At 55.1% G+C, this 140,372-nt stretch overlaps 1 protein-coding gene and 2 long non-coding RNA genes across 9 annotated transcripts; 1 reads left to right on the top strand and 2 right to left on the bottom strand.

Annotated features, from left to right (window-relative positions):
* Nucleotides 1-24,526: 24,526 nt before the first annotated feature.
* On the top strand, nucleotides 24,527-116,775 carry PDE9A (phosphodiesterase 9A). Of its 6 annotated transcripts, none has more exons than XM_074348116.1 (21): nucleotides 24,715-24,930; nucleotides 51,893-51,963; nucleotides 53,283-53,360; nucleotides 59,456-59,499; nucleotides 63,750-63,821; nucleotides 85,077-85,131; nucleotides 86,011-86,081; nucleotides 93,048-93,132; nucleotides 99,233-99,314; nucleotides 100,833-100,907; nucleotides 101,032-101,094; nucleotides 104,774-104,860; nucleotides 105,586-105,690; nucleotides 105,918-106,000; nucleotides 107,122-107,278; nucleotides 108,456-108,569; nucleotides 110,989-111,093; nucleotides 111,749-111,877; nucleotides 113,327-113,422; nucleotides 115,217-115,286; nucleotides 116,529-116,775. In XM_074348116.1, exons 1-21 carry the CDS (start codon nucleotides 24,862-24,864, stop codon nucleotides 116,540-116,542), a joined length of 1,725 nt encoding a protein of 574 aa, XP_074204217.1. In that variant the 5' UTR covers nucleotides 24,715-24,861; the 3' UTR covers nucleotides 116,543-116,775. The 6 variants fall into 6 exon arrangements, with proteins under 6 accessions (XP_074204286.1, XP_074204217.1, XP_074204251.1 ...); XM_074348024.1 differs by lacking the exon at nucleotides 63,750-63,821 and adding an exon at nucleotides 26,381-26,504 and having other exon boundaries at nucleotides 24,808-24,930; nucleotides 116,529-116,764; XM_074348069.1 differs by lacking the exons at nucleotides 63,750-63,821; nucleotides 101,032-101,094 and adding an exon at nucleotides 26,381-26,504 and having other exon boundaries at nucleotides 24,816-24,930; nucleotides 116,529-116,759.
* LOC123611736 (uncharacterized) lies at nucleotides 44,288-51,880 on the bottom strand. Of its 2 annotated transcripts, XR_006718816.2 has the most exons (3): nucleotides 45,419-51,880; nucleotides 45,112-45,216; nucleotides 44,288-44,493 (listed from the first exon to the last, which is right to left on the bottom strand). It is a non-coding gene; the product is annotated as an uncharacterized LOC123611736 (long non-coding RNA). The 2 variants fall into 2 exon arrangements; XR_012501023.1 differs by having other exon boundaries at nucleotides 44,288-45,216.
* Nucleotides 54,724-63,730, bottom strand: LOC141574214 (uncharacterized). Its single transcript, XR_012501010.1, has 2 exons — nucleotides 60,174-63,730; nucleotides 54,724-58,553 (listed from the first exon to the last, which is right to left on the bottom strand). It is a non-coding gene; the product is annotated as an uncharacterized LOC141574214 (long non-coding RNA).
* Nucleotides 116,776-140,372: the final 23,597 nt, after the last annotated feature.

Here is a 140,372-nt window from a genome sequence, read left to right as displayed (position 1 = left end):
CCACAGAAAACGGGAAGAAATGACAGATCTCAGGAGCAAACGTGAACGTCCGTCCCAAAGCGCCCCGTCCTCCATGCGGACGCGTCACAGCCATCTCTTTGGTGTCAGCGCTCCGATGAATGCAATTAAAAGCTAAAAATAAGAAAACGTCTGCCGTTAAACACAAAGACACTTGAAAAGGCAGCCACGGCCGCCCCTGTGTAGGGCTGGTGCGCGTGTGGGCTTTACGCTCATCTGTTTTCCTCCAGCAATTTATCGGGAACGTGATGTGAACAGGGCACAGATTAGGCAGCAAAGATGACTCAGCTGACCATGAAAGACCCGCTCAGCATCCTCAGACTGTCAGGGACCATGGAAAGCCCGCTCGTGCTCACCGCCCAGGACGAGCAGCTTAGCGCCACTCTGGGTCGTCTTGTCTGAGGTGGACGTTTTACCCTGCTTCCCCACAAGCCGGGGTCCAGGGCTCTCTTGCGACAGCTCTGTGGTTCCGAGTTCTGCACAGATGCTCGAAAGGTGCACACACACACAGCCACACGCACGCAGACACACACACACAGACACAGACACAGACACACACAGACACACACACAGCCACACGCACGCAGACACACACACACAGACACAGACACAGACACACACAGACACACACACACAAACACACGCAGACACACCCACAGCCACACACATGCAGACACACACAGACACAAACACAGACACGCACACAGACACACACACACAGAAACACACACATAGAAACACACACACACACACACAGACACAAACACAGACACCCACAAACACAGACACACACACACACAGCGAGACACACAAACACACACAGATACAAACACACACAGACACAAACACAGACACACACACAGCCACGCACACACCACCGCAGGCCTTCTTCCCTGTCCTAAATTCAGCACCATTTAAGCAGAATGTTAAGCGGTCAGAAAGCCGGAGGCCAGAGACACCGCTCCCATCTCTGGCCCGGTAGCCCTGGGTCTGCACAGCCCACGGGAAGTGGGCGGCTCCCGTCCAGGCAGGGTCTGTGCCTCTGCTCAGAGTCCTGGTGCCCCCATGGCCGTGGCAACCCCTTGAATGGAGCTGGTATTGTGCACGCGGGTCTGTCTCCGCATTAGATGGCTATTCTCTGAGTGGTCACTCAACCCTGGTCACGGGTTGAGCTCAGCGCCCAGCACGTCCTGATGTTCAAGAAAACACTGCCGGCTGAGTGGGTGCTCAGACCGCGCCCTGGCCCGTCTGCTGTCGCCCTGCGCAAGGGTGATACACAGAGTCCAAGATGTGGGATTCAGCCGTGTGACCCGCCCGCTCCTGGTGGACTTGCAGATGTGACTTCCGTCTGCCCCCTGTTCCTCCCCCACCCGCTGGACTCCGAAGAGGAGGGAACGCCACCGCACTGGAAACACCAGCTGGCGTGTGCCTGTCTCCCTGGTCGTCATGGGGCCCGGGAGTCCCAGAGAGATGTGCCTCCTGTCACTTCGTGGTGGCTGGTTTCATCCCTTGCCTCCCAGACGTCACTGACTTTATTCACTCTTTCCTCAAAAAAAAGTGTGCCTATTTTGTGTCTGACATCACACTGGCTGCTGTGAAGATGACTGAGATGAGTAAGACATCGTCCCAGCCCCTGAGCAGCGTATAGTCCACGGCGGTGGAGTGTGATCGGATCAGGGACACCCGCAGGGAGAAGCCCTGGGGCTCGGAGCCCCCGCCTCCGCACAACTGAGTCACGTCTCCGAGGTCAGGTCACTGACTCAAGGCCACGTTGAGTGCAGGCCCAGCGCAGCTGAGCCTCAAAGTGTGGGGTCTTGAAAACTGCCTATTCTATTTTGATGGAGTTCTGTCACCTGCATTTCCATTTTGGGACCAGCAGTCGGTCGCCGCATCCCTGCCATGCACGCGGATGTGCGCAGACGAGTGAATTCAGGGGCAGCTGGCAAGTGACTCATTGAAGAGGAACTGATGAGAGCTTGTCCCCTTCGAGAAGCTGCGGGATCAGCCTGGCCAGCGTCCGTCAGCGGTGTGACCTCCTGGTGCACCAGTCACGCACCCGCTCACGTGGTCGTCAGCAGCCTGGGGACACCTGATGGTGGGGCGGAGAGGATGGTATTTCCCGTGGAGCCTGGCTCTAGGCCAGAACCCACCTTTCAAGGGGCCCCCGCTTCTCCCCAGCAACGCCCACCCTGCCCCCCGCACCAGCTCAGACCCAGTCACAGAGCCCTTGGCACCAGACCAGGCGGTTCTGACTTGCAGCAGTCAGGAGGCTCTCAGCACCCTGGTGCCGTTTTAAAAACAGAGACGCCCAGGCCCACCCCCGGAGATTCGGATTCCTCCGGTCTAGGGAAGGGCCAGGCATCGGCGCCTTAATCCCCCGGGCAGATGCCCGTGGGCCTCCAGCGCTGAGAACCCTGCTTGGCCCGGAGGACTTTTCTGTACTGAGGACTCGGAGCCCTCACAAAGGGTCTCCTGGCCTCAGCTTCACCCAGCTCTGAAACGCATCCCTCCAAATATCTTTGCTTGAATTAAAATATCGACTTCTGAAGTTCTTGAACTAGTTTAGCCTACTTCACGTGAGAAGCTATCGTTTCTTTTCCAGGCCAGGATAGTAAAATGGCTGTTTTTCGTATCTATCAATTATAAGGTGAAATTTCGTGTGGCACAGACGCCCGTGCTGGTCACAAAACTAAGCTGACACTACACCCTCCAGCGGACAAGCTGCCCGCCACAGCCCCGCTGCGCCAGAGGAGCCCGGTTTGTGGGCTGGGTGCCCGCGGACCCCGCAGAAGCCTGGCCCAGGGACCGGGCCTCCCAGCCCTGTGGGGGTGCAGGACCCGGTCCCGCACACACGGCCCGCCGCGCCTCTGGTGGTGGAAGCGCCGGGGACGCGGACCCTCGGGCCTGGGCGTGCGGAGGGGCAGCCGGGGCGCCGTCGGCAAGGCGGTTGGCGTCCCCAGCACGGCCGTTCCCGGCGCTGAGGCGGCAACACTCCTTTCTATCCCAGGAGAGGGCTCCTCGCATCCTCTGCAGTGGGCCCCCCGCCGGGCAGGATCTGCAGAGAAGCAGCAGAAATGTACCATCTGGAAGCAGCTGCCACTCATGAGTCTAAGCGGGTTGTCACCAGTGGGGGGGTCAGGGGGTCCCCCCACAGGGCCACTCCCTCCTCCAGCCCCGCCCTTGGGGAACGGCCCCCAAACAAACCCCACCAAGGACAGGACGACTGACTGGGAGCTGCGGTCTCTGGGGCCATCAGGACAGGAACCCTGGGGCAGTCAAGAGCCCAGGTGACACGGGGTGGGACACAGGACGGAGTCCAGGGCAGGGATCCCAAATCAGCCCCGTCCTACAGGGAAAAAGAGCCTGAAGGTGAGAAGTGAAGAGCCTCCCTGCTCTGGATTCTGGGGCTGCAGGTCCAGGCGCAGCCGTCCCACTGTCTTCACGAGGTGGGGGTCCCTGCTGCGGTGGGAGGGTCTCTGCTGTGGTGGGAGGGTCCCTGCTGCGGTGGGAGGGTTTCTGCTGCAGGGGTCTTTGGTGGAGAAGTCGGGGAGGATTACGGCTGACAGTAAAATGGGGTGACTGTGTCCCCTTGCATAGCCTAAGGGGCGCCTGCGGAACCCAGAATTTACCCCGTGTCCCGGTCCCACACTTACCCTTGTGCATCAAGGAGCCTGAGGAAGGCAGGTCACTGTGGCCTGAGAGAGTGACTGGATGGGAGACACCTCCTGGGTGGCGACAGGGCCTCCCCACCCCCAGTCCAGGAGGAACAGGCTTTGACCTGCTGGGCTGGAAGCCGTTTGTTGGTTGGTTTGCTAGTTTGTTTCAAACCGCACGTTTCTGTTGAGAAGGGCGGGGAACTCCTCCCGCCTCAGAGCGCTGCGTGTCTACTGCCTGCACCCCCCGGGGGGCACTTCTCTTTTTTAACTGCAGCTTAGTTGAGCCACAGCGACGGGCGACAGCTGGTGCGCAGCACAGTGTTTCAGTTACGCGTTTATGTATGTGGGTTCTTTCTCATGTTCTTTCTCATTATAGGTCATTACAGGACACTGAATGTAGTTCCCTGTGCTGTATGGTAGGTCCTTGTTGTTTATCTGTTTTGTACACAGTAGTGTGTATCTGCTAATCCCAAACTCCTAGTTTATCCCACCCCCCTTCCCCTTTGGAAACCATGAGTAACCCAAGCCGTCCAAGGTGCACCCCGGCCGCGTCACTCTCCCTGCCAGGGTCTCCTCACTACCTCGTGAAGGCGAGGTCATCAGGCAGGTGACTTAGACTTCCCCACGTCTGGCTCTGCCACCTTTCTGATACTGTCACCCCACCACCTGCAAAACCCAGCAGCCCGGCCACTCTGGGCCCAAATGACAGCTGACTCACAGATGGACACAGACTGGGGCGTTGAAAGGGTCCTGAGAGAGGAGTAAATCCAGCACCTTTATGGTGATGCAGGTGTGGCCCAGGGGGGGGTCACTGCCCGCCACCATCAGGTCCTGGAGGTGGGACACTCAGCACACGGGCCCCTCCTTCCTGGAGCCGGCCCTCCTCCCCCTTCAGGTGAGGGATGCTGACAGGGCCACGCGTGCCGCAGAGCCCCCGTGAGAGGGACAGTGGGGGTGGCTTGGTTTCCATCAGAGCCGCACTGTGCTTTCTAGGGTCCCTGAGTGATTCATCTTTTGCTCCATGTGTTCAGTTCCTCAGCCACCATTTACTGGGCTGGACTGCTTAGGAGGCAGGGTCCAGCAGGGGTGGCCACTGACCGAGTCCCTGTCCGCTCAGCACTCGGTGTCTGACGGTCGAGGTGGATGAAACGCCGGGCGAGCAGTGAAGGACGATCTGCCCACGGCGGCCTTTTCAGTCTCCACGAGGTGTGTCCAAGGTGAGCAACCTTCCCTGCACACGGGACAAGGCTGCTCCCAAGAGGCTGACGGGGCAACTTCCCATCTCATTTCCGAGGTCCCTGCGATGAAATGTGAGCTTTCAAAGCCGTGGCGGAGAGGCAGCGGCTGCTGAGAGTCTATGAAACAGAATCATCCCAGAAAGGAGATGCGGAAAAAGCGTCCGGGTCCGAGCTCCGTGAGCACGAGCGGGTCGGAGGAGGAGGTCCGCTGAGGGCCTCGGGTGGGGGGCAGCGAGGAGTCCTCTCTCGGGGCGGAGCGGGGTCGCACTTCCCCTGCTACCTGCTCCCGGCCGTGAGCGGCTCCATCCAGCTCTGGCGCGCGCCGCCCTGGCTCGCCTTTGCTTCTTCGGTGCCGGTGCCTGGACGGGAGCAGGGGGAGGAGCAGCCCCGTGGGTGCTCCTCCCACAATGATGCGCTCCCGCCCTCCTCCTAACCCTCCAATCAGAGGGCTCCACGCGCTCGTCGCCTCCCCCCCCCCCCCCCCGCACTTGCCTCACCCCCACCCGCAGCTGCACGTGTTTGCTCACTTCCAGCATCTCCCAGCTGAGGTCCAGACCAGGCTCGGGCCTCAGAGGGTCGGGACCTCCCCGCCTCACCCGCTCCAGACAAAGAAATGGTGGTGGTTTTCAAGGGGAAGGACCTACCCAAAGCCGAGGGGCAGGTTTCCGCACAGCAGAAAGTGGAAACTGTCTTTAGGTTTCATCACGCTCGTGTGATGGATGTTTTTTTCCTCTGTTACCGTTTTAGACATTGTTCATCTAATTCAATAAACTCTAGGAGATTTGGGCTGCAACAGCCCTCTCACTATTTGCTTTCCATTTGTCCACCATTTTATACCCTTTTCTCTCCTCTCTTGTCTTAAGATGTTTCAGATATTTTCCACGATCAAGTCCTCCCTGCATTTTAGAAACTGTAACCAAATAGGGAAAAATAAAAGCAGGAGGGAAGCCCAGAACTGGCTCCTACGCCACCTCAATGTCTGTAAGGGTGGAAGAAGAAAGGTTGTGGAGGAAACACAGGGCTCTGTGATGTGAAAAGCTCAGTGGAAGTAGGTAAGATCTAAATACCTCACGTGAATGGAAATTACAGGTGGAGGCAGCGGGGTCACTGCGCACTCTACTTTGCGCATATTTGGAAGTCTTCCTGACGACACCTTGAGCGCCCAGGAGAGGCAGGTCCACCGAAGACTGGAGGGGAGCCCAGCCGTCTCGGCGGGAAGCGATGGCTCTGTGCGTGGACAGAAAAATTGTGTCATAAGCAGTTTCAATCTTTGGGATGTGAAAACAAGGATTTAAAATAAAGGATTTTTGTCATGAAACCACCCCTTTTATAGAATAAGAGGGGTTCTACACGTGCAAACGTGCTGTCACAAATAACTCACGTGGCATCCTGGGCAGTATAGACAGCCACACGCAGCTGCAGGAGGGCGAGACTCCACCGCCCCAGGGAGTCTGGGGCTACACCGTCGTGTCCACAGTGGCCTTTTAGGGTTCACTTCCTAGGACCCTTCAACATCAGACGTATTTGGAATTAGGTACAGAAATTTTAAGGAAATCAAACTCAGAGCCTAAATACGTTCAAGTTAAGGGATGTATGAATAGTCGAAGTTTTGCCTATTCATAATTTGGTCCATCACCATAGAAGCCCCGCCTTGTTTTTTCTTTCAGTTAATACAGGAGTAATTGATTTGGACTTGGGATATTAAATAGAAATTTTACTAAATGTATTTTTGATACTGAAACATTTAAGAGAACTTGAGAATCACCATGCTTACAAAGCTGATTTCTTAGGTAATTAGATCAATGGTAAACGTTGGTTTGTTACTCATTCACTGAAGCACTTGCTAAGAAAATTAAGTTTGCTACACTACGCAGTTTAAAATATTTGAAAGTGTTCAACATATGCTTCTATTACTCAAGGCCTATTAAAACGGCCTCTGGTTACCAAACTTATAAATACGAGCTGGAAGTTAACTATAAGGAAGAACTTATTATCAAAGTCTCAAGTTTGATAAAAAATGAAGATTACTGTTTAAAACCAAAGCCAGTTTCTGAGTTGTGTTCTGTACAGAAGCCAACCATGAGTGTGCCGAAACTCTCGCATGTAACACGACAAGGCAGGTGCAGACAGGAGCCCACCATCCACGACACTCGTAAGTCACAGGGTGCTCTGCGCAAGGCCTCTACGGAGTTCCCGGGCCGGGCGTGGGGGCGCTTAACCTGGGAGAGGCAGGCTCAGGGTGTGGATCTTCTGTGCGACCATCTCCTGCCTCCTCTTCAGCTCCCTCTTCAGCAGCCCCTTCCCGGCCTCAGCTCTGCCAGGATCTCCCACCTTGCACGCAGCCCTCCCTGCAGCCCTCTGTCCTTCTGTCCGTCTGCCCTAGATTCCAAAGGACACCGCCCCCCGCGCCCTCTCCACACCAGTTTCTTGGGAGGTGTCCCCACCCCAGCCAAGCACAGTGTGTGTGGCACAAACACACTAGCTCCAGTCGTCACGATGGTCAAAGTGCAAGGCCGCCCTCATCCTCTGACCGTCACTTCTGACCATGGCCGGTGGTGGGGGCACCGAGCTGAGGCCTTCCCCGCCGTGGCATCTCGCCGCCTCAGGGGCCTGCTGCAGGTGCCGGGGAAGCACCTGAGGGCCCCGGGACAGCAGGCACCTTGCGGGGCTGCCCAGGCTGAGACCCGAGGGAGGCGGGAGTCACCCAGGGGAAAGGCAGGAACGGGGCGGTCCAGCCAGGACAGTGACCAGGGGAGCTCAGGGCCTGAGTGTGAGTGACTGGGCACGGCCCCGGGGAGGACAGGCCGGAGGGGTGGCCGGAGCATGGGACGGTGCCTCTCTGATCAAGAGGCCGGTGGCCCACGGAGACAGCCACTTCAGTCACACCATCCCTCGGCCTCAGTGGGTCTTGATGTGGGCCCCAAATATGGTCACCCTTGTCCATCCACGAGACCCACCAGTGTCTCCCATCTCATCACCAGTTTTCCACCTGAGTTCCTTCCACGTATCTAGCAGAAGGGCTGACACTTTTGTGCCTCCCGCTCCATGAATCTCCCTTGGGCATCACATTCGAGTGGCATGGACGACAGCCAGGTGCGTCTGTGGAGTCCCGCCCACCAAGACCCTGTCATCAATGTCTTCTAGGGTCACCCCTTGAGTGCAGCGCACTGGCCATGACTCCCTGCTGGCAAAGCAGACTCGCAGGCCCCTCCCTGAAGGAGGCCTAGGCCGAGGATTCTCCATTAAGTGGCCACAGGTGTGGGCAGAGGGAGACGTGGAGACAGAGAGACTGGCCCAGAGTCTGAGCCACTGCTCACTTGGTTTCCTGGTGCCATTCAGGCTGCTCGGGGCTGGTCTTCCTACAGAAACCTCCCTGCAGTGGAATCGCTTGTGCATCGCCACGGTCACGGTGGGGCACGTGGTCTCCAGCGATCTCTTCTGGGGGTGCAGCCCTTCCCAGCTGCACGACCTCTTGGCCGTCGGAGGTGATGCAGTGTGCATCCTGCCGTGACGGGGGAGGCCCCGTGAGTCCAGGAGGGGTGGTGCTGGCGGGAGGACTGAGGGAAGGCAGGCCAACCTTCTCATCCCCGTGAGGACATAGTGCTGCCCCTCCGTGAGGGATGGGGCGGATGTCCCCGCTGGGGGACACGGGTAACTCGGCAGTGGTCGAGAGCCACACTGAACAGTGGGAGAGCCAGACTGCCTTGGTGGATGGAACACCACGTGGAGGAGCCGTGTGGACCCGCCACCCTGCCACGTACGTCCAGACGGCTTGTGACTCTCCTTCCTGATCAGAACAGAGAAACGTTCTCCAGGCAGAGCCATGTAGCTGCTGCCGGAGGCTGGACTGACTTCCTCCAGTAAGGATGCAGCTCTGGACCACAGCCACATCACCACTGACTGAGTTCGAGAAAACCCAGTGTCACACTCTGGGGTCCATCTGACACAGGTGAGTCACACGGGCTTGTGTTCTGAGTCTCCACCCCACGCGTCTCCAGCATCTGCTGCCTTCCCCTGGGGTGCAGCGCGGGGCTTGGGTCACGCTTGGCAGGGGCATGGTGTAGAGGGTGTTCTGGGTCTGGGGAAAGAGTCAGGGGTGGGACTCTCTCTGCAGGCGGAGGAGGCTTGGGGAACTTGGAAGCTCAAAACGTTCCACTCACCTGTCCTCCTCCCACGTCTCGGGTCCCTCTCTTTACCCCACTGGGCCCTGATCTCAGCACGGGGGTTCCTGCCTCTGCACTGCTCACATCTGGGCCAGATCATTCTTTGCTGGGGGCTGTCTGGTGCTGCATTCCTGGCCTCTACCCACAGGATTCTGGGAGCACTCCTCCCAGCTGTGACCCCCAAAATAGCCCAGAGTTTGCCAACTCTCTACTGGGGGTGACATCCTGGGCTTCAGAGACCTGGCCACTTCACTCATCAGCCTCCCAGCCAGACCGCATTCCTGGTCTTGGCAATGTTGTCCTGAAGCTGCAGGGGCCAGGAGGCTCCCCCACGGCAGCCCCTCTGGGCCTTCACTGCATCCAGGGCATTTTAATTTTCCCTTTTTCCCTGCGTAGAAGGAAGCCTGGAGACTGAACTCTGTTCGGTCACCCCTGGGAAACCACGGTGACCTGGCTTCTCCCCCAGTGATTCACCTCCATCTGCGCTCCAGGTTCCGCCGCCTCGGGATGGCGGGAATCACTGAGATGCTATTATACCTGTGTCCCCACGTCCCGTGTCCCTGGCAGGGAGACTATCCTGAGTTTATGATCCCCCCCAACCCCAGCCCCAGCCCCACTCTGAGGACCTGTTTAACTCCAGGCCACTTCTAGTACTACCTTATCGGTCAGGATGCTTTATAATAGGGGACGGGGAGCAGGGCAAAGGGAAACCTCCGAGACAGAAGCCCCGGAGGCCACAGCAGTGGAGCTGTCCCCACCCTGGACCGGGGGGCGGGGGCGCGTGGACGAGGACACTGGAAGGAGACCGCGTGCAGCAGGCCGCGTTGAGCAGAGCAGTGACCTTCAGTCACGGAGACGACGGGGGGGGGGGCTGCCTCCCTTCCCCTAAGTCCCCAACCAGAAGCCAGAAGACGGGGCCTGGTGGCATGTCCACGTGCCCAGGACAGGCGAAAAGAGGAATGGAGAGAGGACCACACAGGCAGCCCCACAGCGCAACAGTGCAGCCCTGCCAGCCTGGGGGATGCCCGCACAGCCACCAGGCTGTTCCCACTACAGCTGTCCCTGTGCTGGAAGGCCCGGCCCCACCTGCTCAGGGACAGCCCGTCTTCATTAAGCCCCAAGTCAGTGCCGCCTCCTCAGAGGCCTTCCCGACTCTTACAACCACAGTGTCCCCACTCCCTAGAGGGAAGCCTCATGCAGGCAGGATCCCTGTGTTCTGAACACCCAGAACGGTGCCTATCACAAAACAAGTACCCAGTGACTGTGTGTCCACCTGCCCACTGGACTTGTGATGGAATGTGCTGACTTTTGCCCAACCAAAACCAAACATCTTTATGTATTAATTCATCCATCCATACGTCTAAGCACCCCCGCACCCGTCCCGTCATCCGCCCCCCGTACGTACGTACATCCACACAAGCACCCCCACACCCCTCCCATCACCCACCCCCCCATACAGACGTACATCCACGCGAGCACCCCCGCACCCCTCCCGTCACCCGTCCCCCGTACATACGTACATCCATGCGAGCTCCCCTGCCCCTATCCATCCAACATCCAAGCATCCATCCAGAGCTCCATTTGAGGTACATTCTCCTGCCCCTTTCAGGACCAGCATCTCTCCACCCTGTGCCCGAGGCTTAGGACAGTGACCTCATCTTCAACTCCTCCCTGGCTTCCTTTCTGGGGGATGGCATGTTGGAGCGCACACAGGGGCCCTGAGATGTAAGGACCATGGACGGAGAGGCCTTTGCCTCTTATGAGTCACCACGGCTCACCCCCTCACCGCTGCAGAGTAGCTCTGCTCTGACAGAGGGCCCAGAGGGTGTGGACGTTTTCATACCCACGCGAGGCAGGCAGGCAGGGACGTGGTCACGGATTGTCGCAGTTTTTCATATTTGCCCCCCACTTTCAGCAAAGCACGAGCACAGAGGCCTCCGGAGCAGCTGCTCTGGGTTCCACCTTGTTTACTCTAAGGCGGCGCTTCTCCTTGCTCTAGGAGGCGGCCAAACGATGTAACGGTGATTCATTAGCGTTGTGCTGCAGGACCGCTCATCAGCCACAGGAGACGTTCCCAGGCAGTCAGATAACTAGGTATTTATTCCACGGAGTGATGAATCCTCCGTCTGACTAAGTCTCCCACCGACGCCGATGGTGATCCCCACCCGCCCCAGCGCACCGCGTGTCGCCGGCAGCAGCGCCCTGCAGACACCACGGCTCCGCGGGGGAGTGTTTCCACAGAGGCTCCAGTTTTGTGCCATTTCCCACACCATTTTCTTTTCTTTTTTAGAGCTAGAAAGTGGGTGGCAGGCCAACGTGTAAAACCAACCTGATCACCAGGGGGTGCACGTGGGAGCGTCATAGGCTGGTACTTTTATCACACACAGCGACACGGAACCCATGCTCCTGAGAACAGCATCCCTTAAAAGAATCAGTCTGGGGTACAAAATCGTAAAAATGACTATTTCTAGACTGTTGGAGGCTGGGGTGTTCTCGTAGGCTGCTGTGACGAGGTTTGCATGGAGTTGGCGTTGGAGGCTGCCTGTGTCTTGTGCGTGGGATCCAGCTAATCAGCAGGTCCCTGAGAGGGATTGTGTGGGGTCCCTCGGTGCACAACGGCGCTGTGAATAGGATTGTACAGAGTGCGTGCACGCACACATGCCCACACACACAGACACACGCACACACACACGCACACACTTGAGGGAAGCCATCTCTGATGACTCACACCTGCTTCCCAGAACGATCAAGCCCTGAGCTCTGTGACCTCACTTGCAAGCTCTGCCAAGACACAACGTCTCCCCCACGGGGAAAGGACCAGGGGCCGCGGGGTGGCGCCGTCTCGGCTGCGTTCAGACAAGTGTTGGGGGCAGAGTCTTCTGCACTCTCCCAGCAATCTACGAACATGTCAACAGAACACTGACCCACAGGGCCAGGTATTCAGGAACACCCCACACCCCTGACAGGGTCAGGCTACTTTTGAGCAAAATACTTGGGCCAACTCTGCTGCCCCGCGAAGCACAGACAGAAGGGCTCCTGGCCGCAGCGTGGACAACCACAGCCGGCAGGTAGCCTGCCCCAGTCTGAGATGCCCTCTGGGGAGGACAAAGTGACAGAAAGGGCTTCAGTGCCACCCGGGGAGACCTGTTCCGGAAGCAGGCCCCGCGTTGAGCACTTATAAAGGCATCGGTCTCACTGGGGGGCCCTGGAAGCCCTGCCCAGCTACCTGGTCTGGCTTGCCAGGTCACTTTGGTTGAAGGACAAGACCAGGGCCACCTTTCAACATTTTGCTTTGAAGTCACTGTTTCAACCTCAGGCTTCTCATCGAGAGGGTCAGTGCTTAATTCAAAACTAACCCCTGCTCTTCCTCCTCCAGCACGAGGAAAGTCTGTTCCTCATATGCCCTCCCTGGGGTTAAGATCTTCCTGGGCCGGTCTGGTCCCTCTCCTGTGTCTATGTTCATTCCCGCGCAGCCTCCGGCGGTTTGTCCAGCCGTACGTGCTTCTTGCCTCCCGCGCACAACATGCTCATCAAAATATCCCTCTTGTCATCTGGGTCTTTCTGCAGCCACTGCGTTCTGCCCTCGGGGAGGAGGAAATGAGCAGCGGTCCAGGCCCCCTATGGAAGCAGCTCGATGGTCTGTGGATTCCGCAGCAGCAGATTAACTCCTCAAACGCCGTGGGGCCTCAGCCTCCAGGTCAGGGAGCCTGGATGGCTCTGCGGCCAGGGTCCTGGAGCTCAGAGCGGGCAGCTCCCAGAGTACACCGGTTACCCCAGCCAGACACCCTTCTGGCCCTTCCTCACCTCTGCGTCTGGATGGCCAGGCCCTGAGAGCCTGCCCACCCCGGCTGGGCCTCTCAGCCTTGTGCACATGGATCCTGGAATTGAACCAGTGACGGTGGCGGGGGATGGGCCAGCTGTCTCACTGTGGGAGTGGGAGGTAACAGACAAGCAAGAGGGGGGCAGTGGACCAGCATGGAAGATACCAATATGATCACATTTGACTCAACACAGATACAGAGATTGCATGTGAGAATATTTATGGGTGTGTACACGCAGGTCAGCATACACACAGGTGTTGCCTTGCTTGGTCAGCTGCCAGGGCCTAGAAGCAACGACCCCAGTAACAGTGCCAGTGCGCACACCCAGCACCAGGTGTTGGTTCCTAATACTGTTCTCCAGTCGAAGAAACCAGGACGCCCTGGGGGAGACGGCCGAGTCTAAGACCAGGGCCGGAAACGTACAAGATGAGCTGGAATGTCTTGTGGTCCCAGAAAGCAGGGAAGTGTGAAAGAAAGAGAGAGAGAGAGGAAGGACAGAAGGAAGGAAGAGGAACGTCACAGGGACACAGGAGCCAACGGCAAGAGCCCCCAATGGTCAAGGTGGGGACAGTTTGAGCAAAAACATAAAGTAGTACTGGATTACAACCCAAAGAATAAAATAAATATCCATGAGTCCATTCAGCTATAAATAAAAATAGTTGAATAAACAAATACATTGCAGGGAAGAGGCAGATTTCCCCTGCGGAGAATTCAGAAGGATTCAAGCAGCCCCTCTGCCCGGGCTGTGCACGACTGTGCTCCCGAGGAGGGCAGTGTGGGGAGGGGACACACAGCAACCTCCCGGGAGAAACCCACAGCCCCACCTCCGCCAGGGTCACGGTCAGCGCCAACGGGGACGCAGCGTGTTGATGCCCGGACGCCGGGCAGGAGGTGATGAGTAAGGCCCTGCACCACCGTGGTCTCCCTCCCAGAGCCCACACCCCTCCAGTCGTGAGAAGAACGTCAGGTAGACCCCAAGGGGGGGCATCCCACAGGGCCAGTCCTCCTCGAAACTCTCAAAAGCATCAAAACCAGGGAAGTCTGAGAAGCTGTCACCGCCCGGAGGAGCCCAGAGAGGCAGGGCGACTGGTGTAATGCGGTTTCCTGGCTGGGAACCTAGAAAAGAAGGGAAAAAGGAAAAAAGAAAAGAATGTCTGAGTAAAGTCTGGGCTTCAGGTATGAGTAAAGTACCTGTTCAGGAGCTGCGGCGAGCGTAGCGGGAAGGATGCTGGTAACGGGGACCTGGCGCAGGGACCATGAGAACCCTGCGTGCATCTGCCATCTTTCTGTGAAGCTAAAACGGCTCTAAAGTAAAATTTTTACTTAACAAGTATAACGAGCGGATTTAGCCTGTGACTCATGGATGTTACTGTGGAGTGACCCAGGCACCTCAACCAGGGCGCCCCGCTCTGCTGAAGTGACTCAGGCTGGACCACAATTGGCCCCTCGGGGTTCTCTCTCCCACCAAGAAAGCACATTTCCCACCAAGTTCCCGTTCTGCTTGGGTGACGGGCTGGTGGGATGTGAGTTCCAGGCAGCCAGCCAGCCGTGACCCCGGCTGCATGGGGAAGCACACTGGGAGGAGACGGAGACAGAGCTACCCCCGGACTCCTCAGTGCCGAGGCAGAGCACTGTCTTGGCTTACATTTATTTGGTTCGAGATTCTGTCATTTACAGACGAAGCATCTGATGAGCACTGGATGTAACTGATGTTTCATTGGTCCTAGATTTTAGAAAGAAAAGAAATTTGGGGAATCGTGTCATATCATCCAAAATTGACATTTTTATGGGACACCTCATAGATGAAGAATTCCGATCTACTTTCTTCCAAAGCACCAAACTTTCCTGTGCGTGGTGTTTCTTCACTCTGCTCGTTACGTTCAAGATGCCACTTTGAAGTTTTGCTGGTGGGCTGTTAGACCCACCCCTACCTTTGTGCTTAAAAGGTGGGGCAGCAAATGTATGTTGAAACAGCAAAGGCAGCAACCCCCAGGTGTGTTTCATCACCACACGCACAGAGTGGTTGCGCATAAATGTCACGGGAATGTGCACGCCTGGTCGCCAGGGAGATCGCCTTGAAGAGGGTGATGCTGTGCACACGGCGTCCCACATGTGCTTTGGCTGACCTCAGGACCAGCTCCCCTCCCGGAAGGCAGCGAGGGGAGGGAAGCCCGGGCTGTGCCCCAGGGATCCTCACAACAGGTGGACCCTGGCCGGCACCCCCGCCCCCAGCCAGACGCCGTGTCCCCAAGCGTCTGAGGGAGGAAAACGATTGCCCACTGCCCTGACGTGGGAGCGGGAATTTTCTTTAGTGTTCAGCGCTCTAAAGGAGCCTCTTCAGCAATTCTTAAACCTACTCTCCCGAGGGGAAGAAATTACATCTGCCATGGCAACAGTGACCCAGTACCTGTCACGCAGGGAGCCAGGCAGCAGTGATCCAGTGCTTGTCATGCAGGGAGCAGGAGAGAGAAGTGAGTGAGCAGGAGAGAAAGAAAGGTGTGGATGAAGTCGTGCTGCGTGGGGCCGAGAGTGCTACACATCTTCTACCATGTAATCCTTGCAGACTTCACAGAGAGGCCCATTTCACAGAGAAGAAAATTGAGGCTCAGGAAGGGTAAGCAACTGATCCAGCGTTGCCCAGCAAGCAAGAGCTAGACTCAAACCCTGGTTGCCCACACCCCAGGACCTGCTGGTCCAGAAGCTGCTCTGGTCCTCCCAGCCTCCTTACACATGTGTCACCTGCATCCAGGTCAGCTCAGTTCCCTCCACAGCTTTCAATGCTCCAGGGGCTTTGGTTACACGTAGAATAAAAGCCCAATCCCTGCTGTGATCCCCGATTGTCCTTCGGCCTCTGCTACAACATCTCCCCACCCAGCGCTGGTTGCCTCTGGCCCTCCCTGTTTCCACTCCTTCCTTCTGGACAGCTTTCCCTGTGAACAAGTCTTCTCCTTCACTGGATTTGTGTTTCTTCTTAAATGTCACCTCCTCTATGATGCCTTCTGACCACAATACCTAAAATAGCAGCTCAGGGAAACCTCTATCCTCCTTCTTGGCTTTATTTTTCCCTTCATAGGTTTTATCTTTGTCCTGGCATTACACATCTCTTGTTTGTTTATTGTCTATCTCCCCACCAGAATATAAGTCCCAGGTAGATATTGTCTGTCTCCTCACTAGAATATAAGTCCCAGGCTGGGATAAATCTGCCTGTCTTATTTACTGACAGAGCTTTTTGCAAACCTCTACTAATAGCACGTGCATTGTGTGTGTGCAGGGATGGGTGAGAGGACATGGGGTGCTAGCTCTTGCTCACATATCTTCCTCCTCTGTCTGCCTGTGACCTTGTCAGAGAGCAGGGGCCCAGCTACATATGTTTTTGGCTCCCGGCTCCCTGCTCCTGGCCTGGTATTTCACCCTAATCTGTATTCAAAGAGCATTTGTTTGCAATTGTCTGAATTTTGTCCAGGCCCAGAGGCTAGGAGGTCCTGCCCATTCACCTGCTTCAAGGTTGGCCTTCATGAAGTTCTGATCAGAAACAGGCCATCGCAAGTTCAAGTTTCCAAACTTTGGTAAATCCTTTTTAACTTACTAGAAGCTTCTTTGTAAAACTCTAGCCTCTTCTGGTCAAGGAAAGTGTCATGGTGGTGAGAATGGTCTCACCCCAAAGGCCAGGGGGCTGGGGGGCCGGGACTGATCCCACAGCCTTTTCCCCCAGGGCCAGAGGAAGGGGAGGGCACTACAGGGAAGTCCACGGGTCAGATGGAGTTTAATGAAGTAAATCAAAGAAAGAAAGAGGGGACAGAGTAGGAGGGAGGAGGTCCCAGTGGCTGTGGATCATGGGGACAGCTGGTCTCCCATCTCCGCAGACGATGGGTACACTTCTGAGGGGAGGTGGCTAACAGCTGGGTCTCCCGACCCCACTCCCTAAAGCCACCATGGGAGGGGTGCCTGGAACATCACCGTGTCACGTGGCTCAGACCCAAATTATTTAAATGAGCGAATATCAGTAATGGCTCAACTGCTAAGAAAGAAAAAAACAGAAAAAGGAACAGGATTTTACTCTGTAAAGATCTCCCTCTTCCACCATCCAGTCATTTGCAGCATCCAGCCCTCCCTCCGTGTCCGAGGGGGGGCACTGCAGTTTGTCTGCTTGCTTTCCTGGGAGGTGATGGGGCCGAGCAAGACCCCTCCCTCTCCCGTGCTGTGCAGGAAGGATGCAGAGGCCCCTCCCTTTGAGCCTCATAAACCCGTGGGGTTTGGACCGCATGGGAGGGAGAGGGACACTCTCGGGACACGGGACAGGGAACGTCTTCTCATTGGGGCCGGTGGGGGCTTAAGAAATGAGTCACAGATTTACAAGGGGCACGACCACTATCAAACTCTTGAGTTTCCAAAAGAGTTTCTTTCGCTAAAACATGTGCCAGCTCTGGCCCCTGTACTGGCGCTCAGAATATTTAAAAGCGTTCCTATGCTCTGTGGAAGTTACCCAGAATAAATAGGACCCAACCCTCCTCTTTAAAGAGCTTGCAGTGAAGTTGGAACGCCAAGATCTCCAGGTAGACGCTACTGCGGACGGTCAGGTGCGGGTCTGCATGCAGATCAGACGTTGTGGCCTGTTTCTGGAAATGAGTTCATCCGTCTGCAGCGGGTCCCACTCGCGATGGCCGACTTACGACTGAGTCAGGCCCGAGCCAGTGGGTCGTCTGGGTTCTTGCATGAACTCGACACTGGCTCCGACTCCTGCAGCGGCAGGCAGTCACCTTGGGACTGCTGGATGCGGGGGAGCCTGAGAGCAGACCCCGACGCCCACCCACAGGCCCAAACAGAAAGAAACCAGCTGCTGGGTTGGCGTCTGGTGGGCAGCCATCCCCTCCTCGCCAAAGAACTTAGGGTGATGGGAGAAAACGAGATTATCACAGAAATGAGGGCCAACGGTAAGTGGCCACATCTGGTGGCAAGTCCTAGACTCATTCTTCAGGTGACAAGGCCCACAGCACACAAACCCCACCTCACCCCACTTCGTCCCACCTGGAACCTCTTCACTTCCAACGACATGACTCTGGCTTCCTCTCCCAGTTAGGGCAGCTCTTGGGCAGGGATGAGCTCCCCGGCTCCACCCGCCACCTGAGAGCAGGGAACCCAACCAGAGAGAGCCAGGGGCCTCGGCAGCTAAAGGGCCTTGAGTCCCGCAGGGCATCTGTCAGTGTCTCCCAGACGCCACCTCCTGGGAGGTCCTAACAGGTGAGTGGCCGGAGGGGCCAGCCAGGTCCTTCACAGCCTTTCAAGTGGAAAACCAATTAGTTAGTGGTCCAGAAGTTTGACAGCAGCCACGGTCAGCACCCGGTCCCTGTGGCAGCCGAGGGAGATGGGTTAGAGGCAGTGAGTGGCTTGTCACCGTGAGAGGGGAAGGGGGCCCAGCCTAAGAGCCACGGGGTTCCCAGAGGCCCCCCCTGCTCTCGGGGCTGGGCCAGATCCCCGGTGCAGCAGAGCCGGCGGCTGGGGGCGGCCCTCCGCGCGACTGTGATTCTCTGGTTCTCCGTGTGAGCTGCGCGGGGCCCCGGCTCCGAGAGGCAGACGGGGAACAGCCCTCCCGGGGCTGGACGGAGGAGAGGCCACCCAGGGGCAGCATGAGGCAGCCCCTTCCTCCGCGGAAACTCAGGAAGACCACTTTAGCTGAAGGGCGGGGAGCGCAAAGCGGGCTCTGAGTACGGCTTTTAATGCCGATTAAGCCAAGGTCAAAAATTCAACACAGGCCACCAGCTTTGCACACAAGGAACGGTGGCCGCTGAGTCGCAGAACGGCACTCACCCCCAGAAGTCTCACGTCCACTCAGCCCCGGGGGGCGGGCCGCCCCCGTCGCAGGCCCCGAGATTCCCCCTTTCCTCACGGGCATCGCTTAGTGGGAGTCGGCGGCAGCTACACCGCACAGGGCGGCGCGTGTTCCAGCGACGTCGCTGCTCCTCAAGGACGGCAAGCCAGCCCCGCGCTCCCACTGCGCGCCAGGCTGACGGGAGTTCACGCGATGGCACGCGCTCCCCACTCATCTCCACGGCGCCCTGGGCCAGTCCTTGTCCCTCCCCCACCTTCGATCGGTGAGGGCTCGGGCCCAAGAGGACACGCAGCCCTCCAGGGCTGCACGGCCAGGGCCGTGGAGGGCGTCCGGTCTCGGGGACGCAGGGAGGGGCTCCCCGCCCCAGTCCAGGGACTTGGGGTTTCGGGGAAGATGGATCTTAAGGAAGAGGTGGTCAAGGGGAGGAGAGAGGGAGGACATTCTTCTCGGCGGAAATGAGGTGCAAAGTCACGGACGTCACAGCTGAGCATCTGGGGTCCCCAGGGGGGTGGGGACGGAGGACAGGACAGATGGTAGATGCCAGGGGTGCCACACTGGAGGGGATGGGAGGGGAAGTGACAGAGGCAGACCAGCCCCATGGGAAGACTGAGAAGACTTGGGGATGAAGGACGGAGGGAAATCAGGGGCCCCGGAAGGAGGCACTAAAATGGATCGCGAGGACGGCAGAGGGTCCTGACCCACAGCTGCCCACAGAGGCGGGTTCTGTCCACAGGAAGGGGGTGAGGGCAGTCAGCTGAGGGCCCTGCCGAGCAGCGTGGCTCACACCACAGCCGGAAGGGGACCTGAGGGTCGGTCCCAGCCCTGAAGGTGGCGACACCACATTTGTAAGGCAGACCCATTCTCTCCTCGCAGCCGCTTCTAAGAAAGCAGGCGGCTACCGCTTCATGCACACTAATTATTTATCACTCTAACTCCTCCCCTTAGCCTCATTTTATGGCAAAAATAGCATCACAGCATTTTTTAAAAATGCCTAGAACCCTACCACTCTCAACAAGCCATTTCATATTCTCTCCCTAAATTGGTCCAGCCCTCTGCCAGCTTTCACAGAGCTTCACGCAGCGGGGAAGCCTGCGGCGCCTGGCCCGGGACTCATGCTGGCAAACGGGCCGTGTGTGGGCCTGGACGGCCAGGCTGTCGACGCCGCTGTGGATTCTGCTGTGTCACCAGTGGTGTCGTCACTTCCCTCGGCCTCGACACACTTGGCACAGCCACTGCCCTGGACACCCCCTCAGCAAATGGGCCACGACTAAATTAGACGGCCCCAATCTTCGGAAATTTAGGTCACGTCTTTCTTTGTGTCTCTTCAGTTTTCTATTAGAAATGACACTTGCTCTCTACGCTGACGAGAAACCTAGAATGCCCGCAGGAGGCGCGGCAGGGTCTGGATCACTGCGGCCTGTACAGCCACGAAGCTACCGTGAATGGAGCTGAAAGACAGGGCACCGACTTATAGAAAACACTCGTAAAACACACGACGGTCCGAGCCGCCGCCCTCTGTATGTGAGGAGCTGGTGACAGCCAGCGGTGGGGGAGAGTCCCAGCGCCAGCACAGACGCGGCCTGGTCAGCGGGTAAGAGCGGGCGACGGCACTCGCGTTTCCGAGACCCCCTGGGACGACCGGTCAGAAGGGGTGCGTCCCTGTCTGGGACCTGGGTGGGACGGTGCCTTTCGACTGCACTGTTTGAAATATTTACAACTAGTAATAATTTTTTAATTGCCAATGTCACAAAAAGAGACAAGTCAATATGTGTGTAAATCAAATATTGTTCCAATAAAAGTGACACTGCCTTTGCACGAAAGCTACAGGCAGACCTGCCAAAGGGCGCATCCTCCTCTCCGTCCTGGTGCCTCCTGCCAGGTGGCTCTCCCAGAAGCTTAGAGCAGCTTATGGGGCGATCTGTTCATTATATATGCGCCGAGCAGGCTGATTCCTCCCAGAGGCCAGTGGTGGGAATTCCAGAACGTAAAGCATCTTACCTCTGACCCGCTCATCAATTTTAATCCTCTCTCACGGTGTTTCCAGGCCCCCTTTAACATGTCCCAGCCCCTTTAGCAAGGCCTGCTTGGTGCCTTGTATGCAGTTGGCGCTAATGCATTTTGCTTGTTTGACAAATGCATTTTGCGCTCCCCACGCACCCTCCCCCAGCCCCCGGTTCAGAAGAATTGGCAGAGGAAGTGACTGGATTATATTCAGAATAGCCATTAAAAGCCCCAGTTAGACCCGAGAGAGAACAGGCAGAGGATGTTCTCAGGGGTGAAGCAGCAGCCACCCGCTGACCCGCTTCCCTGGGCCGCCCAGGCCAAGGATGATGCCGGGAGGTGCTGGGTGCTGCCGGCCCGGCCTGGCCACTCTGGACAGACGCTTCCTTCCACCTCAGATCCACCATCTAGATTTCCCTGAGTACTCTGAACTCCTTCCCAGTCTCTGCATCCTTGCCGGTGGCCGCCCACTCCAGGGGGACAGGGCAGACCCTCCTCTTCCTCCTCGCCGTGGCTTCGTTCCTCCTTGCCGGAGACGAAGGGCTGGCGAGTGTGCCGCCCAGGAACCAGTGTCTGGCTCCTCAGGCCCCAGGCTGGGCTCGGGCCTTTTGCGCTGCAATTTGGTTGATGCCTTAATTTGAAATTCCTCTTTGATGAGGTCTTTATGGCAATTAGAGGGAGAGTTCTGCATACAGGAATGAGCCCACTACTGGAAAAACTTTCAGTCCACGTGGGGGCTGGAGACGGAGGCTGGATCCCCGGAGCTGGCTTTGCAGCTCCGTGAGCTCCTTCACCTGCTCCCCACCCCTGCAAGATCTGGGCAGGATCTCACACCCTGATGCCTGGGGCGGTTGGAAACATCCCTCCCGGTAACTCCCCTGGGACTCTGAACTCTGTGGCCAAGTTCCCACAAGACCTGCAGGCCTCTTGCCCCACCCAGGCTCCTCACCCCAGCCCCAGCCGACCTGGTGGAGGCAGGTAGTTTCTTTCGGTTTTATCTTGATTCTGGGAACTTACATTGGCTGCGATTCTGGCGGCCAAGCCAGGATCAGGAATGCAGGTCAAGGATGCCAAGGAGCTGCTGAGCTGATGTAGTGTGGGCAGAGGGGAGGGTGAGCTCCCGGAACCTTATCCCAGGGGCCATCCACGACGAAGGAGCATGAATTTAGGCAGAATCACATGATGTGAAAGGGAAGGGGAGCAAAAAAGCAGAAATAACTTCACTGTAAGCCATGAGCCATCATGAAAGACACAAACACTCTCCAAACGGAATGCAGAATCCAACTACTTCTCACCCCAGTGGCCCAATTCACCATCACTCTTTGCAAAGATTATGGGGGCAGCTCCTTGCTGGTCTGCCTGCAGCCCCTCCCAGCAGCGCATCTCCATCCAGCAGCAGCTGAACTGCAAGAGGACCACCTCCTGCCTCTGCTCAACCTCCTGCATGGTTCCAGCCAAGAGTGGAACCACATCCGTGGTCCAGCCCACAAGAGAACCTGCCACCCGCCCTCGTCTCTCTGACCCCACATCCCCTGCAGGCCCCTCCACCACCCCTGCCCTGCACTCCAGACCCACCAGCCTCCACCGCCCCCAGCCCTCCACTCCACCGCCCCCAGCCCACACTGCAGCCCCATCGGCCTCCTGCGGGAGGAGCCTTGGAGGGAGGCTGCTCCCTTTGTTGGAAGACTCTTTTTCCCCCGCAGACACACACAAGCTCCCTGCTCCACCGCTACTCTTGTGTGCTCATGCCCTGAAGTGTCAGCCCCACACGCTCCATGTCGCCCCCCCCCCCGTGTGACTTTCATTGCCCGATAGGCTGGCTATGTGTTGCATTTGTTTTCACCATCTCGTCTGTTTCCCACTAAAAGTCAGCTTCCACAGGCCGAGGATTTCGGGTTTTCCTGCACCGAATGCCCAGGGCCTAGAACAGCACCAGCTCACAGCGAGGAGGGCACTGATGGATGACGGAGCGGCGGCTCCTGGCGGGCCGGGGAAAGGCAGGGTCTGCTGACTCAGGGATGGAGTAACTGGACAGCAGCCTGGTCGATCAAATATTCATGGCGTGATTATTATTCTGAATGCAGAATCAGCCAGGCAGCATAAGGACCCCTCCCTCCCCAAACGCACACACACACGGTGGTGCCGGACACACAGTCACAGAACTTCACCCCCCAATGGTCTGGTAAGTGGCCCTGAAGAGCTGCATCTGTGTTTGGGCACTTGAAGGAGATGGTCTGAGAAGGGGAGGTCAGATGACCCTAAGACATGGAGAGTAGGTAAGTACCGAGCTAACGAGCCACCTGCCGGCCAGGGAGGTCTCCACGTCACACGGCACAGCAGCCCCGCGGAGCAGTCGCTGGATGAGCCCGAAGAGCATCAGAACAATCGACCATAAAATTGAGCAGCAACAGCGCTGCCCCCTCCAACGCTCTGGGCTTACATTTTCATCGATGTGAGTCCGGTGACTGACGGTAACCGCCCAGCGGGGTTGACCCTCCACCCCGAAGGCCTCCGGTGCCCCGCTCACGCCCCCAGTCACATATAAAGCAAACCTTATAGCGCCCAGGCTCTGACGTGGTCCCTTTACTGTGCTGAACGCAAAGGCAAAACCGTCATCACCCTTTGAGAGCCAGTCTGGGCCTCCTCCCACCCCCTACCCCAGAGCAGACAGGGGACATGAAGCAACACAGGCTGGATTGTCCAAAGGCTGAGGAAGACTGCTTCACTTAGAGATGGTAACCTCACACTCCCCACGGCTCCAGCCTGGCCAACGCCCCAGGCGGTCAGAAGGACTCTGGAAAGTCAGTGACTGTTCACCAGGTGGAGGCCAGATGGCCAGGGAGGGGAGAGCAAAGACCATTGGCCGTGGCCACGGACAGCCTAGCCCAGGCAGACCAGCAGGAAGGAGGGAGCCTGTATGTCCCAGACACTCTCTCTGCAAGCAAACCCCAGACATTCAACAGATGGAGAACAGTGGCTTGCAATTCCCTTAGGACAAAACAATAAGTGTATTCTCTGGTGGGTTTCGACACTCGCTTCCAAAAGCAACAGGGACTGAGAGCCATTCAGCATCACCAGCCCTCCCCGCAACTTGTTCTCTCTCCCAAGAGAACTGGGGAGCCACAAAGGCAGCCCCTGCTGTGATCTGCTGGTCAAGAGCTGCCTGAAACCCCTCCTTTTTCCCCTCCTGCTTTTCCCACACTCCCTGTAGCAATTAAAAAGGTGGGGGGCAGTGCTGGCAACCAGAACAGTGCTGAAACCAGCAAATAGCTGGTGGCTGGGTAATCCTCACTCTGGCTACATCAGGAACAGAACAAAAATTGCCACTTCAGCTCCGGGTGCAGCTGGAAGAGGCTATCACTCCCGAGGATACAGAGAAAACTTAGGGCAAGGATGTGCATGAATGAGGAGGAACTTTCCCCATTTCCTAATGGAATTAAATGAGGCTAGTGCTCACAGCAGAGAGAGGTGGAACCTGGGGGGCTTCTCCGGGTGTTAAGTACTGCTTGGTTTTAGGTAATGCCCGTAAGTTAGCTTAGGGGCCCCACACCAGCCAAGTGCTTGCTGGTGACGGAGTATCCACCTTCAAAGGAGCCCCAGGGGGCAACTGTCCCTGTGGGGAGGTGACCAGCCCTGCAGCCAGAGGGGGTCGCTGTGGGAATCTGGTCACAGGGGGAGGTGACTAGCACTGCAGCCAGAGGGGGTCGCTATGCGGATCTGGTCACGTGGGGAGGTGATGAGATTTGCAGCCGGAGAGGGTCGCTCGCTATAAGCACCTGTCCAGAGGGCACCTGGAGAGGGGCTGCTCACTTGGCCCTGTCCCCAAGTCAGCTGGAGTCAAAGAGAAGATGAGGAGGCTTGCCTTAATGTGGGAGGGGAGGAGAAGGGGGTGAAGATGAGAGAGAGGAGCAGAGAGGAGGGGAAGGAGAAGGAGGGAGGGAAGAGGAGGAGGAGGAGGAGGAGGGAGGCGCGGGAGGAGGAGCCGAGCCCAGCGGCTCGGGCGCGCGGCGGCGCTCTGGTTGGCTGGTCCCCGCCGTCCTCCCGCCGCCCGCCCCCTCCTCCCACTCCCCGCCCTCCCCGCGGCGGCTGGCGTCGAGAAAGTACAGTAAAAAGTCCAAGTGCAGCGCTCGGCGCAAGATGGGAACCGGCTCCTCCAGCTACCGGCCCAAGGCCATCTACTTGGACATCGATGGACGCATTCAGAAGGTAGCCCCCTCCCCAGCCTCCCCAGCCCGGCCGCGGGCGCCCTTCCGGCACGCCCCCCCCCCCGCCCCTCGCTGTGCCAGCCCGCCGGCGGCCCCTCCCTGGGTGGCAGCGCCGGGGTCGCGGAGGCAGAGCGGGGGGTGGAGGGAGGTGCCGGCCAGGGGGCGCGGGCGGGGATGGGGGACCGCGGTCCGCGCGTCCTTGGAGCCGGCTGCGGCCTCCGACAAGTCGGGCGGGGGTCGGGGAGGCTCTGCAGGGCAGGTGTCCCTACGCGCGGCCCCGTGGGAAGGGGCGACTGCACGGGGGCATTTTTTCCATTCGGTGGGCAGAGCTTTCCTTGTAACAAATCTGATTAGGCTGAGTTCCTATGTTCAGAGGCTGGTACAGGAAGCCTTTTATTTCCGGCGGAACGACCGCGGAGGACTCACCCCGGGAGCGGGAGCCGGTGGGCAGACCTGCGGGACACGGGGGGTGCGGAGCTCTTCGCAGCCCCTGCGGGGACCGGCACTGTTCCTCGCCAGCCAGGGGCAGGTGTGGGGGTCCGGCTAGCCCAGCAGGGGCTGCTCATATCCCACCCTCTTCAGGCCCCCATCCCAGCAGGTAGTCAGCGCTGACAGGACAGGGGTGACCCGGGGCTGCTCCATCTTCTGGGCCCTCAGAGAGACTGGCCGACCCCCTGGACCAGCTCTACGTTTATAGCATCCCCGGCTTCTGATTGGCAGAGAGGGACACTAAGACCGCTGGCATGGAGGGGCTTCTGTAAGCCCCCCTCAGACCCTCCTGTGGGGAGGGCACAGTGACAGAAGCACTCCCCAACCTCAGCTGGACGTCTCAGGGAAGCTCTCAGCTGCCGGGGCTCACCTTGCTTTTCTCACAGAGCACCAGAGCTGGGAAGCGAGGGAGACGTGCCCTGGCCAGGCACAGAGCAGGTGCAGGGGCTTGGGGCTCTCCAGTCCTCAGATGTGCCCCTGCCAGCTAATAGACTTGCCAACAAGCCACCCCCTCTCTCGCCCCATCCGTCCATCCCTCCTCTATCCCGTGAAATGAAAAGTACAAGCTTCCCCTCCCCCACTGTAGCCCGCTTCATGGGAACCAGATAACAGGGAACAGGAAGCGTCTGCAAGGGCAGGTGGGCACTCCCTCTTATTTCATCAGTCAGCTGATGCAGGGCTCCCCCCCAGGTCCCATGACATCCAGGGCTGGGCACTTGGGACTGCACAGAAATTTAAAGGCCTCCCCTAAGGAAGAAAGGGCCCTCTGCTGAATTCTTCCCTTCTCCAGCGTGCACACACACGTGTGCACGTGCATCCACACACAGCATGCAAGTAAAGATATGTGCACACACAAACACACTTGCATGCACGCACCACACGTAAACACGCGCATACACACACACATGCAAACAGGCATGCACATGGAGACACAAACACACACACTTTTTCTACCCCGACAGAGAATTGCCAAAGATTGGCCTTTTTGACCCTTTGAAAGAGGTGGGATGTGATGGCTGTCACCATCAGAAGGGACAGTTCCTTCCCCAGAACTTCCCGAAGGTCTCCCGAGAAGCTCAGTGCCAAGTGAGTGAAAAGTGGAGGAGAGGTTCTGGAGGGTGGAGGCGAGCGCTGAGGTGCGGGCCCGGCTGTCATTGTGGGCTGAGGGGTTTCGTGGCTGAGAAGCTTGAGGACTGGGTGACCCTCAGGAAAGCAGCCCTACAGGCGGCCCTGGGAGACCATGGGCACCTGCGCTGGGAGGGAGGCCTTGGCCTTGGGAGGGGCTGGATCTGAGGCTGAGCGCTGGCTCCGCCCCTTTCTGTGACCCTGCCCACCTAATCCATGGCCCCCCTGAACTGGCCTCCGGGTCGGTGCAGTGGGCAATAGCTTCTGCTTTATAGACTCGTGCACTGTGAGAGGCCATGTGGACAGAGTGCCCGGAACACTCTGGAAAACGGTGGGTGTGATGCCTTTTCTCTGTTCGGTCCACGTCCTTTAACTGATGCAAACGGGAGGAGGCAGGCCTTGGTCCTCAGACCTCTGTCATCTCTGTGCCGTCCCATCCTGCTTCCTGACCTCGCTCTGCGCCCTCTGCCTTTCCTGCCGACACCCTTGGAGACTCTTGGCTGGACCTTTAGCCCTGGGGGAGAGCCGCGTGGTTTGGGGTTCTGAGCATGGGCTGGAAAGTCATACCCTCTCCCACCTCGCCCGCGGCACCCAGCAGCCGCGTCGGGACTTTAAATCCTTGGCCGACAGCGCCCGCAGCAACACTTCCAGTGGCTGCGGTTTCTGTTCTTAAAGTTCCAGGAGCTGGAGGAATTCTCAAAGGTCCCCACACACAGTCGGGCTCTGTCTCCCTGTTAGCCATCCCAGCTCCTCCCTGGGAAAGGTCATGGGCACATAGCCCGCGATGCTCACGAGGGGAGAGTGCTGCGGGTGGGCGGGGGCTGGAGGCAGGAGGCAAGGCAGGTGTCGGTCGTTCTGCCTGACTCCGTAGTCTTGCGGCTCCTGTGTGGTGTCTGCTCTGTCCCTCCACTTCCCGGCTCCTGGTCCTTCCGCACTCCCCCTGGAGATGGCCCAAACAGCGAAAAAGAAGATAACATGCTGCGCAGTGGCTTCTGCAGGTGGTGTCTGCCCCGGCAAAGCCGTCAGAAGGGACGGATGGCACGTGTCCCCTGTCTGAGGAAGGACCTGTAGTGCTAATACCGTAGGCATCTCACATGCTTAAAGAAACTGCAGCGGCTGCTGGGCGGCTGGCTCACGGCTTTCTTGGTGTGAAGGACCCTCTAGCACACACGGTCACATCACCTGCCCAGGGCGTCCAGTGCGAGGCAGCCACGAGGATCCGGGGTCCTGGGGTCCCCTTGAAGGATCCGTGTTCTGTGCATGGGGTTTCCCGTCAGAGGCCGTGCAGAGGAGGCCCGGAGGACCGATGTGGCTTATCTTCCCAAGTCTGGGCCCTTCCTGGGTCTACACACGAGCAGGATCCGGGGTGGCTGAGAGGTCGTGCCTGGATCCAGACAGCGGTCTGTCCTCAGGCCCCCACTTCCACCTGCAGGGCCTTGGGGTAGCTACCGAACCTCTGTGCCACGATTTCTCCACTGTCTCGCGGGGGTAAAGCCGCGCTGCTTGTAAGAAGCAAACCGGATGAGGCGCATCGCTTAGTCAGTTGTCCAAACAAGTGTGCTGAGCCTCTGCTGTGCGCTGGGAGCTGGGGTCCAGCGTGGATGTGACATTCTTGATGCTGAGGGAGGCCCGCTGAGCGGTGGCCCCTCTGGCCTGAGCCAGGCACTGGGCCTGGGCCCCAGGAAGGCCAGAGACTAAACCGCCGCTGTTTACTATTGCAGGGTGCCCGGGGACGGACAGGAGCCGGCTGGTGGGAAGGGCTGTGGTGCCGGCCACGCAGGGCCTGGTGAATAGGTTTGCCCCCTCAGGGAAGACCGGTTTTGCGGGGAAGGAGCCCTTTGCACAGACTGGGGTGACCCAGACTGGGGACGGCCAGGCACGCGGCCCCATGCAGCCCACAGCACCTCCACACGCCTGTCCCCATCACCTGTTCCCCCATCGCCATGTGGGACCTGGCACCTCCTGGCACCAGGCGAAGGAGGAGGGAGTGGGGGCGGGGAAGCCTGCCCCGAGAACCCTGATCTGGAAGCTCCTGCATCTTTTCCTTACCCCGGGGGTTTGCTGTTTCTTTCCTCAGGTCCCCTGACCTCGGAACCTTCTCCTTTCTCCCACCCATGTGCAGAGAAAGCCTGGGCTCAGCTGGGCTGCCTGGGGTGTGCCTGGACGACGCGTTTGGCATCAGGGAACTTGAGGGGCCCCTGCCTGGCCGCACATCCGGGCGTGGGTTTGCTCACCATCCACACAAGGCTGAGTGAGGCCTTTGTGGGATCCCTGGCCTGGCCTCGGGCTTGGGTTTGGTGAGAAGCCTCATCTGGGCAGGAATGACCATCCTGGAATTTGTAAGTCCCTTTGAAAGGGACCAGCTCTGCTGGTGTAGTTCCCGGGCCCAGCAGCTCCCTGCGGGATGGCCCCTCATCATGTCACCCTGCTGGGACCCCCTCGGCCACTCCAATCGGCCGCGTCTTTGTCCCGGCTTCGCTCTGCAGCTGGAGCCCAGACTTTGATAGGTGAACAGCCACTGAAGTTCTGCTAAGTTGTTTCTGCTCCGAAACAATGAAGCCAATGAGAAAAACCTGTAAAGGAGGAGCAGGAAGCGTGCCGGACAGTTGTTATGCCACCATCAGAGGACACTTCTGCTGTTCTGACCGTCCCCAGTGGCTCCTCGTGGCCCCCCCACCTGTGACTGCTCCCCCTCGCCCCTGGGGCTCAGCCCCGTGTGCCGGGCGCTCAGCCTGGCCCTGTTGCCACCTGGGACCCCGGGTCGTGCAGACTCCTCGGAGGCCAGCATGCAGCCCCTGTGGGCCTGTGGGGCCCAGGCCCTCCATGCCCACCCCCTGGGACACCCCCGGCGGCTTAGGACCTCCTCCCTGCGCCGCTCACCCTGTGCCCCGCCCTGCGCCCTCTGAGGGCTGCCGGGCCCCTCTGCCGGCGCGCCTGCCTTTGGCGCAGACACAAGCTGGCTTTTCCAGCTGCCTGCTCTTCTCCAGCGCAGTCCTGTATTCTGTTTGCCTAAGGGTACAGCTGCCCCGGTTTTGTCCAGTGCGGTCAATGTGGGACCTCGAGTCCCCACCCCGGCTCCTGGAATGCTTTCCCCCTCCAGATATGTCTGTCTGGCCGCCTGGCAAAGCCCAGTAGAGGTTCCCTTCCCCTCCACCCCGGTGTGGGGCCCTGCTTTACCCCCAACTTGGAGCATCTTCTCCTGCCAACTGGAAGGGCCTTTGCTCATTAATACAGGGGCACCCTCCCTGGCCAGGCAGACCCTCTGAGTTTTCTGGGCTGCTCTCTGCTCCTTTTGTCACTGCCAGGAGGACAGAGGGCCCTCATGTGCCCTCCGGGGTCCCAGCAAAGTTGTTTCTCTTCCTTTAATGTTTGCAACATAAGATCTTTCAGCAGAGACTGAACTGGTAACATAAGCTAATTGCAACCAAGGGAAGGTGGAAAAGGGGTCATCCCACACCCTTTGGGGGTCTCCAGCGTAAGTGGAGGTGAGCAGGGAGTGACGGGGAGGGGGCCCGACCCCCCACTTGCGATGACCGTCCGGCTCCAGCTGGGTCAGCACTGGGCTCTGAAAATGAATGAATGTCTGAGTTTTCAGTCTTTTCCAACAAGCGTGCCGGCCACTGGAGCACACCAGCCCGGCTGCCTGAGCTCTGGGAAGCGTGGCCTCTCCCAGGCCCAGCCTGAGGCCACTGGGAAGGCAGGAGGCTGCTGGCCTCCCTCCTCCTTCCCGCTTGCTGTGGTCTGAAGGCCTGTCCAAGCGGACACTTTCTGACATCTGGAGGCCCCAGGAGGGGGAGGGCTGGAGGCCTGAACCCTGCTCACGTTGTCAGGGTTGACGGATACCGACAGGGAGGCCTTGCAGATGAAGTGCAGGAGGGGCTGGGGCTGCTCGCGGCGGGCACGTGGAGGGCTGGGGGCCGCGGTGCTGGGACAGACAGCCTCATGGTGCCCTGCTCTGCCACTTGGCAGCTGAGACACCCGAGGGGTGTCACCTTCTCCTCGTGAAGTGGGTGCAGTGGTGGTGCCCCCCATGGGGTGAGGCAGACGGCGCTGAGTAACATGCAGAAAGGCCCCTGGGCAGAGCTGGCCGCTGGGGAGGCTCAGTAAGCGTGTCCTGTCCCCCTGCCTCCCCTCACCCTGGACCTGTCCACTCGGAGGCTCTGGAAGAAACCATGGCAGTGCCTTAGGGTCCTTGGTTTCACATCTCACTGCGCCCAGTGTGACTCTGAACAAGCAACCACAAAGAGGGGGCGACACCAGGGCCCCGAGGCCCCAAGGCCCACTGCCCGAGGCACCTCTTTCTCCAGCCCAGCCGAGGTGACACCTTTCGGCAGCAGAGTCACTTCATACCCTGAGCGAGGGCCCCATGTCCTCACCAGAGCCCTGTGGGCCGAGAGGACGCCTGGCCTCAGGACCGTGCAGAATACAGCTCTGGTCGCCAGGGATGGAAAGCAAAGGGTCCTGGGAACCGACATGCTGCTCAAAGATGAAAGGGACGCCAGTGCCGGTGACGGGCCGGGCAGGGCCGGGCAGTGGGCGGCCAGGGCTGGGGGGCCGGAAGCCCTGGGTCACCGCCGGCCGGCTCCTGGGTTTGCCATCTGGGGTGGGAGGCACGTTCCCCGCCCTGGCCTCTCCCATCACAAGCGGCACAAGCTGAACCATCTTCATCCTGTCACTGGCCCCACCCCCCGTGGGGACCCAGCAGGTCGCTTTCCTGGGGTGACAAAAGTCTTTGGCAAGAAGGGCTAAGAGGGTCCCCTCGGGTGTCCACATCAACAAGACAGCAGCAGCCCAGCCCTGGCCCAGGGAAGGATGTCCCCCTGCTCCCCCTCCCCCCTCGGCCAGGCAGAGCCTCGGGCTGCAGCCTGGGGGCCGCTTGCAGCCAGTGCGGGTTCCCGGGGCGGCCCAGGGCGCGAGGGGCTGAGGTGGACCTGCAGCATCTTAGCTCAGCAGGCCATTTCTTTCTACTTTTGTGGTTAAGTGTTTGCGTTTCCAGGGTTATGAATCTTTGTGAGAAGAAAGGCTCTGCGATGACGCATGCTTAGAGGCCCCGCTGCGCCAGCATGAAAAGGGCCTGCGTCTCTCCCTGCCGCCTAGGGTCACAGTCGTGCTGGGGGTCCCTGTGCCAATGCCTTCGCTGCCTTGGGGGTGGCTCCAAATGTTTTCAACCTCAAAAACACAAATCTTTGCAATTGACGATGTGGTAATTCACCTTGGCCCCCCCCGCCCGCCTGTCACCCCTGTTACCCCCACCAGGGACCACATCTCCTCTGTTCCCAAACTCATCGCCCAGTGGGAGCGTTTGCCTGCACAGAAATGCACAGCCGCCTGAAAACTGGGTCTGAACACAGTTAAGAAGAGCCAAGGTGTCTTGTTCAGTTGGCGTTAGATTCCCTGCCTCACATTTTTTTTTTTAATTTTTAAAAATTGTAGTAAAATACACGGAAGATAACATTTTACCATCTTAACCATTTCTGAGTGCCCAGCTCAGCAGGATTAACACATTCGCATTGTTGTGTGGCCATCACCACCGTCCGTCTCCAAAGCTTTCTCATGGTCCCAGCTGAAACTGTCCCCTCAAACATCCAGTCCCCTTGCCCTCGCTGCCCTGCCCCCACCCACCGTGTCCTTCCTGCCTCTCTGAATTTGCCTGCTCTAGGCACCTCCTGTAGGTGGACTTACACAGTGTTTGTATTTTGCGACTGGCTTATTCCACGGAGCATGATGTCCTCTAGGTTTGTCCCTGTTGTGAATGCGTCAGAACGTCCTTCCTTTTCAAGGCCGGATAATATTGCATTGTGTGCATAGACCACAATCTGCTGTTGCATTTACCAGTCATTGGTGTTCATTTATCAGTGAATCTGCCCGCTGTCTTTAAAGCTCAATCGTATCCACTCTTATCTCGGTTTGCAAAGCGTGCGTAGTTCTGATGCAATGGTGGATTATTGTGTCTTCTGAAAAACTGTGCTCCATGGAACTCTCCCCCAGTTTCCCGGGCCTGGTTGTGTTCATCGAGGGCAGCTGTGTGTGGTGTGGTCGCTGAAGGGTGACGTACCACGGGTGGGGAGAGGAGTAACCTGTTCAGGGAAGACAGATGCTTTTCAGAGTCACTCGCACAGTCTGTTTACCGTCAGCACAGAGTCATGGTGGAGAGCGCCGTGCCTCGGTGTCTCCGTCTGTGAAGTGAGGGGAAGTGAGCGTGGCTGTGATTAAATTCCAGAATGTGTGTCCCATGCTTAAACGGGCTGACACATGGTGAGCATTCCGTAAGGTTGTGTTATTTTTGTTTGTTATGTATCCATGTCATGGACTCAGGGCCGCCATGAAGGAAAGTGGCCACCAGCCCTCTGATCACCGCCAAGCTGCAGGCTCCGGGTGAGCAGGCAGTGTCCAGGTGGGGCCGGGCATCCCCGGGGCCAGTTGATTCCTTCTGTAAGCAGGACGGTTAGCAGAGCCTAGTGATTCAGGCCGCCTTTACCCTCACGGCTTCTGCCTGGGGGATTTTTTTTGTTTTGCTTTTACAGCCTTACAAATAACAGGAAAAAAGAGGCAGTGTATTTGATGTGATCATCTAGAGATCCTCCATCGTCTCCCCACCTGCAGTTGACATTTGCAAGAACAGCTAACCCGGAGCATCCTTACTTGTTATGTAAAGGCTGGCTGTCGCCAGAAGCAGGCGGGTGTGGCTGGTGGCTCTTCTGGAGCCCGTCTGCTGCTCAAGTCATTACCGAAGTGCTTTGAGGAGCAGCCCCCAAAATGTTTTTGCCCAGTTGTATTATATAAGGTGGGGAAACCTTGATGTGGGCGGTGCTTAAAGGTTCGAAATTAATGGCTATACATACTCTGAAATCTCTCAATGAAGCTTCTTATGTAAGCCTCAGCTGTCACTATTAATAACAGAAACCCCAGAGCTTAGAACAAACACAAGAAGCACTGGAACGTGAGTGCAGAGATGGCCAGTGACCGCCTGGCTTCAGACGCCCCCCGGGGCTCTCAGGGCGCGCAGCTGTGGTCCAGCCTGTATCTGAGACCCGTTTTGCTTGTGGTGCTTTGAAGGCTGAGCTCCAAAGAGCAGAGATGGGAGACGGCATCTGTGTCCTCCTGGCAGAGCAGCCCGGGATGTTCCAGGGGGTGAGGGTCGGGACAGGTACTGCCGGAGGCTGTGAAGAGGGGAGTGGTGGGTTTCCTCCAATCATGCTGGGTGGCGCTGAAAAGGTGGATGAGGTGGGTCACAGCCTCGGGAGCTGAGAGGACACACATGTGCAGGTGACACGTGGGTGATGGTGGAGCAGAGCCCGTGGTGACCAGGTGGGCAGAGGGCAAAGGCAGCCCTTCTCAGAGTCAGAACCAGGCGCCTGAGGGATTAAGCCCTGATCATCGTGGCGCGATGCCAAGGACTCCCGTGAGCGCACGTGGCGGGTGGGGCTGCGTGCACCGGTGGACACAGCTGATGTTCTGATCTGCGGAAACGTTGATCCCCCTGCACCTGCTGCCCCCCAACTCCCTGCACCCCCACATTTCACTCAGAATGCAGCCAGGTGCCCAGCCTCACACCTTACTTTTTCCACCTAGTCTGTGCGCAGCCTCTCCCCTCCCAGGCCTTTCCCCAAAGCCCAGGGCCTCTCTAGGAATGGGGCCTGGGTCTCTCGGGTGCGGTGCTGGAGCAGTGAGGCTGCTGCCTGGGTGCCGGGCACCCTCTGGGTCTGGGGTTTCTGATTTGGTCTCCTTCCCCCTGTGAACCTTCCGCATGTGCTTCAGAGGGACTAGTCAGGCAGCCCCGAGAGGATGCCCTTGGCCCCTCGAAGCTTCCAGGTCCCTCTGAAGAGCTAGGCTTGGCTTCTGGAAGAAGGAACCATGGGTTTCGCAGCTTTCAGCCAACGGCTTTGAGCCTCAGGCAGCAAACTAAAAGTGGTGCACCCGGGAGGGATTGTTTGGCTCGGCGCAGAGGCTGCGCGGGCAACGCTGCCCCGCATGCTGGGTGACACGGGACAGTGCTGGGCTCAGCGCGGACCTGGAGACACTGCGCCTGGCTGCTGTTACACCTCGGGGCTCCAAGGGCATTGAGCGGTCATACCGATCTTTGGGGGACTTGTAGCAGCCGCAGACGAGGCCGAGGGGCTTTATCCTGGCGGTGGACGCCGGCCTCGGTGTGGGTAAGGGGAGGGATGGCGGACGGGGCGGCAGGCGGGCGGCAGGCGGGCGGCAGGCGTGGACCCACTCCAGGCCCCGTCGCCCACAGTCGGAGACATTTCTTTTCTGGCAGGAAAACTGCTCAGTTTTGCTAATGAAATTTCAAGCAATAAAAAGGAAAGGAAAAACAGGAGGCAGTGGGGAGGAAGGCAGGCCTCCTCCCCTTTCAGATGGAAGCTTCTCGGCTCCCCGGTCCTCACAGCCAGCTCTGCCCAGCAGCCTTTCTCCCACGTCCGACTTACACACTCTGGGCCACTGTTCACCAGGGCGCCTGTGTGAGGGCCTGGGTTCCTCTGAGTCCCTCATGGCACCTTGTCCTGCCCCAGCTCATCACTGTCTGGGGTTGAATTGTGTCCACCCCCAAAGGCATGTCCACGTCCCAACACTCGGTACCTGTGAGCGGGACCGGGTTTGGAAATACGGTCTTCGTAGCTGTGATCAAGGTGAGAGGCGGTCGTGCTGCTAGAGGATGGGCCGTTATCCCACGTGACTGTGTCCTGTAAGAAGAGGGACATTGGCGCCAGCAGAGAGCAGAAGCCGTGGAGACAGAGGAGGCCACCAAGGCAGAGGCAGGGCCTGGGCTGATGCAGCCACAGCCCGGGAACACAGGGGCCGCTGGCAACCACCAGAAGCTGGAGAGACGCAGGGAAGACCCACACCTGCCACCCCGGGAGTTCAGGCTTCCAGCCCCCGGAACTGTTAGGGGGTAAAGGTCTGCTGTTTCCAGCGCCCAGTTTGTGGTACTTTGTTACGGCCACCTCAGGGCACTCAGACAGTGGCCTCGTGTTGACTTAGTTACCTCCTTAAAGAGTCTGTCTCCAAATACCGCCCCCCCAGAGGCCTTGACTTGTCTCTGAAAAGGGCTGAGCCTGCCTGGAGCCCTCAGACTTCCTTTTCGGACGCTTGCTCACCAGGACGGCGGAGCTCTCTGGCCTGAGCCGGAGCGGACCCTTCCCGCCTCCCGGGCCACGCCTCCTCTCACGTGGTTTCTTCTCCGTCTGGTCCCCGTGCCCGCCCGACTGCCACCACCTCCCCTCCCACCTGGAACGGGGCGGCGGGACGCGTGTCGGGAGGAGGTTCCCAGATGCTCCCCGAGCGGCTGTGGCCCCGGGTCCTCCCCGCACCTCCCTCCCTCTGCGGGCGCCCAGGAGCCCTGACCCCAGGGTGGGTGGCGCGGGGCCACGCTTGGAGTCCTGATGCAGCAGAGCCAAGGCAGATCGGGAGAAGGGGGCGGGGGTTCAGCAGAAGAGCGGGGCAAGGACCCTGCGAGGGGAGAGGCGAGGGTCGCGGATCAAGAGCTGCCTCTTCCTGGGATTCCATCTCAAGAAGTAAAGCAGATTGGAATCCGAGAGACACCTTCGGAAATGTCCTCGCGTGAAGCAGTCCGCCGAGTCGATCTCCATCTTCGATTCTCCCGGCTCCTGGTTTTTTGCATCTCCAGTCCCCTGTGATCCACTATTTATAGCAGTGGAGCTGGGCCTCAGACACCAGAAGTGGAAAAAAAAAAAAAACCAAGTGACCCAGAAAGATGACAGGAGCGGTGAGGGGGTCAGCCACGACGAATGAGGAGGCCGCCACAGATGCCGGCGGGAGGTGGGCCCCGAGATCCCGCGGAGCCTTGAGGCAGCCCGGAGCCTGAGCTGGGCGGGCATTTGCACAGTCTGGGGTGCTGCCTCCTGCCCACCGAACATCCCACCTGGGGCAGGAGTCCCCACGGCTGCCAGAGCCCACTCCCCTCCAGCCTCCCTCCTCCCAGGACCCCAGGCCCACAGCAGCTCGTAGGGGAGGCTGGGTGAGCAGGCAGCCTTTCCCCGCTCCTGAGGCCTCAGTGTCTCCTCTCTTTAACCCATCCCTCCCAGGCCCCGTCCCTCCCTGGCCTCATCCTCCTCAGCCCCGCTGCACAGTTTGGTCCCAGTCACGTATACACTCCCTTCTCACGGCATCAAGGACTTCTGTTCCCTGCAAAACAGATCCAGCCTTCTCAGCATGGAGGTCAAGGGTCTGTTAGCGGCCGGGGCTGCTGTGACAAATCGCGACAAACAGCATGACCTCAAACAACAGAAATGTATTCTGTCGCAGCTCTGAAAACCAGAAGTCCCACATCCATCTCCCTGGGGTCAGAGCCAAGGTGCCGGCAGAGGCTCCCTTCCTCTAGAGTGTCTAGGGGAGGATCCGTTCCTGCTCCTTCCAGCTCTGGGGCACCAGCAGGCCTGGGCTTGTGGCTGCATCCCTCCAGCCTTTAAGGCCGGCACCTTCCAGTCTCACTCTGCCTTGTCTTCACATCACTCCTTCCTCCATGTCTCGTCAGCTCTCCCTCTGCCTCCCTTGTGATCCTGTGACTTCATTTAGGGCCCACCTGGGTAATCCGGGGTGATCTCAAGATTCTAATTGAAGTATAGTCGGTTTACTATGTTGTGTTAATTTCTGGTGTGCAGCATAGTGATTCAGTTATATATATATATATTCTTTTTCATATTTTTTGTCATTATAAGCTATCACAAGCTCTTCAATATAGTTCCCTGTGCTGTACAGTAATTCTTTGTTGTTTATTTTATATATGGAAGTTAGTAGCTGAAAATCCAAAACTCCCAATTTATCCCTGCACCCTCCTCCTTTCCCCCAGTAAGTTTATTTTCTATGTCCGTGAGTCTGTTTCTGTTTTATAAATGACTTCATTTGTGTTACTATTTTTAGATTCCATGTATAAGTGATATCATGTGATATTTGTCTTTCTCTGTCTGACTTACTTCTCTTAGAATGACAATCTCTAGGTCCATCCATGTTGCTGCAAATGGCATTATTTCATTCTTTTTTATGGCTGAGTAGTATTCCATTGTATAAATATACCACAGTTTCTTTATCCAGTCATCTGGTGTTGGACATTTAGGCTGCTTCCATGTCTTGGCTGTCATAAATAGCGCTGCTGTGAACATTGGGGTGCAGGTGTCTCTTTGGATTAGAGTTTCCTCTGGATGTGTGCCCAGGGGTGGGACTTCTGGGTCAGGAGCCTTAATGTAATCACACCTGCAGAGACGTTGCCCCCTGAGGAGGCCGTGCTCCCAAGCGCCCGGGTTAGGGTGAGGGGATTAGCGAGAGATGGGGCACTATTCAGGGACCATGGGGCTGTAGCCACTTGGTTGTAAACGTGCTCTGGCCGCAGCTTGCGCCACGTTCCCTCAGCTGCACAGGCTGCTCTCACGTGGTCGCTGTGCCCTAAACCCAGCAGGACAGTGGGTCTGGAGCGCGGGTGGGACAGAGTGAGGGGCTCGCCCTTCCCTTCACCTTCGGCCCGAGGCCCCTGCTCCCGCGGCCCCCCACCCCTCCAGGGCAGCACTCTTTCACAGAGGTGCCCCGTCTGCCTTTGTTCTCCCGTGTGCTGTGGACATCGCCAGCTCCTCGGCCGCCCGCTACACATCATGGGGTCGGGGGCCCTTAGGTACCCCTCGACTCCCTGGCCAGAGCTTGCTGTGCATTTTGGTTGAATTAACCCAGGCCCCGTTTGGCAAACGTGCCTCTCAGCCCCTTTCACCTGACAGACGTTCCTGGAGGGCGCCCTGTGCGCTGGACCCAAGAGAAAGTGCGTAATGGAGAGAGGTGAATCTCGGGGGCCCTGGTGGGCTTCAGGTCATCCCACCGCCCCTGCCCCCCTAGCCCCTCGGTTGCTTATCCAGCGGCCCTGGAGCCAGCATTCTGGGGTTTGCGCCCAGCAGGGCCGTGTATGCTGGCTGTGTGATCGCGGGCCTGTTTCCTCACCTGCAGATGGGATGGTACCTGCTGGCGGATGTTCGGATACCAGATACCAGACACCTTTGTCAGTATTTTATGGAGGCTGCCAGTCTCTTCCCTGTGCTGCAGATGAGGACAGTATGCAGTGAAGAGGGGAAGGGTTTGCCCACAGTCCCAGAGTCCGTGAGAGGCAGAGCCGGGCGTTGAACCAGGAGGCCCCGGGCTCCCCGGCGCCATGTGCACGTGCCCCTTGCCGAGGGTTGAGGTGGTCATTCCAGCATCTGGGGCTCAGGGCGGAAACGGCGCCTGGCAGCAGGTGAAGCTGGCATCATCCACACTCTGAGGATGGGCCATCTGAGACCTGGAGAGGCCAGGAGACCCGCCTGGGGCCCCTCGGTTCCTAGAGAAGGAGCAGAGCCAGGTCCCGGAGCCCCCGCTCAGAAGCCTTTCCACAGCCGGTCCATCATGACCTTCCAAGCTCTGCAGGGTCGGAGAATGGTCTTCAGGGGCCTCTCTTGGTATTTCCCCCAAACTGACCATCCCACAGTTCCAGGAGGCTCTGCGTGCGCTGCCCTGGGCCGTGTCGGTCATTGCCAGCGGTCCCCGCACCTGCCCGCATCGTCTCACGACAGCCTGGCCCGCCAAGCCCCCCACTACCCCGTCCCTTATGCTGACCGTCACCCTCCGCTGGGCTCACAGCCACCTTCCCTTTTCACTCCCCTCAGGTGCTGTGTGACCGTGGAAGAACTCCTCAACCCTCTGAGCCTTAATATCCACAAAATAGGACTAATGACCCCCACCTGTAGAGCTTGCTTTCAGCACCAAAGATCACGTGTTTTTCAACAAATAATGGCAAGAAAAGAGAAGGGGACCACCTCTCTCTCTCTCTCTCTCTCTCACACACACACACACACACACACACGCTTGTTTTCAAGTCAGGATCCCAACAAGACCCACACGTTGCGTTCGCTGCCGTCTCCCTCGGTCTCTTTCTGTCCGTATGTCCATCCCCTTTACGTTCCTTGCCGTTTATTTGTCGAAGAAGACAGATTACTTCTGATCGTCAGAACACGCCCTCAGGGTAGATGTGAGTCTGAGAAATGAGATTGTTGTCAGTTTCCTTCCTGCGTGACAATGGCACACTGGCTGTCTTAAACCATAAGAAGTAAGATGATGTCTAGAACGAACTTTAAAATAACCCCAGTGGAGGGAGGAGTCGGGCACAGACAGCAGGCTGGGTCTCGCGCTGACAGCCGGGAGGGAGGGAGGGAGGGGCTCCGTCACGCTGTGCCTGTGCTGTTGTCCGTGTTTCGGTGTCTCCATCACACAGACGCTCTTTTTCTTTCTCAGCAAATGTATGTAATGTGTCGGACTCATAGGAGTATGTGGCAATTTTGTTATTATTTTATATTCTTTTCAAACAAGGTGACCAGAAAAAAATACCTCTTAAATTGGAAAGAGAAATGAGGCCTAATACAGATTTTTATCTAAGCAAACAAAGAGGCAGTGATTGCCTGCCTGGTGGTTATCTGTGATCTGTCTGAGTGTGACATTGTTATGTGTTCCAAAAACAAGGGGCAAGACGGGATGAACCATATATTCACATTTATACATATCATTTATAATTAGAGGTGAGTTGCAGATGAATTACGTGGCTGGATGGCTGGATGGATGGATGGGTGGAGGGCGGGAGGGCTGGGTGGAGGGATGGATGGAGGGCTGGATGGATGGCTGGAGGGAGGGAGGGAGGGGGGGGTGGAGGGATGAGTTTGGCTGTTCTGACGGCTGGTGTGGTGGGTTCTAACCCACAGAGCTGGAGCACAGGAACCAGGTGCCAGACTGAAATACTCTGGTTTGCTTTGAGGGCAGACAAAGCCTTATAAAAGCTTACAGAGGCTAATGTAAAAGCAATAAAAAATGAATCATGGTCTGATAGACAAAGGGAAAGGAACTTGGATTGGTTTATTCTCTGCTGGGTGGGGGCAGTCTGAATCGATCCTCATTCCAAGTGTGCAGTCGGAAATACCAGTAGTCTGAGAACAAAGCAGAGACTGTTCACCGTTACGGGGAGCGACAGTGGTGGAGAGGCCAAGAGACCACCGCTGCTTCCCATCCAGATCACCACTGAAAGCCTGATTTCAACTTTCAGGCACTGCGCGCGTCTCTGGGCTTGGAGCGAAGTAGTTCGAGGTTGTATCCAGAGCCACGCTGACCTGGCCAGGCCAGGCTCGCTCTCTTGGCTCAGAGTCCTCATTTGTGATGGGGATGATGATAACACCAACCAGTGAGGTTCTTACAAGGACCCAGGGTCGCAGGGTATAAGGCGCTTGGCTCAGCTTCTGGCCCACGCGTGGGCTCAACCTCAGTTGGTGGAGGTGGTGGCGGCCGTGTTGACGGAGGTGATTGTGGCGGCGGTGGTGTTGGTGTTCATGGAGGTGGCTGCGGTGGAAGTGGATCACGGCGGTCATGGCGGAGGCGGCGGGTAGTGCAGCCTAAAACCAGAGATGCAGAGCTCAGCCTCAGCTTGTTCACCCAGGAGGCCGCTTGGGCACTGGTGTCCCCTGATCTGATGGACAGGTCCTGTGCTCGCGGCTGGAGCACAGAGAAGCTGCCCTAGGCCCTGCCCACGAGGACCTCGCCTTCCAAAGGCTTCCCTCCATGTCCGAGTGAGATCAAATGGATCATTTCACCTATCAAAGTGTTTGAAACCTTGCGTGGCGATCCTGTTAGCTGGTACGCATTTATACTGATGCGACCCCAGTTTTCACTGCACTTCGGATGTTACTGGACGTGGCTGGTAACCAATACAGGGAGGTCGGTTAGAGCGATCGGAGCTATGTGAGTTTGTGCTTTGCGACGGCCATCCCAAGTTATATGTCCCCGTGTCCGAACACGTGAACCACCCAGAGGTGATCACGTGTTGAAGTTCAGGCCGCGTGTCTTCAGTGCCTCTTGCTTGTGAACATGGCCTTTGAGGGGTCAAGGAGGAGCCTCCTTGTCTCCAGGGAGGACACCCGTGAGTTTCGAAGAGCCCCTCCTGTCATCTCAGCTGCCACTTAACCGAGCACCTCATGCACCCCAGGGCTCTGGATGTCAGGGTGAATCCTCCTAAAACCCTGAGCGGCCTCACTCTGCAGGTGAAGAGTCAGAGCCTCAGAAAGACTAAGAAACCTGCTCTGGGTCACGCTGGCAAGAGGGGAGGCTGAAAGTAAACCCAGCTCCCTGGCTCCTCCCCACCCACTCCTCTACCCTGCTCATGCTTTGAGCAGCGCACAACCCTGACACCAGCCAAGGGCGACCCTGGGGTTGTGAGACAGTGGGAACCCCTCAGGCTCCAGCCACCCCAGGGCCCACCCAGGCAGACAGAGCCGCTAAGAGCAGCCACTCCCGAGGTGAGCGTGCTGACCATCCTCATTCCAGGCCCCCCGTGCCCTGATGGCCAAAGAGTTAGTGTAGTAATTTGCACAATTTTAGCAACTGACCTGTTTTTTCCTCAAAAATTTTCACATACAACCCGAATATGTAACGCTTACACACAGTTAAGTGGCATGTCTTTGTACCCTGCTATTCTATACATTCAAATTTGTAGCGCCCACTAGAGAATTACTGGGAACAGACAGGGTCCTTGTGTGAGCACTGAGTTTGAAATTGGGGGTTCAGGGGGGCAGCCGCAGGCTCACGTCGGCCTCAGCATCAGTCAGCCTCGGTTTGTTGTACTGGTCTCCCGAACGCTGCCCGAGGAGGGCCCTGGCTTGCCCCGGCCCGTGGCCATGGGCGAGACACTCAGGGCTCAGGACAGCAGTCATGGGCAGCCGTCTGGGTGCCGACCAGGTGGACCTGTCCCCTGAGATGCCGTGTCCCTTCTCAAATGTGTTGATAGTTCGGTCATTACAGCTGAGTACTCGCTTTATCATTAGTGCCTAAAAGAGTGTACGCGTGAATCTACTTAAAGAGAGGGTATCTGAACCCAGGGCTGGCAGACCACCACCCCCACCTGACCAGGGCAGCGCTGGTCGACCAGAACTCCCTCCCCAAGTCTGGGGCGCAGCTCCCCTCCCCCTCCCCAGCTGGTCTCACCCCGCCTCCCGGTCTGGACCCCACAGGGCCCCTGCCAGGCTCTCTGCAGCCCCCTCGGGAGGACTCCACACCCTTCCTGGAGGGGTCAGGAAGATGCGTGGGTCCGAAGGGCATTCAGCTAAGGTCTGGAGCTGCAGACAGCCTTTAACAGCCGTCCCTCTAGCAGGAAGCCCCGGCACGTGGATGGCGGGCCCAAGACTCAGCAGGACTGCGGGTGGGAGCGGCCTCCCTGCCGCCCTCGGTCTGCACGGCCTCGGCCCCCTCGGGGCCACGGTGGAGCCCTCCAGCCCCGTCCTCGGTCAGCGGCTCGGCCTGTGTCCCTGCAGCGCACGGGCCCGTGGGGGCTGTGTCCGTGTCCATGCCTGGAGGCGCCGTCCCTCCACCCGCACATCTCTGCCCCCCCCCCCCGCTCTGATGATCCCCCCCCCCCGCCTCCTGCTCATGCTCCCCTCCCCCAGCTCCCAGGCAGATGCTGTTTAAATTCTGATTTTTGTCCTCTGGTTAACTGGTGCTTCATTTTCTCATCACTTGGCTGAATGCTAAAGAGTATTCTTTCCAAATAAAAACAGTAAAGGCCCTCTTTTCCCCTCTCGTAGGGATTCGATGGAAAGGCAGCTCTGCCTGCCGTTCAAGGGCATGTTCCTAAGGTAGTTCTTGTGTCAGTTACTAACCTCAGCTTCCAGATCGAGACAGCGCCTTTCTGGGTTGCAAAGCCCTGCATATTCGTCGCAGGATATTTGAAAAGTACAGAGCAGTGTAGAAAAGAAAGGAACCCACAACCCCACCAGACGGGGGCCCCACGCTTGTGTTTCCCGACTTCCCCTCCCGGTGTTGTCTTCGGGGAGAGAGAGGGAATAGCTTTCTTGTACGTAATCTTTTATTTTGATCATTTCCACTCATTGCATCAGCAGCGTTCACAAACATGATTCCAGTGCCTATATAACGTCCCAGCATGGAGACCTATTAAGATGCAATCATTTCATTATTTTGAGATATTTAGCTTAATTCCACTTCTCTGCAGTAACTAAGAGAAGAGGGAACCCCACCCCCACCGCCTGGCCCAGCTCTTTGCTCGCAAAGTGGCTGGCCGTGCGGGGCCATGGTCTGGGCCTGAAGCCGGGAGGTGCCTGGAACTCTGCCTGGCACTTACTAACTGCTCTTATTACATTGTGTTTGCTGGTATTATTTTCTTAAGAGCAGTTCCAGGAAACGGGATTCTGGGTCAAAGGGCACAACTTTGGCCACACGGCTTCCCAGCAGGGCCCCATGGGCACACTTTCTCTCTCAAGCGTCTCCCCCATCCCCCAGCCAGAGTTGGTGACTTCACTTTATTCAGATACGCTCTTGGGGTCCCTGGGGATTAGCATGCAGTTGTGAACAGTACCACAGAGAGGTCAAGTCACCTTTCACCCTGTCTCCCCCACGTAACGTCCTGCAAAACCTCCGTGCAGGACAGCTGCCAGGCTGTTACCATGAGCCCCGTCCTCCACCTCATTCAGACTGTCCAGTTCTATTGTGCTCATTGGAGTGTGTCCGTTGAGCTCTGTACAGCTTAATCGCACATGCAGCATCTCGTGTCCACCGCCGTGGTCATGGGCACGGTGGAGAACAGTTCCACCCGCTCTGTCCCCACGCCCACCTCCTCCTCCACCCACCCCGTGCTCGCGCACCCCGGCCCCTACGCTGTCTGTTCTCCATCTCTGAAATCGTGCCATTTCAGGAATGTCGTGTGAATGGAACCGCACAGGATGTAGCCTTTTGGGGACTGGCTTTTATTCACTCAGCATAAATCCCTCAGACCCATCTCGGCTGTTTCTTGGCTCAGTGACTCATCCATGGTGTGGACGGACCAGAGTTTGTTTAGCATTCACCTCCTGAAGGGCATCTGGGTTGCTTCCAGGTTTGGGCAATCCATCACTTTTTCATTCTTGCCAATTTGATTACTTGCTTTCAATTTCTAGGAGGCCAATAGGGTGATTTTGAGATGTCAGTGCCCTATTTTCGTTGGGTGGAGGTTCCTGTTGTCAGCTTGGCATTTATAATGAACCGTCATCGTCATCACGTCATAAGAGGAAGCAAAAGGATGAAGAAGTGTTAATGCTGAGGTTTTAAGATGCTCAGGGGGCTGAAATCAAGAACCACCATGAACAGAGCGAGGAGGGGGCCAGAATGGACATCACTGGAGTCCAGTTCTAGTCTCCAGAGGAAGGAAGACAGAGCCAGGTCCCCACATGGAGGAACAGAACCCGCCATGTCTCCGCGGGAAGGAAGCTGGATGGGGAAGAAAAGTGCTTCCCTACCCTTCCTCCTTTGGGACCTCAGCCTCCCGGTGTCTACAGCACCAGGCTGCCACCTTCAGCTGTCACCATTTAAAATCACTTTAGGGAAAGATCGCAGAAGAATTATAATGAGGACATTTTTACCCGAGTTTTGTCACCCCAAGTTGAGAGATGCTCTGTGAACGTCGTTGCTAAGGCAGTTGAATAAAAAATCTCACAGTCGGTGTGAGCAGAATCAGCAAGACAACGACCGTAGTTGCGTGTTTTACAACAGCCAAGCCAGCAGCACAGCTTACCTGACACGGATAGCTTTCAATGATGTGGAAAAGGAACACATGTTTTCTGTGATCTTGAAAGGGAAATCGTGCCATCCTGGTTGACCAGCTTCATGAGACATCTCCCTGGTGAAAAAGATCGTAGCCAGCCCCGCAGAGAAAAGTCCCCAGGACACACGGCTTTCTGAGCAGCCTCAGTCGTCCCCACCCTGCTGGTCTCTGGTCCCTCCCGACACCCACAGACTGAACTTGGCCTCTGTGATAGTGGTGGCTCTTGTCTTTCCCAGCCTGCAAATCCCAACCCAAACCTAAGTTGCCACTCTGTTACCTTACTTGTCCAGGACGGGGAGCACTTCCCAACATAGCGCCACAAAGATCTGCGTGAGAAAGCTGCCGTTTCCGTGGTCGCTGACTTCGTGCCAGGCCAAACTCGAATCCCACAAACCCAGCAAGAGTGCTCTCCACAGCTGCAAGGAAGTGCCTGGGACAGAAATAGGAAACCCAGCGCGGGTTCTTCTCTGCGTCCAGGCACCGAGCTGGGGAGGGGCGCTCATCCCGGCCCCGGCGCTTAGAGGCTGGGGCTCCGCTCTGACTACTACCGTCCCGCACAGGCTCCCAGTTACTCAGAGGAGGAAGTCATGTTTTCTGCAGCCACTACCAACCACATCTGGGCTGAATAGACGGGAAACGGCCAGAGTGAACGGGGCCGGGGTCATGAGGAGCTGTTTTCACAGGTGGAGCCCACATGAAAGGACACTATACCCAATCTTTCTCATGTCCAAGCATCCCCAGGGCGGCCCTCTCCCCGCAGCCAGGCTCGTTCTGTGCCTGGACCACGGAGGCCCGGCACTGGCGGCCACCCCCACGGCTCCTCGGTGCCCCGCCTAAAAGAGGGGGAGGCCAGAAGCCAAAGGACAGCAGGTGATGAGCATTAAGACCAGCATGTCTTGACACTTTCTTGTTAATAGTTTCCACCTGTGTGAATTCGCCCATGACTATCAAGGCGTGTGTGTCGGGGGCTTAATCCTCAAGTGTGTGCTACAGAACTCAGAACTGGTACCTGGCAGAGATGGAAACAGCGTCTCTGCACCGTCAGCCAGTGTTCCGACCCTGGCCAGCTGCCCCAGGCTCTGGGCATAGGGACAGAGCAAGACTTGACTCTGGGGCTGACACTGACCAGGGAGTTAGCCACAACCATCGTGGGTGGACATGGAAGCAGGCACTGGCTGGCCACGTACCATGGTCAGGGACGCACGGAGGACGGCTGGGAGTGGAGTCGGGACGCTGGGGACCAGGTGCACACCAGCCCTTCCCTCCTGAGGCCTGCGGTGGGGCCTGAGCTGCGGGAAGCCCCTGTGCACCCCAGTCCAGCAGCTTCCCTGCAACAGAGTTTGCTGCCAAATTGAAGAATTAGTCACCAGAGGTATATCACTGGATCAGTCCCTCCAAACTGAAAAATGGGACGCGTCGGGCTTAATTCTGCACTTTTCAGGTTCCCCAAAACACGGCACATGAGCTAGGTCGCAGCCTGAATTGGGAAACGGATTTAAGCGGCCCTGGCAGCGCCCCACGGGCCGATGGTGAGGATGCAGGGCACTCTCAGGAGGTGGGAGACCCTCCCAGAAAAGGTCAGAAGTGGGGGGCTGCCCCTGTCTGTGGGGAACACCTCGGGGCCTCCGCTGGTCCCGCTGAAGCCTGGAGCCCCGGCCCTGCCGCTGCTGGCGTGGCCTGTGCCCTACTTCCCTTCCAGGGCACGCCCCTCGGGGATCGGTTTCCACTCCAGAACATCTCAGCCGCCCCCTATTCACGCAGGTCTCCTCTCCCTGCACGATGTCCTCACGCTGAAACGCGCAGCTGTGTTTCCTGGCCTAAAGTCCCATTTGAAATCTCTCCCAAGGAGCATGGAAACCCTTTTATCCTGGCTGGGTTTGCGGGAAGACCTCAGATTGCCCTCCAGGAGACCTGGCTCGGCGGTGATCAGATCTCCATCCTCTAACCTCGTAACGGGAAACTCGATTACCTGGAGCTGCCTGGAGGCCATCCGTCCTCCTGCCTTTCCACACGCAGACAGCAGCGTGTGGCTGGACCACGGGACCTCAGGGGCCGATTTCTGCATCCTCCTCCCTCCATGAGCCTCTGAACTGGGCGTCCAGGGGAGAGAGGGAAGCAGTAGAATCTCATCCCTGACAGAGGCCTCTGGACTCAGGATGGACGAGAAGTCACTCCCGGGCCTCTAGAAGCTGCCGTCCTGTCTCTTTAGCCCCAAGGCCGCCTGGCCGTGGGGGGCGGCGCTCTGACCATCTGCTCCCCAGTCACCAGCCCTGCTTCACCGCGTGTGTTGGCGGAGCTGCGTTTGTTTTAGTTTGTTGGTGTTATTTTCCTTTTTCCTTTTTCTGTTTTCTTCTTGTTTTTTTCCTTTATTTTTAAGGTTTTTTTTGTTTGGAGGTGCTTTTGATACCAAGAAACAGAAACATGCTTGTGCCAACTCCAGACCAGAGGCTCTCCTGCCCGCTGCTCTCCTCCCTCCCACAGTCCCCCCCCCCACTGCTGTCCCTTGTGGGTGGCCCAGGGCAGTCAGCCCAGGGCAGCCTCCCCGTGACCCTGCAGCTCACTCCAGTTGCCACCAGTTCTGAGTCGCTCAGTAAATTTCTCAGGAGGCAAGGTGAATGTGTACTGGCCGGACAGTCGTAGGTCGGGCAGCGGGGAGGGCCAGGGCCCTAGAGAGCGTGCGGAGCAGCCAGCTGGTGGAGGCTTCCTGTGCTGTGAGGGGTGTGGCTTGGCCACTGCAGTCCCCGGGTCTCACTCCTGAATCCCCACCTGTAAGGACAGGCCTAGAGGACGTCTTTCAGAAAGGTCCCCACCCAGCAGTCTGGCTGGGAGGGCACAGCCCTGACCAGAGCCCTGGGTCCCGCGTCCTGGGCTGCCCCACGGGGATGGGTCAAGGCCGGTCCCAACCGTGTGCTAAGCCAGAAGGTCCAGGCACCAGGTGTGCTCTGGCGATGCTCACCTCCCTCCCCGGCCTGGCCTGCCTGCCGCCGGCCTCCTGCAAAGCCCCAGGCCCGTCCTGCTGTGGGCTGTGGCCGCACAGCCTGGGAGCCCCCGCCCTGGCCTCCGTCCCTGCCTTTCTGGAGTCAGGTGTTCCCCGCCCACCAAGAAACAGGGCAAGGGAAGGAGCTGGGTTAGACTGTCTTTCTTCAAGCTCTGTAAACCCTGCAGACTGTAAATTGGAAGTCCTACTAATATAAAACTGGACGCCACAGTGTGGCCAAAAGTCATTTTGGGTGTATTTGGCAACTTGAAAGCCCCCTGGAGACGTCCATCCCCAGTCAGGATTTTAGAGCCAGCAGGGACTGAGGTTCACAGGCGGCTGCGATGGTGTGAAACTGAACTTTGTGCTAAAGGGGTAGTGTCCTGAGTGCTCTGTTCAGACACGTTTCCCTCACATGTTGCTCATCTCGGCCCTGAGGGGCAGGTGGAGCTGACGTGATGGACCCCCTTTACAGAAAAGCAAACCGAGGCCTCGGGTGGTGATGGGCTTGCCCACGGCAGCGGGCAGCAGGGGGAGACCAGGGACAAGGTGAGGCACAGGACCCCCACACTTGCCCCGACACCATCGCTGTTAGAGGCTGGTTTGAATACAGACATTACACACCGTGCAAAGCCCGGGAGTCGGAGCTGTTTCGGTGATGGGTAGACGCTGGACAGAGGGAGGCCTGGGATGCAAGGCTGTCTTCCTGACCACTCACTCCTGGCCCCTGGGAGCCCCGGACACTCCGTGTGCCTGTTTCGTCATGGAGAGCCCTCAGAATGGGCTGGGTGGGTGGCTGGTGCCCCGTGAGCATCCTTCATCCAGCAATGCGGGCAGCAGGAAGGTTCCAGACGCTCAAGTTCCCTCCGACATTCAGAGACCCCGCTGACTGTGAGGAAACATTAACATCCAGCAGAGAGCAGGCCTTGGTTCCCATCTGTTTCCTTTGTCTTGTTTTAACGCCGCGGCGCTGCCAGTCGGCACACATGGAGGACGTCGGGGGGTCCGCTCTGCTTGCTGATGAGCCCCAGCCCGCTTCGCCTCCGGCTGGATGGCCATACAAAATCTGTGTTTCTCCTTTAATCTTGCTGTCTCCACGTCTCCCGTTTAAATATCATTTCACTGACGCTTCCCCCCACCCCCAGTCTTTGGTTCTGGATAAAGGATTTGCAAAATGATTCAGCCTGTAAACAAAAAGCCTTGTGCCTTCCGGACCAGGCTGCCGTGGGGTCCTCCCGGGCCCACCAGGCACTTGTGCTGCAGGGGCTGCTTTCCCACTGCTGACGCCGGCGGAGACCTGGGCGGTCCCGGCGCTCCCCACCGAGGGCCCCGGTGTCGCCCCTCCAGCTCCTCACCGGGCTGGCCCTAACAAAGGCTCACGAACTAACTAGATAAATAAGACAAAGGTGTGACTCTCACAGACAGAAAATGGCCACACGTCAAAGATCTTTTTACCTAGCTTGTCAGCTGAACAAGGGCGCCAGTAAGATTTACAACCAGTTCAAAAGAGAAATCAAAGAACCTACATTTCTGTGCAGTAGAGGAATGTCGGCTCGGATTTACAGACGGACACAGCGTGGTTCTCCGCTGTGATGAAAGACACCCGTGTCGTCTTTTCTGCTTGTTCCCAGTTTCCTTGCAGCCCCCAGCCTGTCGTCAAAGCTAATCTCAAAGAAAGGCTGTCCTGGGTCAGGAGGGAGGCTGGCCCCGCTGGGTTTGGCCGGCTCGGTTACACCAGGCGGCAAGCGTGCTGGCCAGCCCGTGGGCCCTCCTGGGCTTGCTCGGCTGCAAGACTCCATAATTGGACTTTTTAAAGCATCTATTATTTGGTGTCCCGAGGCTAAGAAGTCATTACAAAAGGCTCTCCTCCAGGTTTCATCTCCAGTGCTTACAAATGTGGGCAAACTCATCTCTTGTCAAGGCCCCAGAATATTCCAACCCTCTGGCCTTTCTTCCCACCCGGACGGCTGGACACCTGGGGGCCAGGTTCCAGGGCAGTCCCCCGGCCTTGTCGTCACGCTCAGCATCTTCCATGTCTGGTGGTGACCTGCAGCCACCTGACCCTTTTCTGGAAGTCTCGGGGCAGATCAAGAGTGTTCACAGAGCTCTCCTGCCCTCCCCCTTGGCCCACCCCTGCCTTTTACTGGGGTCTGTGATAAACCCGCAGAGCCAACCCGCACCAAGTCGAAATGAACTTCACTAACGTTCAAGTGGGAAAGTCAGAAACGGCCTCACAGCGGTGGGTGCGTGGCCAGGACCCCACACCAGCTCCTTCTCGGGCACAGCCCAGAAAGCCCAGGGGGGAGCTGAGGTCTGTGCTGATGTGCTGGGGGTGCGCTGCCCTGAAAACGCAGGCGTGAGAGGAGAGGTCGGGTGAAGGAAGGCGCCTCTGGCTGGTGGGGGGGGGGGTGCTCTGCAGAGAAGCTGCCAGAGGACAGAGGGAGGGGGACCTCTGAGCAGGGTGCAGAGCTGAGGGCCCGGGAGGGGCACCCCTGGACTGGAGTGAACCTGGGGGGGGCTGGGGGGTCACATGCTCCAGGGACAAACCCCAGAGCCTCAAGTGCCCACGAGGAGGTGGGCCTTCTCCTGTGGGCGAGCAACGCCCAACCAGGTCTGAGTTCTGGAAACCGAGGCTGGGTGCTGGGGCGAGGCTGGGAGCCGGGCGGGGCCAGTGCGGAGGCAGGCCGGGCTGCGGGGCGGCCGGTGCAGACCGTCACGGAGGGTGCAGGCTCCACGGGGAGAACGCGCGCAGGCCTGGGGGCGGGCTGGCGGCGTCCCGGCGTTGCCAGCCCAGCCGCACACAGGAGGCGGCGGTAGTCAGGGAGAGGCTGCATTTGCCGGGGAAATGTCTGCTGGCTCTGTTTCACCGTTTCCAGTTTAAAAAAAAAAAAAAAACGATGCAAACTGATCTTCACTGAGAACACGGTGCTCTGGGCACTGAGAAATAACCGCTCTCCTCGGGCTTGGCTCTTCCACACCCAGGGAGTCCTGCTGATGAGCAGAGAGGGACCGTACGGCAGTTAGCCCAGGAAAGGGAAATGTCTGTTGTGACGGAAAGTGGGGCCTTGGCGTGGACCGTCCCCAGTGCTGCCCGGCCTTGGAGGCCAGTGCCCCTCACCATGCTTGAAACCTCTCCCAGGAAGGGCTTCCCGAGCCGAGACTCACAGTCGGGGCCCCTTGGACAAAGGATGCTGAGACAAACGCGTGTGCCTCCTGTCCGGCCAGGACTGGACACCCCGGCCGTGCGCACAGCTACCTGTGAGGTCAGTTCACCGTGCAGCCCGGAGGCCACACTGGATGCTTCTCATTGTGACTCCCTCTGATTCAGTCGGACAACCTCAGCCCCAAATCCTAAAAGGCAATCTTTTTAAGCTAATGACCTTAAAATATTTTTAACGCAATGGCCCCCAGAGGTTGTTGAGCCCCCCAGCGGTATGATATCATTCAGCCGAGGTGGTCAGCGGTGCGTCAGACGTCACCACGGTGGACGGGGGGCCCCAGTGTCCACACCTGCGGGTGCACTTACGTGGGCAACAGCTCTGTTTTTCACGACTCTTTTCAGTGAACAAAAGCATGAAGGTTTCTCAACCTGTGTAAATCAGCGAAGTGGGAAGGTGTGTAACATTTCAGTGCCCACAGCTCTTCTGTTTTGTCTTGTAAAAATTAACCTGCAGGTCAGTCGGGCCCAGGGAGAAAGCTCTAGAATCTGAGATCACCGTGGAAATGGCTGCCCCGCTCTGCCACTCCTCACGGCCTGCTGCTTCTGTTTTGTAGGTGGTCTTTAGCAAGTACTGCAACTCCAGCGACATCATGGACCTGTTCTGCATCGCCACTGGCCTGCCTCGGTGAGTGCCCGGCGGCGTCCCCGCCAGGGGGACAGACACCTTCACATCCACCTTGAGGGGAAGGTACCTGGGAGACGAGCTGCTGACTCTAGGGGACGAGCAGTGGGGAGGAGCCCAGTGCATTCAGCTCCCACCTTGCACGTGGGACCTTTGCAACTGGTGAATGAGACCCCGGAGGTTTTGGCCACAGCTGCCCCCTGCCCGCCAACAGCCTGTGCCACGTGGAGGGAACGGAATTAGGCAGAAACTAGTCTTAAGAGTATCTTTTTTCTTTCTTTCAATTATTCCTTTGGTTTGAGACAAAGCATAAAGGAGGGTGGTGATGTTTGGGCTCTGGTCCCTCAGCCCCAAACCATCCAGCAGGGGTCTTTTCTATCTCAGCGAGGCGTAGAGTCATCACAGATCAACGTTTAAGAAAAGACCAATGTCAGAAATTAGGTTGAAAAGACCAGGAATCTACCTTACAGAACCATAAGAATTCCAGAGGAGTTATCTTCCCAAATCAGCAGTTTGTTCAAGCAAATAGATTTTCTCTCCTAACTTCCCAGCTCTAGAGGGTGACCCGGAGAAGCTTCGGCCTGCAGTTAACTTTAAAGTTATGCTCCAGGTCAGGAGAACGAGAGGGAAGGACAGCAGGAGGCTTTCAGAGTCGGCTGAGAAGAAGGAGACTCAGGGATGAAATGACCAGTCTGAAATCACAGCAGGTGTCAGTTCATAGCCACAAGACACAGCCTACAGCTTGGGGCATCTTTTATTAAGCATTTATTTTAAGAAATAAATACGTATGACTCTGTAGACCAGCCTGGGATTCAGGTGTCACCCCCAGTGCACAGATTTTAAACCCACAACTGAAGACGCGAGAGCTAAGTCACGTGGGGACGACGACACCTCGTAGGAGAGGCCGCCAGGGACGAGGGCGGAGGCAGGTTCAGCCTCTCCATGGAAACTGCCCTGCGGGAGAGGGTATGCCTGTTTTGGTGGGCTCCCACGGGGAATGGAGGAGGAAGGCAGACCCTGAATTCGTCATTGGCTGATAGAAATAGTCACTTCTACTTTACTACAGTTTTATTTAATCTCCCAAATCAACAAATTGGACTTTCTCCAGTTCCCATCTTAATGACCCACGTGCTGACAGAGTTAGGCACACAGCCACTTGCCTTTGCCTCCAAGTGGAGTGCTGGCGTCTTGGGGACACCTCCTCGCGGCCCTTTGGATGGGGCGGGCCTGGTGCCCAGCGCCTACCTGCGGGAGGCCCAGAGTCGAGTGTGCACCCAGGGGATGGCCACAGGGTGAAGACACCGGCTCTCCCTGTCTTCCAGGAACACAACCATCTCCCTCCTGACCACGGACGACGCCATGGTCTCCATTGACCCCACCATGCCCGCCAATTCAGAACGGTAAGCGGCCGGCGGGACAGCCCGCTCACGCTCGTGGTGTGTCTTTCGCCTCCCTGCCCACGTGGGAGGGTCTCTGTGGTGTTTCTTTAATTTGCGGCTGCAGGAAGATCTGAATTTAACCAAATATGGGAGGGTGGGGCTGGGGGGCTCTGTGAAGGTGGCTGTTGATTCCTTTGCAGAACTCATCCCTTTCCAAGAAAGTAGCAGCTACAAGACGGGCAGGGACCTCCCCAAGGGCTCCACGTTTGGTTCTTAGCAAGAGCCCTAGGAGGCATTTACAGATGGGGAAACTGAGGCACTGAGTGAGCTGTCCCACCACCCATCAGAAAGGGCTGCAGGAGATTCCCTGAGCAGACCCCCTGGGCGACCCACGGGGGCCAGTCCTGGAGCTGCCCTGCCCAGGACAGGGAGGGGGGGCTGGGGGCCCGAGGAGCAGAACCGGGGGAGGCCTGGCGGGCGAGAGGCTCGGGCAGTAAACGCTTCTGTGAATGTGTGTGAAACCAACCCAGCCATATGTAGCTGGAGGAAGGACAAGGACTCCAGTGGGTGCCTGGCCCCTCTGCTCGGCCGCCCGCGAGGTCCCCTGCGGTCCCCTTCATACTTACAGCTGGGCCGGCAGAACCCAGACGGGGTCCTCTGTAAGGCCGGGGGCAGGGCATGGCTGGGGGTGGGGTGCCCCTCCCGCTTCTCCCTGAACCCCGCTCTGGGGACACGAGTCAGTCCGGCCATCGGGCTGTGCTGCCCAGCTGCACCAGGCCAGCTGCCCCCGCAGAGCAGGCGTGCACCAGGCAGGCCCCTACACGTCCCAGCCACTGAGGGGCCCTGGCTGCCTAAGGGCAGCAGGGAAACATTTGGGCTCTCTGTGATGCGGTGGCCTGGGACCTCTGCTGTAGTCGCCCAGAAGGGTCCCCCACCCAGGTGTGTGTGCCCCTGAGCACCTGGGATGGGCACCTGCTCTCCTTCCGCTGCCCCTGGAAGCTGCTGTCAGCCATCCTCGCCAGGCTGGGTGTGGGATTCCCCGCCCGGGCAAGGGCACAAGACCGCAGGAGGACTGCCAGGCTTCAGCGGGTAAAGCCAGGCAAGCCACAAACCCTAGGACGTTGCAGCAGCCTCCGCTGTCCTTGGAGCTCGGCGGTGGGCGGGAGCAGTGTCCTTCCCCGTGCACCCGCGGGCCTCGGCCAGGCCTCCTCCCCTCCCACTGCGCCTGTCAGTCTCCTGAATTTTTAATTTCGTCATCAGGAGCTTCTGCCCTGAAGCTCTGGCTCTGATGATGCTCAGATTATGGGTTCTGGGCCCCGGAAGGAGCCATGCTGATTGAATCCACAGACACTCCAGTGAGAGTGTTATAAATTACGGCACAAGCTCCGACCTGACCCGGATCTTTATTCATAAGGAAGTCACAGGCGACCTGTCACCCTCGGCATACAAAAGATGAAATGCTGTCGACAGAGGGGAAGCCCCCCGTTGTACAAGCCGGCCTCTGATGGTGCAAAACCGCACTTTTCCTGAGTTAATTTCAACAGTTTGTAGTTTGTTCCCGTTTTGTCCCTTCTTCATGTCTGGCTTGGCACTTTAGTCCGTGCCAGCTTCTAGCAGGGGGCCGTCTTGTCCCCGGGGAGACACTTGGCGAAGTCTTCTGCAACAGGGGGCAGTGTCTGCGGGTATCCAGTGGGCAGAGGCCAGGGCTGCCACAGGTCCCACGGTGCCCGGGACGGCCCTGCCCAAGACTCACCTGCCCAAAAAGTGTGTGGTGCCGAGGCTGAGAACCGGTGTGTGTGGTCCGCCCCCTTTGTCTTCCCAGAGCCGTCAACCTCCTAACCCAGCAGGTCGTGTGCACCCCAGGGGCTGGCTGAAGCATGGCCCCCTCCCGCCCCCCCACCCCCGCACCCTTAGTCTGATAGGCTGCGCCTTGGGTGGGGGCCCGGAACTGGCATTTCTGCCGGGCGTCCCAGATCCCGTTCATCGGTGTTCCGACCCCTGGGCTTCCCCTCCTCTCCCTTTGTCTGCTCCCTGCATTTGCGACCATCGACCTTTTTCCATTTGGGGAGCTGCCCCCTCCACCGACTTCTCCCATCTGTGCCTGCTTTCCCCACCCTCGGCCCGTGAAAGGTGACGTTCTCCGAGCTTTCCCGCCAGCCCGCTCACCTCGCCCTCCCGTGTGCTACCTGAGCCCCAGCAAAGCCTCCCGTCTGCTCCGTCCACATTTCCAGCTGCCGTGGGTCCCCCACTTCTAAACACGCAGTATAAACCGGTCCAACCCAATCAGCGGCTGGCAGCCCTGCCCGCAGGCTGAAACCCCCGGGACCTTCCTTCAAACGGCGCCAGCGCCCAGACGCCCGCTGGGACCGAATGCCTGCGGATTTGGGGGGATGTTTCTAAAGCTCACCAGGTGATTCTGACGTGCGGCCCGGGCGAGAGTCACCGATGTAAAGTGGGGAAAACCCAAGCAGCTCCTCCTGAGCCCAGGCTGGTGCCTCGTCAGTCCTTCAGCGACCGGAAGGTCACGCCGCCAGGCACGGGGTTCCCCTTCTCGAAAAGTGCCGGATCAGCTTTGTTTCTTCCCAGAAGATAATCAGGTCGTGTCCCTTCAGCCTCCTCCCCCCGAGGACCGGCAGCCCCTCTGTCCGCAGCCTCGTCAGCACCTGCCCCCGAGCCTCAGACGCAGAAGCCGCCCCACGAGAGGGACTGTTCTGCGGGGGCCGGTCCTCCGCCACACCGGCTTTCTGCCCAGTTCCCACTCACAGGAGGGGCTCCTCGCGGCCTCCTCTGCAGGTTCCAGGGGCTCTTGACTGCGACTGCCTGGATACTGATCAGAAGTCGGGATCCCATCTCTTATACCCAATTTTTTTGGTTCATTTCAAACCAAATATCATGACCTCCTGACTCTTCCTTCAAAATACTTCTTGCCTTTACAATCAGGGAACGTTCAGACCGGTATTTTAAAATAATCTGGGACATACTTACATAAGTCGGTGGGGCTATAATCTAACAAGGGGTCGGGTACCTTCCACTCCCTTTTGGAGCTGGGAAGGAAGGTGACTGAGTGCCCGTCAACCCTGATTCCTGCAGATCAACAGATACTCGTAGACACATCCCAGCTTTGCTCCGGCCGTGCTCAGAGGGACTGAGCGTCTGGTCCAGGTGCTCCCTCTGGTCAGGGGACCATTCTGGGTCCCACGGTGTCCTACTGACAAATGTGTTACATCTTGACGACTCCTTCTGTTTCTGCCACGACGGCTTCAAGACCCTCGTGGAGGGAGGGAAACAGACGCTGAAATAGCATGAGAAAAGCACGTGGCAGGGCCCGTGGGTGGGGGGCCAGGATGATACAGCACATACGTGACAAACACCAGCGCCCCTTTATTTCTGATTTTAGCTCAGGTGTGGTACAGGAAGCTCTCGCCGGGTGAGATGGCCGTGCGCTTGCAAGGACAGCGTGCTCGGCCACCCGCTCAGCTCAGGAGCAGTGCCCCCGGGTTCTGGCGTGGCTCCCACTAAATGTGTCTGAAAAAGAGGCCTTTGAGCCAGGCACTTACATTTGGAGAGAAGACAAATGCAGTCGAAGTCCCAGGCAGGCGGAGAGTGGTTTATCTCCGCTTTGTGGTCGAGGAAGAAATGAGGAAGATGCAACTTAATTTAGGCTGAGCCAGGAGTTTAGTCAATCGTGGAAGCAGTAATACGGTTCTGAGAACATCCTGTTGCTCAGAATCAAGAGGATTAAGGAGCGAAGAGCCAGGAATAATCTTGAAGGGCCAACTGTCATCAGCGCCTCTAACGGGAGCTGCCGGACACAGCTCTGTGTCTCCCCATCCTGTGCAGGCGACACTGTCCTCCGCCTCCCGCACCCTCTGCCCCGCCACCGCCATCTCCCCACAGCATCCGGCCTGCGGGGAGGAGGGGAGGAAAGTCCTTGTGGCCGCAGAGGAGGGGGGTGAGAAACGGGGGGTGAGGACGAGGAGGGGGCCCCGTGCTCCCCTCTCTCCACCCGCCGCCCCAACATCAGTGCTGCTTATGGTGGGAGGAGCCTGAGGGAGGAGAGAGGTGGTGGTGGCCGCCTCACCTTGGCTCTCCACACCCCCTGCCTCGGCGCCCCAGCACCCTGCTCCTCTCCTGGGCGGCACCAACAAGTGCCCAGAGTCTGGCCTCTGGACGCCCGTCTGGTTCGAAGCCAGCTCACCCATCGCTGGTGGGTTTCAGCGAGGCCCCACCCGCCCTGAGCTCTGGCTCCTCTCCTCGTACCTGCAGCTTAGCAGGGCTGACAACTGCCTGGAGGGTTCGGGGAGGATGGACTTGCCCTGCCAGGCACATCACTGTGAGTACCGAGGCAGCCGGTACCACCATGGGCTGAGCGCCTGCCCCACCCTAGTTGGGCAACAGCCCCCATGGTTCACCCGCTCTGCAGGTGGGGCCACACTTCAAACCACATGGATTCAAAGTAAGGTGTTCCGCCAGGAACCAAAGTCCCAAATAACCAATTTCCAGAGACCTTTGGAAGAGGACCTTAACCTAACTAAGCAGGTGCTCATGCAGGGATGGGCGGGCGTGGACCCCCTCCTCCACGCGCTCTGCCCAGCAGGACCCCTCGTGGGAGAGGCCAGGACTCTAGATGGCCACAGGGTTGTCTGCCTGTCATTCATAGTGCTACACTGTTTTTATTTTTATACTTTATCAGTGTTTTAAATTGTCAAAAATTTTCCACGTGGCCTGTAACCATTAAACCACTGGTATCACCCTCAGTGAATCAGTTACCAGTTCGGTGTTTGGTGTGAATCCTTCCAGACTCCCTGACTTTCTCCCCAGCTCTAAGCTCGTTCTGCGTCTGTGGCTCTGTGACTCGCTGAGTCTCCTGATAACATGTCACGGGTACCCTCCGCCTCAGTCCTTGCACACTTACCCGCAGCGTGTAACAACCGAATGACACTCACGGAACAGCTGGTATGTCATCCAGCCCAGGGGGAGAGGGGCCTGAGTACACCTTAGCCACTCTGAGAGCACTTACCGCGTCCTTCCGACACGTACTTGACCGTGGGCTTGGGTTCCAGGAGGGCAGAACGTTCTTGACTGGTTCACTGTTGTGCCACCAGAACCTGATCACGCGAGCCCTCTGGGGAAGGTGTACTCCGGCAGTGCTGGTGAGGACGATTGTCTGTGCCTTGTAGCACTCCTGTTACCAGCTGCTAAAATTTTGCTAGACTGCTGAGTGTAAAAACAACAACAACAACAAAAAAAAAACACTTTTTTTTTGATTGAAGTGCCGTCAGTTACAATGTGTCAGTCTCTGGTGCACAGCACAGTGTCCCAGTCATGCATGCACATACATAATTCGTGTAAGTGCCTCTTTCTTGAGGTGCCTCTTTTTACTTTTTTTTTTTTTAACTGTTATCAACTCTTAGCAGGGAGGGTGTAGCTCAGTGGTAGAGGGCGTGCTTAGCATGCAGGAGGTCCCCGGTTCAATCCCCTGTGCCTCCATTAAAATCAACAAAAAAATAAATAAAACTAATTGCCCCCCCCCAAAAAAAACCTTATCAACTCTTGCCTATTCCTGTTCTTTGCTTATTTTCCACCGACTTCCTTGTCTCCCTCCAACCTTTGCTGGAGGTCCTTGGATGTCAGGGACAGTGGCCTTTTGTCTGTCCCCAGTATCTTCTCCCCACCCCTGTGGGTCTCACGACTGCAGGGGGTGACATGGCCAAGGTGCCCGTGCATTTTCGACTGAGTTACTGACACCTCGGCTCTTGTGCCCTTGGGTGATGCCGTTGCCAGGAGCTCAAACCAGGCACGAGGGGGGCACCTCCAGCATCCATCCATCAGATGTTGGGCCAGACAAGGGCAAGTCTGAGCCATCCCAGCCGCGCTCAACAAGTTTTTTTTATTAACCAAATATGAATATGATAGAGGAGGTCCACCGCTTAAATGATATATTTAAAGTATTTAGAGTTCTTCTGAATGAGGAATCTCAGAACAGCCAAAGAAACTAATTTTTAAAAGACCTAATTCGCTGAATTCTAATTCACCCCGAGCGCTTATGTCTCGTACCAGACGGGCACGAAGGTCTCTGACAGCATCTCACAGTGAAACTGCCTTCTCTCTTGCAGGACCCCCTACAAAGTGAGACCCGTGGCCATCAAGCAACTCTCTGGTAAGGCGATGCTAGCGTTTTTTAAATTAAAAGAGAAAAAGGGGGCTCCAGGCTGCCCCTGTGATTGACTATGCATGAGCTGAGCACTGGCTCGGAAGCCCATCCTGTTACAGAGCCTAAAGGCGCCGACTGCTGCAGGGGCAGCCGTCCTCAGCCCCCCGCAGTCCCAGGATGTCCAGCCCCACCCACGACCCGGTCCTGGCCACTTAGCAGACCTGGGAGATACCCTGCTCTTGTTTCCCGGGGCCCAGTGCCTTATCCTGTCCACTCAGACTGCGAGGTGGAACGGCCAGCCCTTATGCCCTGCACAGTTGGAGATGCTGTTTTGTTAAAATTCCATTTCCTTTTGCATCTTTAATCAGCCTTACTTAGGTATCATTTATGCATAATAAAATGTTCCCATTTCAGTGTATATTTTGGTGAGCTTTGAAAGTTTTACACATCCCTGTTAACTGTCACCAAAACAGAGACGGGACATTCTCATCACCTAAAAAAGTCCCCTGGTGTCTCTTCCCACATTACCGCTGCCCCCACCTTGACTCCTGGTCTCTGTCAACCACCAGCCTGCTCTCTGACACCGTAGGCTAGGTTTGTCTTATCAAGATTTCCATAGAAAAGAAATTGCATAACGTGTGCACTCTTTTCTGATTCGACCTAATGTTTCTGAGACCCACCTGTGTGCTGTGTATGTCAACGATCCATTCCTTTTTATTGGTGAGTAATGTCCCAAGACGCGGCCGGACCGCTGTTCGCTTGCCCATTCTCCTGCGGAAGGACGTCTGGCTTGCTTCCAGGCTGGGCTGTTTGTGAACAAGGCGGCAGTGAGCACCCAAGTACAAGCACTGATGGGGACACGATGTTTCTTCCTCTCGGTGTCGGCGGGGCTGGATGGTTTTGCTGGGCCACGTGGCTAAGGACCCGTTTACTTTATAGAACACACCGCCCCACCGTTTTTTGCACCGTCTTGCGTCCGCATCCACAGTGTGCACGCGTTGCAACAGCCTCACATTCTCAGCCGCGCTTGTGGGGTCAGTCTTCTTGACGTTAACCGTTCTGCTGGGTGTGTAGTGTTGCTGCATTTGGTTTTAACTTCCGTTTCCTTGGTGATTAGTGACACTGAGTATCTTTAAAGTATCTCCCGGCTGCTCATAAATCTCCTCTCACAAAGTGCTTGCTCACGTCTTTTCTGATTTGTCGGTGGCGTAGCAGCGGGTGCTGTTCCTTCTTATTCTTAAATTGCGAGTGTCCTTGGTGTCCCTGGGACGCGCACCTTTTGTTAGGGAGGTGTTATAAATATGTTCTCCTGGTCTGCGACTTACCTTTCATTTTCTTACCATGCCTTTTAGCCCGAATTAAATTGTGAGTAGGCCCAATTTATCCCTGTTTGTCCTTTTATGGTTTGTACTTTTCTGTGTCCTGAGAAATCTTCGTTTATCCCGTAGCTGTGAAGTTTTCTCCTCTGTTTTCTTCTGAGTTTTATAGTTTCGGCTTTTACATTTTGGTCAGCGATCCATTTCAAGTTAGTTTTTGTGTATGCCCTGGGGAAAAAGCTGAGGTTTATTTTTCTTTTTAAAATGTAGTATTAATTTAATTTTAATTTTTGTGAGTGATGGCTGCAGAGGAGAACTTGACACTGCCCATGCCGTGCTGGGTGTTGTGTGAGTGAGGCAGTGATGGCTCAGTGCCGCCCTTTGCAGTGTTTGAGTGACAGCACTTGTACAGGAGCCCTGGGTGCTTTAGGTACCGTTCATGCCTAAGTGCTCTTAATTCAGTTCTCTTGATGATAGATGTTAGAGTGAAATACGCGCTGTAACTTTTTGTAGTAGGCAAATAACTTTTTATCATAAAGAGCTTATCAAGCCCTTGCCTTAATAATAAACCTTTTTTTCTTTCTCTTTTTAAAATTTTTTTTTTTTTTTTTGGTTTTGGTTTTGGTTTGGGGGGGCGATAATTAGATGTATTTATTTACCTATTTTAATGGAGGCGCTGGGGACTGAGCCCAGGACCTCGTGCGTGCTAAGCACGCACTCTGCCACTGAGCTCTCCCCGCCCCCCGCGAACAACTTTTCAACGTAAAAAGCTGCATCAAGCCCTTGCCTTGATAATAAACTTTGTAATTATTGCTTTTTGTTGTTGTTACTGACTAAATCCTGTGCTCTACTCAGACTTCACTCAGTTTCTCCCAGCGTCCCTTTTCTGTTCCAGGATCCAGTCCACACTCAGTCGCTAAACTCTCCCGGTCTTCTCTGGCCTGACGGGGTCTCAGACTTGCCTCGTTTGTCATGACCGAGGCAAATTCTGAGTCTGCAGAATGCGGCTCAGTGGGAGAGCGCCTACATGAGGTCCTGGGCTCAATCCCCAGCACCTCCACTTAGAAAATAAATAAACCTAATTACCTCCCCCCGTCGCTAAATAAATAAATAAATAAATAAATAAATAAATAAATAATGAAATGAATAAATTCAAGGGAAAAAAAAGAGCTTGTAGGATGCCCCCCAGTCTGGGTCTGTCTGGTGCTTTTGTCATGATCCGCCTCAGAGTGTGGATTTTTGGAAGGAGAATACAGTGTTCGTGACACCCACACGAACCACAGACATCTTCACTGTCAAGTTACTCTTTTCCCCTTTCTTGCTCTGTCCTTGGGAAGCGAGTCCTTAAGTCCAGCCTGCCTTCCAGTAAGGGAGAAAGAATTGAGGTTCACTTTCTCTGTACAGGTACCCATTTGTTCCAGCACCATTTGTTGAAAAAACAGTCTTTTCCCCCATTGAATTATCACAGCACCTTTCTCCAAAAATCAGTTGACCACGTACATGTGAGTCTTTTTCTGGACCCTCTGTCATGTTCCATTAATACACACGCCTGTCCTTAAACCAGTGCCACACTGTCGTGGTTCCATAGTTCGTGGTTAAGTCTTGAAGTCAGGAAGTGCAAGTCCTTGGGTTTCATTCTTTTCCAAAACTGTCTTACTTACTCCAGGCTCCTTTTACTTTCAAATAAATTTTAGAATCAGTCTGTCAGTTGCTACCCAAAAAGTCAGCTGGGATTTTGATTGAAATGATGTTAAATATATAGTACACTTTGGGAAGAACTTCTGAATTAGGAATGTGGAGTCTTCTGATTCATGAATATGCTCTCCCTCGATTCATCTGGGTTTCCTTCAGTGTCCCTCACTGATGTGTTGTAGTTGTGAAGGTAAAGTTCTTGAATGTCTGTTGATAAACGTGTCACAATGTATTTCATATTTTTTAATGCCATCGTCAATGGATTTTTATAAAGTTTCAATTTCTGTTAGTTTTTAGTTTATAGAAATATAGCTGGCTTTTGTGTATTGACCCGGCTGAACTCATCTGTTAGATCTAGTACCTTTCTGTGGATTTTCTGTAGATTTCCTGCGATCTCCTACATAGAGAATAGAGAATTGCTTCTTCCTTTCAAATCTGATGCTTTCTGTTTCTTCTGTTTGTTTCCTTGTTTTATTGCACTGCCCAGGATGCCCAGTACAGGAGAGGAATGGAAGGTCTGAGAGTGGAGGTTCTTGCTTTGTTCTCAGTGTCAGAGGGAGCGTGTGAAGGTTTTCAGCATCAATTATGATATCAGTGGAAGGGGTTTTTGGTAGGTGCCCTTTATCAGGTTGAAAGTTCATTTGGTTTTTTTAAAAATTTCTATTCCTAGTTTGTTGAGAGTTTTAATCACAAATCAGTGTTGAATTTTGTCAAATGCTTTTCTGCCTGCACTGAGGTCATCATTTTTTTTCTCCTCTTTCCTGTTAGCAGTGAATTTTACTGATTGATTTTAAAACATTAAACTAAGCTTGCATTCCTGGTGTCGTCTCTGTTTGGCCACGGCATATTTTCTGTTTGTTTTGGATTAAATTTGCAACTGTTCTGTGAAGGATTCTTGCATCTGTATTAATGAAGAATATTGGTCCATAGTTTCAGTTTCTTATATTCATCTGGCCTCATAAAGTGAGCTGGGAAGTGTTTCGCCCTCCTCTGTTTTCCGGAAGGGTTTGTGTAGGGCTGGCATTATTTCTACCCGAAGTGCTGGGTAGAATTCACTAGTGAATCCACCTGTGCTTGGAGTTCCTTTGTGGGAAGGTTTTAAATTATGAATTTGATTTAATAGGTGCATTCAGGTTTTCTGTTTATCAGGGGATTCATTTTAGGAAGCTGTCTCCACATCTCCTAAGTTTTATCTAAGACTTGGTTGGCATGATGTGGTTTGAAATATGTCCTTGTCATCCTCCTTAGGTCCACAGACCTGCAGTGAAATCCCCCCTTTCACTCAAGACATCAGACATTTACGTCTTCTCTCTTTTAAAGGTAATCGGTCTAACCAGAGATTTGTAAATTGTATTGATTTTTTCCCCCAAAGAAAGGGGTTTCATTGGTTTTCTCTGTTGTTTGTCTGCATCCTGTTTCATTGTTTTCTTCTCTTATTTCTACTCATCCAGATCTAATGTGCTTTTCTTTTTCTAGTTGCTGAAGGCAGAAACTTGGGTCATTGATTTTAGATCTTTCATTTTTTCATATAATAATTTAATGCTTGAGTGGGGAGGGTACAGCTCAGTGGTAGAGCATGTGCCTAACATGCACAAGGTCTTGGGTTCAATCCCCAGTACCACCATTAAAAATAAATATATATATGAATAAATAAAAACCTGATTATCCTCCCTCCAAAAAAATAAAAAATAAAAATAAATTTAAAGCTAGAGATTCTCCTCTAAGCATACGTTATCTGTATCTCAAATTTCGATGTGTTGTGTTTTCATTTTTATTAAGCTTAAAATATTTTCTCACTTACCTTGTGGCTCCTTTTCTGGTCCATTTGTTACTTAGCAGTCTATTATTTAGTTTTCAGATATTTGGGGATTTTCCAGTTATCTTTCTGTTGTTTATTTCTGTTCGTCCCATCGTGACTGTGTAACTTCAGTCTTCGTCGATTTATTAGGATGCATGATACATACTGGTAGCTGCTCTGTGCGCCCCTGAAAAGCATGTGCGCTGTTGTAACTGGGGGTGCGATTCCACACATGGCGATTAGGTCGAGCAAGCTGATAGTGCAGGGCACGCTCTCTGTATCTTTACCTATTTTTTGTCTCTTGTTCTATCTCTGCCTGAAAGATGAACATTGAGGTCTCCAGCTGTGTCGCGGCTGTGTTCTTTCATTTCTCAGTTCCCTCTGTTTTTGCTTCATGTATTTGCAATTTCTCTTCCTGGCCACATACTTGTTCGTGTCTTCTTGGTGGATCAACCCCTTTATTCTTAGGAAAATGTGCCCTTTACCCTTGGTGCTATTCTGCTTTTAAAGTCTTCTTTACCTCCTATTAATACAGCCACTCCAGCCTTATTAATGTTTAGCGCTCCTAGGTTTTATCCGTTTCCAGGCTTTTCCTCTTAATGTCTTTATATTTGAAGTGGATTTCTTACAGGCAGCATGTGTTAGTTCTGGAAATTGCAGTTTTTTCATTAAGTTTTTAACCCGTTTACATTCAATGTCATTACTGATATGGTTGGGTTTAAATCTACTACCTCGCTGCTCACTTTCTGTTTGTCTCATTATTCTTTTTGGTATTTTCCTCTCTCTCTACAGCTTTCGGATGCCGAGCCCGTTTTGATCCCATTGTTCTCCACGCTTGATTTATGAGCTATACTTCTTTTTATTTCTCTGTGGCTGCTCTTGGTTACAGTGCGTATCATTGACTCATCACAGTCCACCTTTGAATTCCATCGCACCGCGTCACGGTAACGCAAGACCCTAGGAACAGTGTGCTTCTGTTTCTCCAGCCTCATTCTTTGTGCTTTAGTTGGGACGTTTTACTCCTGTGTATGTTTTAAGCCCCATAATGCACTGTTGTCATTTTTGTTTTCAGCAATTGCATTTTTTTCTTCATGTCTTTGTATAGATCCTTGTTTGCATTTTTCGTTATGTTGTGAATCATCTAGATTTTGTTTTCTTGCATCAAAGAGTGTGGACTCCATCCTGGCAGACAGTTAAGTGACGTACGGATCAGTTTGATGCCTTCGAGACCTTTTTTTTTTAGCTCTGCTAGGATGGTTTTTTTAGCTCTGCTCCAGGGGGAGTTCTAGCCTGCAGCTGAGGCGCCATCCCTGTGGAGTCTCCACCGAATTCCTGCTGACCACCAAGAATTCCTCACTCCGGCTCTTTGGAGCTCAGACATTTGGAGATGAGGTTGGGGAACATTGCGGGGTCAGGTCATGTGGGACCTTGAAGGTCCTTGAGGAGTCACTGCTGTGATTCCTGTGTGGGGACAGGTGATGGAGGTGGTAAGAGTGGTCAGATTCTGGCATGTTCCGAAGGACGAACCAAGCTTATTTCCTGACTGGGTGGATGTGGGAAAAGCCTCCGGGGTCCAGCCTGAGCCACAGGAAGAGTGGAACAGCAGCCTTGTGAGGGTGTGGGCTGAGGGTGAGGAGGACCTGGTTTGCCTGTTGGACATCAGTGTCGGGTCGACGTGCCTAGAGGAGCCGGTAGCGCCCCCTGAGCTGGGGCTGTAGCAAGGAGCTGGCAGTATGGGTGGTGTTGGATGCGCTCACCCCGGGGGGACCCAGGACTGAGCCCTGAGGCTCCCACTCAGGGACAGGATTCCCTGGGAAGGACGCTGGCGACTTGCCACCATTCAGAACAGAGGGGCCAGAATCATGAAGCCCTTTGAGAACCAAAGGAAAACATGCAAGCTGAGCAGGAGGCTGCGCCAGGGATAAGCTTCAGGGGAGGAAGACCCGGGGGCGTGGCAGCGTGTTGGTTTGTTCGCAAGATTGTCTCGGGGAAGAAGAAAGAGGCTTTTAATGTAACTTGGGGGCCCAACTACAACCAGTGGGAGACGGGTTGGGACTCCTTAAGGGAACAGAACTTAACAAAAGTAGAGCTGCTGTCTGGGCCCGGGGCAAAGGGTGGGGACCACCTGTGGGTGGCTGAGCGGGGACCTCTACAGTTCCTCCAAAGCTGGGATCCTAGGAGCCACGAAGAGGTTGGATAACAGACTGCGCTTCAGAGCACAGGGGGCCGTGCGAGTATCTCAGCGTCGCCATGTTGTGAGCAAAGGCGCAAGGACGGGAGGAAAGGGGAGAAGTGCTCAGCTCGCGGCTCGGCGCCGTGGGGGGGGGGGCGGTGCGGGTTCTGAAGCCGCGGCAAAGGCAGCCCTGGGGGCGGGACTGCTCGAGAATCTCGGGAGGCCTGGCCCCGCGGGCCTCGCGCACATCGGGTGCTGGGACACAGCTGTCGGATGGCACCTACTGCTGCTGCAAGGACAGGAGAGCCGCGTCCCTTGCTGCTGGCTGGGGCAGCTTGGCGCTTCCAGGGCAGTAGGCAGCTGAGTGCACGGCCCCCCAGGCTCCCGGCTGTCCTGTTCCCCTGAACCAGCCCGCGGGCCCCATGCCTCCCCTGTGCAGACAAGGGAATGGGTTTCCTCCAAAGGCACTGCATTTCCCAACAACGTCAGACCTCCCCCTCCCCCAGAAAGGGAAGGTCAGGCCTCGCTCTGTGCACAGGGCTGGTCAGGCTAACGCTGCCTTCCCTCGGCTCTGGGTGTGTGGTGGCCCCTTTTCTCCAAATGCATCGGGACAGAGTTGGTGTCAGAGAGACCCCCACGGCCTGAACTTTCTTGAGACGGGCAAGGAAGCAGATCTCCATCTCTGCCCTTTGGAAACCGCCCTGAGGAACTTTTTACCTCATCTCTCTCTTTCTTCATCTCCATCCATCACTGCCCCGCCTTGCCTCCCAGAGCCTCCCAGCCTCTGCCCCAGCTCAGGCACTGGTCCAGGCCACGCAGCCCTGAGTGAGGGCCTGTAAGGAGCCCCACTTCCCCTCCACCGACCGGCCACGTTCACAATGGCAGGAAAAAGAACATGAGCAGAGGCCGCGGGAGCCTTGTGCCCAGACTTCCACGCAGCTGCGGGGGCCCAGGGCCCGGCCTCTCCCAGGGGCCCCGCCCTCCTCACTGATCCCCTGAGTCTCACGTTTCAGTAAATGCTCCTGGCCGGTTCTGGTGGGGTGTGCGATGCAGAAATGCCCCCAGGGCTTGCTGTTCTGCTATTTAAATATTAGGAAACTGTAAAGGGAAGAGGATTGTGAAAACCATGACTTTTCGTGGGAGAGGAGGGTGGGCCTGTCCGCGCCCGGCCCGGACCCTGGGGGCTGCAGACCTTCTTAGGGGCGAGAAACAGCCCCCACAGGGTCGGCAGGGGAGCAGCCGCGGCCTCCCGAACGCAGGGCGCACACGGCCCCCGTCAACAGGAAAGACGTGTGTCTCCCAAATGCCATTTCAGAAAAGTATTCTTTGCCTCATCCTGGGAGACAATCATGTGGAGAGACTGTTCCCCCTTTATGAATGAAACAGAGTCCGCAGCAATGACAAAACCTCTTCTTTATGACGACAGTGCTGTTTCTTTTGAAAACCGTCGCATCATCCATCATTTTTATTTGATTGGAGCAGCTCAAACTCAAACAGGGAGCTTTTCTTAATTATTGGATTCGTGAGTTCAGCCGCCAGCCAGGATGCTGTCCTGCCGGCGTGCCCCCGCCAGCTGGGAGCCTGCGCGGGAGGTAACCGTTAGAGTCGTGATGGTTAATGAACCGGACCCCGTGAGCAGAGCCCAGAGGGGGAGGAGGGGCCCCTGGAGAGTAGGCCGGTCTCTCTGGTCCGAGCCCCCCCAGGCACGGCAGGCGGGGGCCCGGTCTGTGTGCTCCTCGTACTGTGTCAAGGCTGCCACATCTCCTTTAGACCAAAGGCCACCAGCGCTCCTTGCCGGAGCCAGGACTGAAAGGGGAGCACACCCCATGTTCTCGGGCAGGAGGGCCTGCGGCAGCCGCGGGTCCCAAGCAGCCTGACGCTCTCCCACAGTCCTCCGGTGACAGCAGTGCTCAGCCCCGAGCCACTTGGCCTGATGATGGAGAGTGTCCTCCACCTTAGGACAGAGGCACCTGCCGTGGGGAGGTCCACCCTGCTTGGGCCCCTCCATCTCCACCTCCCCAGGACCATAATGCACCTTTCATCACCCAGCACGCTGCCCGGCTGCACTTCTGCTGGCCTCTGGGCCAGCCGGCCTGTCGGGAGGCACACAGCTGCATCCCACGTTGCCCGGCTCCACTGAGCGTGGCTGTCCTGTCCTGTCTTCTGGTCAGGGGTCGTGGCGACTCAAAGCCTACCTGCTTCCAGCAGCTTCCTTGTCCTTGTTCTCAAGGTGGATGATGAGAGGTGGGCATGAAGATGCGTGGGGTGCCCACGGCCCGGGTGCTTCTGCTTCTGTCAGTCAGAGTGACAGATGCCCGGCCTGGAGGGGCGGGGGGCCAGCTGTGCATTGAAGGGTGCCCAGAACTCCAGCAGGGGACAAGCAGCCCTGTCCCCGGGGCACACCTGCTCTTGTTCTCCGGGGTGGGGGGCTCCCGCTGCCCGCTACAGACGCCCTCCCTATTTTAGAGGGGTCCTTATGCCTCAGGGCCCTGGGAGGCCAGGCCAGAAGGGCCCATCTGTATCTTGCTACAAGTGCTGCCTCTGCTGGGGTCTCAGAAACTGAACCCACACCTGCGCCCCAAAGCGTAAGAAAAGACAGGTCCTGATTAGTGCCTGCGGCTCCCTCTGGCTGAGTCGCAGTTAAAATCTCCGCGGGACAGAGCAAGACAGCTGGAAGGCGCTTCAGTGGCGGAACCCCAGAGCTGCCCCCAGGACACACGCCTCCAGGAGGGGAGCACGGGGACCAAAGGCCAGCCACGGCCCAGGTGCAGGTGTGCTGCGGGTGCAGAGCACACAGCGACATTTGAAGACCCGGTGGAGAAAGGGAGAGTAAGGAGCTCAGGAACAGTGTTGCTGTTGCGCGGTCTCTTACTGAGACGTAGTTAGCGTCAGAGCCAGAATTTTAAAGTGCCCACATGCACTGGTTTGTAGTGTATTCACTTTCTTGGGCAGCCGTCACCTCTGCCTAATGCCGGAGGGTTTCTGTCCCCCGGAAAGGAGCCCGGTCGCGCTCAGCAGTGACTCCCATCCCCTCCCCCCTCCCCCGGCAACCGCTCATGTCTGTGTGTGCGCGTCGTGGGCATGTCGTATAGTGGCATTTGTGGCTTTTTGCGCCTGGCTTCTTTCACTTAGCCTGGTGTTTTCAGGATCCCCCTGAGTTGCAGCAAAGGTTAGCACGCGTCCCATTCTGTGGAATGGCCACATTGGGTTTGCCCACATCAGCCCCCGGGCATTTGGCTGGTTTCTGCTTTTTGGCTCGTGTGACTGATGCTGCGGTGAACATTTGTGGGCAAACTTTCATGTGAATGATACACATCGACGTGAGCTGTCCTGAGACAAGTTGGGTTAGATAAACTATTTAAATTTTTAAAAAGGGTGCAGAGCACAGCCCCTTGGAGGAGGGACTGAGATGAGAGCATGTGTGTGGCCCAAGCCCCCCGCCGTGGGCTCCTCCAGGTGGGACCGACCGCAAGCACTGAGGGCTGACGCCCCGAGACCCGTCCTCTGGGCCGGACGAGGAGCGCCGGATAGTCTGGGCTTCCGCACCCAGCGGGGCCGGGGGAGTGGCTCTCCCCTCGTCTTTGCGGGTGCGATGGCCACAGGAAAGCTGGTGACCACCGTAAACAGCAATTTCCCTTCAAAATAGGATTTAGGAAATGTACCCGTGTGGTTCTTAGGAGGATAAATGAAGTAATTTGCGCTTAGCACAGTGCCTGCCACTTGGGGAGCGCTCGCTAAATGATAGCTATCATTTCAAACGGCCTCGAGGGCACGTTTGAGTCAGGCTGAAGCTCGCTCTCTCTGGAACTGGTGAACTTACCAGGACAGGCGTGCTCCCTAAGGTCTGAGACGACCCGTGGAGTGCTGGCTTCATTTCCACTTGCAAGTCAAGTGAGTGCTTGAGATTTGAGCACAAACATGTTGCTTCTGAGCAATGATAAGGCTTCTTAATGATATTGTCTATTTTTAGAGCAGTTTCATTGCCAACATCTTTGTGATCGTAGCCTTAGTCATCTTTGCTTTCATTATTTTAAAAACAAAACGGGTGCGGTGTATAAAATGAAAAGCTCCCATTCTCCTGGGAAGTCTCTAAGGGGCTTACTCCACTTCTGTTTTCTTCAGCTTTGTGGTCACCCTCCCCCTGGGGTGGTCTGGGCGACCACAGCAGCCATTAGCGCGTCGCTGCCAGGGATGTGGGCAGCAAACCGCAGCCCCGAATACCAAACCTGCACGCGATGACTACAGAACGCCGTGCAGTCGGTGCATGGATTCCCCGGGTTCCACATCCGCAGATGCGGGGGGCCGACAAAGGGATCTGAGCATCTGCAGATTTTGGTACCCTCGGTGGGGGCGGTCTTAGAACCAAACCCCTGTGCATGTCGAGGACTGGCTGCATAGTGAAGACGGTGACATCTGAACGTGACTCCAAGGAGGCAAACGTTCAAACTCTCCTCTCTGCCTCCTAGGCATTTGTGAAAAGCAGGCACCCCACATGTACATCCGGTCCCCTCTAAAAGTGTTCCGTTTGATGAACTGAGATAAAAGTGCTCATGCAGGTGGCCACCCCCCAGTCAAGACAAAGAACATTTCCCTCACCCCAGAGCAGTTCCTTGTGCGTCGGTTCAAGTCAGTTCCCGTCAGAAACCACTGTCCTGCCTCCCTTGACCACGATTGCTTTTTCCTGTTCTTAAATTTCATGAGAACAGCGTGTGCTCTCTCATGCCTGCGTTCTCTCACCCAGGATCACGTCTTTAAGATTCATGCGTGTCGTTTATTCTGTATCACTGGGTGGTGTTCCGTTTCGTGAGTGCTGCACAACTGGTCCGTTAATTCTCCTGTGAGTGGACACTGGGGGCAATTTCCAGGTTGGGGTTAAGCTACCGTAAATCCTGTGCGGGTCACACTGAAGACGTATCTGTCAGTTATGTTGGGCAATGCGTGGGGGTGATGTTGCTGCTTCTCATGATACTGGATGTGTATAAGAAACCGCAGAACTGTTAGAGGTGGGAACTCACCGTTTTACGTTCCCGCCAGCAATTTTGAGTGACCCAGATGTCATTCATTCTCAGCTTTTTAAATTTTAGACATTCTAATAGGCGTAAAAATTATATTTCATTATGTTTTAAGTTTGTGCTTCTCAGATAACGTAACTGTTGCGCGTGTCTTCCTGAGCGTATTGGATGCGTGAGTATCTTACTTGGTGAAGTGCCTGTTCCCAGTATTTTTCTCATTTTTCAGACTGTTGTGTTCGTTTTTAACACTGGTTTGTGGGAAACCGTATATTCTGGATGTAATTCGTTTGTCAGATGTAAGTACAGCCAATATCTTTTCCCAGTTTGTGACGCACCTTTTTCATTTTCTTGAAGAGGTCATTTGATGAGCGAAGCTTTTAACTTCATGAAGTTAAGTGAACAAGTTTTTTTTTTGTTTTTTTATGTTTCGTGCTTTTTTGTGTCTTCTTTAAGAACCCTTTCTCTACCCCAAGGTCATAAAGATACATTTTTAGGAAACTGAGGGTTATAGCTGTTGTATTTTAATCTGTGATCCATTCCAAATTAACTTTGTGTGTGTTGTGAGGTAGGGGTTGGCAGTCTTTTCTTTTCCCCCCAGTGCAGGTATCCAGTTGTTGCAGCCTCCCTTGTTAGGAAGAACTTTTCTTTCTCATTGAACCACTTTGGTACCTTTGTTGAAAATTAATTTTCTTTGTGTGTCTCAGTCCCTTTCTGGGTTCCCTCCTTTGGTTCACTGACCTGTTTGTCCTCGCACCAAGACCACGCTGGCTTAATTCCTAGGGCTTGGAATCGGGGAGTCTTACACATTTGTACTTTTTTCCTGTTTTGGGTCCTTTTATTATTTATTATTATATGAGTCCTTTTCTTCTCCCTACAGATTTTAGAATAAAGAGTCAACTTGTCCATTTCTTTCAAAAAGGCTTCTATGACTTGGACTGGGGTTGCAGTCAGTGTACAGATTCATTTGGAAACAGTAAGCTCTTCGCGATGCTGAGTCTTCCAGCCACGAGCACGATACCCCCCTCCACTCACAGCGCTGAGCTCTCAGGATAGGGACCCTGCGTGTCTTTTGTTAAGTCTGTTCCTCAGCATTTGCTGTTTTCTGGTGCTGTTGTCAGTGGGCTCTTTTAATTGTCCATTTGTTTGCCGTTCGTTTATAAAAATACAACAGGTATTTGTGTATGGACATAGCAGCTTGTGATATGGCTTACTAATTCATTCATTAGTTCTGGGAGTTACAGAATCTCAGGATTTTCTGTAAAGACAGTCACATCTTCTGATAACAGGCCGTTTTGCTTCTTTTGGGGGGGATAATTAGAATTGTTTGTTTGTTTGATGGAGGGACTGGGGGTTGAGCTCAGGACCTCATGCCTGCTGAGCACACGCTCTACCACTGAGCTCTCCCTCCCCTGCCCACCAGTTTTACCTCTTACATTCCAGTGGGTTTTATTTCTTTTCCTTGTCTTGCTTCCCTGGTTGAACCTGCAATACAATTAAATAAAATTAAGAGCAGGCATCCTTACCACCTCCCACCTTTAGGGGAACTAACTACATGTACCTTTTCACTGATGATCGTGCCGTGAGCTGCAGATTTTTTGTCGATGCCCTTTATCAGGCTGGGGCTGCCTTCTTCTCTTAGTTTGCTAAGAAATTTTTGTCAAAAGTGTTCTTTGAAAAAGTTTTCTGTAAAGTTTTATGAGATGTTCTTTGTGCATCTATTGAGACAGATTGAAGAAGTTTCCTTTTATTCCTAGTTTTCTACCCTTTTTTTTAATCATAAATAGGTGTTAGATTTTTGTCACATGTTTTTTCTGCATCTACTGGGATAATCATGTGATTTTTCTCCTTTTTTGTTAAGATAGTGAATTATGCTGCCTGATTTTCAAATGTAAAATAACTTTGCCTTCCTGGGATATACTTGGGAATAAATTTAACAGGACCTCTACCCTGATGTGAGATGTGTTCCCTTCTTATATGTTGCTAGGTTTATTTCCTAATAATATGTTAAGGATTTTTGTGTCCATGCGCCTATGGAATGTTGGCTTGTAACTTTTTTCTTGGAATGTTATTGTCATGTTTTGCTAGTGAGGTTATGCTGGCCTCATAAAACATATTGGAAGGTTTCCTTTCTTCTCTGTTTTCTGGAAGACTCTATGTAGCTCTGGCATTATTTCTTCCTGCATCTGTTTATGTGTAATGTGTTTATTGATATGCTTGAGGGTAGGTCTGCCACGTTGCCCTTTGGTTTTTCTTGGGTTTGGTCTCCAGCTCCTCCTCTTCTGCCTTCTCTTGGGTTAACTGGATCCGTTTTTGTGTTCTATTTTGTTCCTTCTGTTGGCTCTTTATTTGCACTTTGCAGCATTACTCTTAGTTGGCTGTTAAAGGTATTTCACTGTACATCCGCAACCTTTTTAAAGTTATAGACTTTATTTTTTAGAGCAGTTTTAGGTTTACAGCAAAACTGAGTGAAAAGCACAGAGAGTTCCCACATGTTCCCTCCCCACACACGCAGCTTCTCCCACCATCCACATCCTCCATTTGAGATTTACGTTTGTTACGGTCAGCAAACCAACACGGACGCATCGTTATCAAGCAGAGTCCATAGTTTACATCAGTGTTCACTCTCTGTGTTACACAGTCTGTGGGTTTTGACAGATGCATGATGATTTGTGTCCACCACCACAAGGTTGTCCGGAGGAGAAGATTCTCTGCCCTAAAAATCTTCTGAGCTCCACCTGTCCATCCATCCCTCTCGCCCAACCCCTACAACCACGGATCTTTTTTACTATCTCCACAGTTTTGCCTTTTCCAGAAAGTCCAAAGTTGGAATCACATAGTGGGTAGCCTTTTCAGACTGGTCTCCTTCACTGAGTTAGGTGCACTGAAGTTTCCTCTGTGCCTTTTTGTGGCTTCACAGCTCTTTTCCTTTGCTGGTTAGTGCTCCACTGCACGAACGTGCCGTAGCTTAGCCCCCACCTGTCGCAGGGCGTCTTGGGTGTTTCAGCGTTTGGGCGATTGTGAGCAAAGCTGCTGCGAGCGTTTGTGTGAAGGTTTTGTGTGGACATAACTTTTCAACTTCTTTGGGTAAATACCCGGGAGTGCAATTGCTGGACTGTACACTTAATTTTTTTAAAAACCATGGAACTATCTTCCAAACTGGCTGCAGCATTTTGTGTTCCCACCAGCACTGAGCGAGAGCCCCTGGTGCTCCCCGTCCTCACCAGCGTTTGGTGGCGTCGGGGTTTGGGGTTTTTGCCGTTCCGACAGGTGGGTGGTGGTATCTCGTTGCTGTCTTAATTCCTGTTTCCCTAGGAATAGTAAGCATCTTTTCGGATGTTTATTTGCTGTATCTTCTTTTCTTGAAGTGTCTTTCTGGATCACTGGCCCATTTTTAAATCATCCTTAACTTTTTAGTCTATTTACAGTTAATATCGTGCCACTTCGCATAAGAAGCAAGGACTTTGCGGCAGTAGAGTCCCTCCCCCACAACCTCTGAGCCCTTGCTGCCGTGCACGCTACATCTGGGCTATACACGGGGTGTTGGGTCCCCCCCAGAGTTCGAATGTTGACATCCTAACCAGCAATGTGGTGGCACTTCGGGTGGTGAGTCAGGAATGGGATTAATGCCCTTATAAAAGAGGCCGCAGAGCACCCCTCAGCCCCCTGCTCTGCGAAGACGGCCATCTCTGGCCGGGAAGCGGCCCTCGCCCGACGCCCGTCTGCTGGCGCCGCGACCTCGGGCCTGCAGGCCGCAGCCGCCGCGGCGAGGCCCCGGCCGGCGCCCGCTGGAGCAGGCGGAGGCGGCGAAGGCACTGCCTGGTGCCGCATCGTCGTCGCCACTTCGAACCGCCAGCTGTGTTTTGAAGAAATTATGAAAAGAAACTTACAGATCAGGTTTTGTAGTTCCCCACCTGTTCGCTGTTTCTGGCGCTTTTTTATTTTTTCCTGAAGATGCCAACTCCTGAGCGGCGTGTTGTCCCTCCAGCCGGAAGAACTTCTTTTCCCTTCTGCCGTTTCTTAAAGCGCCGAACTGCTGCTGACTAACTCCGTCAGCTTCCTGCTTCTCTGAACTTGTCTTTACCTTGCCTTCATTCTGAAGTACGGTTTTTAGGGTACAGGATGATGCCTTCAGAGTTTGATATTTTTTCCCCACAGTTTCTGATGAGAAGTCGGCTTTTGCTTTGTCATTGTTCCCCGGCACGGAACGTGTCTCTCTCTACCCGCCTCGGACGCTTTCGAGGTGTTTCCCTTCGTTCCTGGGCTGCAGCGCTTCGGCCCCGCCGGGGTCTTCCTTCTGTCGCCCTGCGTGCTGCTCCTCGTTGAGCTTCCGTGCTGCGTACATTTGTTCTCACCAAACCTGTGAAGTTTCCTGCTGCTGCTGCATTTAATCTGTTTCGTGCGCCATTCTGCCTCCTTTCTCCCTGAGAACAAGTACGTGTATGTTAGAAGTTTGCTGTTGTCCCTCCAGTGGCTGGCTCTGCTGTTTTTTCTTTATCTTTTTTTCTTTCTGCTCCTCAGATTGGGTAATTTCTAATGATCTGTCCTCAATTTCCAAATTGCTGTAAGCCCAGCCATGAATTTTTTTATTTCAGATTTTTTTTTTGGTATGTGTATATTTTTACTGAAGTATAGTCAGTTTAGTGTTGTGTCAATTCTGGTGCACAGCACAGTGCTTCAGTCATGCATGAACATGCATATATTCCTTTTCATATACTGTTTCACCGTAAGTTACTACAAGATATTGAATATGGTTCCCTGTGCTGTACAGTATGCACTTGTTGCTTATCTATTTTATATATAGTAGTTAGTATCTGCAAATCTCGAACTCCCAATTTATCCCTTCCCACCCCCTTACCCCCTGGTAACCGTAAGTTTGTTTTCTATGTCTGTGAGTCTGTTTCTGTTTTGTAAATAAGTTCATTGTGTCTTTTTTTTTATATTCCACATATAAGCGATCTCATATAGTATTTTTCTTTCTCTTTCTGGCTTACTTCACTTAGAATGACAATCTCCAGGTCCATCCATGTTGCTGTAAATGGCATTATTTTATTATTTTTTATGGCTGAGTAGTAGTCCATTGTATAAATGTATTTCAGATATATTTTTAAGTTCAATAATTTTATTCTAATACTATTTGTAGTTTTCTCTCTTAAGATGCTCCATCTGCTTTCTACTTACTAACATCTTTTTCTTTAGTTTTTGGACCTACTTATAATTGCTGCATGAAAGGCTTGTTCTGCTCATTTCAACCTCTGTGTCATCTAGGATTTTTTATTTTTAATTTACCTTGGGCAGCCTCTCCAGCCATGCACCATGTTGACTTCCACAGAGGGACTAAAACCCTTGGTTTGCAAAAGAAGGCTCAGTCTCTGATAGACTTTCGCAAGCGTCCTCCTGTCGTTTGTATCGTAATTGATCATCTTATTGGATAGGAATTTATCGTGACAGACTTCTCCCTGACGCCGGTCTGGTGGGGTCATCTGACACCCTGCCAGAGCCCAGACGCGTGAACCAGAGTTGACTCCCTTTGGCTTACCATAATTAAACTTTCCCACAAGGCGTCCCGTTGCTGAAACAGACGAGGTTACCGCGTCGTGGACAAAGTCCCACCAGCACGTGCAGTCGGTCAGCTGCCAGTTCTCAAATTCAGATTCCCCTGAGGGCATCCTCAACAGACTGTCACACCCACGTCCTCCTCCCTCAATAGGGCACGGCCCCTCTCACCCCATGGAGGTGGGGGCGGTTCTCAGGGAGGAGGCCCTCGTGCAGAAGATCTTTGCCCTGAGAGGTCAGGGCAACACTGCCCACCTTTGCAGCCCTGTGTGGGAACATGCCTGGGGTCAGCAGGATGGGTCTGGCCATGTCCTGACAAGGCTTTTTCTCCACATCAGCAGCCACTTTGGTCCTTAGGAGGCCCACATGGTCGACCTCTGCAAACCGCCCAGAGCAGTGCCGAAAACCTAGCAAAGATGGTCGTGGTTGTTGCAATCTCTAAAATAATTAAGAAGAATTGCATTGCTAGCTGTCGAAGGCACTCGCTCAGATGCATTCTTCCCCAAAACCAAGCCCAGGGAGCTGAGGGAGGGTGTAGGGAGGATCTGTATCCAAACATCTGAGATCAAACCCAACCACGCAGAGCACGAACCCCAGCTCCAAAGCAAAGGAGGGAAGAAACAATCCAGTTCCTGCCTCCGCGGCGCCGTGAGTCTGCAGCGACCCTGCAAGTCCTCAGCCAAGACAGTTACGAGACACTCCCCAGATGTCAGACGTGGTCGCCCGGGCCCTTCGGTGCACTTTGCTTTCTTTGTCACAGCAGAATGTCTAACAGGAGGCGAAAGCATCTAGGCAAAGTCGCACTGCAAGTCAGCCGGGTGTGACTTCTCGGAAGCACAGGCCATGGAGAGGGCGCCTGTGCCTTTAAGGAGCGAGGCCAGGCCGCTGCTAATCACACCACTGTACTGTGCCCCCGTCAGTAGGAAATGGCCTCCTCCTGCACGTCTATTTATGACGGCCATAAACGGTGAATTGCGGTGACTGTGCCCTGGGCTAGAACATCCTCGGCTGGAGGTGCCAGCAGAGCAAAAGTGGAGCAGAGGTGAGCCCTGCCTTCCCTGGAGGGGGGCAGGGCACCCCTCCCTACACAGAGCCTTGGAAACAAATGCACCCTCGGTGTTCAGGGCCTCAGAGTGTCTCTTTGGGCCCAAGTACCGTGGGTTATTTTCCCTCCTGCAAAGCAGGACACCCCTTTCTGAAGGGATATCTGTGTTTTTAAAAAATGCTTTGTGTGCGGGAGGGTAGAGCTCAGTGGCGGAGCGCGTGCTGAGCGGGCACGAGGTCCTGGGCTCAGGGCGGCCAGTGAAAAATAAATAAGTAAATAGACCTAACTACCTACCTAACCCCCACACACACAAAGGAAAACACACAAACAAACAAAAAGAGTAATGAAAAATGTAACGCTTTGGAAGGGTGCCAGTCGACTGTGTATTTGCTGGAGGGTGCTCGGTCTCTCAGTCCCCGGGTGAGGGTGATACGGTGAAACAGCCCGAGCATCAGGTGAACAGCGGAAACGCAACAGCAACCTCGTGCAACACTTGCAGACGTGTCAGAGAGATGGGGACCCGTCCGGACTCCAGCGCCGCACGCATGCCCACAGGGTATTACTCCTCGCACCATTGAGGGGGTCAAAAGCTTGGGGTTCAGACGCCCGTGCGGATGTCCCCGTGCCGCCCTCCCTCAGTGCGCAGGTGGGAGGCCCGTACATTACTGGGGCTGTGAGGGGCCGTTTTCCCCGGGGTGGGGGAAGGTGCGGGTCCCGGCCCACCCAGGGCTGTGGAGGGTGGAAGACTGGCCGTGGCTGCCATTCTGTTCAGCGCTGGGTGGAGATGCACCGATCAGCTGGCGGGCCCTACCGAATCAGCGCCTCGTGTTAGACCAGTCTTTAGAGTGGGAATTGTAGGGTTGAGCTGTCCTGTCGATCTGTTAAACCAGAGTTTTATGTCATTCTGTGCCACGGAGACTCAGGATTTATCTGAAACAAGTAAACAATTCCTGGAAGGGCTGGGAGAAGCGGAGGCGGGCTCCTTGAAGCATCCGCAGCAGCCCAAGGCGGAGCCTGGCATCGGGGAGGGCGGCCCGGGGTCGGGGTGGTGGATGCTGCCCTGGCTACTGGTCGGGGCGGCTGTCTAAACACCGCAGGGGAGGGTGCCCGTCCTGCCACCCCACAGGCTGAATCCTGCCTGCAAACCCCCGTAGGCAGCTCTCCCGTCATCTCCAGGGGGTGGGTGGCTCCAGACCCCTCAGTTCTGTTCCAGGAGCGGGTCCTGGGGCCGCTCTGGTGCAGACCCACAGCAAGATTTGGCAGCCTCCTTAAAACTAGACTCAGAACTATGTATAAAGCAGGTAAAAAGCCACGACCTACTGGATAGCACAGGGGACTCTATTCAATTTCTTGTGATAACATATAATGAAAACAAATCTGAGAAGAAAATGTAAATATGCACGTATATGTGTCGCTGAGTCACTTTGCCACCCGCCTGAGACTAACGTTGTAAATCAACTACACTTCACTAATACATTTTAAAAATAAGAAAAAAAACTATTTGAGATTTGCAGATACACACTACTATATGTAAAATAGATAAACAGCAGGTTTCTTCTGTGCAGCACAGGGAACTGTATTCAATATCTTGTAGTGACCTATAGTGAAGAAGGATATGAAAAGGAATGTGTGTCTGTGTGTGGACGACTGAAACATGATGCTATGCACCAGACATGGACACAGCATTGCAAACTGACTATACTTCAATTTAAAAACAATTTTTTTAAGGTGGGGAGGGTATAGCTCAGCAGTAGAGTGCATGATTTGCCTGCACAAAGTCCTGGGTTCAATTCCCAGAACCTCCATTGAAATAAATAAACCTAATTACCTACCCCGCCCCCCAGAAAACAAAACAAAACAAAAAGCTAGACTCAGATTCTGCCAGACTTCAAGACAGTCCTGGAACTAAACTCTTCTCTAATATGTGAGAGACTCTGCCAGCACCAGCATTTCCCCCCGGACAGGCACCTGGGAGCGCCTGCCCGGGCCAGTCCAGGCGAGAGCAGATGAGAAGCAGCTCAGACCTGAAGAGGCTGCTGACGGGCCTCCTGAGGCCCTGCTGTGACGACCAATCACCCGGGGGCCGAACCTTGCCGTGGTGCCCAGGAGGGACTCACAGTGAAATGGAGCAGTGATGTTCACCATACGGCCCCAGGCCCGGGACGACTCCTCAATGACACGCCGGCTGCCCTGGTGGAGCAGACCTTTCTCTGGAGACCACGGGCTGGCTCCGCGGCAGCCTCCATCCGCATGGACCAGCTGTGGTCCACGCTGCCTCCCGTTCTCTCAGCCTTGTCTCCTCTCCCAATTTTCTAAAAGAAAACCTTTAAGGTCCAGAGGGGACCCTGAAGACCGTGTCATGTCCAGCCCTTAATTGCCAGCATCCCTGGTTGCTGCTGGTTATTCTTAAAGCTATTTAAAAATTCACAAAGTAAAATTACTTGAATACGCTTTCATCTTTAAAATTCAGTGTATGCCACACGGCATTTAGGAGAAAGCGGTGGGGTTCCCGCATGTATCCGTTTTCTGATCGGGAGCGCTTTGGCCACGAAGGCTGGGAATGACTAACATTTGCGAATGAAAACTGCTTGTCACCCCCACGCCCGGGGTTCAGGGGTGTCTGCAGCCGCGGGGGCACGGGGGCTGGGAAGGGCTCCTCCGGGACGTTGCGGGGAGGGTGCTCCTGCTTCTCAGCCTGACACTGGTCCCCTCCAGAGCTCAGCCTGTCACCCCGGGGCTGTGTGGACACCCGGGAGAAGCTCAAAGCAAGAGGGGCGTCAGGTGGACCTGGAGATTGTCCTTCTGAGTGAAGTCAGCCAAAAAGAGAAAGAAAACTGCCATACGATATCGCTTACGTGTGGAATCTTAAAAAAAAAAAAAGGGCACAAATGAACTCACCTACAAAACAGAAACAGACTCACAGACACAGAGAACAAACAGGGGGTGAAGGGGGTGGGAAGGGGTAAATCGGGAATTCGAAAATTGCAGCTCTTGGGGAGAGAGGGAAACGTTCACTGTCGTGATTGCGGTGGTGGTTTCATGGGTGTGGACATCTATCAAAACCATCAAACTGTACACCTGAAGTATGTGGAGTTTACTGCACAGGAGCCACACCACAGTAACGGGGTTAGAAAAAGCAGAAGGGGTGTCGCCTGTGGCTTTTGGCAGCTCTTAGCGATGTAGTAACACTCCCGTGGCGACCCTGAGCGACGTAACGCCACCTGTGGCGGTCCGTGACCCTCAGTGGCGCAACAGCAACTCCTGTGGCACTTGGCGACCCTGAGTGACATAACGCCGCCAGCACCAGCAGCAGCTCACAGGCGACACTCACCACGGGCCAGGCACTGTCCTGAGCAGTTCGCACACAGTAAGCCACAGTTCAGCGTAAGTGCCGAAGTCCCCTGGGAGGAAACAGTGCCCCGCGGCAGGAATTCCAGTGCGCTTGGCTGGGGCGGGGGAGGCGCCCATTTCCTGGTCAAGCCCTGTTTATGGACGTGTGGGTGTGGTTGGCCTTCTACACAGAGGCATTTTTTTGCTCTTTTCCCCTTGAAAAGAATGCAGATTGTGCAGTATCTAAAGAGGCAGCTGGGGCTAGATTACCTCTGTGACATCAGTGGGAGGACCACGACCTGGCGGTGGGGCTTCCTCGCTACAGCCTCACCTTTGTGCTGGTGCCCTTTCTGCGGATTACAGATACATTGGCCCGGGTGGCACGCAGGTGAGGTGTAGCTAGGACACGGACCGGAGTACGGATGTCCGAATGTCCGCGCTGCAGACAGAGCCGGAGGAGGAAGGTATGGGGTACAGTGACGAAAAGCATCCTTATTGCTTGGGCTGGACATTAAATTTAGCCATTAAAATCCTGTAATGCTCAAAGGAACCCACCTCAAAAGTCCAAAGGAAAATTCCTCTTTTTCTTTCCATTTTGTACATTAAGTTTTTTATTTAAATTTTTTCTTTTAAAAAAGTTACAGAGTCACACACAGTTGTAAGAAAAAATGCAGAGAGACACTGTCTGCCCATTTCCCCCAGTGGTGACGTCTTTCAGACTCTAGTGAGATCTCACCACCGGGCTGCTGACACTGATGCAGCCCGGATCCAGAACATTCCAACCCCACGAGGATCCCTGCCGCCATCCTTTTATAGCCTCGGCCAAGCCCTTTCTATTCCCCACCCCTCCTCAACCCTTGGCAATCATGAGTCTGCTCTCCATCTCTACAATTCTGTCACTTCAAGAATGTTCTATCATCATGTTCATCCAGTAGGTGAGTTTGGGGATTGACTTTCTTCACTCAGCGTAGTTCTCTGGACATGCATCCGGGTTGTTGCGTGTATCACAGGTTCAGTCCTTTTTATTACTGGGTAATATTCCACGGTGTGGCTGGACAGTTTGTTCATCCAGTCACCTACCAAAGGGCATCCGGGTTGTTTCTGGTTTGGGGTTATTAAAAATAAAGCCTCTCTGAACATTGTGTCCAGGCTTTTGTGTGACTATAACTTGTCATTTCTCGGCCCCAGGGTGCAATTGCTAAGTTGTACGGTAGTTGCACATTTGGTTTTTTTAAAGAAACTGCCACAAGGACCGACTGTATAGCACAGAGAACTATGTTCAGTTTCTCGTAATGAACTGTAATGGAAAAGAAACATATGTATGTAAGACTGAATTGTCTTGCTGCATACCTGAAACTAACAGTGTAAATTGACTATGCTTCAATACAAAGTAAGAATTATTTTAGTTCATATATATATATATGATATATATATATATCAACATATATATATAGTTGATAACATGGGTTTGAACTGTGCAGGTCCACTTATGCTCAGGTTTTTTTTCAATAATATAAGCTATAGTACTACGAAAAAGAAAAAGAAAGAAAAAAAAAAAAGAAAAAGAAACTGCCAAAACATTTTCCAGAGTAGCTAGAAAACCATTTTCTATTCCCACCAGCAATGTGTGGGTTTACTGTGCTTTGTGTTTCCTAGGTTCTAGATTATCGAGTTGAGATTTTTCCTCTCTGCTATTGCAAGCATTGCAGTGCTATAAATATTCCTCTCGGCACTGCTTTGGCTGTGTCCCACAGCTAAATTTTGATGTGTTGTATTTTTCATTTTCATTCAGTTCTGTGTCTATTTCTGTATCCCTTGAGATTTCCTTAGCAGTGTGTTGTTTAGCTTCAGAGCATTTGCAGTGTTCCTGCTGTCTTTCTGTTACTGGTTTCTACTTCGATTCTCTTAAAGGTCAGAGACCACACTCCATATGTTGCAATTCTTTTAAATTTGTTGAGGGTTTTTTTTGTGGACTAGCATGTGGTCTGCCTTGGTGTATGCTTTGTGGGCACCTGAAAAGAATGTGTGTCCTACTGTTAAGTGGAGTAATCTATAAATGTTAATTGTTGACGGACTTATAAATTTATCTCAAGACTTTGAGGTAGATCACTCACTCATGAAGCTTATGTGACCCATTACTTTTGCCGAAGATTCCAGAATAAGAGGTCTAAAATCCTGCTGTGTTCACCAGGGAGGCCTGTGAAGCCTTCTTACTGGGTGTTCTCATCAGTGGGGTCGCCATTCCCTTCCCTGGTGGGTACGGGCGTCTCTGAAGGATAGGGCTCAGATCAGCTCAGCAGTGTGCTTCCTGGCTGGCGTTTTCACTCTCACAGCTCTAAGAGATACAACAAGACTTCGGTTTTCTTCTCATCATCTGAGTCATAGAGCCGAAGCCAGAGGGAATCTTGGGTCATCTGGTCCACCCTTTCATCTGGCAAGTGGAGGGGTGGGGTCTGAGAGGCTGACTTTTAAAACATGTTTATGAATTAACATTATGTTTATCATAGAAATGTGTTAGATATAGAGAAACAAAAATAAAGGGAAAAGTTTACACATAATCTTACAACCAAAAAGTAACTACTACTGTTATTTCGGAGTGTACCCTCCCAGTGTTTTCAAAAATCAAGTCACATGGTGTTACAGGCTTTTTTTACTTCAACAGTAGACATGAGCATTTTCCAAGGTATTATGTCTAATAGCAGAATATGTTCCCATGGTGTAGAAACACCGTCACTTATTTGATGTCCACTTGATGGACGTATAGGCTGCTAGGGTTTTCACTGTGCTAAGTAACAGTGTGATGAACATCTTCTGTGAACACACGTGGTTGTTTCCTAGAAACGGAGGCATTAGGGCACAGCACATGAACGTTCTGAGCTTTTGAGACTCATTGCCAAATTGGATGATTGAGATTATTTGTTTAGGCAGGCTTGGTTTGGTTTTGATTTGGGTTGGTTTTAGTGGATGGTTAGGCCTCACTCAGGTCAACATGGAATCAGGAGGAAGCCTGATTTAGGTCCTCAGTGTTTAGGGTGTGAGCCGAGGGCCCCGGAGCCAAGAAAAGAGCTCCCCCTCCCCAAGGGCACAGAGTTGCTGGAACAGGGCCACACAGCCCACACCTTCCTACAAGGCATCCTGCGTTGGGCCCAGTCAGGAAACAGGAAAACGGGCAGGTTGTATTCAGCCTGGGGCCTGATCCTTGTAAAACCAGCCACGCAGCCCGGTTTCATGTGACAGGCAACCAAGGGGCAGCCTCGCTCCCCCCGGCCCACTTCCTCCCTGGGACCTGCCTCGAGAACAGTGTTTTGCACTTAAAATATGCCTTGAACTCGCTTTGTCATAGTAATTGCCCTCATAAAATGGACCAGGGCCCTGCCTGAAAACTAGTCCCGGCTTTAGGGACCCTGTCCTGAGCACCTTTTACTGCTGGTGCCAACGGCAGGGGGACCACAGCCCCGGCCACTCTGCCGAGCAGCAGCCCAGGAGCGAAAGCACGTCTGCAGGTGGTAGGAGACCCCAGGCCCAGGTGAGGCCCTGCTGCCGGCAGGTGGCAGGGCGTCCCTCCAGGTGCCCGGCGTCAGCACCACCGCCCACAGCATGCAGATGCGGCCCCTGACGGTCCGAGGAGTGTTTCTCCCATCAGTCTCTCTCTTGTCATCTGCAGAGAAAGAAGAACTGATCCAGAGCGTGCTGACCCAGGTGGCCGAGCAGTTCTCGAGGTGCAGAATCTCCTCGACACGCGGTCCCCAGAGCGCGGTGCTTCCTCTCTCGGCGGCGGTGCTGGGCCCCTTGCTCTGAGGCTGTCCTGGCCGCCAGGCTCCAACACAGCACTTGAGAAGCCCCCTTCCCAGTGACATCGCTCTGTGACTCGGATGGGGGCCAGAAAGCGTCCACCTTGCACCACAGGCCGTGTCACGGGGGCACTTTCAGAACGAGAGCCCCTGTTGCTGAGCATTCTCTCAGCTGGCTTTTCTGGGGCCAGGACTTGAACCTACAAGAGCGGACAGCTTTAAAGGAGGGTTTCCCTGAGCTCCCATGTAGCTGGAGGGGCTTCCTCTCGTTCCGAGTCAGCCTGCCAGTTCTGGAGGAAATGCTTTCCATTCCCTAGCTACTTCACTGGCATTTTAACCGGCCTGGGGTAGTTAAAATGGGGAAAGGGCAGAGGGTATTTTCTTAAAGCCCAGGAGTTGTTGAACTGTATGACTCAGAGGCCTGGAGAGGGCACACCAGGTCCCCTGAAGGCGGTCTGCGCCCAGCAGGGTGGGATGGGGGCTGGGTTGTGCCAGCTGTGAGCAGAGGACGCGGGTCCCCTTCCCCCGCCCCCGGAGAGCGTCTGCTCACTCTCAGGTGTGGGGACGTAAAGACACCTGCTCCGTGTCCCCGTCTTGGAGAAGGCACCCTCGAGATAACTGGAGGGTGTGTCCTGTTCCTCCGCACCCCCAACCCCGTGAGTTCCACAGATGCAGCTCCCCTGCGCGCCCCTCACTGGCCTCCTGTAGACCTCACTCTTGGCAGGGAGCCAGCAGGCGTTGGCTGAACCCATTTTAACTTTGAGGATTGTGTGAGTTATATTGATGTTTTGTTTTTTTCCTCCTCAGGGCATTTAAAATCAACGAACTGAAAGCTGAAGTTGCAAACCACTTGGCCGTGCTAGAGAAACGGGTCGAACGTGAGTGGGGTTTTTGTTTCCTTTTCCCTGATGCGTCTTTTAACCTCTGTTTCAGTTAACCACGGGGCCCAGTGGGGTGTGGTGAGGGCCAGGGAGCGGAGGCCGAAGGTGAGGGCCTCTTCTTTGTGAGCTGCTCGGAATTTACCTTTGAAGATAACAGGGGCCAGAACAGTGACTAATCTTAAAGCGTTTTATCCTATTTTAAAAGTAACTCAGTAACACAGGGCGTTTGTAAGTGTGGGGATAACTTGCAACACAGTACATGTCACAGTAGGACGGCGCCTGGCACCCCGTCCCCTCCATGCAGAAGAGCCCAGAGTGAAACCGTGAGGCCCCCAGACCCAGCCCCCTCCAGGGACGGCCTTCTGCAGAACATCCAGTGTGTGTCTCTTTTTATATAAGTGAGCCGCTGACCCATCCTCTCTGGTTTCATGAGGTTTTATGTTGTTTCTTGGTAATTTTTGGAAAATGCCTACGAGATCATCACCAAGTCTTGATTCAGTGATCAGGGAGCTAAAACTCTGGGAGGAAAACAGCTTCCAGTCACTCACCCTTTGTGTCCCCATCCATAAGATAAGGAACAATGTTTGAATTCCAGGTGGCGCGTAGTTCCTGGTTAGGCACACAGCAGGACGGCTCTGTCAATGTCAAGGCCAAGGTTGCCGGTTCATGGGCACCACATTCACTGACTTCGGGACGAGTACACAGAATCCAAACCCGAGAGCAGTGAGGGTCGTGGCGTCACCAGACTCTGCCTGGCTGATTCGTATCATAGGACTCACTGAAGGTCACTTTTCACATCTTGTATGAATTGCTCAGATTTTTCTAAGACAAAAAATTCAGGATCCTCTTAAAAAACAAAAGCTCACCTAAATAACTTGAATCATGATTTACATGGTCATACTTTTCCAAGTGCAATGACGTTTTTAAAATCCGTGTGGTTGTTGGAGCTTCAGAACCGTTTTATTTTCCCCGTTGGTGACGAAGAAGCCACCAAGAGAGGAAGTGATCTGCTCAAGTTCACTCAGCAAATTGCAAAAGGGAATAAAACTGGGGCCAGCACCCAGCCCCGGCCGGGCCACTCTTGCTGTCGGCTGAAGAGGCTGGGCCGCTGCGAGGAGGATGCAGGTTAGAAAGATGCAGTGGCAGCCCGCCGCAGGGGCAGCCGCAGGCCCTGGTTGTGCCTGCACCAAGCAGAAAGGGGGTCTTTCCCCGGGGGACCTGGGGGAGCCCTCCTGGGTGCTGGGCAGGTGCAGAGACAGGGCTCAGCATGTCTGAGGCAGGACCGGTGCCCCAAAGCCCTCATAGAGCTGATGCCATGAGAACACCCATCTCTTATATCTGAGCCCCAGACGTGCAGTACCTCCCCTCGCGCCACAGGACCTGTGCTTGGGCCCCCAGGCCCTGTGGCCACTGCTGCCAGCATGAGGCTGCTTCTCCGTACACCAGCTACAGGTCCAGAGTCTGGGCAGAGCTGGACCACAGGCCCATGCCGTCGCTGCAAGGGAGGCCAGAGAAAGTGAATGCGTCCGTTTCCAGCGGCTGTCATGACAAAGGACCGCAAACCAGGGGCTTAAAACAACACACACGTATTCTTCCGTGGCTCCGGAGGCCAGACGTCCTGGATCAAATTGTGGGCAGGGTCAGGTCCTTCTGGGGGAAAGTCTAGCTCTGGGTGCTGCCCACAGGCCTCTCGGCTGCATCGCTCCAGACAGCCACCGTCTCCCACGGCCCCTCCCCTCCCCTCTGCGTCTCAAGCCTCCTTCTACCTTCTCCTCTCAGGGCACCTGCCTTTGGACTTAGGGCCCACCCTAACCCAGCGTGGTCGCACCTCGAGATCATTTTTTCTGCACAAGGTCACACTCATGGGTTCTGGGGGTGGGGAGGTGAGCCTGTCTCCTCGGGGGCACAGTTCACTGCCGTGAGCATATGATATTTCCGTCTTGTGCAGGGGGCAAGCTCAGATCCCCACCAAGCCCCATCGGGGAGAGAACCCTCCAGACGTGGGAAGGGTTTCCAATAGAGAACACAAAAAATGCTCACTGCCGAGTCACCACCTACATTTACGGAGGTGGACAGTCGCACAGTCACCGCCTGGGGGGCAGATGGAGGGGCCGGGGGACAGCAGGTGCACCCCCCCCCCCCCGCCAGCTCCACCGGCTCCTTCCTGCCCTCCCCACTCGGAAGCCACCTTAAGTGCCGCCATTACTTGTAAACAGGCAAGCTAAAGAGGCCGTTAATTAATTTTCAAAGCTCCCCTGGAGAGCCGTGTTGACCTGAACGTGGGAGGCTTCCAGTATCTGGCTACAGAGACAACAATCAGGCTGTGAGGTGTTTTTGTTTTGCCTTTAAGCAGCTTGTTAACTGAGGACCATTAAAGGACAGAGCCCAGGTGACCTTCTCCCTTGGCCTGCCCCACCCCCCGAGTCTTCCAGAACCAGCTGGCTCCTGGGAGGGAAAGCGTTTCCCCCAGGGCTCTTGTGTAATGAGCGTAAGTCACCTGGAGGAAGGCATCACCCCTTTATCCCCCGGGCTCAGGCTCACTGCCCGGATCAAAACCACTCGTGATTTTACTAGTTGGATTAATTTCTAGCACAGGAGACCGAGGCACTGAAAGAGTGGGTCAAGGGAGCTCGCATTTCTAAGAAGTAGGAGGGAGGAGGGGACTGTCTTTGGAGGGCGACTTGGCAGTGGTCCGGGATGGGGGAGTGGCCTGCGGGCAGTGGGTTCCTCCCACGGCCCTACTTGGGGACCTCTCCCCACGTCAGCCCCCGGCATCCGCACCTTCTTCTGGCTGCCTGCCAGACACAGGAGCATGGCCGTGGGGGCTCACACCCCCCAGGAGGTGGCTGTGATTCGGGGGGCTCTCGTGCTCTGTGAACCCCACCTGGCTTTGGGTGCACCGTCTCCTGGTGCTCGGGGCTGACTCCTTCCCGGCCCCCAGCAGCCTCTCCTTTAGGGTGGAGGTGGCCATGGTCCCCTCACCTGTGCTGAGCTCCCGGGGGTATGAATCCCAAGGGGCCACCCAGGGACAGCCGTCACTGCCTTCAACGAAGATGCGGGTCACAAGCACGGGCAGGTGACTTGGAGGTGGAGAGAGGAGGCCTTTGTAGGACGGGGTCCTGCATCGGACCTCTCGGGGCACTTGGGGAACTGGCCATCCCAGCGACTCAGAAGACCAGTCCTGACCCTGCACAGCCGTCAGGAGCAAGCCGGCCAGATGTGGGGACACAGACACACACACACACACACACACACACGTAAACACACAGAGCAGGCACATGCCTCCACACACACGCTCACACACGCTTTGTCTGGCCTGTGTGAGCTGCTGTGTTAGGAGCTGTTTCTGCTTCTGTTGCTCAAGGAGGCACCATTAGAGCTGCCATCTGTTAACCACAGGGCGCTGGTCGGCTTGTTTTAAGTGGAATTTCCTGCCTTTTTTTTTCTTTACCTTCTCAAGCATGTGATTCTTTGGAATCCAACATAAATTCCGCCATTCCTCTTAATTCACCTTCAAAGCTCTTCTTCCTTTTACCAGATAGTGCTTTCCTTCTGCGAGGAGCCTGGGCCTCGTGGAGGTTAGAGGCCGTTGCATAAACACAGGACAAGCAGGACCTCCCTGGCTTCCTGGTTGGAGGGGGACCGTCCAGGGCCCCCCTTCCTTCCTTGTTTGTGGGACACGGGCCGCCATGCCAGGGACTCTGCCTCCAGCCTTTGTCCTGTGCCCCGGCCTGGCCCACAACCCACATGCTGGAGAGCTGGCCCCGGGGGCAATGTTCACCGCGGGTCCTGCGAACAACCCAGAAAACGCGAGGCTGAGACCGGACCTTGCTTTTCCCCTTGTCACCCAGGAAGCGTGCTTTGTGCAGGTTCCTTACTGAAGTCTTTGGAGGAAGCACTGAAACGCTGCCCCCTTCGTGTGTGTGGAAACAGCTCTGGAAGCTCTGCAGCCCAGCCAGGCCCCACCTGCCCTTGGCGGCCTCTTGGGAGAGCCGGGCGGGGCGGATGGAGAAGAGGGTGGATGGAGCTGCCTCCATGACCGTGACCGTGACCATGCTGTGCTGTTGTCTGGGGCCCTGTCCCCAAAGCCGGCGTCCTTCTTAGGAAATCACTCCTAAAGGTTCTCGGCATCAGGGCGGCCGTGGCCTGTGGAGGCCCACAGAGCCCCTTCTAATGTCCCAGAGAGGACAGCGGCGTCCAGGTGACGCCACCTCTGCCAGTCAGCCTGCCTGGGGCCCGCGCCTGGATGGGGAGAATAAAGCGGGGCCTCCAGTGCTGGGTGGGGCTGGGGCGCCTCTGCTTTAGTTCGGGGATCTGCTCTGTGCCCAGTTAAAGCTTGAGGGGAATGCGTGGGCCCTGGCAGAGGAACCTGACAGCGTCTCAGCCATCGTCGCCCTGTCGGGGCAGGACCTGCGGGGAGGCCCAGTGCCGGCGGCCTTCTCCCTCCGCCAGGGTGGGATGGCCCGCGGGGCAGCTGGGGAATCTTCCCACAGGCAGCCCAGCTCCAGCAAGGCCGGGGAGCCCACGGCCCAGGGCTGCTGGTGCCTGACTCCGCCGTGGCTCTGGCCGTCTCCCGGCCTCCCCCTGCGGTCTGTCTCTTTAATTCCCACCACGCATTGCTTTTCTCTCCCATCGATTAATGCATTTCTGCCACCTCATTACTCACTATCAGTCTCCTTGGCAACCAGGCTCTTCATGAACCTAATTGCCAGAAATTCTGAATCTCTGAGATTCAGATTAGCAATACGGTACTATGTTGCCCAAAAGGCTTCATCTTCACATCACCTGCCATCAGTGGCCAAGGAGTCTGAAATACATCAATTAATCAAACACGAGGCCCCCACCAAAAACCATGATCTGGAGGCAGCTGCTGAGAGAAACAGCATCCTTGACTTAACTGATGACGGAAAAGAGCAAACAGGGAAACAGCAGCATGATTCCAGTTTTGTCTTTTTAAAAATTAAGAACAGATCGACAGATAGATACTTAGAAAGCACGAGGGTGGGAAAAATGCCTGGAATCAATATATATAATATTAAATGAGTTGTTTTCTGGGCCAGTAGGGTCACAGATACCTTTGAGATGCTCTGTATTAACTCCATTTTCTGCAAGGATCACAGGTTATTTTGTGTTTAGAAAAATGGTGTTCAAAATGTAATAAATGTAACCGTGGACCTTGACTGGCAGGATGCAGCTACCCTGCTCGGACTCTGCACTGCGTGCGCAGTCTCTTCCCCAGATCTGTTCGCTTCTGGGTCCAAGTCTACGCCACATGCCAGGTCTCTGCCCTGGATATGTTCAACTTGATGAAACTGTCTGCGCTTCACGTGTTCACAGCCCCTTCCCCAGCCCCTTCCTACCACTGATGTTGAGTGTACCATTTGCTGACATCAGCGTCCCCACGGCAGCCCTGCAGACACAGCCCCGCCGTGGCCCCCTCCTCTGTGGGGGTAGCTTCCCGCAGTGGGACCGAGGCCAAGGAGCACCCTGGGAGGCTGTGTGCTGGTTTCAGTGCAAACCATCAAGGGTCATGGTGATGTGTCTTTTCTTAGAAGAGGCCCGTGGTTTCATCCACCTCCTCACAGGATCTGAGATGCCGAGAAGTGCTGAGAGCACCGGCTCCAGAAGGAGGGCGTGGGCTCTTGGTGGGAGCCCAGAGTACAGAGGGCTAGTTCCCTGTGCTTCCCCACCTCGCTGGTCCCGTGTCCTGGTACAGAAGGGCCTCTCCCACAGCATCCCACGCACGCAGACGCAGATCACCGGGACCAGATCTGAACACCAAATCCTCCAGATTCCTGCCATTTGGGCAGAAAGAAGCAGTGTTTTCCTGTAGCCTTGCCCCTGCTTGGCCCCTGACGCTGTAAACTTCAGAAAACCCACGCAGGGAGGTTATGGTCCCTGCCAGGCTGCCCAGAGCCTGGCACCGGAAGCGTCTCCCCCGATGTGAGCTCCAGAGTCTTGAGAGTCCCTCCGGGTGGGAGGGGATTGGTGGGAACCAGTGGAAGTCATTGAGTTGCTTTGTTTTTAGAAACCATCCGCAGGTTATTTTTAGCCATATTCAGAGCCACGCTTGATGAAAAGGCGGAGTGAGTGGCATTGTGGGTAGTATCTTTTTGCATGAAAATTGAGCGGTGATTACAAAGTAACAAAACTAATCTTTTTTTATTTCCTATGAACTGACTCTGATTTAAAAGCCTTTCCAAAGCTTGCAGGATTGCTGGGCTAAATGTGCACCTGCGAGGGTGAACGTCTTGAGTTGAATACTCGCTTGCAGGCATAAGCGTCAGTCCATCCTTTGATGAAAATAGTGTCCTGACTTAGGGGACCCCCCCCCCGAAGCAGGACCCCGGGGATGAGACCAAGACCAGGGTCTCTCAGCCTGGTCTTAACCTGGTTTGTTCATTTCGCATCCATTTCAAGCGAACACTTCTCCTGGTGAACTGCTCTACAGAGGACCTTAAAATGCAAAGCTTTTATCTTAATGAAATTTTTTTAACTTAAAAGCTTATCTTAATGAAATTTTAATCCTTGCTGGGAAGGCTGCGGTTTTGCAACCACTGAGCCCTTCATTGCATTTTAATGCCCTGAGAACACATACCCCCTTTTCCTTTCGGGGATAAAAGACTCTCTGTCCCGTGTCCTCGGCTGGTGCTCAGGGATATGGAAAGAAAGCGAGAAGTGGGTGCGGGAAGAGTGGAGATTCAGATTCAGGGAATGGGAGGGGAAGGGGCTTCCCTCCCAAGGGGCCACACAGATGATCGCGATGCTTCTCTCTGGGCCACAGAACAGACCCGCCACGTGAGTCATCTGTGGTGGGCTGATTGAGGGTGAGACCCTGAGTATTTGCAGCCTGGAGGGAGTGGCAACCACTGCCCAGGCCAGCTTACCCCCGGGGGACGTGGGAGCCCCCAGTCACCGGCCTCGCATATCCATGGTGACCCCGTTGTTTCTCTCTGTCACCAGTGGAAGGACTGAAAGTGGTGGAGATTGAGAAATGCAAGAGCGACATTAGAAAGATGAGGGAGGAGCTGGCAGCCAGAAGCAACAGGTAAGGTCCGCGCCAGATGAGCCTGGGGCAGAGCTCCATGTGAACATACGGGGGTGGGAGGGGCTGCGTTTTCCCAGAAGCAAGGCTGAAGGTCTGACTCAGCTCTGGCTGGGGTGGCACCATCTGGGATTTGCTTTTCGATTACACAGCTTTCTTATCATAAAGGAGCGTTTACGGCAGATGGAGGCCAAGAGGATGACTTCACAGGGAGGGAGAATGACCTTCCTGCAGATCAGTGTTAGGATTCACTTCTCTCCTTGAATGAAGTTGACACTGATTTTTTAAGAAAGCGGGCAATCAAAGCAGAACAGCCTTTGGCTTACAGGGGATGAGTGTCCGGGGCCCCAGAGGCCCCGCTCCCATGAGGATGTCCCCACAGCACAGAGCAGCAGGTCAGGGGAACTGTGCCACGAGGTTCAGCCATTCTGGACACAGAAACCACTTGTCCTGCTGAACAAGGGTCCCTCCACATGTGCCCTTGGGGAGCCAGCGTGAGGTGGACCAGGTTTCCAAAACTCATGGAAAAAATGCCCCCTGCCTCAGAAGTGAGGTTTGGGGTACAGCCGGACCCTCTACCAAAGCCACATCCAAAGCAGATGTTCAGGCTGAGGACAGAAACACACAAGGTCAGCCAAGATGATGCTGGACGCTGCACACGCATTGAGCACCTGCAGCGTGCGGGGCTGGACGCTGCACACGCATTGAGCACCTGCAGCGTGCGGGGCTGGACGCACCAGGACCCGCTCACACCTGTCTGCTCCCTTGGGCTTCTTCACGCCCACGGTTACCATCCAGGGGGCCACTAAGGATGCTGCAGTTACAGCCAGACCTCAGAGGATTTAATGGGACTACTGGACCTGAGAAGCCCTGTGCCAATGCACCAAATTGTCCTATGGAGAACATCTAACATCTTGAAGCTCATCCCCTGTGTTTTAAAAATTGAGAGCAACCTGCTTCGTGTGGAGCGTGGCCGAGTGGAAGGGCCTGCGGGGCCGGAGGCACAGGGGTGCTGATGGCGGCGGCTTGGTCCCAGCGGAGTACGGCGGGGCTGGCGGCCTCGCGGCAGGCCCGGGGAGTAGCCTCACGGGCTCAGAGCCACGTCCGTGTGTGACTTACCGGGACACTGCCGAGTTCACATCCCACATACTTGTCAGCTAATTTGGATTTCGTGATGTCTCAGTCCACTCGATTTGGAGGAAGTTGGGTGAAGGAGTTTGTGACAACAGAAAATTGTGAGCGAACGATTCATCCCTGCATCCTCATAGTGAGAGGCTGTTTGGGGTCAGGAGAGAGACCCTCATGTAACCTGGAGGAGCCCTGGAGTTGCCTGGCAACTGCAAGCTGCAAGGATGCTGGGGCCACCACGCCTCTGGTCACAGTGTCACCCTCGGGCTCAGCCCTCTAGCTGCCCTTGCGCCCCGGCTGCCACGTGCTGGACCTCCATCCTGTGGCCAGTCCTGATGCCCGGGGGAGAAAAGCCAGTCAGCCAAGCCCTACCTCAGTCCCTCTGCCACCAGCCCCATACTGGCAGTCGCAGCCGTGTGCCGTGTCCGCTGGGGCGAGAGAGTGGTGCCTGGTGGGCCGCGGTCCCCACAGGTCCCCCTCTGTGGGATCGCCTCACCCGCAGATGTGCTGTGTCCAGAGAGCCCACAAATCACTTACAGGAGGCAGTTTGGGGTTTGGTTTGGGGGGATTGGTATAGTTGATTTACAGTATTCTATCAGTTTCAGAGGTACAACCTTGTGGTTCAAAAGCAGGAGGCATTTTGTAAGGCAGCCTCTCCTACCTTCCCAAGTGACTAAATCGAGAGCAGCCAGGGGTAAGTCGCCAGCCCCCGCCTGGCTGGCCTGCCCCGTCGTGTCACCGGCCCCCTCTGATGCGCACCCCCCACTCCTGTTCCGTGGGAGCCGGGCGGGGGCAGGGTGACGTGCGCCCCTGGTGTGGTTTCCTGTGTGCGCTGGCCCCGCAGGGCAGGTTGCAGGAGGAAAAACAAACTTCCACCCAAGTGGTACTAGTTTCCTGTGGCGGCTGTAACATAGCACCGTGGTGGAGCGCGTGCTTAGCGTGCCCAGGTCCTGGGCTCGGTCCCCACCACCTCCATTAAACAAATAAATAAGCCTAATTGCCTCCCCCCGCCCCCCAAGTGTAATACAGTGAAAAAGAAAGTCTTTAGAAAACAAAAGCACAGACTGGAGCACTGACATGGTAGGGCTTTGTGGTTCAAAAGCAGGAGGCGTGCCAGGGGTCTGACGCGGGCACCCGGAGGGCCCGGCTCCCGGGAGACTGTCCCAGGCGCTCTTCTAGCTCCTGGCGGTTCTCAGCGGCGCGTGCTGTCCCTCGGCTCGGAGAGCGCCCCTCCGGTCTCTGCCCCCGTCTTCCCTGGGCCATTTCTCTGTGTGTGTCTGTCTCTGTCACGATGTCCCCTTTTAAAAGGGCACCAGTCACGTTGGGTCTGGGGCCACCCTCCTCCAGTATGGCCAGTCTGAACTCATTACACTTGTAACAACCCTATCCCCAAGCGAGGTCACCGTCGCAGGTGCATGGGGCCAGGACTTCAGCATGACTCTCGGGGGTCGCCACGCGCCACCTGGGGAAGAGCCGCCCAGCTTCAGAGCTCGTGGGAGGCGAGCTGTCACCTGCGGGTGTCCGTCGGGGGTGGAGCGGGCCGAGCTGAGCCTCGTCCCGGTGGCAGGGCCTCCTCCCTGCTCCCCCAGGAAGCACATTTTTGGAGCTCACAGCGCAATAATCCGAGAGGAGCCTCCCCAGTGCCCTGACTGCTCCTGGAGGCAGCGTGTTCTCGGCAGGCAGTTTTTACAGCATCCCATGTAGGTGAGAGACGGGTTATTGTGACTCTTCAGTCAAAAACAGAATGGCGTGAGAGCTCACACACTGCGACACAGCTGGGAAAAAGAAATCCAGTCTCAGGGCTCAGGTCTAACCCACAGCAGCCACCTCGGACCCTGGCCCAGGGGCCCAGACAGCCGTGCCCTCTCCTTCACGAAGGAATGGATGCAGATGGAGGACAAGCCATTTGCACCGCCTCTTCCGTCTCTGTTGACGGCGGGGCTCTGCTTTAATCAGGCGGAGGGGCCTTGTAGCCATTCAGCCTCCTGGGACCAGGCTTGTTACCTGGGACCTCGCCCAGACTGCAGGGGCGGGGGCGGGGAGAAATCACACGGGACGACGTCAGCCCAGCTGCTCGGGGATCCTGCCTCAGGGGGTGGCCAGAGGGGATCAAAGGCACCAGGCCGGGGAGGAGGGGGACCCACTTAGGCGGCCAGGAAACCTTAAGTGCGGACCACCTTCGCCCACACGAGCATGCCGCAGCGGGTCCTCAGAGCTGGGAGTCCAAGTGGCCCACGGCCACCTTGCCCTGGGGGAGTGGGGTCAGTGATCCGGTCGGGCGCAGACCCACAAACACCCCCCGAACAGACTGCTGTCCCCTGAGACACATGCCCTGGGTCTCTCTTGGGTTTTCCGCCATGAACGAAGAAGGTGATTGCCCACATGTGGGGCAGGGCCGGGCCTTGCTGAGCACGTGCCTGCACGGAGTGGAGCTTGCTGGCTCACCCCGGCGGGGGCTGCAGAGCACAGGGCGGCATCTGAGGGTTCTGGGGTCTGTAATCGCCACTTTCATCCCCAATAAACGACCTTGACCACCGGACGGGGAGCCCCAGAGGAGGGGAGGCTGGGAGCACAGAAAATGAAAGCAAAAACAAGCCCCACGTAGAATGAAAGGAAAAGGCACTGTCAGCTGGGGGAGGCTGGTTCCCATGGCAACGGGGCGCAGAGGGAGCAGGCGGGGGGCGCCTGGCCGAGGTGGGGCGGCCCTGGCAGGAGGCACCAGGCCCCAGCAGACGCTCCCAGTGCTGGGATGTTCGAGGAAGCAGCTGGATTCCCACACCTCGCGTGGTGAAAGCTTACACAGCCCTCCGGGGAAGGAGCAGGACTTCCCTGGGCAGCCCAGGCGTGGGCGTGTGTGCAAAGAGGTTAAAAGCAGAAAAGGAATCATGACGACACCGTGTTCTTAAGACCAAGTTCCCCTGCTCAGGAGTGTGTAAACGGGACTCCTCTCGCTTACAGGGGTGACCGTGGAAATCGCTTGCTTGGTGCCTTTTCTTGGTTTTGTCACTGTTTCACTACGTCTGTCTTAAAAGACCCTCCACGCATGAAGCAAGTCTGATGATTTTTGCAAACATCGGCTCAAGAGAAGGAATAACAGCACGCCAAGAAAATAATACCAAATGCTCTTTTTGCAAAAAGGAATTAGACGTGTTATTCCGAGTCTGTCAGGCCACGTAGCCTCCTTGTAAAACCTCCCGCCTCTGCTGATGGGGGGGTGAATCCGTGGTGACAGCAGGGACCGCGACGCTCCCGGCGGGAATCCAGTCCTGAGCTTCCCAGGTGTTTTTCTAGGAACAGAGTCCCACCGAGTTTTGACAAACGGCTAAGAAATACTGTGTTGTATTCTCTTTTCATTTACAACGTTGTGAGCAATAAATAGATCAAAATGTCACCGACCCGCAGCATCATACGTTTGTCCAGAAAGCCGTGGGGTCTGCACTTGCTTTCATCTGCCAGCTGATTTCTTTTAGTCTCGTGTCTTGGCGAATGGTTTTGCACAACTTTTTAGGACGTACTGTACACAAGGAAGAGTCTTCCCTTTCACCTGAAGTCCCCTCGCCCCGCACAGTGCTCGTAACCGTCTCAGAGCCCACGTAACGGTCCACCTCGCTGATGTACCGTAATGGTCTCAGCTATTTCCCATTTGGGGACACCCTGCTGGCTTTCTGGTTTGATTCCATGGTTTTGCAGCAACAGATAACGCAGAGATGAATACCTTCGCGCTGTTGGTTTGCATCTAATTCTTTACTTAAGGTAAATTTCCCAGAGGAGACATGCAGCTTAAAGGATGCTATGATATGGTATTAAACTGCTCTTCCGGAAGATGGAGCTGTATTTACAAACCGCATGAGCTTCTGTGCTGGTCCCACCCCCAGCCTGGGAATCTCACACGAATCGGGTGTGGAACCTACCCCCCTTCCCTGCTGTCCTCCCTGTTCAGGGGAGGATGGAGAACACCTTCAGTTAAGGTGCCAGGTGGGGTGCCAGGTCTGGGGCAGCCCCCACCTGCAGCCTCATGCTATGACCCACAGGCCAGCACACTCACCCCTGACGTCGGGAAGTGGATCCCCCTAAAACCACCGGGTTCTTCTTGTTCTGTTCTTGTGGGCGATGCCTTGATGTTAAGTAACAAAGAGCAGTCAGGTAGTGGATTCATCTCTCAACATGTGTAGTGCAGACAGCTGGGGACACCTTGCAAGTCCATCGCGGGAGGCGGGGTGGGTGACGTGCGGCCCACCCCTCCCGGGGCCCAGAGGAGGACTTGCTTTTTGGTGAGGTTGAGCTCTTTGAGGCAGAAGCAATGAGTTGGTGGCATGTTCAGTGGGAAAAAACAAATTGCCAAAGAGCAAGTTTGGTGCAGTTCCATCCTTGTTGAAAGTACCAGGAGCGGGGGAAGGGAGAGCTCAGTGGCAGAGCGCGTGCCTAGCGTGCGTGAGGTCCTGGGTTCCACCCCCAGGGCCTCCATTTGAAATACATAGATAAACCTAATTACTTCCCCCCTCAACAAAAGCCGCAGAGGCTGTCCGTGTGCGTCTATGCCGAGCACAATTCTAGGAGACTCCAAAACTTAACAGAAGGCACTTCCAGGTGTGAGATTCAGAGGAAGGAAGTGGGTGAGATGGGGCTGACTTTTTTTATTTCTTTTCTTTTCAATTTTTTTAGAATAACTGTTTTGCTTGCATCACTGAAAAGAGTTTTCGGAGCTTCTCTGAGATGAAGGTGGTGGGTTTCCCGAGGCCTCAGTGTTGCTCGGGAGGTGCAGGCGGAGTGCTCCCGGTTCGGCCACGCGGCATCCTTGGCTTTATGACTTATTCTTCCACAACAAACGAGGCCAGAGGGGCTCGTGGGGTTTGGGCTGGGTTTGGGCTTTGGGGTTTTTTGTTCTTGTTGCGATGAGAGCCCCACAGGCCGCCGCCCGGGTGAACACCAGGGCCGACGCGGTGGCGCCAGAACTGATCTTGGCTCTTCTCTGCAGGACCAGCTGTCCCTGTAAGTACAGTTTCTTGGATAGCACTAAGAAGTTGACGCCTCGACGTGATGTCCCCGCATATCCCAAGGTAAGATGAGGTCCTGCCTCTGAAGAAACGGGGCTGTGTCTGCAGCCCCAGGGCGCGGTCCCCCCCCCCCAGTCACCCTGGCCTCCTGGCCGCCAACTGTCTGCACATTTGCAAAACCAGCTCCCTCCAGGGCCCTGGGCTGTGGAACCCTCCTGTAATTCTTAGGTGGAATGTATTTTCTCTGTGACGTTTGTGTAGCAAAAGTGGCCCAGGCCAGAGCTGACTGTGCCGAGAGATAATGGCCCCTCGCTGGTGTCCGCCCAGCCCCCCATCGCCCCCTTGGCCAGCGGTTTATACACTCAAATGTTACTTTAAAGAACTTTCACTTTTAGCTCAATTATTTAAAATCTGCTTCATTGCATCTCCTGGCCCTGAACAGTATGGAGCTATTAGAAGTTTTGCTTTATTGTCACAAAGAATTTCTCAGTTACTGGGGACCCCGGGCCCTTGTTAAAGCAGCAGCGCCCTGGGAACTGAGGGAGGGGTCTTCAAACAATTACAAAAGGAGGGTCTGGTGCTGGTGGTCACCCCGTCACCAATGCCTTCAGCCGGTGACTGAGAGGAACCCAGCCCCACTGATTGACGCGCCCTCGTGCTCAGATTTGGGCTTCGCGGCAGCCGGGACCCTGCAGACAGGGGCCTGGCCGTGCACAAGGCAGGTCCCCCTGCTGTCCCTGCAGCAGCAAAGCCCCCCAGAGCCTTCCCGCCAGGGTGTCCCCCCTCAGGTGTGAAGGACGAGCTAAATACCGTCCAAGGTTTTCACATGGACCCCAGAGCCTTTTCCCATAGGAGCTCGTGGCCCACGTCTCAGGACCCTGTCCTGTCCGGGGTCCCAAGGCCCAGCCTGGGGCCAAACAAAGGATGCCCAACCTCCACTGCAGATCCCTTTTTAAAAAACAAACAGAAGGACCTCAGAGACAAATACATCTAATTCTCAAACACTGTGACTGTCTTCTGTCTAAAATCTGCTCTTTCTTGTCACAGTGTGGCCTGGACTCTGACCTCCCCCGGCTCCAGCCCCCTCAGCAAACTGCAGTCAGAGCCCATAGCTAAGCCAGTGACAGGCTCCCCCCGCCAAAAAGCCATCACAATAGCTTCGTGGGCAGTATTTGAATTTATGCCAAGTAAAAAACAGTTCCCTTGACTCCACTTCACTGCGCGTCTGTCAGTCAGGTTTGTCGAGATGTCGTTAGCACGCAATAAAGGCCGCCTGCCGTGGGCGCCCTGTGCTGTGAAGTGCGACAGACACACGGCCACGCAGCCTCCCCCACCGTCAGGTGTAAATGTTCTTTCTGTGTCCCCAAAAGTCCCCTCGTCCCCAGGGTGGTCATTCCCGGAGATCTTGCCCTGCCCCCGGCCACCGCGGGTGGGAGGTCTGTCCCCGCAGTTTCATCCTCTCCAGAATTCTCGTGGGATGTAACCTTTGGGTCTGTGCGCAGGTGCCCTGGGTGGGGGGTGGGGAAGGCACCCGTGCCTTTGTCTCAGGGCCGGCTGACGCCGCTCCCCCGTCCTCCCCAGTACCTGCTCTCCCCCGAGACCATACAAGCCCTGCGGAAGCCCACCTTCGACGTCTGGCTCTGGGAGCCCAACGAGGTGAGTGAGGGGGCTGCCCAGGGGCCAGCGTCTCGGGGACCAGACGGGGGCGTCCCCGTCGCTCTCCTCCTTGGCTTCTCCTCTCTCCTTTTCTTTCAACGTGATTCTCCAAATTTTCATTCAGACTGCCCCTGGTGGGCTCGGGAAGGCCCTGAACTCAGGAAGGGGCACCGGACCCGAGGAGCAGGTGAGGGGCCTTGCACCTGGGCTCTGACTGCACATGTCCCCAGAGCGTCCCCAGGGCCATGTCCTGACCCCCAGGCTGGCTGCTGTGCCCCCCCGGGGGTGGGGGGCCTCCAACGCATTGGGGAGAATTTCCAGAAGGGGCTTCCACTGGAGGTTCTGCTGAGAGCGAGGCGAGGGGACATGGGCACCTGCGTCACGGCCGGACGAGGGGCAGTGAGGACTCGGGGACCGAGAGTTGCTTCTTACAGCAAGAAAGTTCTTTAACATTTCTCTTCTGCCGAGAAAACCCAAACCTGGAGTTTTTTGGTTTAGTCTCTTACCTGACAACATCACTTACTCCCCCTTTTCTGAACCCCAAGAAACAAGAAGTCTCTCCGCGTGGGCTTCAGGCCACCAAAACCTACGGACTCATGGGCTTTTCTGTGACACAGAGCGGCCGCCCCGGGATCACTCATGCGCTCGGTCGAGGTCAGCAGGTGGACGTCCCTGCAGGTCGCAGGAAAGGGCTTTACTCGCTGAGCGGTCGCCATCCCATCACGGTCGCCTGGAATCTCCTCAGGGACCCACTTCCACTCGCGTGGTCTCCCAGGACACGGAAGCCCGGCGAAGCACAGACCCCGCCCCCACCCGGCCTGGCCGCTGGGCAGGGCCTGTGCTGGCCTGTGTCTCGGGGTGTTTTCTAGCGAGTAAACCCGATGACATGTCCAACCAGTCAGTGCGTGGGAGCTGCGAGTTCAGGGGAAGGGGGCATTTTAAGCATGTGGCCGCCACCTGCCAGAGCTGCGTGATCAGAGATGGACGGGGCTGGGGAGCGTGACCGGAGGAGCCAGAGCTACATCTTCCAAAAGAAGCAGGAGGACCTCTGTCTCAGCGGCTCCCAACGATGGGGGGCCTGTCCCCGGGGCTCGGGACACACAGACCCCTGCTTCCAGCAGGGGGACAAGAGTCACCACTGAGCACATCCAGAAAAGTCACGTTTGGCCCCAGCCCCTGGGGGGTGAGAGCAGACCTGGGCCTGACGGCAGAGCCCCTCCGTCCCCGTGTCCTCCAAGCTCGGGCTGCCTGAGGCCGGGGAGGGGCGCGCCCTCACACTGAGAGTGTGGACGCCTCGGGATGGGAAGGTGCCTCCTTCCTACATCAGTCCGCACGCGGGGCGTGCGTGCAGCTGCCATCAGGGCCGGGGTGGAAGGAGCGACGCTGCCCGTGCGGCCGGCTGCTGGCCCGGCCTCCACCAGCACATCCCAGGGGAGACTGGGAGGGGTTCCGGCGCTTCCAAAAGCCTGCAGCTGCCTGCGGTGGCAGCCGGAGGTGCTCAGAGACGGAGCCCTGGCCTCTGGCACATCTGGGCACGTCGTGGATTTTGGAGTGCTGGCAGCGAGGATGGCACTTGAAGCCTCAACAGCCCGCCAGCCCCCGAAACTGCATCTGGCCGCCCCCGGAGCAGCTCGCATCCCGGGAACATCAGGACTCCGGGTGGTGGTGGCTCACCTCTCCCCCTCCACGCGGGGGTGACGCGCGCCTGGCGTCGCCTGGGGCCGCGTCCGGCGTCCTCCGATCACACACACCACACGGAGGTGGCTGAGCGCCAGCTTGAAGCTGCGGGGCCTCTGGTCTCTCAGGCGTCCTCCACACTCTCCACCACCCGGCCGCCCAGACCCCAACCCGCTGCCACGTCCGGGCCGCCAGCACGAGAGCAGATGCACAGACGTGTCACTCCTGCTCCGGAGCCGCCACGGAAGCGGCACCAGATGGTTTCGTCTGCCCGTCACCTCTGCCTCTTGACTGTCGCAAACATTTCAGCTCCTCGGGGTTGCCCTGAACCCAGAATGGGCGGGTGGAGCAAAGGTGTCAGGCGGTGAGAGATCAGAGCTACAGCGTCCAGTCCCAAGGGCCAGCATCCAGGACGATGTGGGGACCAGAAGCTCTGGACAGTGAGCCCCCTGGCTGGCGATAGAGCTGCCGGCAAAGCTAGGGGGATCCGGGCAGCAGCCTGGACACCAGCCCTCCCGTCCTCAGGCCGGGACCCTGCACCCTGACCATCCTGTAAGGGGCTTCTTCAAGGCTCTGGAGTCCAAGCCCCGGGCCCAGTCTGCCCGTGTGCTGCCCCCTCGAGGAAGACGGGTGTGTGGTTACCTTCAGGGACTTTCCATCTGGGACATCACCCCAGTTCCCACTGCATGGGGGAGCGGGGCAGGGGGCGGTTTCCAGTTTTCCAGGTGGACTCTTTGTGATGCCACGGAAGCCTCTGCTCCCTAAGGTGTTCCTTTCATGGACACTGATGCCTGGTCATGGGGTTGGATTTGCAAAACCGCAGCCGACTTGTGTGTCCAGTTCTCCTACACTGAGTAACAAGTGGAAATGAGTTTTCCTCAGCGTGTGCCCTGTAACAAACACCACAGGCGCTGGGGGAGCGGGGTGGGGGCTTCCAAAGAATGGGAGAAACCTGTTCTCACAGTCTGGAGGCTGGAAGTCCAAGATCAAGGTGTAGGCAGGGCCAGTTCCGTCTGAGGCCTCTCCCCTCGGCGTGCAGATGGCCGTCTCCTCCTGTGTCCTCACGTGGTCGTCCCCCGTGCGTGTCTGTGTCCTGGTCTCTTCTCATAAGGACGCCAGTCCTAGCAGACGAGGGCCCACCTCAGTCACCTGCTTCAAGGCCCTCTCTCCAAACTGTCTCACTGGGGTCAGGGCCTCAACACAATGATTTGGGGGTCACAGTTCAGCCCCTAAGACACCCTTTTGGGAGGAGGTCACCCGGTGAACAGAGGCAGACAGGAAGCAGTGCCTGTGCAGACACTGGGGTGGTGGGTGATGGGACGGACGGAGGGCACAGGGGTGGGACCTGGGGGGCGGGGGGAGTGCGGCCGGTGTCTGCCTTCTGCCCCCAGCTGATTCTGTGTCGTCCCGGCTTGGCAGATCCCCATCCCCCCTGGGCTCTCACCCAAGACCTGCCTTCCCAGAAAGCAAAGCCCACTGGGTCAAACTCTCACTTTTGAAAAATCATTTAATCTTTCTTCCCTAGCCTAATTAGATGCGAAGCTCTGAGGGGTGTTTAAACAGATGGCAACCGTAAATCCTCTTTGGGACTGGAAACAAAATCAGTTCCAGCTTGAGCGGGGATTTCTGGACAAGGCAGCTCAGAGGGGAAGTGCCCCAGAAGGAGGGCCGGCTTCTGGGCACTGCAGTTAACACATTAAAGAGCGTGACCCCGCCGCCGGGGGCCGCTGGGGAGCGGGGTGCCGCACGTCTGGGATGTGCGTCCTCGAGCTCCTCCATCTCCCAGCCTCAGGCACGTCCAGGGCCAGGTCTGCTGAGGATGGAACTGAGTCCCGGAACCTCACACTGTGAAGCCGACCCCCTGAGATGGTCCCTCACGTGAATAAATAAGTGAAATCCTTTCCAATGCGGTCATTGGGTGCGGTGTCCCTCTCACCCGGCGTGTCCCCTCCTGCAGAGAATCCCATTGACTTCTGAACCCCAACTGTTCTTTCAAGCCCCCACATCCCTTCAGGGGATCCTGAAAACCCCCAGTCAGCAGGCTTCGCTCTCCAGGACCCCCAGGAGGGGAGGACTCGCCTGGGGACCGGCCTGGGGAAGCCACCCGGCTTTCCTGCAGGCTTTCCCGGGCCGTGGGGGCCTGGCCTGGCCCGGTCATGCTGTTGACCGTCCTGCTTCTGTGCCCGCAGATGCTCAGCTGCTTAGAGCACATGTACCACGACCTGGGCCTGGTCAGAGACTTCAGCATCAACCCTGTCACGCTCAAGAGGTGGCTGGTGAGTGTCAGGCCCTCCTGACCCTGCACACGGTTTCACAGAGTCCCACGGGAATGGCCCGTGGGCGCCTCCCTGATGGAGATGCACGAGGCAGCATGTGTGTTGGGGGGGTGTCATGCACACGTGTGTCTGTGCATGTGTGCATGTGTTCCTGGGTACGTGTGTGTACATGTGTGAGCATCTGTGTGTGTGCATTTGTGACTGCATGTGTACATGTGGGGTGTGTGCACAATTGTGAGTGCAGGTGCCTGCGTGTTTGTGGGGGTACATGTGTAAGTGTATGCATGTGAGTGTGTATTTGTGGTGTGTGCACGTGTGTGTATGAGTGTGTGAGGTGTACATGTGGGGAAGGATACCGGTACGTGTGTAAAGGAGTGTGTGTTTCGCAGCAGATCTTTCTTTGAAACACAGTATTGCTCAGAACCAAACGTTATAAGCGTGTTGAAGGTTTGCTGGTGACTGGAGCCCCTCACGTACCCCCAGCCCCCTCCCAGCTTCAGGTCCCCGGATGGCCCCTCTGGGGATGGCTCAGTCCACGGGCCCAGAGTGGAAGCCACAGCGTGGCCCTGGGACGCCCTCAGGCCCCAGGGCCCCCTGTCCGCACCCTGGGGAAACGGGAGGCCCAGGCCAGGAGCAGACAGTTGGCGACAGGGACAAAGTGCCCGGAGCCTGGAGAGGCGGCGGGCGATGGGGCTGAGGCTGGACCCTGCCCTCTCATCCCACAGCTCTGCGTGCACGACAACTACCGGAACAACCCCTTCCACAACTTCCGGCACTGCTTCTGCGTCGCCCAGATGATGTACAGCATGGTCTGGCTCTGCGGGCTCCAGGTGTGCAGGGCGGGGGGGGGGGTCCTCCCCTCCCTGGGAGCCCCGCCCCTCCCTGGAGCCACAGCCATCCCTGGGAGCCCCGCCCCCGCCTGTGTCCATGACAAGCGCCCCGCCCTCCTCCCCCTCCTGACCCAGAGAGGTGGGTCCCCTCCCACTTGGCCTCGGCCCACCCGGATCCCACCAGGTTACGCCCCCTCCTCACCCCACCCACCCTGTCTCTGATCCAGGAGAAGTTTTCCCAGATGGATATCTTGATCCTGATGACAGCGGCCATCTGCCATGATTTGGACCATCCCGGCTACAACAACACGTATGTTCGGGGTCTTTATCTCCTTTTTCCCCCTCAAGGGCATTCTGAGCATCAGAGGTGAACTTTCCAGCTCAACGCTCTGCAAGTTCCAAGCTGCAGCTGTCGGTGAAGGCTTCTCAAGCCCCCAGCTCCACCTCCGTGGGACATGGCTCCCCGATTTGGGGCTTTGTCCAGGGCCTTGACTCCTGGGACAGGACCCCTGAGGGGCTGACACACCCCTTTGTGGTCCCGGCCCCAAGTCTGCATCTGCACAGGCAGAGCCTGGCAGCAGCAGAACCTCGCTTCCCCCCAAAGCAAGGAGTGGCGCCCACCCACATGTGGACCTTGTTCTCTGGGTCTCACTCCCCCAAGGGCAGCCTCCCAAGTGAGCAGAGAGAAGGGGCTAAGACTTACTGAGTCAGAGAAGGGTATGGACGAGTGAGAGGTGGGAGGGTCCAAGGCAGGGCAGGGCGCAGAGGCCAGGAGGACCGGCCAGCTTTGCTGGACCGCACATCCAGTCCCGCCTCTGGGGGCGAGGCACAGAGATCCACCCCAAGTACCTGCCGGAGTCCGGGCCACGTGGTGTTGGTTTGTGTTCGCAGCGATGCATGGGTTGTTCTGTTGAATCTGTGTGTTCGTGTTCCGAATTTTATTGTGTGTGATGACACCGGATACGCCAAAGAACCGGGCGGTGGTTTGTCAGGACCAGAGCGGATCCCAGGGCGGGGACGTCTGTGCTCCCCAGAGGAGGCGGCGTCCCCTCACCTCACACTCGGAGGATGTGCCGAGGACAGGCCAGCCAAGGGCCGAGCCCACAGCCCCTGACGTGAAAATACATCCTGACCCCCCACCACCACAAACTGAAAATGCTCATGGGGCCTGAACACCCTCAGGGCATGTGGCGGGGAGGCCCTGAGGCTTCTTGGTGGCATCTGCCATTAGTACTGTGACATCTTGGGGGCATCTAGTTAGCAGGCAGCAGAACATCAGGAGAAGAGGGTTCTGGGCACCAGCAGGGTGTGGTCGCCCCCAATAGCCCCATCACTTCCAGCCTCTAAACACCCGGGCGCTGCTGCCCTGACTCACAGGGGCCTCCAAGTGCGGGTGCCTGAGGCTCCCTCTGCTCTCTCCTGCGATCCCAGGTACCAGATCAACGCCCGCACGGAGCTGGCCGTCCGCTACAATGACATCTCGCCCCTGGAGAACCACCACTGTGCCGTGGCCTTCCAGATCCTCACCCAGCCTGAGTGCAACATCTTCTCCAATGTGCAGCCGGACAGCTTCCGGCAGATCAGACAGGTGTGCGGGGTGGGGGCTCGCTGCTGCAGAGCGGGGGTTTCGGGGGAGACGGTGAGCAGGACCAGAGAGTGGAAGCCCCCTCTGCTGTGGCTGAGGCTCCCGGGAGCTCTGAAGCACAGCTGTGCCCTCCAGGCACCCTGGGGAACAAACCTGCCCACCTCCTCCAAGACCACGTGACCCCAGGAAAAGGTGTGCACGTGGCGTGCACACCTGCGTGGGCTTCCACGCAGCTGCACCTCACGGCCACCATTTACTTTAACCCTTTGAGACAAGTCCTTTCTGATGTCGCAGCCCAGGAAAGTGAGGCTGACAGAGAGGAGGTAACTCGCTCACCCAAGGAGGCCGAGTGTGTCCATGTGGGCCCTGGACAGACACGTCTGCTCCGTCCGGCAGGGCAGAACCCTGGCCGCTGGCCCCTAGGCCCCCTCCTGTCCCCGGCCACCCCGTGAGCCCCCCACCTCCCACTTCAGAGAAGAGACCTTTCACTCCTCAGGGCACATTGGGAGGAGGATGAGGGTAGCCACCTGTCCTCAGGCAGACCTTCCAAGTCACCAAAAGTGGTGCCCCCACACACAGGGGGTCCCATTGAACACCGCCCTGTGCTTCACCCTCCGACACTTTTGGTGGGGGCGGGGGGGTGATGTGAGAATCACATCCTGAGGAGCGAGGCGGGCTGAATGGTAGCCCCTCCAACCAATAAAAAAAGGTATGTCCACCTCCTGACCCCCCAGGACCTGTGACTTATTTAGAAAAAGAGTCTTTGCAGGTTTAATTAAATTAGGAGCTCTGGGTTAGATTATCCAGGTGGGCTCAATCCAATGCCAAGTGTCCTTATAAGAGACACACAGAGGAGGGACACAGACACGGAGAGGCTGTGTGACGACAGAGGCAGAGACGGGAGTGATGCGGACACAAGCCATGGAGCGCCAGGGGTGGGGAGTCGGGGGGCACCAGAAACAGGAGACGTCAGGGAATGGAGCCTCCAGAGGGCAGGCTCCCCAGCCTCTGCGGGTCTCAGTGTCTTTGTGAACATGAGGACGGGGATTCCGAGGCACGCCCACAGCGCTGGCGTGAGGACCAGCTGAAGTGATGTGGGCGGCCCCGCACACAGTCGGCACTCACTGCCCAGCTGTCGAGATCGTGCCCCGTGTTGACGCTTTGCTGTTTTGCTTCTCAGGGGATGATCACGTTAATCTTGGCCACGGACATGGCAAGACACGCAGAGATTATGGATTCTTTCAAGGAAAAAATGGAGAATTTTGACTACAGCAATGAGGAGCACGTGACCCTCGTACGCAGGCTTGTCTTCCCTCTTTGGGGGCTGGTGGGTGAGTCCCACCCTCCGGCTCAGACTGGAAACCAAGAAGCCAAAATTCGTAACCTCGCCTCGGAGTGAGGTGTCGCTGTCACAGCTCTTACCGGGAAAGCCCCCTGGCGGGACCCCCCCCCCCAGGTTAAAGGCAGCCTTTTCCTGTTCCTCCATCTCATTCTGATTTGAGGGCGATGAGTGGGTGAAGGCAGTCCCTCTGGCTCTGGTTTGCTGAGAATAAAGTTGGTTCTCCCATGAAGGCCCAGCCCCAGAAAACACACTGAATCCCAGCCTCTGGGCAGGCACCTTGGGGACCCGGTGGGACCCCACGCCTCCCACCTGTGCCCCCACCAGCTACATTTCAGGGCGCCCCCTGCATAACCAGGGCGGAGGGACCAGAGAAGGGCGGGAACCTCACCCGTGACGGGGGTGTGCCCACATCTGCCCTTCGGAGAAGGGAAAACTCGGGAAGACTTCCCGCCTTAGTCTCCAGAGAGAGACGGGGTTGGTTCTGCGAGCCTGGTCTAAGGGCGAGGTCTACTCTCTGACAGCCTCGCTCTCTCAAAAGTGTTACCATCCACACCGTCACTTCCGTCACCATGTGTTCATCAGCAAGGACAGTCCTCTTCGATCTGGCTGGACTTCTGACCATCCTGTCCTCAGGAGGGGCTCGTCCACTCCACAAAACTGAATTATGGCTAATACACACAGTGTGCAGGGGAGGACCTCCAGTTTTTAATAACTGAACAGCGGGAGAGCCTGTCCCCCCAAGTCAGGGCCTCCCAAAGCATCCCATCCCAGATGGAAGAGAGAGATGCAGTCTGGTGTAGGGAGTTCCTTGTTCCTGGAAACAGTGGGACGGGGGAGGTGCCACCCTGCCCTCTAAGATGCCGAGAAGGCTGAGCAGGGTCTGGGCGGGGACACCTCTGGAGATGGAAGATGGAAGGGCAGACCAGCCCCATCCATTGCCAGTTCTTTGCAGAGGAAAGGCCAGCTGGGACGGAGAGATGGGGCAGGAACCCAGAATGTGGCGCTGCCAGTGTTGAGGGGTCACTTAGGACAGCGGGCCACTCAGAGAGTGACCATCACGTCTTTGCAGGCCAGGGGCAGAGAGAGGCACGGGCTCCCCAGGGCCCCATCCATCCACACCCCACTGCCCCCCACCCCAGGGTGAGTGTCAGTGACCTGCACACGGACGGAGGGAGTTAGTCTCCTGGGAAGACGAGGACGCGGCCGGGTGTGGGGCATGCAGGGGGCACCATCTGGGGCTGGTGTCTGGGAAGGCTGGCAGGAGGGGCCAGGGCAGGACCTGGACGGTCACACGTCCAGACGTGGGCGGCGAGGAGGAGGGGGCTTCTGGGGGACGGCAACTCAAGCTGGGCAACAAGTGAAGGACAACGGGGACGGTACATCACTGCTTTTGTAGAGCTTTTGGGAGGACTGGAAGAACAGACAGATTTTGATACAGTTCGTGACAAGTCGAGGGTAATTTTTTTAAGTCACACAGTCTGATGCTGTCTGCTCAGGACTGCCGGTCACAACCTAATGTGTGGATGCGGTGCTGCTTATCTGCGCCCCCAGGCGAGCTGCGCTTAGGCTCCCGGGGAGGCGTCGCAGCCGACTTGCAGCTGCAGCACTATGGCCACCGCCTAGCTGCCGGGAGGCTTTGCGATCAGGGCTCTTTGTGTTTTCCTAGCTGTGTTTTATTTGAAGCCTTTCAAAGGTAGATGGTAAATGAAACACCGTCACAACTGGAAATGTGGGTTAGGCAGCTTTAGGTGAAATTAGTTTTCCCTTTGATATAAAAATAAAAGTTTATCCAAGTATGAATTTAAAAAAAAGGCAGGAAGCCCAGGGTCCCAGCAGAGGCCCGGCTAACACGGGGCGGTGCCAGGCTTGGGACCAGAGGGCAGAAGCCAAGGCCACCTCGAGCCTTGGGTGACTGTGCGCCCCCAGGCTGGGGCAGGATTCTGCCTTGGACGCCCCTTCAGTCAGCAGGCGGGACTGTGGTTCCCCATCCTCCTTCCCTCCCCGGTGCTCAGGGAGGGGGTGCCCTCCCTGCTTTTACGTGAGGGTCCCCTTCCCCTCTATTTCCAGCGGGCCACGTCTGTGCCCAGGGGCCCCAGGACCCTCCACCTCAGGGGGTTCCTTCCCATTACCTTTTAAAGTCCCGCCTTCTGGCAGTGCTGTGTCTGCGTTTCTTAGTATTGTCAGCGTCCAGAAGGTACGCTTGAACTTGGCAGTGTGTGGTTTGTGGGACCACCGTCCGTGTTTTAAAGGGGCTTGCCCACGCCTCGAGCCCCCACCTCTGGGAAGATGCTGACTGCCGGGGGTGCGGTGATGCCCCGCAGCGGCGGGACCAGCCTGCGTGGTGGTGCTGATCCCCCCTCTCTCCCTCTAGCTGAAGATGGTTCTGATAAAGTGCTGTGACATCTCCAACGAGGTCCGCCCGGCGGAGGTGGCCGAGCCCTGGGTGGACTGCTTGCTGGAGGAGTACTTCATGCAGGTAGGGGCGCTGCCCAGCAGCCACCCTCCCGTGGCTCCTTCCCCCCTTCACTGGGTTCATGTCGGGGACGTGGCAGGCTGGTGCCAGGGTGGCCGCGTCACCAGCCCCCTGAAGCCGTGACAGCGGGCGCACGTCAGCAGTGAAGTGGGTTGTAATTTGAGGCACAGAAGACGGGGACCAATGGGAGCAGCACGTGTCAGGCTGCCCCTGTGACCACTGGCTCACCTGCTGAGGGGCCCCCGGGGCCCGCAAGGGCCTGGAGCGGGAACCGTGGAGGCAGAGGGCATCCAGGGGAGGTCAGCCAGCAGCCGTTCCCGGGAGGCTCTGGGACAGACAGCCAAGCCAGCCCAAGATGGAAGATGCTGGAAGGGACAATAAGCCACTTGCTACAGCAGCCTGAGGAGCTGTGGGGGTTGGGGGGCTGCGGCTGAGCCCCAGCCCCCCAACCCCAACCCCGGCACAAGCCTGCAGGCCCAGCTGGGCAGCACGCAAGGTGGCGTCCTCTTCCCCCGTGACCGCCGAGGTGCTGGCCGCGCGGCGGGTCCCCCTGGCCTGGTAGCTGTTTTCTCTTTCTCGCGGGATGTTGACCCTGAAAAAGCTCCCAGATTCGGATGGTTTTCTGTCTTAAACGTCGTGTCTCCTGCATTCCCCGCAGAGCGACCGCGAGAAGTCAGAGGGCCTGCCCGTGGCCCCGTTCATGGACCGGGACAAAGTGACCAAAGCCACAGCCCAAATTGGGTTCATCAAGTTCGTCCTGATTCCAATGTTCGAAACGGTGACCAAGGTGAGCCGCCATCACCACGAGCTGGTGACCCGAGGATGGGAAGTACTTGTGTGTGCACACACACGCACATGTGCTTGGGCCACCTGCCCAGTGCCCCACCTGAAGTCCCCCCCCCCACCTTAACGCCAGCATGTCCAAAACAGACTCCCCTCTTGCCTCCCCACCCATCCCTCCTGCCCCGCCGGCCACGCCAGCAGCAAAGCCACAGAGCCGCACGGCTTCCCCTTCCTCAGCCACCTTGGCCAGGAGAACCTCATCCATGGTGTCTCTGGGAGCCACCCCAGGCCCTCCCTGTCCCAGGGCACCACCCAGGGGCCTCGTCAGTGCCTCTCCTGCTTGCCTTCAGAAGACCCTTCTCATCTACGCACACCTCCATCTCACCCCACCCCACCCAGCACAGGGCTGTCGCCAGGTTAGTCCTCAGCCAGGAGATGGTCTCTGCCTCTCTCCTGAACCTTCCATGGTTCCCCACTGCCCCCAACACACGACAAGCCACCCCGCCTTGTTGTGCACAGTCCCCCACCCTCCCTGGCACTTCCATCTCGCAGGACGGCCCACAGCTCCTGGTCTCACCTTTTCCAAACCTCCACCTCTGAGCTCAGGCGCCCCATGCCATCCCCAGTGGCCTTCCATAACTGTCTCAATGTGTCCTTCCACCACACTGTCGCTTCTCTAAGAACCCGCCTTCCTGTATGAGCATTCCTTCCACAACCACGGACCTCGCCTGGGCCGGCAGGTGCAGGGGCACAGTGAGGGGATGACGGACCTGCTCTCCTCCAGTTGCAGGAGCAGAGCTGGGGCTGGAGAAGCCTGGGAGCACTGCAGCTGAGAGCTATGTGCCCAGGGTTCCATGGGGCAGGGATACCAGGGGCACGCCTCCCTGGAGCTGGGGAGGTCGCAGGTGAGGGGGCAGGTAGCGCCCTCAGAGCTGAATCTTAAAGACAAATGGATGTTCGCCAGGTGGGCCCGGCACAGCGGGAGCTGCAGGCGGGAGGCAGGGCCGGGCCGGGATGTGCTGTGAGCAGAGGGGATGGCCTCGCTCCTCCGGCCACAGGGCCGTCAGCGGCTAGTGGGTGAGGTTGGCGTTTGGATGATGAGAGTCTGCAGGATGGACAGTCGGGAGTCCCAGGAGATAGAAGGAGGAGAGCAGCTTCTGCCAGGTCTACGTGGAAAACATGAGAGAAGGAAACAGCTCAGGTGCGTGGGTGGCAGCCTCGCAGGCTCCATCCAGGAGGGCTTCCAGGAGCCATTGACCAGACGGCATCAAACCTTGGGCACCTTGGATTCTGCCGCAGCCACGGCCCAGGAGCCTCCAAAGGTCCCCTTGGACAGAAGCACGTTTCCCATTCGGCTGGTCCCCCCAGACGCACGGGACCTGGCGCAGTTTTGCTCACGCATTTTCCGTAAGGAGGACGGACTGTTGATGGCATCCGTCTGTGTCTCTCCCAGCTCTTCCCTGCAGTCGAGGAGCTCATGCTGCAGCCCCTGTGGGAATCCAGAGATCGCTATGAGGAGCTGAAGCAAATAGACGACGCCATGAAGGAGGTGAGACGGGAGTGCGCACAGGGCCTGCACGGCCGGCCGCACCGGCGAGAGGCCTTCGGGGCCAGAGCTCGTCCATCCCACCGGAAAGCCGGGCCGGGTCAGACGAGGGGCTCTGTCTTCGGGGAAACCATGCTGCATGGAATGCAAAGTCCCGGAGGGAGTCACCCATGGTTGCGATGGTCCCCGCGGGATCACAGCCTCATGGCTGCTCACACCCCCTCGGAGCAGCGCCCCGGCCCTGCGGGGTCCCTGTCCTCCTCCTCTTCCCCAGGGCGACCTTGTTCGGAGGGAGGGCAGTGGAAGAGATGCCCCCTGGCACAGGGAAAGCCGCCACTCGGGACCCAGCCGCACGTGGCACCCGCAAGGAGCATCAGGAGATTGGCTCTGGCTCTAGGTTGCTGCTGGGATGGGTCCTGTGTTTGAGGGAGGGGACAGTTCACGGCTCAGAGCTGGGGTGGAGGTTTTCCCAAAAGCCCCCAGAGTTGGTCTGGCCAAGTCAGGACCCCAGTGTGTGCAGAGCTGCGTCAGGCCCCCTGCCGCCTGAGATCACTGCAGACCCCCACCGTGATGTCTGCGGCCCCTCAGGTGTGGCCTTCCCTCCATCCACCGTCCCCACCCCCCCTCCAAGGCCCCCAGTACAGCTGGAACAGCCTCCCTGCTGCCCGGTGCTTTGTCCCCGTCTGGCCTTGGCCAGCATCCGCCTGACTCCAGGGCCCCCCTGACCCCCATGCTGGTACCAAACCAAACTTGGTCCGCTCACCTGAACACAGTGAAGCCAATCTGCTGCCCCGGGTTGTGGTGAAGGAAAGTGCCATGTTCACGGCAGCTGCCAAGCAAGGAGCCCAGGGCAGCTGGTGCTCAGAAAACCCCAACTACCCGATGGGTTTCAGCAAAGCATTTTTAAAGGCGAGGTGAGGGCGGGGCGTCCCAGGGTAAGTGATCAGCTCAGGCACAGTCCTTGATTGGTTGACGGTGAAGTCACAGGACGGTGTCGCAGGGTTACTGTTACCCGTCCTCAGGCGTCAGTCAGTCTGGGGGCTGCATGCTCATGGCATCTCCCACCGTGCCCCTGCCCCACGGAACCTCCCGTGTCACCCTCGCCCCTCAACCTCCTTTGTGCACGAGACACGGGACACGCTCTGCCGCTCCGTACAGGCTTACGGGTCGCTCAGCAATCCAGGCCGGCGACCAATTTCTCTAGTTGGATTCTTCTCCCAGAAAGTCAGACAGGTTCGGAAACTCTAAACATCTAAGAGCAAATGACGAAGAGATGGATGTAAGCGGAGGTGTCCCCTGGCCGAGTCGTCTCCCCGCCCCACGGCTGACAGGAGGCTAACGGGGCCTGACCCCCTTCCCCTCATCCCCGGCCAGCTGCACGCCATCCCCATGGAGGCCCTGAGTCTCCAGGGCCCAGCAGGGCTGCTAGGACCCTCCAGGGCCCCTTCCTGTCCCCAGAAAGAACAGACCCACAAAAGAGGTGAAAGGGTGTGGACTCCACCCCCCACCCCCGGTGCCCCGGGGCTGCTCGTGGCGCCCATCGTGGGCTCGCGGTCCACGTCCAGACGGTGTCAGGCCGGTGGGGCCTCCGGCTGCGGGGACAGTGGCTGGCGGTGCAGAGCCGTGTCTGGGACGCTCACACTGTGGTGTGTTGGCTCACCGAGGGTAGACCTCAGTGGCCTCACACATCTTAGCATCTTCAGTCCCAGGAAGCTCTTAAGCAGACAGGCGGTCACTCACACACTGTCTCCTGGAGCCTGACTTTGGCCTTTTTATCCTCCGTCCTGGTTCCTGCAGAAGGTTGACAGCCTGATGTCCGGGGACACCAAGTCGAGAGAGAAAAGCAGAGATGTGAGAAAGAGTGAAGGTAAGGCTGTTCTGAACGATGTCTCAGTGCTTACGTAATTCAGACCCAGATGGGGACGGCTCGGAAATCCTGAAAGAAGGAAGGAGGGAAGAGGGGGAAGGGACAGAACCTGAATGGCTGAATCTTCTTAAATAAGTGAAGCTTTGCTTCCTTGCGTGCTTATTAGAATTGGGCTCTGAAAGGCCTTAGGAAACAGAGGAAGATCGTGATCACAGGTGCACCGCTTGCCAGGGAAAGCACTGTTTGAAAGCTTTTCAAAAATAAAGCTGCTGCTTTCGTTGCTGCAAGCCCTTCCGGTGCCCTTTGGGGACTGGCCGTTCAGTTAGTCCAGGCGGAAAGCAACCAGCCCCTCGGCCTCCACGAGATGAGGCCAGCCACCCACGTGCCTGAGGATCGTTTGAGAGATTCTCAGAAAACATTCAAGGCGCGGGGCGTGAGGACTGGGTGTGGTTTTGGGGAGGAGCAGAGACAGCCCCGGCGTCCGACAGTCCCTGCTGTGAGTCCGGGCTTTGCTAATCACAAGCTGCGTGATGTGCGCAGGCGTCTGAACCTCTCTGAGCCACAGCCCCCATCTCTAAACTAGAGGTGACAATCCCACTCCTCTTGTTGCTTGAGTTTTTTATTAACTTTTTTAATTGAACTGTAGTTGATTTACAATGTTAGTTTCAGGTGTACAGCAAAGCAATTCAGTTACATGCATACTTTTTTTTTTCAGATTCTTTTCCATGATAGCTTATTACAAAAAATTGAATAGAGTTCCCCGTGCTGTACAGTAGGTCCTCGTTGTTTATCTATTTTATATATAGTAGTGTGTATCTATTAGTCCCAACCTCCTATTTTATCCCTCCCCACCTTTTCCCATTTGGTAACCATAGTTTGTTTTCTGTGTCCATGAGTCTATTTCTGGTTTGTAAATAAAATTTGTATCATTTTTTCAGATTCCACATATAACTGATATCATTTGATATTTGTCTTTCTCTGATGTACTTCACTGGATATGATAATCTCTAGGTCCATCTATGTTGCTGCAAAGGGCATTTTTTCATTCTTTTTTATGGCTGAGTAGTGTTCTGTTATATGTATATATACCACATCTTCATCCAGTCATCCTGTTGTTTTAGTGATTAAACGAGCAGAGTTCTGGGACAGAAGACATGCTCCTTGTCTATGTGTGATTTGTGGCACTGCCTGCACATTTCCAGTCCCACAGACACAAATCAGCATTCTTTCTCCTTTTCCAAGCAGACTGTGCATGAAGAAAGCAGAGACCGGCAGGATGCTATCTGGACCCGACCAGCTGAGTTTTGCGGTATCCTCCGTGCAGGGAAGAGTTGGTTCTGAGCACCTGACATCACAAGATCACATTTTCTAAGAACCGTTTTGTTCACTGATACAGAAAAAAAAAAAAAGGACTTTACGATGCTGTACAGAATTTTTATTTTTAAGCTGTCTTTTAAATAATATATTCTTATACAGAAATGGGTACCGTACTTTTTCTTTAGTTGAGTTGTGCGTCCTGGGCTGCTTCTGATAAACCCCAGAAATCTCCCCTGGTTTTTGCGTGGAGACGAAGACACTGCTCTTCTCGCCGGCGTGTCTTAGAGCAGTGGCCCAGGGATGTGATGCTGGCCTCCCGTGTGTAATTCAGCGTTAAAACATCAGAGCAGTCCCCGGAGCGCGAGGACGTGCATGCCCCGATTGTGAGCTGTGAGGGGGACATCAGCGGCGGTGCTGGGGACGTGGGGTCAGTCGGGCCGCAGGCAACGCAAGCCCATGAAATCCATGCGGGATACTGACGACCACAGGCTGGAGTCCTTTTCCAGGGGTGGGAAATCCATGTCTAAATCGGCAGATAGGAAAAGGACTGCGTTTACTCAGCACGTTTCAGGGTCTCCATCTCAGGAGATGGACGAGGCGGTCCTTCTCTTCCTGCCTTTGTTTTGGGGACAAGCGTCGGGGACGTTCTGGGTGGCGCAGCACCCGCCAGGGAGACCCAGCCCCAGGCTGGTTCATGGTTGAGCTTTGTGAGGTTGCGCGCGACTCTCCTCTCGCCCTGAAGCCCTGCCCACGTGTGTCCAGGCTCCTCGGTGCGTGCCGGGGCTGTGGGCGCCGTCTCTGCTCTGCAACCTGACTTAAAGGCCGTCGACACATCTGAGATCTGTGGACCTTTCATTTGCACGTTGGTACGGTTTCCTTGGAGCATCTGTTCCCTCTCGGTGAATTCCAGAAGATTGCTCCTCATCTTTGAATAATTCATTTTTGAGCTGTGAAATTTTCCATCTCTTCTTGGATTCAGTTCACAGACAGGGGCCTCGGGTTCTGCTTCTCTTCTTGTTTCTCTCATTTTTCATTTTCATCCTGCTCAAACCAAGACATCCTGCAGCTTTGGCTGTAATACAACCCAAACCTAGTAGGCGCTGAGATATTGGTGCCCGGCAGCCTGCAGGTCGTCCTGTACAGACGACTCCCCCTCAGTGACAGTGCTTCCCAGAGGGACTGCCGTCTGCCGCGGTTCGCCAGTGCCTTCCTCCACACACTTCCTCCTCCCACACCTCGCACAACCATTATTGAACTAGCACTCATGCACACATGCGCAAACACACTTATATGCGCAGATACGCATGATCACACATAGACCCACACATATGTCCACACAGGCATACATGTGTCACGTGTGCATACATTCGTGCAACCACAAATGTGTGACACACGTGTCCACGCACCATATACATGTACAATCACATGTGCTCAGGTGTCCACACATGCAATCACACACAAATGTCCCCACACACAATGTTTATGTGCACGTGTACCCATGATCACATGTACACACACACGTGCGTGAACGTGTGATCGTGCTTGGCACGTGTCCACACATCCTTACCTGTGCACACACATAATCACACCCACATGTCCACACACATACACGCACAGTCTCACGTGTACATGTGTGTATGCACCTGCACACACAGGCACGTACACATGCCCTTGCACACACGCTCCTTCCTACACTAACACACTTCGTCTGCATTCCCAGGTTTTGGTCATGCCAAGTCCTGGGACATTGAAGTCAACAAATGAGAGACGTCCCAGCAGCGTCTGTGACAGTCTGGTCCTTGAGTCGCCAGCCTGGTTTCCTCTCATGGGATCCCTCAGCGCACCAGGCTCCCACAGAACACTTTCCCGAACCTTCTGCATCAAGAATGTTTCTATGCTGCAGGTGGTGCCCACCCCATTAGCTGAGCCCATGGGGGTGATGAGGCTGCGTCCTGACTCACCTCTCACATGGGGCACGTCCCTCCCTTTAAGCTGCAGGGTAACTGCCAGCCAGCCTCCTGACAGGCCCAGAGCCCGCGGACTGGGGCCCCGACCGCCCGGCTCAGCCTGCACACCGGGACCTGCAAGCCCCCTGCCCCGGGCACCCACAAGTGCTGGCTAAGGGGAGGAGGGTGGGGAGGGAGAGGCGGCCACCGTCCAGCCTCAGGGTTAAGTCACAGTGAAGGATGAAGTGTGCTGAGCAGAGCCTCACGGCAGGAGACCCCGGCGGCACCTCCAGCAGACAGCACGTTGCCAGGAGGCCGTCCAGCAACCCAGCCACACCCGTCCCCTTGTGCTCGCACGGGGAGACAAGAAAGCACTGTCTTCTGTTGTTTTTCTCCCCAAGAACTTCTCCGAGCACTGATGGAACGCTGTGTGTCAAAGACTGGATCTGAGAAGCCACGACAAATCCTCTGTAAGCGTGGTCCTGGGTGCTCAGCTCTGCGAGGGCGCTGCCCTGGGAACCAGCTCTGACCCACACATCTCTCCCCACTGTCAGAAAGGCAGTGCAGCTTCCAGTGGTTTCAGCTTTGACCTTGCAGCTGAGGAAAGGAGGAGAGCTGTGTCTGATGGTGTCCCCGTGGCCAAGCGCCCCCACCCCGCCGTCTCAGACCGCAGGCACCGGGACCCCTCCACCCACGTCACAGCCTTCGCTGGCTAGGCATCTGTAACTAAATCACACGGGAAAATCAGTTCACCGTGAGCGTGGAACGGGCCCCAGACCCGTGAAGTACTTAACGCGATAAATACGTCGGCGGGAACTGTCGGCTTCCAGGCTCCTCGGGGCGGGAAGCGCAGCTGCTCCGCGGGTTCCCGGGCCCGGAGCTGCCCACGGGGCGGCAACCCCAGAAGTGCCACACTCCATCCTCACTCCAAGGGCAGCCGGGGGGCTTCACTCTGTCTCCCTGCTCCTCACTGTTGCCACAGGGGAGTTTTTAAAATTTAAATTACTAGAATTTAACTGTAACCTAAGGGGCAGACAAAATCATCGCTAGGTATATTGAGGTGCTTTTTCTCCATAAGTCACCGAGAAGGGCCAGCACAGGCGTTGGGAATTCGAGCCCCACTGTGTCTTCAGGCAGGTTTCCCAGCTTCACCGCTGGGCTTCTGACCCTGCCTGGGGGAGCTGGGGGGCGGGGGCCTCAGACAGGAGCCCAGCCTGGTGGGGGGTGGGTGCCCTTGTCATGGGCTGAATCATATGCCCCCAACTCACAAGTTGAAGTCCTCACCCCCCAGCGCCTCGGAATGTGACCGCGTTTGGAGGTGGGATCTTCAAGGAGGTAATTCAGTTAAAATGAGGTCGTTGGGAGGGTCCTGGTCCACGATGGCTGTGTCTGTATGAGAAAGGGAGCTGGGGACACAGATGTACGTGGAGGGACGACCACGAGGGACATAGGAAGAGACGGCCGTCTGCACGGCCAGGATAGGGTCCTCAGGAGGGACCAGCCCTGCCACACCTGGGTGCCGGACGTCCAGCCTCCAGCCTGTGAGAGAGCAAAGGACTGTGGTTTGTGCCGCCTTGTCCGGGGCACTTGCTACAACTGCCCCAGGAAACCCATCCAGCCCTCATCACTGTGTCCCGGGCAGCAAACACGAAGCTGGTGCACAGTGGGTGCTCAAGACAGACTGGAGCCGGAGTTGCCCAGCCAACACCGGGACGGCCTGCAGGCTGGTAGCCACCCCTGCTCTCTCTGGGACGCTGCTGGTCCCGGAAAGATGGGCCCTTCTAGCACGTGGAGCCTCATTAAAGGCCTTCCCCCGGATGGAGGCATCGGTGCTGAGGGGCCCTGGGAGCTGGGATGGAGGCCTGAGGAGGCATCAGAACCTTCACCTCGCCCCAGGTGAGGCCTCGGGAAGGTTTCATCCCTTAGGACACATGGGACCCAAGTGGATGCGCTGAGAGGCAGCCCTTCGGAAGCACCCGGAAGTCACGGCCACGTCCACCCACGTCCACCAAGGCCTCCCACCCCAGGACTCGGCCGCAGCCAAGGCAAGCCCGAGGGCAGTCGTGAACCCAAAACCAAACCTCGGCCCCAGCTCCTCAGCTGCAGAGGGCGAGTCAGGGCTCTGGCTGAAACACGGCAGTTCGGTGTGTGTTTGGAGGGGGCGCTGGGAGGTTCCTTCCTGCTCTTCCTGTGGTTTCCAAATTTTCCACAGAGACTGGTTTTACTCCTCTAAGTAGAATAAATAAATGTTATTTTATTTTTAAATGGGGCGTGGAAAGGGATGGCTCTCTGTCAAGGGAATTCCGGTGCCTGAGGTGGGAGATGGGGGTGAGGGGGCAATCTTCTCCTGCACCCTCGAGTCCCCGCACACCAGCCCAGGGCCTCGCTCCCCCCACAGCTCTCCACGACCTGGACTCCGAATCCTGGCCCCGTCGACTCTGTCCCAGGCTCGCCCGGGGTTCAGGGCCCCAAACTGCGTGTCCTCAACTTTCACATTCATAAGGAGGAAAAAGCCCTTCCCCAGACTCTGTGCCTGCTCCTTCTTTTGAAGACACTCGGTGCCCTCCCGCCTGGCTAGTCCCTGCCCCAAAGCTGGGCCTTCCTTGTGACCTCGGACGAGCAGGGCAGGCCTGGCCTCTGCCCCAGGCACCACCCGGCCCCCTTCTTCCTGCCCCGCTCCCGCCCATCCTGAAACGTGTCTTGGTGGCACTCTGGACGTCAGGTGCCTCAGAGCTCAGGGTCAGTGGGGAGGCCAGGGGAGAGGGCTGTGGGGAAGCCATGAGTTTGTGCACTGCCTGTGACCCACTGGTTACCCTGGGGACCCGCAGAAGGAGGCAGAAGTCACCTCCTGAAAGGCCAGTGGGCGTGAAGGGGAGGGGGGAGCCGTCCAGGCAGGCGGGCCGGCTGGGCTGGGAGCTGCAGCCTCCGCTGTGTGATTTCTGGAGGAGGCGGCCCCGAGTCCTGCTGGATGATAAACACAGTGAGCCAGGCGGAGATCTGAGGGGACGGCATGACAGAGGGGACAGCGTGACAGAGGCCCCAAGGCCAGGAGGAGCCAGTGGGCTTGGCAGCCCAGGGGTGCGGGGAGATGGCCACCTGGTGCGGCGGCGAGGTGGGGGCCGGGGCCGCAGATGTGCAGGGGCGTGTGCGGATGGCCAGGCCTGGCCAGGAGTGCAGGCTGGAGGCCAGGGAGAGGTGGAGGTGGGGTCTGAGGGACCATTTAGGCAGCTGTCCAGCTGGACTTGGTGGTCAGTTGCGAGAACGAGGGGGTGGGAGGTCATGTCTGGCTGCGAGCACCACGGAGTGGACTCAAGGCTGCCCAGGCCCGGCGGTCTGTCAGGCCTCCCAGCTCTGACACCGCCACAGGGGGCCCGACGCCGGGCCGGCCCCACGGGACAATCCAACTGCCCCGAAGTTGACCTGGGGAGCCTCGCATTGTGTAGAAGGCTCAGAGCCCAGCAAAGGGGTGTTCCCCAGACCCCACGCACCCTGGGGGCCACCCTGGTCACAGCTCAGACGTTTACCAATCGAAGGAATGAATTTGGGTTTGTGATCCCCAACCTGGAGAATCACACAGAGGAGAAGTCATACTGCAAACTGCATGTGTGCGCATGTGCATGTGCATGTGCGTGTGTGCGTGTGTGTGCTTGGGGTGGGGACAGGGATGCTCTGCTCTCGCGGGTATGTGTACTTTTGTGGGTGTGTGTTTCCGCACATCTGTGAACAATCATGCATCTTTTACTCACCGAGCCTCATTCCCAGCTGAGAGAAGGGACGTTCAAGAGTTGAAAAGATGTGCAAATCAAACCCACAATGAGGTACCGCATCACCCCCGTCAGAGTGGCCGTCATTCAAAAGTCCACAGACGATAGATGCTGAGGAGGCTGTGGGGAAAAGGGAGCCCTCCTGCCCTGCTGGTGGGGATGTAAACTGGTGCAGCCACTGTGGGGGACAGTACGGAGATCCCTTAAAAAACTAAACATAGACTTACCTTAGGATCCAGCAATCCCACTCCTGGGCATCTATCTGGAGGAAACTGTAATTCAAAAAAGACACCTGCACCCCAGTGCTCACAGCAGCACTATTTACAACAGCCAAGACATGGAAGCAGCCTAATGTCCATCCACAGATGACCGGATAAAGAAGTTATGGTACAGAGTTTAGAATTAATATACAATGAAATGTTACTCAGCCATAAAAAAGAATGAAATAATGCCATTTGCAGCAACATGGATGGACTTAGAGATTATCGTACTGCATGAAGTAAGTCAGACAGAGACAAATATCATATGATGTCACCCATATGTGGAATCTAAAAAAAGATACAAATGAATTTATTTACAAAACAGACTCACAGACATAGAAAACAACTCATGGTTACCAGAGGGGAAAGGGATAGGAGGGGATAAACTGGGAGTTCAGGATTAGCAGGTGCACACTACTGTATAGAAAACAGATGAACGACAAGGTCCTACCGTGTAGCACACGGAACTATAGTCAGTATCTTGTAATAACCTGCGATGGAAAAGAACACGAAGAGGAATATATGTGTGTGTATAACGAATCACGTGCTGTGCTGCAGAAACTCACACACATTGTAAATCAATACTTCAATAAAAGAAAGCAAGAATCCTCAAAAAAAAAAAAAAAAGATGAAAAGAGGGCAAGTATTCAGCCTCGGCACGGTTTTCAGACCTGGCGGTGAACGGGGTAGAAACAAGAACACTTGGGCTTCATTAAGGAACAAAGGGACAGGTGTGAGGGAGGGCGGCAGGGGAGGGCACGACCCTCGCGGGGCAGCGAGCTGTGCGTCTACACCTGCAGCATCCCACGCATGTTCATAGCAATGAGAATTCTGGACTAATTTCTGCTGTTTTCCTTAAAAGTAATTTTACAAAAAAATTCAAAATGTGTTGGACGTGCCAGTTTGAATGTAAGAGAAGCAGCTGGCCGGCGGCCGTGGCCGGCTGACCCGCCTGCCCGTTGTGCTGTGGGTGCCCAGAGGCATCTGCCCCCTCAGTGGCCCAGGTGTGTCCCACGGATGCTAATCGACCGGAAGCGGCGGCAGGCAGCGTAGCACAGCTCCTGCCGAGGTGGGAACGCCCGCTGGCCACACGGGCAAGACTGCCGGCCAGCCTGATGCACACACGGTGCCGGGCACAGTTTACTGACTGGGAAGGAACCAGGCAGCAATGCTCAGCGGTTTCTGTATCTCCCGCTCCCCTCGGACAAGCTCATCCATCCTGAATGGAAACCCCTGGAGGATTCCAGAAGCCCAAGCCAGGCTCCTCCAACGGCAGCCCCTCCACTGACGTTCGGGTAAGGCTGCCCCTTCCCTCCTGCGCAGGGCCCGCGTCCGCCATCAGGATGGGAGGTCGTCCGGAGCCCGCCCGCTCTGCGAACAACCTGGCAGGACTGGGTTTCTACCGTCCCAGGTTTCCCGGCTCACGGGTGCTGCGGGCTGCTCGCCTTCCGTACTAGTGTCCCAGGGCGGCCCTGGCGAAGTACCGCAAGCCTGCTGGCTTAAAACAGCAGGACTCCATTCCCTCTCGGGTCTGGGGCCAGCAGTCCAACATCAAGATGCTGTCAGGGCCAGGCTCCCTCCGAAGACTCTAGGGGAGGATCCCTCCTGCCTCTTCCCAGTTCTGGGGCTCCAGCAGTCCTGTGTCCCTGGCCTGTGGCGACATCACCCCAATTTCTGCCTCCATGGTGACACGGCCTCCCCTGCCTCTGTGTCCGAATTTCCTTCTTCTGCTAAGACACCAGCCATGGGGTGAGGGCCCAGCCTGCTCCAGAGTGACCTCGCCTTGACTTACCACGTCCACATAGACCCTATTTCCAAATAAGGGCACACTCACAGGTACCAGCGGTTATGAGCTCTTTGAGGGGACGCAGTCCCACCCCTGACACCCTCACAGTCTTAGCTTTCCCATCTGTCAGTTTCCACCTCTTTGGGGGGTTGTGAGGATTCACTATAATGGCACGTGCCCAGCGTCCCGCACGACGTCCAGCACTCAGCCCTCCACCACCGTCAGGGCCCTCAGGAGCCCACCTCCGTGCCCCAGTGGGCCAGGCGTCCCCTGCCCTGGCCGGGGGGGGGGGGGTGGCTCTGTTTGGGGCTGTTTCCTCCTGGTCAGTCTTCCTCAGATGAGCCAGGATCTGACATAGGTGGGAGGCAGGTCCCCAAGAGCAAAGGAGAAAGGTGGACTCGGGTCCAAGCAGATGGAGGGAGGGCCAGTGGGGCCTCTCTGCAAGGACTGGACACTGAGAGCAGAGTGACTCAGATGGGGAGGCCTGAGGACAGGACAGAGGACAAGGCTGGTCTGGACAGAAGAATCCAGGAAAACAAATTGTGACCCCCTGCTTGGTCAAACTTAGACCTGAAATGTGGCCTTCAACCACTGGGGTATGGATGGAGAGTGTATCTGTTAGTTCTTGCCGGGTAACAAATCACCCTAAACCTTAGTGACTTGAAACAACCATGTTCATTCCTTCCCAGGGCTCTGTGGGCCGACTGGGCAGGACTGTCAGTCTGGCCCCGCTCGGCTGCAGCTGCTTGGTCTGAACAGCCTCAACCACGCATCTGGCAGGGTTTGGTGGCAGCTGGAGATGCAGCCGTGTATGTCCATCACCCTATGGCAGGTTAATAAAATGTGGCTGGTTGATGTGGTGGGAAAGTGGTCCCAGCAGCAAGAACATGTAAGCCCCTCGGGGCCCATGCACTTTTCCCTGTCTCCTCAAGCACCACAATGATCATGTCCCAGTGGCCACAGCAAGTCACTTGTTCAAGCCCAGATCTGAGGGGTGGAAAAACAGACCCCACTTCAGGACAAAGAATGAGAGCATGGACGTTTCTGCCGTCTACCGGCACGAGGACGCCGTGATGGAAAACACAGCTGGCAGCCAGCTCTGGTCTCTTCTGGGTGCCCGTTTAACCTCCTCTACCACCAGGCCCCCCACCCTGTTTTCTCCAACCCTCCCAGGAGTGACGATTTCAGGTGTGAAGACACTGGCAAACCCTATGAATTGCAGCTGAGACTTTATCTTCACCTCCCGACGCGGCGATCTAGGACTCCTGCTGATGGGGTTTGACTTGTAAAGCTCTTGAAAGCTTCCCGGTGGGCCGTGGAGCCATGGCCCCACGAAACCGCAGGCTCCCGCCAGCGCTGACTGGGTCTGCCTGTCCCGACCTTGGGAAGTCCCGTATGCATCACGCAGCTTCCCAAGCCTGTGAGAAGGCAAAAGACGAGTTCCTTACATCTGGTATTATTTTGCCTTACCAGATTTTGCACATGGTTATTTCCTGTACTGAGCCATCAGAAGTACCTAATCAAAGGGTAAAGAAATTTTAGATGTGAACCTTGCAGCAAAAGCATGTAATGAAGGGATTCTTAAAAATGAGTGCAAGCTTTTATCCTGAGCCCCTAAATGCTCACAGAAAGTGTCCTATTTGGCCTTTCAAATGGTGGGAAGGCAGGCTCTGTCTGTTTCTCTGAGGAGTTCAAAGGCAATTTGGAGTTTTCAGGCCACTGTCAGGCAAGCGGATAACAGCATCTTACAAAGGGGAGAAACTTCAAAGAAACCAGGGCACACGCATAGGATGCAACACGCTGCAGCCAAAACAATCGTGTGCTCCCGGGCACTTAATTTTATTGGAAAACGTTCATTAAATAGTGTTAGACTGGACATTAACTACACGTATTTCACAGAAGGTAATTTCTGGGTGAAATTACAAGCCACAGTTACCCAGCACTTTGTTCTCATTTCCTACAATGAAATTGTATCGCGTGTTCATCAGAAGATAGCCATGAACAATTACTATATTTCAAAGGGGTAGAGTGGCCAAAAAAAGTGCCACCAGTGGCTGAGGCTCAGAGGAGGGACAGATGGCAGGGGAGAAGTTGGGAATGTGAACCACAACCCTGCACGCTGCACGGAGCCGGTCCAGCAGATGCATCCCTAAGCCTCCAAGCAGGCGCTATTGGCTTGATTGGTTTCATTGTCATAGAAACCCCACCCCCACGAAGTTAAAAGCAGTCACACTCCTGGGTCACCAGTAGCCCCGCCTGGAGACCGGGGGTGCTCAGGAGCCCTGGTGGTCCCTGCTGGGACTGCGGACATCCGCTCATCAGGGCTCCCCGAATGAGACTGTGATTAGGAGCAGGTGCCCAGGGCTTAACTCGATTGGGAATGGCTGGTGCATAATTAGGTGTTTAACTACCCAGAATCAATCATGAAACTTGAACGGAGTGAGGGAAGTGTGGCGTTTGTGGGAGTAAGCCTGGGGGTTGAATTTGCTCATTAGATAACTGCCTTATATTTTCATTCTCTCAGGCACCATGGAAGTCTAACCTTGCCCATGAACCTGTGAGCTTCCCCTGCACCTCCCTGATACGGGCCAATGTGTCAGCCCCGACCGTGCACCAGGGGCCTCTCTGTTGGGGCACGTTAGCACATGAGTTAGAACTGCAGGGAAAAAAAGCCAATAAGCATTAGGAAGCTTTTTTAAAAAATCTTACTCTCTTCAGCTAATTTCTGACAAGTGAGCTGCCCTCACTGGTATCTGAGAGAAGTGGGCTGGGTGAGGACGGCCACGAGGAAACGCAGAGAGGTAAATTCTCCTGCTCAGCCTGTGTGGACACGGACGCAGACGCGGCGTGCTCAAGGAGGCTGGATGCGCATGTGAGGGCGTGGGTGGGCGGGTGGGTGAGCAGTTAAAAGGCAGACACTTGGACTGTTATTCATGAGCTGACCTGGTAGGATGGTCGGGTTTGCTGCTCAAGTTTTCAGCTTGAAGAGTTACCAGCATTGCGTTAAAATTGACTTACGGGAAAATCAGAAGAGGGAATGAGAATTGAAATGTGTGGGTCTCCCCCCACATGTCAGGCCACTCATTTCTGATAGGATTTCATAAAAGCCTCCGGGGAAAAGCTTGCGGTATTTTCTTGATCCGCTGTGACCAGCTGCTGTCCACCATTTCTGCTAAATAGATTCTCCATGTGTTTGTCTTTAGGAAAAATACATCAGCTTTTGTTCCAAAATGAAAGGGTATATAGAAAAGGCACATGTGACTGCAGAGAGATGAAAAGGGTGTTTTCTCTTGCTCGTAAAGTGTCATCTCAGCAGCAAAAGCTGCTCTTGCCGCTGCAGGCAGTTCTAGCAGAAATGCAGCGTCCTCCGCCTCCGCTCAGGCCACCACGCACCGCCCGCACCACCATCCTTGCACAGCTGTCGCCGGCCCGCTGGTGAATGAGGGGCCGGCGGGGCCAAGCGGCCGCTGGGAGAGGGCCGAGATAATGCAAACCCACGAGGCCCACGCTTTATTTATTAGCGATGACGTCCTCGCTAACCGCAGCCTGGCCGGCGAGGCACGGTCTATCACCGGCTCTGCCCACAGGGAGGATGAGCAAAGAGTCCTTCCTCCCAGTGAAACTGATCGTTTCCAACAAGCACTGCCTCCTGGGGAGCTGGAGGGAGCCCCCGACTCAAGGTGGGTCACCTGGCGCTGGTGCTTCCTGGCACAGCACAGTAGCCTCTTGGGGCCTCCACGATCCTGGGACTCCAGTGGGATCTCCTGTGGTTCCTTTAAATTCCACACAAGGAGAGTGGATGCTGACTCAGGTCAGGAGACCCTTGTCATCACGGTGGGGGGCTCAGTGACCCTCCGTCCACAGGCTGCATCCAAAACCCCCAGGACATTTCCCATCTCACGGGATGCCCCCACCATGCCCAAATCTTGGGGAGCATCATTTAAACCCAACAAGTGAACTGGTTTCTCTGCGGCGAGCCTCATCCGGCCCATACTTCCCCGCTCCAGTCTGCTCCGGCTGGGATCGCTGAGGGCTGGTCTGAATCATCAGGTGCGTGGAGAGGCCAAGGGAAGTGGTCTGCCTTCCGGTGAGAGTTCTCCCAGCCCTGGGGTGCTCAGGAAACACGTGGGCTCAGGAAATTAGCTTCTCTTTTGCTGTGTCTCATGTTACAACGAAGAAAAATGATTTTTTTTAAGTTAAACTTTTTATTTTGGGATAATTGTAGGCTCCCAGGCAGTTGTAAGAAAGAACAGGAAGGAGTCCCGTACAGACTTCACCCCGATTCCCCCAGCGGGAACATCTTGCACAACCCTGATACCATATCCCCCCGGGATGCGGACTGATGCTGTCCAGATGCAGAAAATTCCATCCCCACCAGGACCCCTGCTGCCCTTTTTCAGCCTTGCCGTCTTTCCTCCCACCCCACCCCCTCCTCAGCCCCTGCGATCACTAGTCTGCTCTCCGTCCCTGTAACGGTGCCCTTTCGTGAATGGTCTGTAAACGGAACCACACAGTATTCTACCTTTGGCTTATTGAACTCGGCACCAGTCTCCGGAAGTTCATCCCGGTCCTTGTGTGCGTCTGGCACTTGCTCATTTTCATGGCTGAGTAGTGTTCCATGGTTGGATGGATCACAGTTTGTTTAAATGTTCACCTGTTGAAGGGCATCTGGGCTGTTCCCAGTCTGGGGGCTGCTGCACACAAAGCTGCTGTAAAAGTTCAGCAGCAGCCGTTGCATGGATATGGCTTTTCATTTCTCTGGGATGAACGCCAGAAGTGCAATCACTTGGTCCTAGGGCAGGTATGCATTTGATTTATAGGCAACTGTCAAACCACTTTCCAGAATGACCACACCACGTTACTCTCCCACCAGCAATGTCCAAGGGCCCAGCGTCTCCACACTTTCTCTAGCATCTGGTGTTTGTTGTCAGCGTTTATTTTGGACATTCTGACAGGGGTGCCGTGAGAGCCCACTGTGGTTCTGATTCGCATGTCTGTGATGGCCAGGATGTGGGATGTCTGAAAAGATGTGCTCTGCATATGCTCACTGGCAAGACACACTCGCGTGTCTTTTGCCCGCTTCCAAATCTGTCTGTGGAGGGGTTGTTGTTTTTCTGTTTTCACTGCTGAGTTTTGGAAATTCTCTGTGTAGTCTGGGTGCCAGACCTCTGTCAGATGTGCGGTTTGCAAACACCGTCTCCCAGTCTGTAGCTCGTCCTTTCATCCTCTTCACAGCATCTCTCACAGAGCAAACATTGTTAATTTTGATGGAGTCCGATGTATCCGCTTTCCTTTCACCAGTCTTGCTTTTGACATCCAATCTAAGAGCTCTCTGCCTGGCCCTAGATCCTGAAGGTTTTCTTCCAATGCTTTTCTAAAAGTCATATAGTTTTACATTTTAATCTATGGTCCATTTTGAGTTGACTTTTATAGGCAGTGTGAGATTTAAGTTGAAGTTCAGTTTTTTCATCCCTGGATGTCCAGTTGCTCCAGCACCATTTGTTGACAAACTCTCCCAAAGCTCTCCTTCATCCATTAAGTTGCTTTTGCATCTTTGTCAAAAATCAGTTGGGCACATGTGTGTGGGTCTATTTCTGGGTTCTGGGTTCTGTTCCATTAATCTCTGTGTCCATCCCTCCACCAGTGTCACAGTCTCGATTGCTGTAACTATATAATAAGCCTTAAAGTCAGATCCAGTGGGCCCTCTCATTTTAGCTTCTTTTTTCTAAAATATTTAGACAGTTTTTTACCTTCCCATATAAAGTTTAGAATAATCTTTTCTGTATCTATAAAATTTTGCGGGGATTTTGACAGGAACTGCATTAAACATGTATTTCAATTTGGGAAGAACTGACATCTTGAGCCTTGCAATCCATGAATATGGTCTGTCTCTCCATTTATGTAGACCTCTATTTCTCTGACCAGGATTTTATACTTCTCAGCATACGGGTCCTATTTTGTTAGAGTTAGACCTAAGTATTTTTCGTTTTGTTTTGAGTGATTGTAAAGGGTATTTTTAATTTCAGTGTCCATGTATTCACCTCTAGTCTATAGAAATACAATTGATTTTGTATGTTTATCTTGTATTTTGTGACCTTAGTTACTAACTCATTTACTAGGTCCAGGAGGTTTTGCTTTTGTAGATTCCTTGAGATTTTCCAAGGAATCATGTCTTCAACAAGCAGGGACAGCTTGCCTCATCCTTGCTGAACTGTGTGCCTTTTATTTCCTTCTCTTGCCTTATTGCATTGTCTGGAATGCCCAGCACCACGCTGAGGAAGAGTGGCGAGAGTGGACATCCTTGCCTTTGTCCTGATCTCAGAGGGAAAGAGTTCAGTCTTTCATCATTAAGTACAATTTTTGCAGACATACTTTATTAGCTTGAGGAAATTGTCCTCCATTCCTGTTTTTCTGAGAGCTTCTGTCATACATGGGTGTTATATTTTGTCAAGTGCTTTTTCTGCATTGATTGATACGATCATGTGATTTTTTCTTCTTTAGCCTGTTAAAATGAAGTAAATTGGTTTTTGAATACTGAACTAGCCTTGCACCCCTGAAATAAACTCCACTTTGTCACAGTGACTAATTCTTTTTATATATGCTGAATTCTATTCGATATTTGCATAGACTGGTGGGGATACTGGTCTGTAGGTTCCCCCTTTTTGCATTGTCTTTATCTGGTTTTGGTATCAGGGTGATATCAGCTTCATAAAATGAACTGGGAAGTGCTTCCTTCTCTTCTGTTTTCTGCAAGAGATTGTGTAAAATTGGTGTTAATTCTTTTTCAAAACCCTGGAAGAATTCTCCAATGAAAACATCTAGGTCAGAGAATTTCCTGGAGGCGGGGGGAGTGTTTTAATTATTGATTCAATCTCCTTAATAGTTACAGAGCTATTTAAACTGTGTATTTCATCATTGGTGACTTTGCTAGGTTGTGCTTTTCAAGGAATTGGTCAGTTTCATTCAAGCTGTAAAACTTATTTGTGTAGAATTGTTTGACTTGTTCCCCTATTACCCCTTTGACGTCTGCAGGCTCTGTAAGCTAACAGTCCCTCTTTCACTCCTGATTTTGGTAATTTATATATTCTCTTTTCAGTTTATTGATCTTTTGAATGAACCAGCTCTTTGTTTCATTAAACTTCTTATAATTTTTTTATTTTAAATTTCATTGATTTCTTTTCTTCTCTGTTATTTCCTTCCTTCTGCTTGCTTTGGATTTATTTTGCTCGTCTTTGTGCTAAGGGTGAAGCCTAGATTATGGATTGGAAATTCTGCCTCTCTCCTAATAGAAGCGTTTAGTGCTGTGCATTTCCCTCTCAGCCCTGCTTTAGCTGTCTTACAGCTACATTTGATATGTTGTATTTTCATTTTCATTCAGTCCAATGTATTTTTAATTCCCCTTGAAATTTCCTCTTTGACCCAAGATTACTTGGCAGTGTGCTGACTAGTCCCCATCATCCATGGACTCCCTGCTAGCTTTCTGCTATTGATGCCTAGCCTGATTGCACTGTGTTCAGAGAACACAGTCAGCATGATTTCAATCCTTTTTAGTTGGCTGAGGTTTGATTTAAGGTTCATGGTGACATCTATCTTGACGTGTTCCACGGACATATGAAAAGCAAGTGTGCTGTGCTGTCACTGCCGGAGTGTTCTGTGAGTGCTGGTTCCATCCTGCTGGTTCGGGTATTGTTGAGTTCTGCCATATCCTTGCACGTTTTATGTGTGGACACGGATTGGCTGCGCTCCCCCACCGGGGGCCCCGCCCCTGCTGCTCCCGCCCCTGCTGCTCCCCGCCTTGCAGCCACTCTCTCTGGACCCCAGAAACAGTTTGCCCTCACCGTGCCTCCTAGCCTCAGGAGCCACCCCTGCCTGTCCTCACAAGCACTAGAACACTGAGTTCTCTTAGTCCACCCGCAGCATTGTAACTTTCCTCAATGGCCCAGTTTTCTGCACCATCTGTTTCCTGCTGCGACCTCATCATATGACATATAACCCAGAGGACGCTGGCATTGCCCAGGACTCCTGCAGTGGAAACTCCCCCCTGAAAATGATCTGACAGAGCGAATTAACTAGGTTCAGGCTGCAATGAAATGCATAGCAGAGACGTCTGTCTCCACTTAGAATGTAGAAAGCTGCCAGGCTCACGAAGATAAAAGTGCGATAATCCTCAAAACCGCAGAGAGATGAGCCAAAAAGGAACAAAGTAAAACAAATTCCAAAAAGGAAAAAGCCCTTCAAGGAGAGAGAGCACATGAACTGTTTCATCTTCGACAGGACACAGAAGAAAGAGGTAACCACCATATGGATTCTGAAGAATTTCAAGAAATTCTTAAAGGCCAGTTCACATGACAGCTGGAAAGAACTGGGAGGCCCGTACGTAAGGGGAGTCTGCACTCGCTTTCAAGCCCTCCGCCACGGGTCACCACCGACTGCTCGCGAGAAAGATCAGGAACAAAGCAAGGGACTAGAGAGAGCCGTGTGGCGACACAGGCATGAAGTGAGCAGTGGGTCCTGGGCAGGTACAAGCCCCACGTGGTTCCCAGAGTCTTTTATAAGCAAAAGACTTCGGCTGCTGGGGAAGGTCTAGCTCAGAGGTAGAGTGCATGCCTAGCGTGCATGAGGTCCCAGGCTCAATCCCTAGTACCTCCACCAAAGGTAATAAATAAACAAACCTAATCATCTTCCCCCAACAAGAAAATATTTTCAAAAAAGACCTAGGACGTTGGAGGAGGGGCATCAAACCATCGTGTCCCTGGGGCATAAGCATAGATCCGGGGTCCTGGGGAGGGATAAGAGCTCGGAGAGGGACCGCTCTATGGGGCAGGCCTGTAGGGACAGCCAAAGGCTAAGGCGGTGTAGGGACCCTGAGAAGGGCCCTCCAGCACTGCAGCCCCCCTCCCAACAACGAGGCAGCCACAGCCCACAGCTGGAGGAATCTGAAGTCCGTGGCACTGAAATAGTCGTGGCAACAACAAACCCACCCCAGCCGGACTCCTGCCCACATGGTCCAATCCCCCACACCGCAGCCCACAGGAGGCGAGCCACACTGACCGCCAGGCCCAGGAAGTTCCGGCCCCTGTTCCACTGGTTGCTGAGAAAGCAGCACGGAAATCTCCAGCTGTGATTGTGCTTTATTTCAACGTTCAGGTCTTTCAGGTTTTCCTTTGTGTATTTTGAAGGTCTGTTGTCAGGACACACACATTTAGGACAGTGATGTCTTCTTGATAGCCTGGCCCCTTCACCTGGATGTAATGTCCCTGTTTATCCCTGGTAACAGTCCTTGTACTAAATTCGACTGTCAGGGGGTGGGTGTAGCTCAGGGGTAGAGTGCGTGCCTAGCATGCATGAGGTCCTGGGTTCAATCCCCAGCACCTCCATTAAATAAATAAATAAATCTAATTTTAAAAAATAAATAAAAATAAAATTGACTTTGACAATCCAGCTTTTTTTTCATTTGTTTTTGTACAATATATCTTTTTCCATCCTTTACCTTGTCTTCATAGTTAAAGTGGGTTATTTTAGACAGCATATAGAGAATAGCATTTGTAACACATGAAACAATTTTAGGGTTTTTTGTTTGTTTTATTAAAGTATAGTCAGTTTACAATGTTGTGTCAGTTTCTAGCGTCTCAGTCATACATATATTTGTTTTCATATTCTTTTTCATTATAGATTATTACAAGATATTGAATATAGTTTCCTGTGCTATATGGAAGAAACTTATTGTTTATCTATTTTATATATAGTAGTTAGTATCTGCAAATCTCAAACTCCCAGTTCATCCCTTCCCACCCCCTTTCCCCTCCAGTAACCATAAGTTTGTTTTCTATGTCTGTGAGTCTGTTTCTGTTTTGTAAAGAATATTTGTTAAAGAAGCAGAAATTTTTAAAAAGCGAACAAAAATTTTAGATATATTTGTTATGATTCATTGAAATTTTAAAAGTTAATGTAATGATTATGTAGTAGGCAGATACAGCTGAAGAGAGAATTAGTGAACTGGAGGCTAGATCTGTAGCACAGACAGATAAAGGTTGAAAAATATTAACAAAAACTTTAGACAAGGAAGATAGAATGAGAAGCTCTAGTACACATTTTATATTTTATAAGAAGGAGAGAACAGAGGGCATGGAAGGGGCAATATTCAAAGATAAGAGAATTTTCCAGACTTAGGGGGAAAAAATCCTACAAAACTGTGCTTTTGTTGGATATTGCATTTGGCAGTTAATATTACATAAAGAGTGTCTTAAAGATGGTAGAGGCTTATTTTCTGTGATGTTAAGAAGTCTGGAAACTGGCAGTTGTAGGTCAACTGTGAATTCAGTCTCCTGCCAGTCTCACAGCTCCTCAAGGACTAGGAGGGTCTCTGAAATGCAATCACCAGGTGGACACCACCCCCCGGCTTCCCAGGAGGAGACGGGCACACTCCAGCAGGCACCCAGCTCCAAGTCACAAACCCTACCTCCAGTCATGAAGGCACAAGAAACTGAGCACTCTCATCTTGGAAACATGATCATGGTAGACTGGAGTTGCTTGGCCACGTGCAAGCAGAAGATTCCTTTCCATCCTTGCAGTCCCTGTAGCAGATTGCCTGGGACGCACATCCCGTTCTAGCTAAACGTGTGTTCACTAATAAAAGTGTTTTCTTTTTCTTCTACCTTTATGGAGATGTTTTCTGGATTGGGAGGAGATTTCGTCTTGCATTCTATTTCCCCAACACAGTCTGGGGCTAGAAAGGCAGCTGCCCCATCAACCAGAGCTCCAGGTCCTTCTGTGCTTCTGCTCTACCAAAAGACAGCATCATGGAAATAAATGAAACCCACTCTAATGAGAAAGTAAAGACTATTTCTTCAGAGCTGGCTGCAGCAAGGGGGTCATAGACTCCCAGGCAGGCAGAAGTGGGGGAAAGCTTCACAGGGGAAAAACAGGAAGGCTGCAGGTGTGCTCTGGTAGAGGCTGTTGGTGGGGGAAACTGTTGCTGGGCTTACAGCAGGCTGGCTGTAAGCTAAGGCATTGGTTTCCTGGACAGCTTCCAACAGTTGGTGGGTCAGAGTCTATTTTTATGTATGATCTGGTCATCGTCTGTTTGTACATTCAGCCTTTTAGCAGTCATCATTAAGGTCACCTCATGGTCCCAACATGGCCACAGTAGATCCAGCCATTGTGACTACATTCCAGCAGAAAGAAAATAAACAGAAGGGCAAAGAGCATGCCTCCCAGGTGAGTCCCTTCACAATGTTCCTCCCAAATACATCTGCTTGGCTGTCCTCAATCCTCCCTACGTCCAGTAAACAAATGACTGTTTACTGGGCACAAGGGTTCTCCCCCAAAAGGAGACCTTCTGTTAAAGGAAAAATGGAGAATGGTTTCAGAACAGGCAACAAGCAACCTCTTTTACACCTTCAGATTGAAAAAAATGGAAGAATAAATCCATCTAAAAATATATTTATGAAAAATGCATCACTGAATATAGTCTTTAATTTATTCTTCTTTACAGAATATTTGTTTTATGAAAGTTACTTCATTTTAATAAAGAGCTGGTTGATCAAAAGTCTTCATAGTCAAGGTTACAGGCTTAAAGCGGCCTCTGCAGTGCCTTCTCAAAAGCCCCCTCTCCATGTTCCCCCATCTCCAGGCCGCTGAGGCAGAGACAGAACAGCCCAGACACCCTAATGTGAACACAAATTGAAAACTGTTCAACTAAAACAAACTAGTTCAAAGAAACAATAAATTCAGGGAATTGGTCATTTGGTAAACTGGCTCTTCAGAGAACTAGGTCTGAGCAATTGCCAGAGTGCAAGGAGCGAGTTCAGGCAAAAGAGCCCGTAGTGATGGTTGGGGGAGGGGGAGGGCCTGTCACAACTCCTAGGGGCTTCCCTGCAGCTGGGAGGGTCCTCCGCACACTCAGGGAAGGTCCCAGGCAGGTTGACTCCACTGCACAGCAATCACCCTCTCTGAAGGGTGTGATTCATGTCCTCTGGAAACGAGGAGAGGAAAGTCAGGCTGAGAACTCCGTGAGTGCAGGAGACCAAGTTCTGAAGAAAGCGAGGAAACAGGTCCTTAGCACGTCTGAACCGAGTGTGGCCCCTGGGCAGCCGGGGGGCAGAAGGCGTCTCACTGGGGAAAACACTCTCATGGAGGGAAGCGGCCAGAACAGGGCGCTTCACAGCCTTCTCGGCAGCCCCCCGGCAGGCAGCCTCCCCTCCAGCTCATCCAAATGTCTTAGGAAATGAGAGCGCCCATTACATGCATGTCCCTCCCCTGCGAAGGGTCCGGATGCTGCAAGCACACGTGCACACGCACACACACACGTGTGCCCAACTGCAGGCGCACACGCACACGCACACGTGCACTCCACTTGCCCTTCCTTCCCCAGGGTTTTCCGTCTTCTCAGCCACAAGGAATTGACTAGAAGGAGCTTTCGGGGTTTGCTGTGTGATGTGCTCTGCCCGCTCCTTGGCCTGCAGCCCCCGCTTGCTGAGGGGCGTCCCCACCTGACTTGGGGAACACGCTGGATCCTCCTGCCACCAAGTGTCCCACAGAAAGAACTTTTTTAATTCCTCCATCAGAACTTCATTTTTTTTTCCTTTAAGGAAGTGTCCATCATGAAAATGCAAAATGGCGAGGAGGTGATTTCCAACCTACAAAGGGAAAAACGGAATGCCTTCTCTTCCCTCTGCGAGATGGAAAAGCGGACAAGCTCAGGGCTGGGAGGGGAGGTCTTGCCCGGCCCTGCTTTGGTGGGAGAGGTGGAGGCAAGCATACTTAGAAGGCAGAATAAAACACTATTGGATTGGAAGCTTTTTAAGGGTAAAAAGAACGTTGAGGAATTGATTCGTCACTGACAACTTAATGGGAATTGGTCCTCTGATCACACCTGACCGCAGCTGCCGAGGAGGGGCTTTGGGGGACGAGATCCGATCACTGTGCACACTGGAAAGGGCCAGAAAGTGCGTCTCTGTGCGTGCCCTTGTGGAGATTTCATTGGGAACACTCAGAGTGAGAAGGGGTCTCGTGGGGGTCGTAAGGAGGGCACTCAGCAGTGAAGACAGGCTTTTCTGACGCCCAGGCCAGCCACAGGGTGGTGATTTCCCCTGGGCCAGCAGGGACTAGGCGCTTTGCCAGAAGCCAAATAGTCAGATCCAAATTCAAGATCGATTACTTCGAACCTCGCGGGCCTCAGCTGTCCTGCTTTAAAGGAGCGGTCAGAATTACCTCCATCTGGTCGTGAGGATGAGCGTTAACCACCAATGGCCAGTGACTTGATCATCACACTCAGTCCCGAGGCCTGTGGGAAGACTACTGCAGCAGCTGGCAGAGCTTCCAGGTTGTGGACACACCCACATGCCGGCAGGACCCTGCACCTCATCTCCACGGGCAGAGGCCCTGGCCTCCGGACCCTCGGGGACCTCACCCCCTGTGGCTCTCACCGGGCTGTTCCCATATAATAAATCAGGAAATGCAAGCACAGTGTTTCCCCGAATTCTGTGAGCTGTGCTAGCAAATTACCAAACCCAGGGAAGGGGTGGTGGGAACCCCTGATTTGCAGCTGAGTCAGGCCAAGTGTGGGAGCCGGGGGCTCCCTGGAGTCGGGGCGGCCTTGCGGGGCGGAGCCCGGGAGCGGCGGGGTCGCTGCTGGCTCTGCAGGGTCGTCAGTGTCAGGACTGAGTTGAGTCGCTGGGCAGCTGGTGTCGGAGATGGAGAGTTGGTTGGGGGAGGGGGTGTCCCGCACTTTTGGCGTCAGAGTGAAGGCAAGTTTCCTTTTGCGTGGAGAGTGGAAGCGGCCTGGTGGCTGCCAGGGGCTGGGCGAGGGGGCAACGGTGAGCTGCTGCTTAGTGGGTGTGGGGTCCCCTTGTGGGCGATGAAAACGTTTGGAACCAGATAGAAAGTGGTGGTGAATCGTGAATGGGCTAAATGTCGCTGAACTGCACTCTTTCAAATGGTTAATTATCTTTTTTCAATACGTCATTGTCTCTGCTCTCAAGACTCAAGTCAATCTAATTGAGAAGAAAAAGCACAAATTCATCACAGCTTGTCCCTGCAGGAAGCAAAGAGGAAAAACAGCAGTTTCAGCCCATCCTCAGCGCAGCCTTGGAGCCTCCTCTCAGGCTGGCCTCCCGGGTCACTGCAGTCTTAAGACTGGACGAGAACATCCCAAGACACCGACGGAACTTCCCACCCGGACCCCCCGCTTCCCGACACCCGCTTACAGGTACGTGTTTGTTCATTTTCTGGATTAAGATTTTTTTTAATTGAAGTACACTCAGTTTACAGTATTGCGTCCGTAGCTGATGTACAGCGTGTTTCAGTCATACATACACATGTATGCCTTTTAATACAATTTTTCATGATAGGTCACTGTAAGATATTGAATATAGTTCCCTGTGCTGTATGGTACAAATTCTTGTTTATCTATTTTATATATAGTAGTTAGTATCTGCAAATCTCAAACTCCCAATTTATCCCTCCCTACCCTACTTTGCCCCCTGGTAACCATAAGTTTGTTTCCTATGTCTGTGAGTCTGTTTCTGTTTTGTAAATAAATTCATTTGTGTCTCTTTTTTTTAGATTCCAAATATGACTGATATCATATGATATTTTTCTTTCTCTTTCTGGCTTACTTCACTTAGAATGATGTTCTCCAGGTCCATCCGTGTTGCTGTGAATGGCATTATTTCATTCTTTTTTATGGTTGAGTAGTGTTCCATTGTATTAATATACCACATCTTCTTTATCCAGTCATCTGTCAATGGACATTTAGGTTGTTTCCATGTGTTGGCTATTGTAAATAGTGCTGCTATGAACACTGGGGTGCATGTGTCTTTTCAAATTAGAATTCCCTCCAGATATATGCCCAGGAGTGGGATTGCTGGATCATATGGTAAGTCTATTTTTCATTTTTTAAGGAACCTCCATACTGTCCTCCATAGTGGCTGCACCAAACTACACTCCCACCAGCAGTGCAGGAGGGCTCCCTGTTCTCCACACCCTCTCCAGCATTTATTATTTGTAGACTTTTGAATGATGGCCATTCTGACTGGTGTGAGGTGATAACCTCATTGTAGTTTTGATTTGCGTTTCTCTGATAATTAGTGATGCTGAGCATCTTTTCATGTGCCTGTTGTCCATCTGGATGTCTTCCTTGGAGAAATGTCTATTTCGGTCTTCTGCCCATTTTTGGATTGGGTTGTTTGTTTTTTTCTTAAGTTGTATGAGCTGTTTACATATTTTGGAATTAAACCTTTGTCAGTCACATCATTTGCAAATATGTTCTCCCATTTCATAGGTTGTCTTTTCGTTTTGCTTCTGGTTTCCTCTGCTGTGCAAAAGCTTGTAAGTTTAATTAGGTCCCATTTGTTTATTTTTGCTTTATTTCTATTGCCTGGGTGGACTGCCCTAGGAGAACATGGCTAAGGTTTATGTCAGAGAATGTTCTGCCTATGTTTTCTTCTAGGAAGTTTATTGTGTCTTGTCTTATATTGAAGTTGTTTTTCCTTTTTAACTGTTGTAAGCGGTCTCTGCGCTGTGCCTGAGGTGTAAATATAAAGTCTTCTCAGATCTCTTGTGAGCCTTTCTCTGGATATACGCACTCACATTCTGATTTTCCCTGTATATGCAGTTCCCTTCAAATGTCCAAGTCTTTAGTATCTAGTTCCCAAGAGGAAGAAGCAAAACAATGAAGGAGGAAAAACAAAGGGTGCCAGAGGGGAGGGCACAGCTCAGGGGTAGAGCGTGTACTTCGCGTGCACAAGGTCCTAGGTTCAATTCCCAGGACGTCTGTTAAAAATAATATGATGATGATAATAATTAATAAATAAATCTAATTACTCCAAAATTTTTTAATTGATTAAAAAAAAAGGAAGCCAGCCCTTTAAATCCCCTGGCGGTCACTCAGCCTGAGGAGGGGACACCACGCCATGGCTCTTTGTTGCCCCCCCTCGTCTGCCCCTGTGACTCCAGGGGCAGCAACCAGCCATCAGAGCACAGACCCTCTGCCTGGAGGACGGGGTACCGTC

Source organism: Camelus bactrianus, chromosome 1 (genome assembly GCF_048773025.1).
Source record: "Camelus bactrianus isolate YW-2024 breed Bactrian camel chromosome 1, ASM4877302v1, whole genome shotgun sequence".
Taxonomy (NCBI): Eukaryota; Metazoa; Chordata; class Mammalia; order Artiodactyla; family Camelidae; genus Camelus; species Camelus bactrianus.
This window is presented reverse-complemented; position numbering and strand designations above follow the sequence as displayed.

Excerpts from the sequence above, each read along its gene's own strand:
- PDE9A (XM_074348116.1), top strand. The coding sequence starts at position 24,862 with ATGGGAACCGGCTCCTCCAGCTACCGGCCCAAGGCCATCTACTTGGAC. Across the intron at positions 53,361-59,455 it reads ATGCCCGCCAATTCAGAACG|GACCCCCTACAAAGTGAGAC; the intron begins GTAAGCGGCCGG and ends TCTCTCTTGCAG. Across the intron at positions 111,878-113,326 it reads TGTTCGAAACGGTGACCAAG|CTCTTCCCTGCAGTCGAGGA; the intron begins GTGAGCCGCCAT and ends TGTCTCTCCCAG.